This window comes from Lutzomyia longipalpis, chromosome 3, assembly GCF_024334085.1.
Source record: "Lutzomyia longipalpis isolate SR_M1_2022 chromosome 3, ASM2433408v1".
NCBI classification, from domain to species: Eukaryota; Metazoa; Arthropoda; class Insecta; order Diptera; family Psychodidae; genus Lutzomyia; species Lutzomyia longipalpis.
The window spans coordinates 21,361,423-21,473,734 of record NC_074709.1 but is presented as its reverse complement, the minus strand read 5'-3'; the positions used below and the strand labels follow the sequence as shown (position 1 = coordinate 21,473,734).

Below are 112,312 nucleotides of genomic sequence, written 5' to 3'. Positions count from 1 at the left end.
TTTATTAATAGATGTGCAATTTACATGACTTTTTTTATCAAAACAAGTTTGTCAATTTTTTTGAGCTAAAAAGAAATTGACAAAGATCCGCGGAATGTTGTTCAATTCAATTCATTTAATTTGACTTTTATGTTTACAATCCAGCCATGGTAAAAATGATTCGCATTGGATGACTAAAATATGCACAGAAGGTGATAAAACGTACACACATATTGCAAAAGAGTTTAACAGGTTTTTTTGCACCTATGCGTTAAATGTGTCTTCTTTATTGACTCACAAAGTACATCAATTTTGGTACAATCATAAATGATTTCAATTCACCGACTTTTCTGCTCTTGCCATGTACATTACATAGATAATTGAAATTGTGATATTTTTTCCTCTCAACAAAATTTATTTGGACTTACGTAATTTGCTATAGGAGATCAGCAAGAGGATCATCTCCGACGGCGCTTTTCTTTTCAATTTTCTTCTCAACTTTTGTGATTGGCACAGTGGTCTTAACTCGCTCTGGAAATAAATTAAAATAATACACATTGAGATGATTTTCCTCAAAACTTAATAAGATCCAGTTGCTTACCACTCTTGTTGAATTTACTAAGAGAACCAAACAGATCATCATCATCAATATCTGAATCTCCAAATAGAGAAGTTGATTCTGGTTTAATTTTTGTTGGTTCACTCGTAGATTTGGGAATAACTGATGGTTTTTTCGAAGAAAATATATCACCTTCACTTTCATCATCGCTCTCAAACAGACTCTTTGAAGCTGAAGAAGATTCTTTTATTCTTACAGATTTCTTATCCTCTGTTAATACTTCTGAAGTTTTAAAGAAATCATCTTGTGAGGATGAAATCTCATCAGTCTTTCTGGCAAAATCTTTAGTCTTTTTAACTGATAACTTCTTATCTATTTTTGGTTCATTCTTCTTGATATCAAACTCCTCATGCAAGCTCCCAGACGTCTCCCCCAAAGTTTGATCTTCTGAAACCTTTTCATTCGATGCAGTATTCTCATCTTTCGTCTCTTCATCATCAATTATCAATGATTTTCTATACGTCTCATGACGACCTTTTCTCGTAGATGGTCTCCTTTTGTGTGAAATCCTCACTCGATTCTTATTTGGATGTGTAAGATGACTTCCTGATTCTTCGGTGATTTTAATTGATTTATCATTAATTTTTGTGAGAGCTTTTTCCACTTGTTCCTCAATATCATCTTCAATTGATTCTGACACAGAAGGTCTCTTTGCAGCATTTGCAGAAGTCTCAGGAACATTTTTGAACGATGGCATCTTCGCTCCAGGCAATAGAGCAGCTACATTGATTTCCATTGTTTTATTCAATTTATTTGGTTTAATTTTGGGTTTGTTAAGAGTTTTTTCCGGAGCTTTTTCTATTCTCTCATGGGTATTAATTATGTTTTTAACACTCGAAAATATCTCATCCGGTTCATCTTTGCTATCACGGCTGTCACTCCTTAGGAAATTTGTATTTTCAAGAGATTTCTTTGATGAGACATCCCCCAAATTATGTTCTTTTCTTTCCTTTGAGACATTTTCTTCCTTTTCTTTGCTCTTTTTCACGATTGTTTGATCTATTTCGCTCTTTGACCCTGTCTTTCGCCTCTCTTCTTGCCAATCATCAACAGGTGGTTCCTCATTAAATATATAGGAACTTCCCGTTGAATTCACAGAAATTGCATTTGGGGGAAAACTATCAGCAAAATCATCATAAAATATCTCGGAAACAACTTTTCGATCGAAAAATAAATCATCATCAGGGGGAAGATCATCGAAAAGTTGCACATTTGTTGGTTTTAGTGACGGTGGCACATCAACTTCCGGTGGAATGATGGGTAAATCGGGTGGTGGAATGGCTAAAGTTCGCTTTGTAGGTTCAACAAAATCTTTTTCTTCGGGTTTTTCCTCTAGTTTTTCCTCGAATAAGCTGTCTGATGATATACTTTGTGGTTTTTCTGATGACACAAAAAATTGGAAAGTAAAAAAAAATAACTTCTTCATTAAAAAAATTAGGAAAATTTTGAAAGTTTTTTCAAAATGTTAATTAAATTTTTCAAAATTTTGACTGAAATTTTTAGACTTATCAGTGCAATCTAGTTGTATACAAAGAGCTTTCTAATACGTTAATAACTCTGATTGTTCCATTGATTTAATACACCATCTTAAAAATCTAAGTCCCGGTTTAATAAAACTCAAATATCGCCTAAATACTAAATCTAGCTTTAAAGAAATCAAGCCTTTCACAAAGAACTTTGAAAAAAAACTTTGCATTAAGGGGGGTCTCTTGGGAAAATTGTTAGAATTTACATAATTTTTAATGATGTAAATTTCGGGGTTTTTCTTAAACATGGTTTTCCGATGTAGGTTACATTTGAAGCGTAATTATTGAAGTGTAAGAAAATCACTTTTCGCCATCTTATTTGCGACGCCATCTTGTGATTTTCCGACTTTTCCATAGAACTGCTCTAAAACACAAAGGTAGGTTTTTCTCAGGATCTACTGGATGGATTTTGATGGGGTAAAAAGCAAATGAAAGAGGAAATACCAATGCAGATTTTGATGTAGCGGAATTTTGAATTTCCTTTCTGGTGCTGAGAAAAGTGGAAAAACGTCAAAAATATCTGAAAAAAGTCACATTTTTCCACTTTTCTCAGCCCCAGAATGGAAATTCAAAATTCTGGTACATCAAAATCTGCACGGGTATTTCCTCTTTCATTTGCTTTTTACCCCATCAAAATCCATCCAGTAGATCCTGAGAAAAACCTACCTTTGTGTTTTGAGGAAAATCTCAAGATGGCGTCACATCTAAGATGGCGGAAAGTGATTTTCTTACTCTTCAATAATTAGGCTTCAAATGTAACCAATATTGAAAAACCAAGTTTAAGAAAAACCCCAAGAAAAATAAAAATATTTAATTTCACCAGCTCTCACAAGAGACCCCCCTTAAAATAACATAAAAAGTCTAATCATGTTTAATATACATTTGGATTAAGAAGAGTTTTAATTTTTTTCTGTGTTAAACTTCAAGAATATTGATTGAAAATTAACTTTCCTAGACATTTTTTGAAATCAAACTTCTTGAAAAAAAAAAATTCTGGGCCATTCCTCAGTTTATGAAAATTCACCGAAAAAATAAATAAAATATATACATAAAAATAAATTCAAATGTAACTTACCAAATATTTGACTACCAATTGGGTCATCTTCAGGCACTTCTTGATGTTGTATTTCCTCGTCTTTCTCTGGAGGAACTTCAATTTTCTCTTCTACGTCTTCTTTAGCAGTTAAAGCTGCTGCTTTTGGAGTCTTTTCACTCTCTTTCAGATAATCATTTTTTTCTTTTTCTAACAAATAATCACTTTTCTGTACTTTACCCGGAGGATCGACTGATTTTACTTCTTTCTTCCCGAATAATCCACTCTTTGAACTTCCACTAAATATATCTTCATCATCAGAATCGCCAAAGAGACTCCCTTTGCTTTTTAATTGAGGTTTAACTGCTACTTTTTGATCTTTTGTGTCTTTGGGCACTTCCTCTCTGACCACATCATGGGGTTTATCTGTTTTTATTGTATCCTGTGGCTTTGTTTTAGCTCGTGCACCCTTCAGGAGTGTCTCGAGAAAGTCTTCGGGTTCATCATCATCATCAAAGAGATTTGATGAGATAAGTTTTGTGATGTCTGTTGTAGGAGGTTTCTTCTCAACGACAGTTTGATCATTCTTCTTGGCAGCAATCGAAGCTTGAGGAAATGAAGCATCATCATTATCACTAAACAAGTTAACAGGAGTCTTCTTTTCTATTTTTTTGTCTTCTTGCCCACTTGGCGCGGTGAAAGTATCCAAAGGAGGCTCTTCGTTGAATAAATTTGGAGCTGTCCTACTTGGTTTTGAAGTATTCTGGACTTGCTTCCGCGGCTGGGATAGAACATCGAAGAATTCATCTTCATTCTCTGACTCAAAATACAACCCAGACGGTCCAGATTGACGAGAATTGTCATGTGGAGGAGCTTCAAATTCTGGTGGTTCATCATCAAAAAGATTGACGGCTTTATGATGATCATGCTGCTGTCGGAAGAATGTTGATTTGGTGTCCAATTTTGGGGCTGGAGCATCAAAATCATCTTCTTCGAGGTCATTAAAGAGTCCCGTGACTTTTGATAATCCCGGAATTTCCGGTGGTGGTGAATCTGAGAACAAATTAGGGGGAGTATCTTCTATTTGTGGAGGAGGCCCATGAGGAGTAATTTTCGGTGGTTGGAAGTAAGCTCGCTCCTGAGGAACATTCGTCGGCTGCTCATCATCACTCTTGTAAGCTAAAAGAAATAATAAAAAATTCAATAAAAGATGAAGAATTGAAGGAAAAAATAGTAAAACTGACCAGCAGCATTACTTGTTCCTTGACAAGCGTAGTCAGATTCTCCCTCCGAGTCTCCAGCACTGTTGGGCAGTGATACAGACATTTCAGACTCGGAAGCTCCTTCGGAAAATTGGGCATCTTCATTCTCTGTGTCTGATTCCGAATCAACGAGCCCCACATGCCATTTTTCCTTGAATTCCTTGGAGCCAATTACATACGGAAGTGGTCGATGCCTGTAGGGATCTCTTGGACGAAAGACAACACTCCTCGTGGGTTCATCATCCTCATCTGCACTATCTTCATCGAGCTCCACATCAACTCTTTCGTAGCAATTGTTGAGGCATTTCACGGAATTACCCAGGAGGGTGTTGAGAGTTGTCATTGGTGACATTTGTTTGGTGTCTGCTTCATCCTTTCTTGCCTTGTCAGGAGCAGCAACATTCTCATCTTCATCCTCATCATGTACGCGATTCTCCACAAACTGTGTATGTTGCAGCGCAAGGAGGCAATTGGTTACATTACCCAATGCCACATTAACTTCCTGCCCACTAAGGCACATCCGGTTAATCCTCAAGTCAGTGTGACGTGCTAAACTCTCCAAATTCTTCGAAATTTCCTTCATATACTCCAAAAGCTGAGAATCTCCCTGCAGAGACCATTTTTTTGCTTGCTCCCGTATCACCTGGGCTCGCTCCGAGAACATGTTCTATGAAATTTTTATTATTAATAGCACAATTGTACTTCATAGCAACATAATTAAATAATTTATTAAAATACTCACCATGTGTAAATAATAAATAAAAAGCAAGAAAAATTTTTCCCTGTAGGTTTATTTTGTGTGCTTTTTCCTCACATACCGATGTTGCAACTGACGTAGCTAAGCTAACGTAACATAACACCTAAATTAAGATGGCTGTGAAATGACGTGAGAGCAAGAAAAACGCCCACAAATTACAATTTTTAGGTCTTAATTCGTTTGAGGAAAATTCAAAAGATTTTACAGATTTTAGAAAAAAAATTAAGGAAATATCCCTTAATAAAAAAATCTTTTGAGGTAGTCAACGAGGATATTTTTCCTGGATCTCAGAAGCATTTTTGTATAATTATCCGGACTTGTCGTTCTCGAGATATTCAACTCCCGGAATAAATTCCTTTTTTGACCTCTAACAGGTCCTGGGAAAGATCATCCCGATCTTCCTTGATTTTTTGCATATTCCGATAGTTGGTACAATGCAGAATAATATTTCATTGTAGAAATATTTAATAACATTCACAATTTCACTCCCGGAACCGTCCAACAAAGCTCCCGGAAGGAAAAAACATCTAAAAAAATTGAAAAGAATATGTAATTACTTAAAAATCGCATTCTTTTTGCAAAATCTCCCTTTTTCCGTGATTTAATGAGAAACTAGAATAACTGTAGAGTCTCAAAAGTCACACCCGGCCATAGTTGCAAAAGAATCATGTCCAGGAAAACTCTTGGAAAACCATCAATTTTACGTATATCATACACATTACGAAGACGGACTAAGCAAAAAATTGATGATTTTTATCGAATTTTCCCGGACAAGATTCTTCTCAAATTCCATCCGGGAGTGACTTTATAGATTCTTTAGTTATCACAGATTCTCATTTGATCATGGAAAACAGGATATTTTGGGAAAGGATGTGATTTTTCCACAAATTAAATAACCGTCTTCAGTTTTTTGGATGAATTTTACATCCGGAAGTTCTTTTTTTTTTTTTAGTAAATTCCTGGAATGAAATATTTTCTTTTCTAAAAATCTCTTTTCCACAGCAGGAGAAAGTGAAAATTAAATATTTTTCCGGGAGTTGAAGAATTTCGAGAACATCTCTCCTTAGGAAAATGAAACGAAAAAAATGTAAACCATTTTATGACCCTTGTTGAATGGGTTAAAAAAATCTGCTCGCTGGTCCTGAAAGGGTTAGAAAAAAAACACAAATTTACTTCTCTGATGATTTTATATTCATTAATAATGCTCAAATTGTGAGTGTTTCGTCAGCATAGTAATTCATGTACATTATGTATTGTATTACATTTTTTTTTAAACTGTAATGATTATTTCAATATTTCACATCAAATACAACCTCGAAAAGGGATTTTTTGTAGCCATTCAACACCATAGAAGAGTGGATTCTGCAGCACACAGTCTTCCGAGGAATTTCACATTATTCACGAATAGGGAGTAGATGATGTTGTTGCTGGACAATCATCAATCTACTGCTGTTGCTTTTTGTGATAATTCTGTCCGCCTCTGTGCCAGATATTGGACGTCACCTCATGCTCCCACGGTGAGCTGAACAACTCATAAGTTGGCATAGAATTGTAATTCTCATCATTTGCCCCAACTCCATTCATAAAGAGCGAATTACTGTTGTTCCGCTGAAGGAAATCCAAACCCGGCGGTGGACGACGAATTGGACTCTGACTCACCCACTGTGACTGTTGTCCCATTCCATTAGCCGCATGGGGAGGATTCCAAAAGTTCCCACCATTCCACTCACAATCATTAATTGGTTCCTCAACCTTCTGCTGATGCGTGTCCTTAGCGTAGAGGAAATTCCCCGGATTGCTGGCCATTTGCTTTTCACGAGCATACTGAAGTTTTTCCATTAGATACGTTTCCAGAACCGACGTAGATCCACTGTAGAATGACGAATTACTATGCGCCGCAGTCAGAGCTTCCAAATTGAAATTATCCTGTGCCAAGGGCTTCCGAATTGTATCCACATCAACCCACGATGAATTAGCCGTTCTTGTTGGCTTCTTTGTGCCAATCGGACCCAAATCATTCACTTTCCAAACGGAACTTGCTGCAGCACTACTCAACACAGGTTCACTCCGTGGAACATCCACCGGTGCAGTCGCCTGAGACTCGCCAAAAGCTCCAAAATCCATGGAGATTTTTTCTTGGGGAACCATTTCGGGCGTTGCCGGAGGATTCTGAGCCACAACATAGCTGAAGGAAGCACGTTTCTCATCCCAAATGTTAGAAATTGGTTGTTCAGAAGCACTTTCAGCCGGAGAAATCAATGATGCTTTATACTGTGGCTTTGTGATGCTGTTGCGTTTTGTTACACGTGAACGTCTCTCTCGTCCCGGGGTCTTTCCGTATCTCTTTGGCTAAACAGGAAACAAAATTTAAAACAAGCAATCATATTAAAAAGAAAATTCAAAGAAATTAGTGGTATAGTTTGAGTGTCTAAACACCCTAAAAGTTTAGGAAATTTCAGGCTAAAAATGGTATAAGAAATAAACGAAAAAAGAATTTTCAAACATTAAAAAAACGTTAATAAATGTCAAACTTAAAAAAGTCAAATTTTTGAATAAATGTCAAACGTTAGAATAAAAGTGAAACATTATAAAAGAAACGTCAAGTCAGAAAAAATACATTAACCCCCGAAAAAAAGAAAGGAAAACGTTATATTAAGTGACAACAATAAAATAAGAACGTCAAATGTTAAAAATGCAAGACAGTAGCGTCAAATGCTTGAAAAGAAATTTTCACCGTTAGAATTAACATCAAACGTTTCAATAAATGACGAATTTTAAAACAAACGTCAAATGTTAGAAGAATTACGTTGACAGGCAAGAACTGAAATATTTAATGTCAGAACAATAATAAAACGTTAGAAAATTAACGTCAATTGTTTAACACGGAATGTCAGTAATTAGAATTAGAATTACACATAGAAAATCTTTTAATCCAAATGCAAATAGAGTCTTGACTTCTAATAAATTCATTTTAACTCTTTTACGTTCTCATGAAAAATTGAAAAATTCAATTTTTTCATCACAATATTTTATTCTAGGGATGTTTTCAGAGAATTTTTTTCACTCAAACGTTTTCATTGGTCCAATTTACGTAAATTCAATGCAATTTCTATCTTTGAAAAACTTTTAAACTTAAAACTTAAGAAGATAGAATGTTTCACGTATGAATCAACGTATAACTCAAGGAACGCGAAAGGGTTAATTCAATTTAAGCGTTAAAAAAAATTAAAAGAAACAATTTCTTCCTAAATAACACTACACAAGTATGTACTCACCCGTATAATTTCATTAAGTAATCCATTTTGAGACTCAGAAGTTACATCAGGACTCGGTGACGATGGCGGAGGCTCCACAATTGTCGGTGTCAAGTGTCGCTCGACTGTATTCACTTCTTCTTTCAAGGTGAGTTTTGACGGAAGAATTTTAGTTTCTGGTATTTTAGTTTGTAGGCTGGGTAGAAGATTTGGTAATGCAGATGCATCATTATTCGTTACGGGCAGACTCTTTGTTTTCTTCACAGTTTGCTTGATGCATTTCCGCGTAACCGGTGGAGTCACCTCAACGATCTTGAGTAGAGGTTGGGGAGTCTTCTGCTTCTCCTCCAATTCTTCCTCCCGTCCATCCTTTCGTGTTAATTCACGCTGAGGTGGACTCGGAGGTGTCAGGGATCTCTTCAACGGGGCCTTACTTTCATTTCTAACCGTTGAATTTGGTGAAAGAGATTTTTGGGATTTCATAATTGAATTAATTTCACACGTTTCCAGAGTCTGATACTTTCGATTCTCTCCCTTTTCCTTCTTATCAGCTGATGTGTCCTGCTTGCCGTGATCACTCTTCATTGATAAGTCAAATTTGGTGTTAAAATTGAGAGGATTCACCTCACCAACGGGTATCTTCTTCCCAAGTTTCTTCTTCGTGTTCATATTGAGGAAATTTGTTGTTTTTGTTGATTGAGTATTTGTTGACAACGTCGGAGCAGGACTCTCTTCACCAAATGGATTCTTTGTGTTGATTTTCTTCAAATCCAACGGAGCTTGGAGAACTTTCACCTTTAGCATTCCAAACAGATGTGCCTGCATGATGCCGTCTGATTCCTTAAATCCAACAACTATTACCCCAATGAGAACTAGGCCAGCTACAACGATCGTTCCCTGCTTCAGTGTACTCTCCCACCATGGGCGACCTAAGGCGCGATGGCACATAGCCACAACCTCTGCTGGGATTGTGCTTAACAATGTATAGTTCACAGGATACCCAGTATTCGTCTCCAGGATCAGAGGACGCGTTATGCGTGATAGGGTGAAATCGGGTGTAAAAGAAATCTCAATCTTTCTCGATGCATTTGGTACGAGCTCAAATTCAGAGCAATTCAGCACCTAAGGGTAAAAAAATTGATAAAGTTTTCATATTTCATAGATAATTATATACAATACCATCAAAAAGTTTTTAAATGAGTAAAATTGTGGATTTTTTAAGGTAACTTAAGGCTTGAACAGACGGACGGGAAATTTCTCCCTTGGTTCGGCGCCGGGAGGTATTCGTGTCCTATCGGTCGATCTGAAACTATCCGAAAATCAAAAGATTAATCTCAAAATGAACTTCGGATCAATTCGGATCGAACGATAGAACACGAATACCTCCCGATGCCGAATTGCAAAAGAAATTTCTTAAATATCCTCATACACTATGAGTTCACTAAAACGGCTGCCACAACCGAACCGCTTAACCGATTTACAAAAACTTACCAGATTAAAAAAATGAATCAAATTGCCTTTCCAATGATAATTTACTTGTCAAAATTGGTGCATTTAGCGGTCGATATACAAGATGTAAAATAAGATTTTGAAAAAAAATTCTTTAACTTTTTGGTTTACCAAAATGACTGCCAAGATATAAAAACTTAATTGTTTAAAAAAAATCTAGGGGAGAGCGGGGTTAAAAAAGTCACTTAAGGGTTTAGAAAAAGCTCAAAATATCATATTTCCCAAACAGATAAAGCGAAATGTATAGTTCAATTCTTTAGGATATTTCTTGCCCTACAACTCTTTCTAAGATCATTTTGTTCTATCTAGATAGGAAATATGATATTTTAGGCTTTTTCAAACCCTTAAGTGACTTTATTAGCCCCGCTTTCCCCTACCAGTTTTAGAAAGGTGATAAAAGTACCTTTCTAACAGTGATGGAATTTTGAAAATCGGTTCACCTCAGTCTGAGTAAAGCTCATTTAAAGATTGTGATCGATTCTGATAAAAATCTTTCATTTTTTTCTTAAAAACTCAAAGTTGTAAGACTTTGGGCAGTTGAGTTTCTTAAATCGTTCATTTATAGTTCTATATACATTTATAGTTCTATAAAAGAAAAACAAAGGATTTGCTCTCCCAGAAAAATCATAAAGATCTTTAAAGAGAAAGTAATTTTCCTTTAAAAAATATGATTAAAGAAAAACATAAACTATAGAATACTAAATATTTTAAAACTAACAAATTGTAAGAAGGGAAACGAAACGATTTTTAGCAGAAACTTTTTGTGGATAGTGTAAAATCTTTTTATGAATTTCCTTCAATTTAGCAATAAAAAAAATCAAAAAATAATATTTTTCCTACCTTGAATCCATAACCTTCACACAATTCAGCTCCAATACGGATCGCTTTGATCATAATGGGAACTTCCCCACTATTCCTTGCCGTGAAGCTCCTTTTCATTGTAATAATTGCTCGAGGAACTTCATGAGCGTGCTCCTTATTCTCATCAAACCTCTTCTCGCGATCCGCCATCTCATCGGCACACATCTTGAAATGTTTGTCTGTGAATTCAAACAAAAGCGGCGTCTGGGAACCAGGTCGTCGATTACCAAACTTAAGTTGTGGCACCACCGCCTTAGCCGTTAGCCACACAGCTTCCAATATTGTGAGATTATTCCGTATAAAAAGCAACGTGGAAAAGATCCCTGGTCGTGGCGATTGGAACCTAATGGCTACTTTGCTATTCCCACGCGGTGGAATGTGATCAAAGTAATTCTCCAGCGTGGATGACGTCGAGAAGAACGAATGGAAAGCAAAGAGCTTCTCCTTGGCCAACACACACGTCGGGCAGGGTGTTATAACTTCCGGTGGTAGCTCAACATCATGCCCATGAACTTGGGAATCATGCAGAAAGTACTGCGTTATAAGGAGCTGATCCGATGGGTTCTCCACCGTGATGAACTTCACTGTATCATGACCAATTTGTGTCGCTTCAAATTCCACCTGTTCCACCACCAAGTGTGGCCATACAAAGTTGACACTTGCCACAAAATCATACCGCTTTATCTGACTCGTTGACAACTTAAAGGGGATGCTCTGAATTGAGGAGCGCATCTTATAAAAGGATTTTATCCGAAATGCCAAAACATCCTTGTCCAGCTTCGTGTAGTGTGAGTAGTTAACGAGTGAGCTGGACTTTTTTGGATGAATCTTGTTGCTCACCTGACTACCTGTGTAGCAGTATTCACCACACAGACCTTTTGGGTCAAAGTACAAACGTCCAATGTTTGTTATTACATTCGGAGGTATCTCCGGGAGAACATCCTCATCTGTTGCATATTCGTAATTGATTATACCATCTATTACGCTAATTGCTTCCACCTGCATTGGCTTCATGAATGTGGAATGTGCACTTAAGTTCAATGAACAAATTTTTTCCTGAAATTAACAAAAAAAATAATTTGAATTTGGCGCGCATTCGCGGCTTAGAAGGATGGTGAATTTTAATGGTGAAAAAGGAAATGTGGGGAAAATGGAACAATTTCTCACCGGAAAGCAATCTTTGAAGTTCAGTAGCTCCTGATCGAGCGCCAATCCACCCATTTCAGCAGTCATGTAGATTGGCGTCACAATCTCCTCGTAATCCGTATTGACAATCAATTGCCCCGTATAGTTGCCAACACCGTAGCTTTTCACAGTAATCTGAAACACCATCCATTGTCGGGGTTCTAACTCCGAACAAATAGCCAAGTTGGCGAATGACGCCCCGTCTGAGCATCCAAGTAGAATAATGCTGTACGATGCGGAGCTTGTTAGCTTCCCAGTCCATCCTTTGATGGAAACCGTAACAGGATTCTCATTCACAAATGCAATATTCGAATCAAAGGACGTCGAAACGGGTACAGTTCCAAAATCCAGAGCTCCCTCATCGTCGTGCATTGTATTCACACCATCATACACGGGTACAACACGCCGCAGGAACCCCGTGAAGCAGTAAACGGGAATCGTGTAAATGGTTGCATTTGTGACAACTCGAATTTCCGATAACACCGAAAAATTCCGCGGGAGTGGCAATGTATAATTGACAAATTGCACCCGAAAAAGTGTCACGGAATCATCCGGTGCTAGGAGCACCTTATTGAAGTCCATCAGTCGCAGATGATGCGTCCCAATACCCTCAGCCACACTCACGCTGGTGACCATCAATGGCACGGTGAATTTATTCGTGAAAGTGTACTCATGGATCTTGGCTAGATTACTCTTGTTGCTCAGTAGGATGGTGATATTGCCCGAATGTTGGGCAGATCCATTGAGCAACAGCCCAAAAATGGGCATGTAGTACTGCAGCTGCGGTTCTCCATTCTCCTCAGTTGATATTACAATGTTTCCCATCAAGTATGGGGACCACACTTTAGCCCAATTCACCTCCACGACCAACCATTGCTGTCGTGCATCCTCGTCAATTTGCAGTGACAAACTTCTATTGGTGATCTCATTGTCCCCTCGTAGATTCGTCACCTTTAATCGGAGAAACATGAAGTTTCTTCTTAATTTTCTTCTGATTTTTAACTGGGTTTTTGAAATTCTTTTAGGTTTCTAGTGAGTTTTAGCATAAGGCTTTGTGTTTATTCTTTCAGGATCGCGATCAATTTAGCGAACTGATTGAACTAAAAATAGTTCTTGGGAGCTTCCTTTGAGATCAAATAAACCGTTTTTGGGAAAAACTCTCAACTTAATAATTTTCAGTTTTTTTGTTCTTCTTGAACCTTTGAGTCCTTGAGGTTGTCCTTTTGTAGTCACAAAATGTTAAAGGATTGCAAAAACTTAGTCTTGTGTACTAATTTAGACTCAAAGGGACCTCAAATGGTTTACTAGGTCTAAAAACTATCGGATACAGAGCCTGGAATATATAGAATTTTCTTATCTTCCTTAAAGGAGCACTTTTAACTTTAAACATCAGGGAAAAAAGTATGTTTTGGTTATTGGCTTGAACCATCTTAGCTCTTAACGCTTTTTAATTTTCCAATTTTTTATGAATTTAATTGTTTTTCAAAGTTACAAATACATCAAATGCACACAAAAGAGACCAAAGAAGACGTTCTAAATTAGAAAAGTCTCCTGAAAGCATCTACAGAATAAATATCATGATTAACCTTTGAAGGATCGAGGTTTCTAACCTCAAAACTATGACCTTAATTTTCTTTTAACCTTTGGAATGCGGAGGCCTTGGAGGTTACGTAGAATGCGAAGGTGGGGTCGTTGAACGACCCCAAAAAGAAGGCCAATTTTCTCCCAAATTATACAGCCTGGAGTTTTCGGGTTAGTGCCTATAGATTCCTTATATAGTCCTCTTGCCCCTTGCATCACAAATTCGCCACCCGGAAACACGCAGAAGAAGATATTAAAGAAAAACATTTTTCACTAATTTTTCACAAGTTATTTTTGAGAAATTTACCAAGAAAGTTAACCCCAACTGCTATTTGTTTTTCACTCTTCCCCACATTCCCCTCACTTCCCGCAACGTGATAAATGGTAATATTTCTCGAATATTCTTTATTGTTTTGCACATTTACATGCTTCTAATTATGTTTTATGTTGTTTATGCTCTAATAAATTTTCCGCAGAATGACCGTTACACCAATTTTTGAATTCCCTTCTTCTACATTTTTCTTAATAACTTTTCTTGTGGTGGTCGGATTGAGCTGAAATTTTTACACAACCTCCTTAGATAACCAAGGAACTTATTTCCAAAAGATGGGAACGCTATCTTTTATATTTATTGAGTTATAGCACGAAATATAGCGCTGGGGTCGTTCAACGACCCCGCTCCGCATTCCAAGGGTTAAAAAGTAAATGTTTTTTCAAGTTTTTTTTTCGAAAATTTTGAGGAAGTGGAACTTTCCTATTCACAGATGTAGAATTTATCACGAAAAGTTAAATAAATTTTTATTCTGTGACAATTAAAAGTTTATTTGGTCACGGGTGGCTAGTAAAATCCTCAAAGACTTAAAAAAAAACTCATATTTCAATGTTTCACGTGGACGCTAAAGGGTTAAAAAACTTCTGCTAATATTTTTTTTAAACTCAACCATACTGGACCTTTGAGCTATCATATTAAGGACCTTGAGATTTTATATTTTCCTCAATAACCCTTGAGGAGTGCCGAGAGACAGACAAACCTCAACAAAATTTATTATTAATTTAATTTTTGTTTTAAATTTTTAATTATTTAATGCTTAAAAGTAGAAAAAACTCTAACAAAGCTTTATTTAGTTTTTGAATTGTAACATTGTCTTGAACCTTCTTTTTTTGTACCAGACTTCTTTTCAGAGCGGAATAAATACGTTTGTTTTGAAAGTAAAAAGTACTTTTTTAAGTTTTCTAGCTTTTCTAGCTACATCCAGAAAGGTTAAGGTCACCTAGTTATATTCCCAGAACGGAAAACGTCTAAGGATAAGACCCACGTCGAATAACATCAATGACCTGAACTACATTAATCAATAATGAATTTTAGATCAATTCTCTCAATTTCCTGCTCCCACAAAGTTTGAGGAAATCGGAAAATCAGTCAATTTACTCACCTTTACTCCAGATACCCTCTCTGCTTCAGAATGCAAGAGATTCACCCGGAACACGGATACTCTATCCGTGGAGCCATGGAGACCCAAATTGAGGAGGCTCTGTGGTGAGTAAATGCCCCTTTCACGACCAACTTCAACCTCTATGGGCACCACGAGGACTTTCTCGGCAAGTTGGGTGTCCTGGCCTGTTATCTTAATCCTCACGTATGCCGTGTAGTTTCCGGGTGTTATTCCAACGAATTTAACCCGAATAATGGGCTTTGAGCACAATGGTGGTATCTCCCAGAGCACCTGGGGCCCCTCATTGCCACCACTTGGCAATTCCAGTTGGAAGTGTCCACCGCTGGAGAAAATCTCCACAATTTGAATGGGTCTATCGTGGGGATTAAAGAGATGAATTTCCGGGGAAATTGTGGCGTTGAAGGGGGCCTTTATGCCAACAAGCGGTACCAGGCGATAGGGGCACTCAATCCCACGACCCCTCACGGGATACTTAAAGAGCCCGAAAGTGGTGTGAATGAGGAGATCAGTGGCCACATACCCGTGCCTCTTTGGCAGGAAAACCACATTGAATGTGATGTTGCTGAGTGGAAGAATCACCTTCTCCACAAAGGACGTAAAGAAAACACCCGTGTCCCCGTCCGCTGTGGTTACAATTGCATCCAGAAAGACACTACGATTGTTGTTGTTGTTCATCAGCGTCACGAGACGTGTCTGCGGACTTCCTAGACTCTGATCCCCAAAGTCTAGGATACTGGGTGAAGACACAAGATGCTTCTGTACTTCCGGAAGTGCCTCATCCACCAAATCCTCCAACACCAGGGGGTTACTCCTGTCAAAACCACCAGGGAGATCTGCTGCGTCTGGTGCTGATGTGCCCAATGATGATCTTACAGTGGTCAGGATACACAATCCAATTATGAGAAACATTCTTCCAACTTTTATCCTTTTCCAACTTCACCCGAGGGCATAATATTCCTCTTCCTGTCCTCTTTCTCTTTGTTTCTTCTTCCTTTTTTGTGTCTTCTGGACTTTATTGAGCTGTTTTTCCCGTATTTCCACGATAAAACGCACTTTTTTCACGAAATTGCAGGAAATTTAGAAAAAAAAATGACAATTTTTTTGCACATATTTTTCCCTGGGGGTAGTAACATTTGCGGGATTCTGGAATCACCCGCCGAAAATTTGAACTTTAACGAACTTTTTTTTTGCTTTTCCAAAAATGCGATTTTCTTGTTTTCCCGCCAATTTTTTAGGCTTGAAACACATGTTTGGGACTTCTGGAGCACTTCCGGATGTTTTGGGGCCCTCGGGGAGCCTTTTTGTGCGGAATTTGGGGCTGGTGGAAATTTTGACGGTTGGGGATTTTACACGCACTTTTTTTTCCCGGAAATGGATTTTCGCGAACTTTTGGAATTGTTGATGCCAATCGACGCGGCATCACTTCCCAATTGCAAAAAGCTACTTCCGGTCGGAAAATTCGCCGGAAAACGCGAGAAAATTGCGAAAAACTGAATGTGTGAGGGAGACGGATAGTGGTGAAATGCATCCATCTCATTTTCACCTCAAACAGCGCCGAAAAATCGCAGTGGTTGCTTTTGGAACTACATTTATAGCGCCAAATTCGAATTCTGCTTGAAAATTGGAAAAAAAAACCTCAAAAAATTGGAAAAATAAAATGTTTTCGCGATTAAAATAAAGAAAAACAAGTTTTATCAATTTCATAGAGACGTATAGTATAATATTAAATTCAATGTGTACGAGAGATGAGCTTAGAAGGAAAAAAAAGTATTCTAATCCACGAGAATTACATCATTATCCTCAATTCCTGGCAAAGTCTCCGTCTTTTTCCTCTTTACTGGTTCCTCCTTCTCTGCTGGTGCCTGCTTCCTCTTGATCCCTGCCCCGGATGTTTCTAGTTCATCATCAGACTCTACAATTTCCAGATCATCATCACTGTCCTCCTGCGTCTGCTTGCTGCTCCCTGGAACGCTATTCTCATCCATACGCAGCTTTTTTGCAGCAGGCTCTTCTTCTTCCTCCTTCTCTTGTGCAATTTCTTCCTCTGGCGCCTTCTTCTTTGCCTCGGGATCAATGGTTACTTCAAATGTCTTCGCATTCTGCTTCTCATCATTCACGATGACTAATGTGAATTGATTCCCATCTTGGAAGTCATCAACCGTTAGAATGCAACCATCAACGATCCCCATATCCTGCAGAAGTTTCTCATCATTGAGATCTTCTTCGTCCTCCTCGGAACTAATGACGATGGAACCTTTCCCGTCGAGAACAACATCAGGAGCCTTTGTTGCCAATTTCTCCAGCAGAATGCTTTTGCGGAAGTCTCCAATGAGCATTTGGGACACATTTACGCGAACAACAATCTGGGCTTTCATGGAGCAAACTTTGCATTCGGGATTTGGCTTTGTGAAGACTGAAAAATTAAGGATTTTGCATTGAAATAAAAATTAAAAAGTAAAAGAAATTGTGATAGGAACTCACATTTCTCACGAACTATTATCTGATTCTGCGGATTGGGTCTCAAACGCATGTAGACGGACTGACATGAGGCACTCTGATTGTTAAGTACTTTCAGAAGGTGAAGAACTGCCATTCCTGCTGCAATTGCATTTGTCGTGGCAATAGCTGGTATGATATTTCCCGCCATGGCTGCAAAATACAAAAATTAATGTTAAAATTGTTACGTAAAATCTATTTTTAATTAATTCTCACATTTAATTTCAAAGCGCGTATTTGTGGCAATGTGAAAAATCGTAGCACGAATGTTGGCGCACGCCGTGACAAAATCCATTGCATCGGCATCATCTTTGTCCCAGACAAGGGTATCCCCAGTAGGAAGATTATCCAGCGAGTCCTTCAGTGCTTTGACACTCTCCGCAAAGACTTGGGTGCATTTATCCAAATTCCAAATCTTCTGCTCCCTGGCAATCCCGTCGTAGTTCTCCTCCGCCGAACCCGTGGCCATGCCAACACCGAATTTCAATGGTTCCGGCGGTGTACGCTTCTTCCAGAGATTTGTCATGCTAAGGAGATACTTGATGTCATCGTGGAAGAGCTTATTGAAGAGCTTTTCACTGTTGTACTTGATACTCTGGGCCCAAGCACGCGTGCTCTTCCGTTCGATATTGCCCTTTTCATTTGATTCGCCATCCAGGGCTTCATTGGCAGCATCTCCAGCTGCTTCCGGATCAGCGGTATCTGGGGAAACATCCTCATCGGCATTATCTTCACCAAACAACTGATTGAACAAGTGCTTGGCCCAGACAATGCAGTGAATCAGCTCAGATGGAGTATTCCGAATTGTGCATCCGGGAAATGTCTTCTCCTTGGCCTTTGGTGTACATTCGTAGCATGGGGTGACACCTTTTTGAATCAATTCCACTTGCCCATTGTAGCCGGATGTTCCAGTCTCAATCAGGGGTACTTTTGCCGTCAAACACATCCGGTTGACGTGATTCCGGGCCACACGATTGTCCAGAGCATTGAGTACCACGTCGAACTCTTGAAAATAAGTCACTCCAAACTTTGAGCTGAAAGAAAAACAAACAAAAATAAAGTTTCCGGGATATTTAGAATGTTCCCAAAGAGCTTCCTTACTCTGTAATACTGTCATGATGGGCTACGATGTTTGTATCCGGATTGAAGCTCAGTGCACTCTCCTTTGCCACCTGAGCTTTGGATTTGCCAACATGCTCCCGATGAAAGAGGAACTGCCGGTTGAGATTACTCACTTCGATGGTGTCCAGATCAATCTGCAGCGCGAGAACAACATAACCTCATTATCTGACAAAACGTTCAGGAGACAATACTCACAATTTCAATGTTCTGGAAGGCGCACAGTACAAGATTCTTCAGCACTTCACATCCAACTCCACCAGCTCCAACCACCAGAATCCTCGCGGAAGACACCTTCTTCTGCAAATCCCCTTCAAAAACGCCGTCCAGCAATGCTGCCATTATTTCTTCTAGTCAATTTCCCGTAAATACCGTCTGAGTTCTTTAGCAGAATGACGAATGGAATGTGCTAAAATGACGATCTGAGATGTATTTTTAGGGAAAATTCAATGAAAATCACTTTTTCCGCAAAAGTCAATCCACGGCGTCTTTTGCTTTTCCGCACCCACTAACGCACAGAGTCTTTGTTCTTTGAGGTGCGTCATATGATTTGCTAGGGACGTGTATTAAGACATTCCTATGGCATGTCTCATGTTTGATTTTATAAGTAGATTTTTTTTTAATAAAATATTTTATTTATAGAACAAAAATTTATGATTTTTCACTTTATTAGTAAACACAGCACATATTAGGAAAATTTTCTTTAATTTAAAATCTTCTTTTGTTTCATTTAACAAGTATGGCAATTATTGGTCAAATCGAAGTCAATAATTGCTCAAAATTCCCTCAACTTTCTCTCAATTAATCTTTAATCAATGCTCGGTACTGATTTTTTTGCAAATGAGGCGATTGATTAATTTAATTAACCCTTTCGCGCCCACAAGAAAAATCTGAAACGTAGTTTTTTCACATAATATTTCAGCAAAGAAATAATTGAGCCATCAGATGCTCAATCATGATTGAATCAATCAGACAGTCAATCGATTGATCAATTATTGACCAAAAAGTAATCAATTTCAGTTCAATTTTAATTGCACAATAACTGATCGTTTATACGGGCCTACATTGACTAAATATTATTACTCTCAACATTTAGTCAATTTTAACTCAATAACTGATCATGGATTGATCAAATTCTATTTTCTCATCAACTGATTGGTCAATTTATAATCAATTTATTATTGAGAAGTCAATATTGAGTCAAGTTCAACTCAATCAATACTTGAGTATGAATATAGCATTTATTTTAGCTTCATTTAAGTTAATTTAACGCAATTCTAACTTAGAAAAACAACAATTTTGGCAAATTCATTAAAATTAGTAAAAATAAAATACTTCATGTTTGGATCAATGTACGTCTCAAAGAACGCGAAAGAATTAACCTAAAAATTTTGAAAAATAGGGCGCCATTTTGTTTGAAATTAAAGAGAGATACCTAAGTTTCCGATTTTCTAAAAAAATGCCGAAACGTTATTTTATGTGATGAACTGAACCATAAAACTGCTTCAAATTTTTTTTTTTATTATCAAAGAAACAATTTTTTGCAATTTTTAAAGCTCTAGAACACCATAATGATTTTTTTCCATCAAATTGACCCAACTAAAATATAAAAGAAAAATCTTTTCTAATAGTTCTACTTATTTTAAGAACACCAGCATCGCATACAAATCTACTCTGCTTCTCATGTGTGTAGTCAATCGTGTGGCAATGTGATATTTCTATTTTTAAATTACAAATGCGTGAGCTCGATAGGCCGGAGATTTATTCATTCAAATAATAGTATGAAGTAAAGTAAGTAAAAGTGATCAAGTATGGAAGATTTGGATCCTAAATATACGAAGAAATGCAGCACAATTACTGTATTTTCCACTGAAAGAGGATTCTTTCGGGAATTCTACGAAAGTGTTAAAGAATCCTGTGGTGAAAAGTGGATTAAAGGAGAATTCGCAAAAATTCACAGCAGTTCAGCCAAATTGGTGGAACTCCTTGAAAAAGATGAATCTTCAGGACCAATTTTGGGAACACTCGAACACGTAGCACCAGTCTTCAAGGGAAAGGACTTTCCTCTGGCGCTAAAGAAATTCCATGAAGGTGTTAGGATGCTTCAGGAAGGAAATCACAGAAATGCAGCAATTCTGTTGAGTCAAGCAATCATTAAAACTACTCAAGGTACGTCGGAAAATGAAAAAAAGTTTCTCGCTGAGGCACTGTGGAAGCGCTCAGAGGCACTTATTTGGCTGGATGAGGGGGAAAAGGCAATGCAGGATATGAAATATGCCATAGAGATGGGTTCACAGGTCAAACAATCTCCAGAGTATTTTTGGAGGATGGCAAAGTGCTATATCAGTAAGTTTTTTTTTTCTTAAAAAATACTTAGGTAACTAATTTTTTTTTAGTTAGACTAATCCAATATTATGTATTTTTTAGTTACAAAAGATCTGAAGAAAGCTAGAGTGTCTCTAGGACTGGCAGAAAAACTCTTGAAAAATGATCCAAAAATCCAGGAAAAAATTGAGAAGGAAAAGGAAGAACTTGAAATATTGGAAAACATGAAAAACATCAAAATTCCAGAAAAAAACGTCTATCTTAGTTAGTATAATATTGATTAAGTACATTTTATGTTTTTTTTTTGAGTTTTTTATAAAATTCTTTTTTTTTTTTAATCCTTAAAGATACTTTGGAAATGAGAAAAGAATACCTTAAAATCCCTGATGGATCATCGGAAAAACTTCAACTCACCACAGGTGCAAAAACAGGAAACTTCTTTGTAGCATCTGCAGATATAAATCCAGGAGAGGACGTAATGTGTGAATCACCAGTTGCAGTTAGTTTGCTACCTGAATTCTTTGGTAGTCACTGCCTCCACTGCTTGACGCGTTTGGTAGCACCAATTGCCTGTGCAAATTGTTGTTCAGTTGCATTTTGTTCTCAGGAATGCCGAAAGGAAGCCTGTTCTTCCTACCACCAATTTGAGTGCCAATATCTAGATCTTCTTATCGGTTAGCCTATCATTCAAGTTTTTAGAACTAGAATATTAAAAATTATTTAAAATGTCCTTTATTCTAGGCTCTGGAATGTCGGCTCTAAGCTTCCTAGCTCTACGAATAGTAACTGCTGCTGGAAATTATGAAAAAGCAGTCGAGTCTACGAAAGATCTTCTTGAGGGCCTATGTCGGCATAGTGAAAAACGTACAGGGGATGATTATTTACAACGCAGCCTTATGGCTATTTTTCAAATGCGCATCCTCCAAAAAAGTGGCTTCTTCGGCAGGAGAACCACTGAAAGTGTGAATCCGACAACAAAAGAGCTTAAAACGGCCGAGATTATTCTCAATCTTCTTGAGGCGCTTCAGTTTAATGCTCATGAAATTTATGAGACACTCCTTGGAACTAATCACATTGTTGGTTCCAAGGAATCGTATATAGGTGTTGCGGTTTACAGGTTAGTTCCTTTTTGCTCTAAAACCAACAGAAGAGCTAGAAAACGCGAAAAACTGTTTTTGGTCAAAATACAAAAGAGGGAAAAACTAAAAATAGTTTCCATTTTTCCTGAAATTTTTGAACCAGAATGAAAAAATTCGGATCTTCTAATTATTCACCAAAGACTCGGATTATTCGTTATTTCGTTAATGGCGTAAATGCTGGTTTTTCCTTTCCAGAAAAGCTTCTCTCTTTAATCATGACTGCTTCCCTTCAGTGGCTAGATACTTTTCAGGCAACAAACTAAGATTAACAGCCCTACGATCGATTGCATCTGGTCAGGCAGTTACTGAAAACTACGGACCAGTCTTCACGAAGCAAAACTTACTGCAGCGTCAAAGGAATCTCCGATCACGCTACTGGTTTCACTGCGAATGCCTCAGTTGTCGTGAAGATTGGCAAAAGTTGGAGGATCTATCCAATAAATGCCGAATTAAATGTCCTACAGATAAATGCGACAAAGCCTTCTACTTTCCTGATAATCCAGAAAGGCAGATTAAGTGTACTCGCTGTAAGAATCACGTAACGCTCTTGGGGAATGTGAAACTCGTCAGGGAAGCTGAGGAATTGTATAGAAGAGCAGCGGAAGCATTAGATGTGAGTTTATCTGATTCACCTCATCTTATTTTAAAAATTTTTTTAAATGTTCTTTTTTTTACTCTTTGCAGAAGAATGAAATCAATGCTGCAGCTGATTTATTTGAAGAAGGAATTAAACTATTCTTCACCGTGGGAATTCCTCCTCATAAAGATACCCATATTGCTATGGAATCTTTAAGAATTTGTTACTCCCTGAGGGGAAATGTTTATAAGAAATGAAATTTTTAAATAAAGCTTCGTAATACAGTGAAGATCTCGTATAAAATAAAATCCAGTACGTTTCAAAACATTCAAAACTATTTCCAGCCAAATTTGGAATATTCCAGTGACCGCCATTGGAATATTCCACGCATATAGACAGTTTTAATTATATTTTTAGGTTATTGCCATTGTTTGTCAGCGTCTTGGTCCAAGCCAACGATCACAAAAAAAAACAAAAATACGTGTACAGTACATATTTATTCAAATACTGCCATTGACAACCTCCAAAAAGAAAATAAATTAAAATAGACAAATTAGATTATATTTAAATAATGTCTGACTGGCAGCTTATTTCTTTTTTTTCTTATTCTTAGCACTATCATTCTCTGGTTGCCCAGTACTTACTGCTAACTGCTTTTTCAGCGCTAGAAGTTTTTCCACTTCTGGTTGCCAAACGGCCTTCTCAGCTGATGCCTTGAGTTGTCTTACCTTCTCACCCTGCTCAGCTATGGCTTTCTCCAAATCCCCGATCGATAGATTACTCGGTTGTGGATCAGCTGCCTTCTGAAGCTTCTCGGGCTTTTCATTGCCAAACTGCTGCCCACCGTATTTCAGCTTTAGCTCTTCAATTCGTGCAGGATCGATCTTGGCAAAAAGTGGTTCAGGTTTGCCAATCTTGTGACCAGGTTTCAGCATCATTTTTATAGTTAAATCACTGAAAATTATAAATAAATTTTTAAATATTTAAATATTTGAAAAGAAATAAAAAGCAAACAAACCTAGGATTAATGAAGCCTCCATTCACATTCGCCTGCTTATAGATTTTCCTTGCAGTATCAGGCATAAATGGGAAAATAAGAGTGGCCAAAAGTACTGTAATATTCGCACATAGCCCAATCACTGTCCCTGCCCGTGATTTTTGGTCATCTGTGCCCTTTATAAGTACCCACGGTTGTGTTGATTGCATAAATTGATTTCCATGTCGTGATACGTTCAAAATATGTTTGATAGCATCACGCATTTTGGCTTTCTCCATGCACGCCACATACTCGCGGTATTCCCTATTGGCTTGCGCTAGCAACACATGATCTTCATGCTGAAGAACTATCTGTGGTACAACACCCCCAAAGTTCTTTTCGCAAAACATGAGTGCGCGATTAATGAAATTTCCCAAATTATTCAGCAATTCAGAGTTATTTCGAGCTTCCAAATCATTCCAACTGAAGCTGGAATCTTGACCCTCTGGACGTGCACATGCTAAATAGAAGCGCCAAACATCAGCTGGAATGCCCGTATCCTGTAGTGAGAAAATACAAAATTAATTCAAAGGAAAATATATTTTTTGGCAGTGCGGAGGACTTTTTTAACTAAAAATATTCAATGTAACAAGTTTCACTATTTAATGGTGATTTCCAGACTATTTTCCCGTCTTTGGAATATTCCAGTGACTGTTACTGGAATTCTCCACGCTTGCAAATGGCGCCAAATTTTTTAAAAAAGTTTTTGAAGTAATTTGCAAAAAAAAATTATCTTAACAACTTACTTGAGCATCATTGCCAAAGACTCCCAATCCTCTGCTCTTGCTGAACTTCCCATCCTCATAGTTGAGGTACTCCGTGGCCATTATGTGACTCACAGTTGTGTAACCCTTGTTGATGGCCAAAAGGGTTGCGGGGAACATGACTGAATGAAAGGGAACATTGTCCTTGGCCATAAACTGGTACAGCGACACATTAACATCCGCCTGCGGTTGCCACCACTGTTTCCACTCTCTCGTGTACTTGCTCGTGATTGACATATACCCAATGGGCGCATCAAACCACACGTAGAAGACTTTGCTTTCAAATCCCGGCTTTGGCACGGGAATACCCCATTTGAGATCACGTGTAATACATCGTGGACGAAGACCTTCCCTCAGCCAGGATTTTGTGATAACACGCGCATTGTGTGTCCATCCCTTTTCAACGGTGCCAAACCACTCCCTCAATTTTGGTTCAATCTTGGGCAGATTAATGAAGAATTGACTCGAATCTCGTAGAACGGGTGTTGCATTGCACAATTTACATCGTGGTTTAATGAGTTCCGTGGCATTCACGAGTTTTCCACAGCTATCGCATTGATCCCCTCGTGCATCCTCATACCCACACCCAACATGCGGACATGTTCCCTCGACAAATCGATCAGCAAGATAGCGTTGGCACTTTTGACACAACAACTGTGCCACCGATTCGGTGCTCACGTACCCCGCGTCGTAGAGTTCGTGAAACATATTTTGCACTATTTGTGTCTGTTCCAGGGTCGTTGTACGACCGAAAAAATCAAATCCAATGCCAAACCATCTGTAGATGGAATTGTGAATTTCAAAGTATTTGTCGCAAATTTCTTGAGGTGTCATCTTCTCGGCAATTGCCTTGGTTTCCGTAGCTGTACCGTACTCATCTGTTCCGCAAATGTAGAGGGTATTGTAGCCACTGAGTCGGCAATACCGGGCAAATATGTCAGCCGATAGGACACATCTAATAATATAAAATAGAAAAAGATTTTTTTAAACATCCAACTATCAGAGATAAGGAAGATTTTAATAAATTAACAAGTCATTGAGGTCACTGCAATAAGAGCTTTAGAATGCAAGTTTTATGAATGGAACGAGGTAAATTATATAGCTGAGAAATATTTTATTTAGAGCTTTTTTCCAAACCCTTAAGTGACTTTTTTTGCCCGGTTCTGTCCTACATAATAAAATATTTTAAAAATAACATCGAACGTTAGAAGAGAAACGTCAAAAAGTATTTCAAAAATAACATTTAAAAAATAAGACAGTTTGAATGTAAAAAACTAATGTTAAACGTTAGAAAATAAACATAAAACGAAAGAATTAACGTCTCTTGTAATCAAATTAGCAACTTTTAAGAATTTCTTTTTAAAATTTTTAAAAATTTCTAATTACTTTTCCAAACGTTAAATATTACTTTTTACGTTTGATTTCTTCTGAACGTTTCACGTTAATTTTGAAACATTTGACGTTTCTTTTCAAGTTTGATGTTTAAATTCTAACGTTTGAATTCTATTTTCTTGTTCGACGTTACTTTCATCATGCACGATTTTTTCTAACGTTTGAACTTTATTTCTAATGTTTGATGTTCTTTTTCTAACTTTTGACGTTATTTCTGTCATTTTACATTTTTTTCTTTCAAATTTGACATTTATTTCCCAACTATTTGACATTAATAAAGTTTGTCGTTTGAATGTGACATTTGGTATTTTTGTTTTTTAACGTTCAACATCTTCACTCGATCCTTTTTTTATGTTGATTTTTTAACGTATGACAGTTATTTTATTACAATAGTTTCAAAATCAATTTAAAATTGCTTTTTTTTTTATTTAAAATCAGAAAATTACTTTGTTTTAAAAAAATCTGGGTTAAATTCTCATTAGCCATCATGTTTTTCACCCGGAAATGTTAGTCATTAATTGTAGGTTGATTTATTTTTAACACTTACCCAATTATATTCCCAAGATGCGGAACGTTGTTGACGTAGGGAAGTGCTGATGTAATGAGAATATTCCTTTCACCTTTCCTGGGTAAAACAGTCCGAACGTCTTTCTTCTGAGGAATGTCTTGGAAAATGAATCCTTCAATAGCAGCTGCAATTTCCTCTGCGGAAATTGCATCAGCCGTGGGTGATTCATCGGCTACGGGTGCTTGCGGAGCACTGCTACTGATGCTTGAGCCGAATTTATTTGCATTTTGGAGGGATGTAAAAGTGAGATCATCGTTGTACGAAGAAAGAGCTTCCTTTGCCTCGGGGGAATTCGAGATTTTTTCATGCCACTTGCAGAGATTCTCAAAACCCGAAACTTCCTTCGTGGCAGTTCCAGTTGAAAGAATACTCCAAAGAATAAAGTCTGGAGTTGATGGATGTTTCCCAGACAAATACTCTTCGTTCTTGAGAATGTCATCGAGCTTTTTGGCGAATTCTTTGAATTTCATAGCCGTAGTGGTCTCTCGTCGACTTCCGGATGTCATGACGGTTGTAAGGATGGGAATAAAATCCGTGAGGAGCCATTCGGTTAGTTCCTCAGCTTTCACAGAAACTTCCGCGGAGTCTGCTAGTAGATACCGAATACCGGCTTCTTTTCCAAATATCTTCTGTCCAGATGGTAGTAACAAATAGGGCAGATGCTTTGGAGGTTGTAGCTGAGAATCTGTTGAGGGAGAGATGTTTTTGGGAAGGTTCTAAAACACTTTTTTTGTAAGGTTATAAATTATCTTACCATCGATTTCTAACTTTTCAATTTTCACAGCTTTCTTCCCAAATTTTGCTGCTAATAAAAAAGCTAATCCATGCGGATTACCAGGATTGGTAACAATTTTCATTTTAGATTGTTTTCTTCACGTTTTTGCTGCTTGGAGAGGAAAATTGAACATGCGTGGCGAGCGGTGAAACTGAGGAGAGGATACGTCCTACCCGCCGAATGACACATCCGGCCCTATGGAGAATTTAGTGCGGAAGTGTCCTATGAAAGTCTACTATTCCGCAGTTCCCGGCATGCTTTGTTGGGTTGGTGGGCGGCAATCAAATCGCGAGAATAATAAAATTATATCAGACAAATTAATTTATTGTCGTCGTTAATTATTTAGGAAGAGCTTTTAAAAAAATAATATGAACCATTTTAAGGATAATTAAAGTGATTCTTACGTGTGTGGGTATATTTTCTTATTTTTATTTCCTTCATAACTCTTCAAATAAACGGGATTTTCATTTTTTTGTAGATAATTTTTACTCTGTGATTGTTGTTGTGATTAACGGTGAGTTTAACCTCTAGGCCGCCAAGCGGGGTCGTTGAACGACCCCAGCCCTATATTTAGTGCTATAACTTAATAAATATAAAAGATACCATTCTCATCTTTTGGAAATAAGTTCTTTGGTTATCTGAGGAGGTTGTGTAAAAATTTCAGCTCAATCCGACCACCACAAGAAAAGTTATTAGGGAAAATGTAGAATAAGGGAATTCAAAAATTGGTGTAACGGTCATGCTACGGAAAATTTCTCAGAATGAAGTTAGTCACATCACAAATCATATGGTTGAAGGGGGTTGAAGGGTTGTGTTTACTTTCTTTGGGCTGTGTGGATGTCGAAATGACGTCCGGCCCTGAAGTTTTTAAAAAGAAGAAGAAGAAGTGTTTACTTTCTCACTTTACCATCTCAGTGTCAGAATTATCGCGAATAAGTAACATAAACAACATAAAACATAATTAGAAGCATATAAATGTGCAAAACAATACAGAATATTCGAGAAATATTGCCATTTATCACGGTGCGGGAAGTGAGGGGAATGTGGGGAAGTAGTGAAAAAAATAGCAGTTGCGGTCAACTTCGTGGCAAATTTCTCAGGAAGAAAGTGTGAAAAATGAGTGAAAAATGTTTTTCCCCAATATCTTCTTCAGCGTGTTTCCGGGTGGCGAATTTGTGATGCAATGGGCAAGAGGACTATATAAGGAGTCTAAAGGTAGTGACCCGACAGTTCCCGGTTTTATAGTTTATGAGAAAATCGACTTCCTTCTTGGGGTCGTTCAACGACCCCACCTTGGCGCTCTAAGGAAGCTCCAAGGTCTTGGCGGCCAGCAGGTTAATATAAACGTAAATAATTGAAGAAAATGCTTTTCAAGTTTTCTAATTCTTCTTACAGCTAAAATGGAAAATCCACCTGTAAATGAAGATTTAAGACAAGAATGCTTGAGAGAAGTTATTGAAGAAAATAGTCAGCTTAAGAAGCAAAATCAAATTTTAAAGGTTCACTGTAGTAAATACCAAAGAGATATTATGGAGCTAAAAGCAGAAAATATTAAATTAAAAAATGAGCGTCAAAATATTATTGCATTCATAATCCAAAAACAACTCAAGCAAAGCGAATTGACGATTAATTTAATGTCCAAAATTACGAGAGAATCTTCAGTGCATTCTGGAAATGACGAAAATGAAGGTTTGTTCGTTAATTTTACAATATTTTCCACAATTCTCATTATTTTTCACTTCTTTTCCTTGAAGATATTCTCTCATCAACATCGTTCGCAACTCCAACGAGGACAACTAATGAAAATCCTGAAAATTCTCGCAAACGGTCCGCTTTTCCTGCTAGGCGAAGAGTACTCGCGCCTGTCGATGCCAATGTGGGGAATGAGGAGGAAAATACAATGAAAAGCGGAAGACCACGAAGAAAAGCAGCTCCAAGAGATCTCTGCGAAATGAATTTAGTCAAAAAACTCCGTAGAACCGGTAAAAACAGTTGATCTTCAATATTAAATTTCAAATTCCAAATTCAATTGCCAATCTTCTTCTTCTTCTTGAGCGTGTTAATTTTCAAGCCATCCGTCATTCCAAAAACAGTTTTTGATTTCTGCACATTTTGCCTCGCATTTTGAGTTGAATTTATCGCCAATATTTCACATATTTCACTATCTTCTGTAAGTTTAATTGTTGAAATACATAAAACTGTTAATTCTACATAATCCGATAATAAAATTGTGATTGATAAATCGAAGGAAACTAGTGAATTTTTCGGTGGAATTTTGTACTTTTCAGTTTATAAAGCAAAACGACAAACGACCAAGCTTTGAGATTTACTGGAAATCTTGGAAAAAAATGTCCCAATTCACTTATATGAACGATATTGCAAATATTTGTGGACTTGACGGTGATTTAACGCGTGGCCCAATGCCGAGGTGGCAGAAGAAGCTGGAGACATCCTCCAACAATTCCAGCTTCCTCAACAATTCCAAGCTTTCCGTCTCATACAACAATGTATGTTCCGGAAACTCTGCTGCTGCATCGCATAAGACTCCAAATAAAAAGACTCCGGGCAAGAAAACTCCCTCCGGGAAGTCATCAGGACGGAAAACAACTCCTGGGTCAAAGGAACGTTCAAAGACTCCAACCGGTGGGGATCGCTTTATTCCGAGCAGAGTGAATTCAAATTTTGAGCTTGGGCACTATGCTATTGCCAAGGAGCACCAGAAGGAAGCTGAGGAGGGGGATTCAGCTCCGGACAATGCAAAACGTGTGGCATCCATGGGAGAACAGAAGAAACTGCTGACGGAAGCTATTCAGGGAGCCACAGGAGAGGGAGGATCGCAGCGTATTCTGTCGTACCATGTGAAGGCACCCTCTGCTCCGGACAGTCATCAGAATCCCCTGAAGGTCGTGTACTCCACGAAGACACCCATATCGACGAAGAGTGGTACGAGGTACATTCCACATGCTCCTGAACGTATTCTCGATGCACCGGACATCATCAATGATTACTGTAAGTACTTTTCTTTTAATTATTTCGACTTGTCCGAATAATATGAACCATACTCGAGTATGGCTAGTGGTCAACAATTGCATTTTCCGATACTCCATTTATGCCCCCATTATTCCTGAAAATATGTCCCTAATAGAAAGAATTTTTCTAAAAATTGCAAAGGAAATTTTTTCTCCAACTCCGCCGAATAAAATTCATTTTTCTTTGAATTATGAAGCATATCGAGGGCTGCATGTAATTTTATTTTAAGAGATTAGTTTATTATTAATTTCTTACAAAGCAAAGCTTATATGCATTGAAAAACATATTCAAAAACCACGCAACATTTTTTTTCTATCAGTTTTCTTTACTAATTTATGTTACTTAAGAATCTCAAAATTATCCTCCTAATCTCCCTTGGAATGCTTTTGACCCTTCTTCGAGGGGCTCCGCTTACGTCCTCCGCGACGTTTTTTCCCAGGAGCATTTCGCTTGCCCTTTGGTGTCGTAAGACTGGCAAAAATTCTCTCAGCATTCCCGGATTTCTTGGCTGTATGAACCTCTGTGGGCCCCGTAACGGCAATTGGGGGTGTTCTCATGTAGAAATCATAATTGTAGTCCGTACATCCACGCCCCGTGCAGAATTCTTCCAAACATTCAGCACAAGAAAATATTCTCGTCTCAACGACACCGTTGCGATTTTTTGTCCGTCTCTGCGAGGCAATGAGGAGATTTGCTCTCTTATCGCGCGTTTCCGTACGCAATTGGAGCTTCCCCAGTTCAACGAGTCGACTGAAGAAGTCTTCTTCAACCTTTGTACGTGGTCGCAGGGTGGTGAGCATTTTCCAATCAATGGACACGGGGCAGAGTTCCGCAACGGTCACACCTCGCATTTCCGTTGGAATTGGATCGAGATATTGATGAGGAACGTCTCGGACACCACCAGTTCTGAGGAGCATTGTTAGCTCTTTGCGTGGCATCTTAAATGACCAATCTTTCTCTTTAATCTTTATCTCATCCGAACGTACCTTTATGGGGCGCATCTTGTAGTCGGGAACCTTCTCCAGGAGTCTCTTGAAGTCATCTCTCGATGTGATGATTTGCTTTGAGAGATCCAATACAAGGACCACATCGCGCTTCTTTCCAAAAAGATCATCTAAACGGCTCATTTTTGTTTAATTTCTTTTTTATTTTCACTTTAATAAAATGTACGAGGTGATGTTTAGTTAAAATTCGTAAAATATCACCTAACAAGAGGACAACGACTGGTTATATTGATTCAACAATAAGCTGACCAAGCTTACGTGTTCCCTCTAATACGTGGATAGTCGAGAAGTTTTTTGAGTTCACTCAAAATTATATCATTAAAAACAAGAAATTTGCTCTATATTCTATAAAAAAAAATCAAGCGAGAAGTCGTCAGAATTCAATTCTGGGAGGAGTTTTCATTTTGCATTACAATTTGTAGGTTTTGACAATTTTTTTTTACAATTCTAACGATTTACTCTTATTTTCTAACGTTTCTAGTTTTTTTTGAATCTTGTATTACTTCTCTGACGTTTTAATGTTTTTTCTTTAACGTCTGACATTAATATCTGACATTTAACATTTCTTTTCTAATGTTTATTATTAACTTTTAAGGGCTTGATGTTCTCTTTTTGAATTCCTTTTCGAATAATTTATTATTTCATTTTTAACACTATCTTTCGTTTAATCTAAAGCTTCATGTTTCTTCTCTAACTTTTGACATTTATTCTGACATTTGACATTTATTCTGACATTTGACGTTTATTCTTATGTTTGACATTTATTTCTAACAATTGAAAAATTTTCTTTATACATTTTTTCATGTAATTTGTTAGCATTAAAGTTTAAAAAAAAAACTAAATAGAAATCTTTGAAACGTTAGAAAGAAATGTCAAACATAAGAATGAACAGTCAAGCGTTGGAATAAACGTTAAATGTCAGAATAAAGCTCAAAAACCATGAACTTCCAAGACAATGAAACATCCTCCCTGGGTTATGCCACTGACGTTGTGACTAATTTTAAAGCTTTGATTATCGTTCTCATACCAAGTTTGAGCTCGATCTGACGTCTTTTATTTTTGGAACGCTTACAGAAGCTGTGTGAATGAAAAAAAATTCTTTATGTTATTGATTTAACAAAACTAATATGTAAGGTAAGTATTCTGGACGGATGTTTGTTGTTTTAAGTTGAATTTATTAGTAAAAATGATTTTATCCAAGCTCTCAAAAATTCGGTATAAAATCTAGCCATTTTGCAAAGGAAATATGCAAAAAAAGGAAAAAAATTATAAGAGATTTTTTATGGAAGTTGTTGGAAAATTAATTCGTTTTAAAAGAAAAAAAAAGGCTGATTCTTCTAACAAGGATACCTAATTATAATTAATTCCAATGTATTGCAGATCTCAATCTAATGGATTGGAGTCAGAGCAATGTTGTGACGATTGCTCTTGGAAATTGCATTTATCTGTGGAATGCATCAAATGGGAAAACAGATCAATTGCTGGAGTACGATGAGGGTGAACACGCGTGTTCACTTTCTTGGATTCAGGGTGGAAATATCCTTGCTGTGGGCAATAATTCGGGTGCTGTTGAGCTGTGGGATTGCACAGTTAAGAAGAGATTGCGCGTGATGAGTAGTCATGAGAATCGTGTTGGTGTTCTAGCGTGGAATTCGCACATTGTCACATCAGGCAGCCGCAATGGTATCATTGTGAATCACGATGTCCGTACGCGAAATCATTGCGTAAATCGCTTAAATGGGCACACGCAGGAAGTCTGTGGATTGCGTTGGTCGCCAGATGGACGACATTTAGCAAGTGGGGGCAATGATAATCTCGTGAATGTGTGGCCAGTTGTGGCAGGGAGCCATCATTCTGCAGATCAACCACTTTACACATTCAGTGAGCACCATGCAGCTGTGAGGGCGCTAGCTTGGTGCCCATGGGCTCCCAATATTCTTGCATCGGGTGGTGGTACCGCAGATCGATGCATTAAATTTTGGAATGTTAACAACGGGAATCTTATGGATTCGGTCGATTCGAAATCTCAAGTTAGTTCTTTTTTTTCTCAATGATTTAGAGAGTATATATCTTTTAAATTCAATTTATTTTTACTTATAGGTTTGTGCTCTACTCTTCTCATCAACGTACAAGGAACTCATTTCAGCCCATGGCTATGTCAATAATCAGTTGACAATATGGAAATATCCCTCAATGTCACGCCAGGCTGAACTTACGGGGCACACAGCTCGTGTCCTACAAATGGCAATGTCTCCTGATGGGAGCACGGTGATTAGTGCTAGTGCTGATGAGACTCTACGCCTATGGAATTGTTTTGCTCCTGACCCGAATCAGGCTAAGAAGGGAAAGGCAAGTTCCTCCGTCATTTCCCAGAGTGTACTACGTGCCAGCATTAGATAAATTCATGTTTTTCCCTAAATTTTCATTTATTTATAATTCATTGCATTCATTGCCATTTTGACTGTGGATTGTAAAAATTCCAAATTAGGGTCTCTATTGGACGATACCTTATTGGTATTGAAGATACTTCAAAAAAATTCTATAAATGATTTTTCAGAAATTTATTTCAATAATTAAAAATTAGTCGTTTTCATTTTTCTTTTGGTTTTAAGAACATTAAAATAATTTGTCGTAAATTCTTTTTCAAGGAGGACATTTTGTAGTCTTACTTTAACTTTAATGTATGTAATTCTTTTGAAATGAAATAAAGAGTTTTTTTTTAGAATAAATTAATGAGCATTTATTAAAAAGTTCTGAATGAAATTTCTTTAGTATCTTATTTATGTCAATTCCTGAGGGTATGATTTTTAACCCAGATTCATCCGTTTAGAACACTCGGAAAATTTTCTTCATTAACTTTGAGAGCAGCGAGAGCAGCATAAGAATTTTTTTATTTTCAGAAGTTTTTAATGGATTCGGTTAAAGGAATAGTTTTGAAACTTCTTGTGGGAAATTTTAGGAATTTTAACAGAAAATTGACTTTTCTAGACAATTTTTTTTATTCAGATTTCGAGAACATTTTTTTTTTTAAATCTTGGACATATCTAGGTTAATAACAAGAAATATTCTAACAAACAGAACCATTAATCGAAGAAAAACAAATTTCCAATGTTCTTTATATCGCTCTGCTAGGTCCAAAGGGCTTACAAGTACTAAAAAAATAATGAAAAAGATTTTTATTAAAAAAATTTATTTCCAAAATTTTAGATCATAATTCATAATACGCAGTACATAATTTTTCGTTGTTTCAATTGGTTTGTTTTTTTTTTCTTTAAGAAAATAATTTTTTATACAACTATTGTGTCATTTTTATCACAAAATTCATTAATATTGTCAGCAAAGGCGTGTTCCATGAATAATTTTTGGAATTGATCCTCCCCAAAGCCACTCACTACATCACTATCAACCATCATGCTTCTCAGATCTTCGATAATAACGTGAGTTTCTTCAATTTCCAGCTTTGTCTTGAATAATTCATCTTCAGCTTTGACAATTTCCTCCGTGCATTCTTGAAGATTTTTCTGAACTCTTTCAACGTGTTTTCGCGATTTGGGCGTTGTATCGCAGTAAATGCCATTTTCGCGATGAAATTGCTGATTTTTCGCCTCAAGAAGATCAATGAGCTCCTCTTCGCGATGCAATAGGGTCTTAAGGTCGAACATTTTAGCCAATATTTCTTTCCTTATTGTATCAAATTGCAATGAAGCTTTTTTAAATTCCGGAGGAATTGCAAAATCTCTAATTTTTTTGGCAGAAGTGGAAGATTTTGTGGCTTTTTCAAGTTTCTGAGCAACAGAATGAATCCCGCTATCCATATCATCGCAATCATCTTTCAGTTGTATCTTCTTGAGAGCTTTCGACGTGTCTTCCAGAAAAGTTTCCATGAGGATTTTTTTACCATTCTGATTTTTTTCATCAAAAGCCTCCAAATGTTCTTGAATAATTTTTCCTTGATTCAAAACTCTTCCAATTAATTTTTTCAGTCTCTTGTATTTTTTCTTCTTTTTCATTGTCTCCTCGTTGGCTTTTCGAGCAATTTTCAACCTGAATTTCACCTGATTTTGCAGCAAAAGAGAAAATAGAAATATACATGAAGGATTACGAATGCAATATGCAATTATTTCTCAATAATTATTTACCTCATTCCTGGCTGCACCCCATGCCTGCCACAATGGTAGAATTAGCGTATCGGACGTTAATGGCTGCTCCACAGAACGCCATTTTTCCGTTATCACGTAATCCTCGGCATCACGTGAAACTGAAACATCTACGGAAAGAAAAAAAAATGCTTTAATATTGTAAATTTCTTTTTCAATTTTAAAAATTTTGTGCGAAATTACCAATAGAGGTGGTTTTCAGTTCATCCTCAATTAGAGCTTCTATTAAATCCTGACAAGTAGTGGCTTCATTGATACCCGAAATATATCGAGGCTCCCCGCAGATCCAAATGGGAATTTCATCATAAGAATCAGGCTGAATAAAAGAAAAAGAAAGAAAAACAACGTTTTCCAATTAAAAAAAATCAGTTTCTGTTGTTCGTTTTGCTGAGGAATTGTAAAACCATCAATAATAAATTAACCAGACCATTAGTCTACCAACTTTACCTACATTCTGACTTATTCTTCTACATTAAAGACTAATAAAAATTTTAAAAGTTTTCAGAGATTTATATATATAAAAAAAAATTAAAAACTTTTGGGGTTAACATGTAAAAAAATCTTTTATTTTTTTATAATTAGGAAATGGGCTTTTGATTTTTTTTTCTTAAAAATATTACAGGATTAAAAAAGTTTGTTTCATTTATTTTTTAAAGATCACAGAAGAACGATTAAGGGGTTAATTAAAAAAAAATTTTTCTTATAATTCGATGGTTGTTAGATATTGGTATATTCTATAAAAATATAACATTTTGACAGTTTTCTTTTCATTTTTAATAATACTATATTAAAAGATACATTTTTCTAGAATCTTTGGATTCTTAATAGAAAGCTTTCCTAAAGAAAAGTATTAAAAAATTACTTAAAAAAAAGTTTTCTGGGAAAGTATATTTTTTATATCACAACTAATGAAAGAAAAGAACTATCCAAAATCTTACAATTTATTTTTCACAGAATATCAAAAATCTTATAACTGTAAAATCAAGCAAAGAAATATAGTGTGTCTGGCGTAAAGTTTAGAAGATAAAAACTGGCGCTCACCGGACGGAGAAAACTCCTTTTTATCTTCCAAGCAAAGAAATGTTTTTTGATAGAATTGATCTCAATTAAATTTGGATTAATTCGGATTTTGAAATCAAGATTTCAAGATGCTGATTTCTTTATTGCAAAAATTTTTTTTTATTGAGTTTATGTATTTTAAAATTATTTATTTTATATTTCATAATAATTAAAGTTATTGCAAATATTTATTTTGGTTAATTATGAATTATTCATCTTATTTGATTGAAAATTTAAAACTACTAAAAAATCATCGAAAAATTGCTTATATAAAAAATTTCGAATGATGTAGGTAGCTACCTATATGTATACATTATATGTAACATCATTATGTATGTATAAAGACCAAGTATATATAGAGAGAAGTTAATGGGCTCCATTAAATTTCGGGAAATGGTCATATTGTGTGTGATGTATTGGGGAACTTGGAGGGAATGTTTCTTTTTTTTTATTTTTCACCCTTATTGTCAATCATTATGCAAATCAGATGTGTGGGGAGGGGGATACTGAATGTTTTGTGTATTATAGCATAGGGGGTGTAAAAAAAACTATTTTTACCTGAATGGCTGTAGTTGAGGTGCATATTGATTTTTTCCTCAATGGACTTTCTTGTGGTCGGCCATGGGGTAAAATTGGACTGTAGCGACTCAAGTCTGAGGCTGAATCAACGACGTTTTCGTGTAATAATGTTGAGTTTTGCGGCGCCATTTATCAGCACTAAAATATTTAATCAATAAAAGCCAGGGGTTAGTCGTGCAAAGGGGGTTTGGCTGGGTTCATAGCAATTTCTCACTAAAGCAAAGCTCTCTGCACACACGAAAGGCTCACCGGTGGCGGTGGAAAGTTACAACAGTGATTTTTGAGAACGATAAACTAATTTCATGTACGAGACTCCAGCTAATCTAACGTCTCGTTTTCTTTTCAAACTACCCTCGCACCACCCCACCATTATCCATTTGACCCACCCGCCGTGTAGGCGCTAAACACGCTTCGGCGGGAAATTCACTTGGGGTGCAGTGTAAGGCAGGTAAAAGGGATGGTGGATTAGAATTAGCATTGATTTACACCCACCCACCTCAGCGTATTATGTACATTATGTACCTATATATTTCGCTCTACGAACTGTGCGGAAGACGCTGAATGTCTTGAAAGAAAGCTATTAATTTTTCACAATTCTCTCACATAATAGACAAAAAAGTCATTCATCAATATTTTTGTGCTCTTTTTGTCAATTCTTTTCGCTACTATTACTTAAATAACCTTGATTGCAAAAATGGAAGATTTTCTCCTCGCACGGAAAGTTTTATCAATAATTTTTATTATTATTTTTTCTATCGAAATAAATAGGTCTCTCGCCATGGAGACTTTGCCGCACTTCTTTGAGACTGCAGGAGTGACTTTTTTTTTAAGGCTTATAGACAATTTTTGGGATGACGCGACGCCACAGAAGGTGTCTGGATGCTTGTAGAATGTAGATTGTTAAACGATGGCACCAAAGGATCCACAGAAATTCAAATTTAACTGTGAATTCTCCCAGTGCCAAGGTTCTCCAATTTTTGTAGTTTCTTTTTACATAAATTAATTTTCCAGATAAAGGGTTTCTTCAGGTTAATATAAAACATAAATTTTCCTACCCTTTTGAGTGAACACCAAAGCATAAATGCGTAATTTCATAAACGGAATTTTCTATCAAGAATAAGAGTAAATATACGAGAATTTATACTTACAAAATCTTGTTGAATTGATTTTCATAAAATAATCTCTGTTGTGAATATCGCCCACACGAGACAAATACCCTCGAAGAAGTTCGAACACTATTTTCCTCGATATAAATTATTAATGTTAATCACCCCCTTTTCAGTCTAACAATTTACAACGCAATCTCCTATACCGGGGATTGTTTCAAATAATCACAGGAAAAATAAAAGAATTTATGTAAGGAGACATAAAGTAAAAATCAAGAATAAATTTAAAATCGCGGGCGTGATCGCGGATTATCCGGTATGGTCTAGCCCAGAGGGCCGAATGAACCCTGTGGGTGCTCAAAGAAGTGCGGGTGCCAAAGGAATTGTTTGGCGGTGTGTTGCTAAAGTAACTCCTTGTGTTTTGCCGTGAATGTATCCTTGGTAACTCCACCAAACGACTCGCGAGGCATCAGCGGACAAAAAAAAACTATTTAACTAAAATACATACAGAACATTGGGGATGGGTGCGGAGGTAGCGTGACTGATCCGGGGAGCTGGTTGGGGAAAATGGTTTCCTCGTACGTAGTTCTTTTTTCTAAAGCATGCAATAGATTTCAATTTTTTCTTCAGGGTTTCATGATTTATGAAATTTTCAAGAGGGCAGAATGTACGTAAAGTATAAGCCTAAAATCTTCAATAATTAATTTTAAAAAAATTATTCCGGTGAATTGGCACAATTAATGCTTAATTTAGATTCCTTGATAATTTATGAATAAATCAGTAATTTATAATCTTATTTACATCTTAGTTCTTAGCCATAAAAAAAGAACCAGATTAATCAGCAAAAACCTAAAGAACTAAACTTAGGCTTAAACAATACCTACTAAATTCAAGCCTTTAAAGTAGTAAATTCAAGCCTAAATAATTATAAATTCAAGTCATTAAATAGTTCTTCAGTTGAGAGATTAATGGGAAAAAGTAGTTCATAAGCTTAAAAAGTACTAAATTTAAGCCGAAAAAAAGGTATTCCGTTTTTAGCAAGGAAATATTCAGAATATTCGTTGAAAATAGCAAAATATTCGACTTATAATCACTCTAATCATTTTTAATACCAAATAAAAAGTATCATACTTAAAAATAAAAGTAATTTTTCATTAACGGTAAATTTTCAACACTAAATTATTAATTTATGCGTCACTTAAGGTTATTGATCCCTCCTACACGTTATGATGTAATTCATTTTCATCCATTTTGGTTTAATCAGGAAAATGTGTTAAAGAACGTTGGTAATATTGAAAACTTCCTAGCACAGCTCATTTTAGTTACTATTGAAATTTTTTCCTAAAATACTAGGAGGACGATCCAATTCGGACCTCTTACTTAGTGTCTTTTTAATCAGCTATTTCGTTGTTAAATGAACATCAAAATTGCTTTTAATAGAAAAAATATATTGACTTTTATTTTATAGATTTTTTAAAAAACTATTTTCAAAATGTTAGAGGTCCGAATTGTTTATATGATTAGAAAATCTATTTGAAATATTTTTTTATTAATAGGAACTTTTCAAAAGAGTGAAACTTTTGTGTTCATTTTGGGTGATACGAAAGACGTATTTTCACCTGCTCTCGACTTTTTTATCTTCTACCTTTTTTTTGGCTCACTCCCAACCATCAACATTCGCATTTAGAGCGGCAGCAAGAGCATCGCGTAAAAAAGCCCATCACACGCAGTATTTAATTCGTCTGGTCGAGGGAAATACATACATTACCTCCTATATTGTACTATATAGCTACCTATTAATTTCTGTATCAATGGTTGAATTGTTAAATCGAAATAGAAACATAATTTTGTTGTATTTTCATCTTCCCCCCACCCCAGGCGTGCCAAAAGTTTTCATGTCACAGAAAAGACATCAAATTCTTCTCAGTGTATTCTCGTATTCTCTTTGGTCGCGGAGGGTTTTTTTCTCGGTAAGGTGGGTGTTGGTTGCTAAAATAGTTGAAGAAAAAAAATGGGAATGACGACAAAAGGGGAGGATGAGTGACGATTTAATAGTGAGGGTGGCACAGGGAGGGAATATTGCTTAGCACGAAAAGGTGAAATATGAAAAAATTATACTACAAGTCACAAAAATGGCGATCTAGAAACATGCACAAACCCACCCCGTATTTTTTTTGTCGTTTTACATAAAATCAACCACCCACCCTTAGCGTTTTTAACCCACCACCTAACTCCCGTAAGCACACAAGCACACGCCTGCAGAAAATATAATACAAGAAAACAAATTTAACGATTCTAGCAATGACGAGTAAAAAATATTCCACCCAAGGAGGTATAATTCCACCCAACACCCCTTCAATTTATAACCAACAGAAAAAAGAAATAATTTGATTTAAAGAAATAGCATTTACGATCAAACTCCTATATGCATCTGATATTTTAAAAGTTTTTATTAAATTGCGAAGTTTTCATGAAAAGTAAGTTTTCTTTTAGTATTCTAATCATCACATTTTTCCAAGAAATATATGTACTACACATAACATGTCTTTGTCTTTATAGTTTGATTCGTATATTCTTCATTAGAAAATTATTTTTTTTATTCAAACATTTTTTTTATAAACTGAATTATATAAAAAGGAAAAAAGTAGTATTTCCATCAACTATTTGTCTGTAAAGTAGTATTGTTAAAAATAAAATTTATTATTTGGTTCATAAAATTATTGGCAAAATATTAAAACTACCTGTCAGATGATTATTTTAGAAAAATCATAGCAAAAGATAAAAAAATTAATAAAAATTAGAGATCTCAAATTATCCAGTGAAGCGAATTTAATAAAAGTAGATGAATAATTACTGTCTTTTAATATTATATACACGTAAAATTACCACACGCATCTAAACCTAATTGAAATTTAATTAATTCTTCCATGTAGTATATTTTTCCCAGGCAAATAAATTTACAGAATTTCCTCCAGTTTATTCAAATTTTCACACCATACTTTAGTTTAGAGCACTTATTTCGAGACTGTGGGTCATGCTTCTGTAGGCCCCTTCATGTACCTACACACCGGCGCGGGTTAAAATTTAAATGTCAATCATTTGGGAGGTATATAGAAGCAAAATTTAGCATCTAACAAAGGTCAGAGATTTTTAGATGCTCCTCTTTAAATCACTCAAAAATAGACAAACTTTTGTATTTATTTCGATGGTTTAGAAAATTTAATGGAGAGCCTTTTTTTATTTCAATTTATGTACCATGATGTGTTTTTAAAAATCTTTCAATGTGTTGAATCAACAAAGAGATACGGGAACAAACAATATCTTACCTCATCACTTCCGGAGTATATTCCGGGAGAGACACAAAAGATTCCAATTAGAGAACAGATACAGCGAACCCCAAAAAGTTTAATTAATTTTGAAGGAATTTGTGGACAAATTAGCGGGATGGCGCGTTGTTTGGCAAACTCCTTGTTTTCTTCATAGAAAAAGACGAAGCACTGTGGAGATTTCTTTTTTAAAAAGCTCTGTTCAGTGGAAGAGGCTATACAATTACACTATTCTCGTTGTACTGTTACTGTGCGGGTGGTGGGTGCTACACAAAAAGGTTGCGGCGTATATTTTGTCAGGTCAAACACCAGAGCACTACTGAAGGCACTGATGAACTAACTACTGGCTAAAGGTGATAGTTTGACGGATTATAAGCGCGACTGAGTGGACGATGGAATAACGAACGGTGTGAGACCTATATGGTTTGCATTAAATTCCATGCAGGTAAAGGTGGAGAAAAAAATTATGCTCGGTCTGTTATATTTTTTTTCGTGTGTGCGTCGTGAAGAATAAAAGAAAATGTGTAACATAGAAGGGAGAAGAGGGAATCATACATAATTTTTTCTGTATATATTAACGATTATTTACATAATATACTTAGCACATGCTATATAGTCTTTTTGGGTTACAGAAAAATAATATCAGAATAAGGGACAGCACAAAAAGTGAGGGAGAGACTCCAAGACCAATACGAATGATGAAATTGAAATGACCAAATACAATTGGTTTGTTCCTAAAATTAAAAAAAAAAATTTACATTTTTTTGGTAAAGAGAAATTTTTTTAAAAATATTTTTCTTATCGAAATAATGGGATCGTATTCTGCGACCAAAAAGTCTTTGAAACCGTTGAAATTTAAGTATAAATTTCAAAGTTTTCTAGGTCGATGAATAGGATCGAATAGTACAAAAAGAATTAATGATAATTTTGCAAAATTCGTTCGTTCGTAAAGAAGCCAGAAAGAGCTTTTATATCTATAAAGAGCAATTCAACCTTATTGACCATTAATATTTCTCTCTGTATTCCCCAAGAAAGCTCACCCTTTAATGCTATATATCTTACATTTTTTCCCCATACTTTGAGAAGTTTTTGGATCCAAAACATAATCGTTTATTCTATGGAAAAAAATAGCTTTTCTATGTTATTTCTGTGTACTGAAAATATATTTATTTGATATTTTTTCATGAAATACTTGATATAACATTCACGTAAATATGTAAAAAAAACATTGAGGGCGAATCAAACACCCTTTCAGTTGAAGGGGTTGCTCCCTATAAACATATTGGAGTGGTGCTGTTAATGACAAGGGTGGAAAAAACCCAGATTAATCAAAAACTTTGATCAATTTCTCATGAAAGTAATTATTATCATTCATTTTTGTTATTATTATTAGGTTTTTAAGGTATACATATATTTACTTTTTTATCATTTAGTTTTATATGTAAACGTATAAGTAGTTATATTTCATGGCAAAATAAAGGCGCCTTCTGCTTCCCCCGAAGAGATACTCTCTCAATTGAATGCCACTATAATGAGTCAGGTGGTTAGCCACAAGGTGTTTTCCGTTGGCATTTTTTTTATTACACACATAGATACAAAAATATACATATGTAAGCACTTGTGTCTCCTCGACTTCGGTTGAGAAAGAAAGGTGATCAACAGAGCATGTGTGGTTGTCTCAAGGAATCGCATGGGTGCAGGTGGGTTCCTCATTGTCTGCTTTTCCCGCCAATTTCATCAATATCTTGATCGTCTGTGGCTGCATATATGTATGATCTTTGCCGCATTATGTGTGGGGTAAAGTTTGAAAACAAGTGAATAAGGAAGGTGTTTTCTCTTTTGTCCTTTCTGGATATATTATTAGGATATTTTTGTGATTGGAATAAGTTCTCATTTTAAAATACGAATTTGCTAGTAGAGAATTTAGAATTGGCAAGTTCGATCAAGAGATTGATAAACATTCTTACTCGTAAAAAGTCGCTCTTACGTATGGTATTATCTCGATAGACTCATATTACATGCTTTCATTATGTTTAATGCGAAAATAATGTTTAGGAATAGAACTTCTGGACCAAAATATTCATTTTATTGTTTCAATAACTCTTTCAACTCTTTCGAAACGGCTGAGCCGATCACGACTTATCTATATTTTGCTACCATAATACAAAACCCATACAAATTCGCTATTTTTATATGCTTAAGTTGGCAGGTACACAACATAGATGCTTGGCTATTCATTTCTTTAAAAGAATCATATCGAAAACAATAATTTAAAAGAAAATTCAAATTAAATATATTTCCTATTAGCTATGTATGAAAAGAGATTTTCGGTAATCTGTTTCTTCAAGGATTCAAACACTGACTATGTTTACATATAATGAAGCATTTTTTGTCCAATCCATTAACGGACAAATAAAATTTACTTCACGCTTCGCTGCATTTTGCTCTTTTTTTCACCTTTCAGTTGAAATTTTATGCTTTGAACATGAGTATAGAATTTAAAAAAAATTCACTTGTCGTATAAAATATTCTCACAATGGAAAAATACTCATACACGGCATCTCTGTTTTACTTATACCTACAAACATAGTGAGAAGAGAAGTTAGGTACACCTATATATTAAGAGAGAGGGAGAGAGTGATGTATTCCTTTAACATGTGTTCCCTGCGTTCATATTAGCATCTTTCATAAAGAAGGGGATTTAATTCTGCTTGTAAAACTTCTTCAGGAAGTGCATTTATAATTTCACTTCGTGAAAAATTTTCCTCAACTTCCTTTTGCCCTAAATTGACTTTCACGCAAAGGGGGTCCCTTATTAGGGAAATGTATTCATTGGAAATTTTTGTTGTACTCCACGAAATGTGTTGGAAAAGTGAGAATTTTATGAACTCACAAAGGTTCCTTGTAAGTATTTCCATAATGAAGATTAATTTTATGTGGATTTTTTGTGCTTTAGTGCGAGAAATCAAAATGAGGTCAGATAAAATGTATTTCTTCCGTGATCGCAAGCTTATACAGGAGTCATTAAAACGTCAATATCGTAAGGAATATTTTATAATACATCGCAGTTCCTTATATCACATAGTTTTTATTATGAGGAAGTTATACATATTATTTAAAAAAAAAATTGTTGGTTTTGATTCTAGAAGTCCATTCGGATAGTTTTTCTTGATATTGATTTGATATTCTTAAAGGGTTCTAAGTTCTAATAGAATTCGGTCGAAATTTGGCAATATATTTAGATAGGTTGTACAATGTACATACATAATATAAATAATTCCGTTTTTAAAAATTTGGAAAATCTAAAGAATTTATCTTATTCTTAGTATTTTTATAAATTCTCTATTTGAAGAAAATTAGAAAAGAGATTTTGCGAAACTCATAATTTCATTGGTTGAAATCATGAGACAAATTTAAGTTTTTCTCATTGAGAAAAAATTATAATATTATGGAATTTCTGTATAGCAAGAGAAGAAAAGATATAAATTACTTAAATGCCCCAAAACAGGTGCGTGCTAAATTCTGGTGCTATTATTGCGAGCATTTTTGTAACATTGTTTATTCACGCTTACTCTACTGCGTGATAGAGACCGCTTCGACGCAATTGAGTTGGTATTCCTTATATCTTTCTTTAAATTTTTGTTTCTAATGAACTCAGTATACCTAACATTTCCAACTAAAGGTTGCAGAAAGGAAACGACATACATTATGTACGTAGCTATGTATATCTATGTATGTAGGTGGTTATTTAGAGTTTAAAGCACTTTCAATGTTTCTTAAAATTTGTATATTTTAAGAGCTCAGCTAATTTTTGAATCGAATTTAACTCAAATTAAACTTTCACAGCCTAAAGCATCTCACAAGAACACACCAAAACTCTGTGACTATTCTTTCAAGTCTAAAATGCTGAAAAGGTGGCAACATTGAAAATTAATGAAATCTAATTTAATCAACTAATAGATTTTAATTGAGTTAAGTTATTAAAAAAAATTCTACCACCAAAAGTATGAGTAAATTTAAATAATTTTATTCTGCAAGCTAAAAGATAATGATAAACGCACTCCTCTTGCTATAAAGTTGGTATTTCGCAGAATGCGTTGTATTTTGATTTATCAGTGTTGACTTAAAAGACGTAAAACTATGATTTAATATTTTTTTTCATTCCTTGATCTCTAACGAAAATGCTTGTTGATATGATTAAAGGGATAAAATGACTGAACACGATCATTTTGATTTTGAAAAATTTTAAATTATAAATATTATAAAAAATATTGTGAATGATTGTAGCAAAGCAAAAAAACAAAGAATAAAGTTCATTGCGATTACTTACTTAAAGTGATAAGTCAATTATAATGCGTCATAATGCGGAATATGATTTTTTTTATTATGACAACAACAGTGATCATCTATTTATCTATTTGAATGACTATGAACTGGATAAATATGGGAAGAATTAATGCGAATTGATGAAGGTCTCTCCGCGATCACTTGTAATTCGAATGACACGAAAAAATCATCATTATAGCTGCACTCGGTGAGGGACACATTGAAGTGATTGTAAAAATGACTGGTGACAATTTAAAAACACTTTTTAGAGAGATAAAGGATTGCCTTCAGATTGGAACAATCAGCTGCTGAATGATAGTGCTACTGAAACTCATCAAATTGATTGGTATTTTGATCAATTATATTGGAAAGAAAATTGAAGTGCCCCCTTCTTAATAGCTATGTGGGTCAAATAAACATATTGATTGTCGATTTTTTATCATTGTACAAAAAATAATCATTTAGTTATTGAAATGTTCGTCATACAGAGGCGATCAAGGGCGATTTATTCCTCTCTTGCACGAGTATCCATTTTATGACGGTCTGCGCTAAATTAGCATGATATTTCTTCTCAAATCACACACACACTTCATTATAGTGGTTCACATCTAGTTTCTTGTCATGCCAGCAAGAGTCTCTTTTAAGTTCCACTTCTTTTAGTGTGATTCACACTTTACGGCAATTTAATTATTCAAAAATAATTAAGAAGAAGAGACAGGAACGAAGGTGGCTCAATCGCTATTGGTACAATCTTGTTAATTTTTGGAAAACATTATTAGATGGAAAATTGATGAAAGATTTAAAATAAATAAATTTCATAATAGTGAAGTAATGTTCTCATTTTCATTTACTTAATGTTAATGAACGGATAAGATAGATATAAGCTGATATTAGTAAAATCCTTTTAATAAAATTTTAATAGTAATTTCTCTGTCTCTTCAATCAATATTATCGAACTGTTTTCCAAGAAGTTCGAAAACTTTTCCTTTAATCGAATCCTTTCGGTTTTTAATAGATAAGGAACTTTTTATGCCATTTTTATGCTCCCACAGTCAACAAAAAATAACTTCCGAAATTAATAAAAACCGTAATGGGCAAATCTGGGTTAATAAAAGTAATCTAATCTAATCTAACTTTTTTTTTACCATATCATCTCATTGACTACTGTTTTCTTACGTATTCTATTCCTCCATGGACACTGGACAGTTCACAATTTATTACCCAAAAAAAGCTTTTTTTGCGCAAAGTGCAATGAATTTTCGCGAAGCAACGAATGATTCATTTTCGGGCGCCATTTAATAAAAAATCTCTCATAATTTACTAATATTCGTTATCAAGCTTTTTAGCATTGCTGATGATGGAATCTTTTTAGCAAATCTGACGATTTTCCTTAAAATAAGCGCTAATTATAATAAAAGTCTTCTATTCAGGCCGTATTGGTATGCGCTGATAAATTTTAGTGATTGGTGGCTGTTCATATACACATATTATGTATAAAATAAATTAGCGAAAAAATAGAAAAAAATGTCTAATTGAAAGAATTAATAAAAGTATTTTTGAATTACGAATTTTGGCTAACTAAGAAAATTCCATTATTTAAAGAAGAACAAAGTTGTGGTAATGTTTGAGAGATTTCAAATGATCTTATGAGAGAGAAAAAGTTCCATTGACTTTGGAATGGCAAAAAGAATTTATGAGTAGCAGATTTTTCATTGTGATATAGTAGATAGATTGTAGATTAATTTATTGACAGTGTAAACACTTGTAAAATCACCTCGTTATACTTTTTCAAATAAAACTTGATAAGGCTAGAAAAAAAACTTTAAGACGATAAGTCTTGCAAAACTCTATAATCCAAAATGATCGAGATATTCACGCATTCATAATTTTATCCATTGCGGCATATCAGATTGTATTTGGCAAGAGCGAAAATTGCTTCGGCAATGCGTTGTGTAACAAAATGGCAATGCATTTCCGAGTTCCTATAACTGAAAGTTTTGAGAGGAAGAGCAATGAACGATGGGAATTCTTAGACATATACTGTGAGAGACGATTGAAGATTGCCTATATGTGTGCTGTAAGAAATAATATTTTCTCTCCTATGACCGCCTTTTTCCGACCTTGTGAGTAGTTACTGCTCTTTAAAATTACATCAACGACATGTGATGTGAATTTAGAAGAAAAAAACCAGGTCATGCACTCTCGCAAAAGTGAGCAGTCTACACTGTACAGAAATTTCTGCACGCTGCGTCGTAACAGGTAGGTCTAAAAGTTTGGGTTATTTTTTTTTTAATGAAAATTAAATTATTTTGTTATTTTTTGTTTAATATTTTAAGTAAGCACACATTACTAGGCTCTGATTTATGTTTTATTAAAAAACATTATGTGGGTTAATGGATGTTTTAAATATAGAAAAGTATATAAAATGGCATTCATCCAAGAAGATAAATTATTTACTAAAATAGCAACATTTAGTCACATAAATACATAAGTAGGTACGAAGAATATCCAGTAAAATCAAAAAATTGTCATAAAATTAATCTTGATTGGAAATAACCACAATAGCATGTATATTAACCCAGATGTGCCTGCATGATATTTTAGTTTGATTTTAAAAATCTCTAAAAAAGTTTAATTTGATTAACCATAATTCTTGAAATTTTAGGTTAAGATGTTCTAAAACGTTTTCTTAAACCGAAAGTATTCGGTTTTTGCAAAAACGAAAATAATGTTACATTTTTGTGCAGTGAAATTAAAAAATTAAAGGATCAGGATGCTGAATCTGAATAAAAATTCTATTATTTATAAAAAAGGTCATTTTGCTATTCAGGGTACAAGATAAAAGAGTTTTATTCTTCGCTATAGAAGACTAATTCTCCAAAATTTCATAAAAAATCTCCAAAAATAAAAAAATATATATATAATTGGGATTCAGGATAAAAGTTTTTATCGTTGTTTAACTTTTATGATAAAAGTGTATCTTGGAGATCCTTTTATGAGCGGTTTTAGCCATTTTTATGGTGTTTGGTAATTCTGAAAAGTTTTAAATCTAGCAGATATTGATCTGCTTGATCTCATTTTAAAATTATCAAACCGAAATATTTTTTTCGTTCAGTTAAAGAAATAAAAGATTTCTTTTGACGACTTCTATACCTACTATAAAAGTTCATAGCTGAATTTTCCTCTAAAATTGTTTAACCGTTCTAAATATATAGTACAGTGGACAAATCTGGCTTAATAATAATAAAATCTTGAACCATTTATGATTTTATTTTCCTAAATCTTAAATTATAAAGAAAACAGCTTACGAACTTTCTTAGTAACTCAAATAGAGGGATTTTGCTGTGTCTGCTAACTGTTGCTGTTGTTGTTAACTTTGAGATGCATTTATTGGAAAAAATCAAGGGTAAAATTGACAATAAATGAAAAAATCATTTCCTTGTGGGATTTATCTATTGGGGGGATAAGGAAAATTCTCCGCACAATAATTTCTCAATAAGTTCGTCAAGTACCACCCACTTCACCGAGCTCATTTTTCCAAGATAGTGCGTTGGAATAAATTTAATTTCACAGCACAATTTAATCGTCAGTGTACAATGAGTCGCCAATAGAGACTCATCCATTTTGGATTTTACTGTGCCGAGAGATATTTTTGTAAAGAAAAATCTTGCACATGTGGTGGTCATTCGAATGGTGTATTTGCTGGTAACAAAACAGCTGACTCTTTTGCATGTGGATAGGCTTGTATAGCGATAGGGGACTGCTCGAAGAAGACGTATATTTGGTGAAGCAGAGTCGATCGAAAAGCACTTCGTAACAAGAGATCGCGTCCCGCATCCGCGATCAGTTGCTCGTCAATATTTGCGGTGAAAAGAAGATTAATTTCACTCGCGAGCTGATCAACATTTCCATCCACTCTGGAAGAATTTATTTTTTTTTAAAAAGAAAAGTATTGTTGCAGCAGTGAAGATTTTATTAAAAAAAAAAACTTTTTTGTGGTTGCCACTTTTGGCAAAAATTGTGAGATAAATTTCTTAGTGCGTTAAATAAACATTTAATTGTAAAAAGTGCATAAAAAGTTGTGAAGTGAACACATTTTAAGAAACAGAAGTGAAAACAATCTTAACACATTTTTTGGAGTGCGTATGAGAGCAGTATTACTTACTTTGTGTGCCTCCTCAAAGTAAGAAGACAAAGCAGGGAGAACCTTGTCTCACAAACTGATAAATCAATTTACAAATCTTGTTAAAAAGTTTTTCGTCTCTTTTCGAAAAACATTGCGTCATAGAACGATAAGTAAATAAAACATTTAATTTTCTTGAGTATATTAATTCCCGCCACATAATTAAACTTAATTTTTCCTGACGACACAATGAAGAAAATTAACGTGGAGGTGTGCTGCGTGGTAATTTAGGAAAGGAGTAAATAAAAGAAGTAATGATGTGATTAGAGAGGACTTAAATGGGCCAACATTGCGATCTCACAATCATAAATTGAAGCTCTTTATTTGGACAATTTTTATTGCAAGAATTGACTTTGTCTTCTGTTTTTGTGATAAGCATGAAAATATACTTTAAAAAAATTATGTAAATAGGTATAAAATCTTTTTAAAGTTCTCCTTCAATGCCTTCCAAAGTATAATGTTCATTGTTGAATTTTTTGGTACAGTTACGAGTGATTTTTGTAAACATGTGATTATGAATAGATTTTTCTCAATGAAAAAACTTCCTTGTTATGTATTTTTTATTGAGGGTGTTAAAATAGTTTGAAAATAATAACAAAATTAATAGTTTTTACCTGAGATTCTTCGAATTAGCGACGTTAAGCTATATACAAAAGTATCGATTATCTCAGTGAGATCTTCGAGATATTATAGCATAAGTCAACTTTTCTGGAATTTTCGATATGAAATAAAATTATGTACAACGGGCACGTTCTCTTGAAGTCTCTTGAAGAAATTAGGCTACAATTTGACCTCAAGATAAACTTCTTTTGTCGCTCTGATTTCTCTGAGTGCATAAATACGAGAAATACTCATCATATAGCAAAGTGATAATCTTGGCATGTTTTTTTTTTCATGCTGATTTCACAAGTTGTGTTGAAAATGTGTGTTTCTGTGCAAATAATCTCTTATTATGTTTTCAAAAAAATGAAAAAAACGTGAAAAGTGAATGCAGAATAATTTCAACGTCATCACTGCACTCGCGGGAATTTAATTGATCAATTTTCAATTTATAATAGCACTTGTGCAAGATTCGATGGCTTTCTATGCAAATTCTACGAGTTATTTGAATTAAAATTGAATTTTATCCTTGTCAGTGACGAGATGAAGGACAAGAATTTTTTTTGTTAGACCAGAGCTAAGAGAAATCCAATAGACAAAAGAGTTTAGATGAAAATTTCATGAAAAACATCTCGATGTCTGGAAGAAGTTCGGTTCGAGAAAATGACGAATTCGCACACAAAGTTCATCAAAAAATTTGTAATTTTTTTTCAACGTTGTATTTTGGTGATAAGTAAATTAGAACTTGATAAGAATCGATTACTGTCGCGGAGATTTCATTGTGTCTATTTATGCCACGTGAGGTCTAGCACCTCTGGCACATTTATTATCTCTGGATTTAATTGGCCAATGTTTTTGGTCAATTTTTTTACATAAAAGCACACCTTCCAATTTCACCTGAGGCACTTTCATTTTTGCACCCACTGTAGAGTGACTTCTCGTTCAAGCATCGCGTAAAAATAAAAGCAAACAAACTAAATGAAAAAATTGTGTAATAAACGTGCAGTTTTTTCTTCCAGTAATCTTGCAGAAGAGTTTGTTGCGCGAAGGCACAACAGTTGCAGGTGAGAGATGCCAGAGGAGAAGGTCCAGGGCAAATCTTCGGAGCCACTGAGCAAGGGCGAAAAAATTGAACCATTCGAGGAGGATCAACTGATATTTGGCAATGCAACACACAAGAAGTTTTCACCTCTATGGCGACAGGTACGACGGAAAATTCCAATATAAAATTCATAAATGTTTTGGTGCTTTCAAATCTCTTTTTTTGTGACTGCCCAAACAACTATCCATCGCACGGCCACACTGTAGCATGAGTCAGATTGCCACAGAGCTCTATACCTACCATTAGGAGTTGAGATCAGAAAATTTTGCAAGAAGAGATAAAAGTCTAAGGAAAGAACAAAAAAATTGTTTTTATCTTCCTTAAGACACGATGCTAAATCTTTGTCCAGATAGCAAGAAATTATTCGTTTCCCACATACCGGTTCTGTCTGAGAAATAATTTTATTAAAAAACTAATTTGATAGTGTGTCTCGATAGAATTGATTGGTTACCTTAGAAGTTCGTTTAGAGGTGTGCAAATACATACATACCTACATGCATACATTAAAATTTAAATGAAAGAAATAATATGAGAGAGTTTAATTTGCAACATCAACGATTCTTTTGCTCTCTATAAAACGTTTCAATGCCTTTCCGTATCTGAAAAATTTAATAACAATAATTTTGCACAAGTTTAGAGAATTTATTTAAAATCTGAGGATTGTTCTGATAACTGAGTGAGTCAGATTCTTGATTTTAGTGAGCCGTTAGTAACTTACCTGACTTATGATGTTGGAAAAAACTTTTCGTTGAAAAAATTCTCACGATATGTTAAAATTCATGTACAATAAAACAAAAACAAAAAAAACTCGGCGAACATGTTTGGCAACCTAATAACGTTCGGAAAGCAGAGATTTCATTCTCACTCCGTAAAACTTTTAAAATTAAGAAGGATCGCTATTCTCAACATCGTCTCTCTAAAATTAGATTCTCCCGCAATAAAGATGCGACATAATACGCAAAATTTTTGTCGAGGTTTTAAAATTCATGTATTGGTTATTTTTTTTCTCTTAAGCAAGTTTTATTATTCGTTGGTGGTATTTTGCAAGAAACCTCTCATTTCTTAAAATTCATTGCTCATGTTGCTTGTTTATCGATTCGTAAATGACCTTTGAGGTCTCCTTGTCTTGGGAGTGATCAAAAAATTTTGCTCTTTAAAAGAGCAATAACACCACGAGGAAATGAAATGTTGATGATTTCTTAAATTGATTTTTTTCAATAACAATCAAGTAAATCTAACGGCTGCACTGTTATATCTTGAATTATGTATGAAAAACAATATTATGCGTATACCTATATTAATATTAATTTATCTAATTTACAAAGGGGGGCCGGGCCACCAACACTGAGATTCTCTTAAGTTGATATAAAAGTTTATTTAAAAAAAAAGCAATATCAAAACACTTTGGTCAAGATTTTCATGTAGTTATCTACTATTAAAAGAAAACTAATCACAAAAACTTGAAATTGTTCCAAAGATATCATTTTTATATTTCGAGATAACTAATAAAATGTTGTTTTTTTGTTCCTTAATACACTATACCCTCAAAAAGTTTTCGCGTGAACAAAAATGTCGTATTTATTAAGGAAAACTTCTAATGTCTCTAACTCTGGCTATATGTAGTTAACCGATTTTCGAAAATTGGCTAGTTTTGGAAAAGATTATCATTTTTATAATTGTGGTAGATTTTTTGAAATTCGGTCCAACCGTTATTTTTTGCAACCATCTTGGTAAACCTATGCGAAGGTAGATTTTCCAAAATTTAATAAATTTTTTTTTCAAAACTGCACCGTTTTTGACAAATAAACAATTAATGGAAAGTTAATTTAATTCTCTTTTCAAATCTGGTTAATATTTGAAAATCGGTTAACCATTGCTGGATTTATAGGCACTTGTTTACCTTTAATAAAAAATACGTCACTTTTGCTAACTTGAAACCTTTTTGAGGGTAGTGTAGGTAAAAAATTAAATTCAGTGTTTTGTGTTGAGAATGTTTAGCTGTTTAGAAAATCATAAACCCGAGGAAATGGATTAAAATTTATCATTTCATTATCATCATTCCATTTACATTTTTCATCTTTTATAGTGGGTCCCACACCCCGTGCGTCTATCGTCATCTAAGTGTTGATTCCCACCCCAAGGACTAAACGATGGAGACGTCCCTTCACTGGTTGTACGTTCTTTGTTGCTAAGAAGAGATCTTACAAAAGTTTTGTAAAAAAACATTTTTCTGGAATCATTTTGATAAACTTGTGATGTTTTATGTTTATGAAATACCAATTAAATTATTCTATGGTTTCTGCTCACTCAGATTTTAAACTTATATACAATCATCCCTATAAGAATATTGTAAGAATCTATTCTATTGTTAAAGTTTATTATTTATTATTTATTTCAAGTGTAATTACTCATTATTATCCTGATTATTAATTATAATATTTTTATAAATTAAATTTAAACTCTTTTTTATATTCCATCTCTTAATATAATTCTTAATTCAAATCCTTTTTAATTTTATATTTTATCCCTTTTTTTTTAATTCAAAGGTTTGGGCCGCATCTGGCGCAATTCTAGCCACAATTTCTGCAGGAATGACATCAGGATACTCAGCCACACTCTTACCTCAACTCCAGGCGAATGATAGTGAGATTGTAATTACACATGATGAATCCACCTGGATTGCCTCAATGGCGGCCTTGCCTATGGCTGCTGGATGCCTCATGGCGGGATATATGATTGAGCTCTGTGGAAGGAGAATGTCCCACTTGATCCTATGCGTACCCTTTGTCGTTGGTTGGGTAATGATTGGTATGGCGCGCACAATCATCTGGATTCTCATTGGAAGATTCCTCACGGGGCTGTGTGTTGGACTCTTAGGACCTGTGGGAACAGTATTTATTGGAGAAACTAGTGGCCCCAAGTATCGGGGGATTCTCCTTGCCGCCATTTCATTAGCAATTGCTGTGGGTATTCTTATTGCACATATCATAGGGACTTTTCTCAATTGGAAAGTCACCGCAATTATTTGCGGAATTTTCCCATTACTGTGCTACATTGTGGTCTTCTTCGTACCTGAAAGTCCTTCGTGGTTGTTGTCGAAAGGGGATGTGTCCAAGGCGACAGACGCTTTTTTCTGGCTCCGTGGATATGATGAGGAATCCATTGCAGAGCTAAAGAGCTTAATGAAGAAGTACCAAAAGATCGAAGGACAAAAGGTTACGTGGGCAGAAACATTCGATAGGCTCAGACAACCTACATTTTGGAAGCCAATGGTTATCCTACTAATTTTCTTCTTTGCCCTCCAATTTTCCGGCGTGAATACTGTTGCATTTTATTCAGTGACCATCATGAAGGATACCCTCGGAGATGGGATTAATGAATATCTAGCCATGATCATACTGGACATTGTACGTACCATTATGTCCGTCATAGCATGCATACTGCTGAGGGTGGCTGGGAAGAGACCTCTATCGATTACAAGTGCCTTTGGAGCGGCATTCTCCATCTTCGGACTGTCAGCTTTCCTCCTATTAGCACCACCAAATTCCACATCACTCGCTTGGATTCCTCTGACATGTCTCGTTGCATACATTTGCTTCGTCAGCATTGGACTTATGCCTATTCCATGGTGTCTCACTGGGGAGCTCTTCCCGCTCTCAGTGCGTGGCGTTGGATCTGGGATCTCATCAGCATTTAACTTCTTCACCTTCTACGTGGTAGTTCAAACAGGACCTTATATGTTCCGTAGCCTCACAACACCAATAACATTTGCAATTTACGGCGCTGTAGCATTCCTGGGTGGTATCTTCCTTGTCTTCTTCCTCCCAGAAACACGCAATAAAACATTGCAAGAGATCGAGGAGACCTACATGAGGTGGAAAGACAAATCCCAACCGTAGGATTTATTTTTTTTTATAAAAAATAAGAACATTTGTATGTCGTGTTGTATGTGTGTTTTAGTCACAAATCTTAAACAATTTTACTCTATAAGGTATAACGAAAAATACAGTGATTTTTTATTATACAAATTAAATTGAGAATGTTTTATTCAAAACCTCTTCGCCACGATAAATCAATATTATCCAACATATTTTTTCCAGCACGGTATGCTGTGTATGATATGCTATGTATATGCTTTTTGCTTAATGGGCTCCATTGTGGACCTCTCATTCGGCCCAAAAGAACTGCTGGAAATTCGCAGAAAACACTTCGCGTGCGGAGATGCTTCGAAAAGGTGAACAACACCCAGCAGAGTGTCTCTCTCGCGGTAACTCTATCAGGTTTCTACAAAAGCGACAAGAATTTGGCACACTGTCACCTCAATGAAAGGCCTGCAAGTTTTGTCGCAAATATTTGGTTGAGTATGAAAATTTTTTAATTCTAAGAAAGCTCGCTGGTGGTATTGAGCTTTTCGAGATCTTGGGCCGTGTGAATATCTTGTCAAGGTTTTTGGGGAAGTCCCACCGAGACTGGTTTGCAAGTTAGCGCTTTTCAGTCTTATACAAAAACATATTGAGTCATCATATTTTGTGAAAGTTCATCAAAGAATTTATAACAACAGGTTACAGGTTCTTAAATGAATAAAAAAAATAAACTTTAGGCTTAAAAACAATTTTTGTGGTTTTGCACTTTCGAATTTGAAAATATATTTTTTAATAAAAATTACAATAACAACACTGATATATATAATCATTATATATTATTCCTAATTATATATTAAAAAAAAATAAGAGAACTTTTTACTTTTTACATGACTTAACAGTCTTCATCATAACTTAATAGTAGGTACTTACCTTATGAGATATGTATCTATATAATATGCTTACTATGCTTACCTATATTTACCCTATTTAACCATTTAGCTTATTTTATAATTTTTGTATAGGTATATTAAAGTTAGTGATAATGCATCCACCGTTATGCGAGTTGGTGTACCACAAGAAAATATTTATGTGAGTTTAATTTTTAAAGTTGAATTTTTTGTACCTAAAGTTTAGTAAGTTGATGAAGAAAATTGGCTATACTAGCTTTTCTATTAGGCTTATAGAAAATTCTGACCTAGTTTTGGAAAAATCATGCAGACGATATCCTAAACTAAATAGTTGAAACGTAGTAACAATTTTTTTTGAGGCAAATATAGTCAGTCAAGCAGATCAGGATATAAATATTAGGGAAGTGACGTACAACAGAACTTTTCTTACAAATTTGATTTTCCATAGAAAAGGATAAAGTAGCTTTATTATTTTAAGGTGAAAAAAAAAACCAAAAGACATTTTAACCCAAATATCTTTTTTTCACAACCATTCTCATATGAGATGTCAAAAACCTACTTACAAAGGTTGAGTATGATCTGCGGGGGTTGTATTTAGCAACGACTACAATACGTGGTATACCACATAACGTACTACAGTACATATGTATATGGGATACCAACTATAATATTGTGTCAACCCTGATCATGCTCAGGGGCGATTGTGTGTACCCGTCACCGTATGGATCGGCTCGTCGATTCCGTCGGCATTAACATCCGATTTAGTAGACCGAAATCGGTCTCGATGTCAGCCGATCATGTCGGTGTCTTTTAAATAGGTCGATTTCGGCTTCGACGTCTGCCGATAACGTCGGTATGTCAATTTTTTGGTGCAAAAGTGAAAATATCAGGTAAGTTTTTCTATTTTTTCATAAAATAATTAATTTAGATACAGAATTAGTGATAAATGTAAAGAAAACTTTAGTTTAGATGCTAGATTATGGTCAGAACATGGGGGATTCTAAAAATCCGGCCAATAAATCTTCCAAATTTGCAATTTAATATTTGCCTTCTTTGGGGTCACTGTTTTTCAGAGTCTCTAACAATTTCATACAACACCCATTTTTAGGTAAATTTTATTGAATTTTTCTTGGCAGGATCTTGATCCTTGCCGTGTGTGATGGTTTTATATTTATGGTGAAAACCTCGTGCTGCGGAATCATCGACCAGCACTGAGTGTTCTGGGCAGGAGGGACTACCAATGTGGTGAGGAAGTTGGTCTGGTGATCATTGGTTCCGGCTCCGGAGGCTGGCTGCTATTAAAGCTACCCAGTTGGGGATTAAGGTACGAAACACATTAAGTTTGGTTTGTTTCCTTGATTCAGTAAGAACTGATAAATTTCTTTTTATCCAGACCGTGTGCATTGAGAAGAACGACACATGTGGTGACACCTGCCTCAATGTGTGATATATCCCATCGAAACCTCTCCTCAATAATACCCATGGACATTGCGCAGCTCTTCAAGAAGAGACGCATCTCATTAAGGGCTACGGGAGAATCACGTCAGCCAAGGAAGTCACCGCCAAGACGGAATCTGGCTAAGAGATGACTGCAACGGGAGCAGAAGTCACCCCATTTCCCCGGTAAGTTCACATTATTATTTCACGGCTGCCTTTACCCATTCCAAGCTATCTTATGAGAAAGGAGTTTACACGTTTCCTTTATGTAAAATTAAAATTAAATTAAATAGTAAATTTTGTCGATTTTTTTGCAGGCGGATGGGTCGAAAGGTGATAAAACGAAGGCTTGAAAAATGGTATGTATACTTTAGAAATTATTTTGTTTTTAATTTATCTAATGATTAAATTTTTGCCTGTCTTTCTATGCCGGAAGCATCTACAAGGGGTGTCCATATCAACGTACACGCGACTGTGACTTTTATAAATCCACGTGGGAAGCTAGCTGCCCCTCAGAGGGATACCATCTACGGAAACATCCACAACTCTGCGTGGGAGTCTAGCTGCCCCTTAGGGGAATACCGTCGGAGGCACCAGAGGCACTCGCAATTCTTCAGTATTAAAAAAACGACGTTCTTCAAGCTTCCGTTGTCGAAGATCTTCGTGTTACAGCATGCATCATGGGATTCACATGCAGATAAGCCCAAAATTAATTTACCTACTTAGGTTTAGTAACAGATATTTCCAAATTAGGATAGAAAGATCAATTCTAAGTCAAAATTCTTTAACATTTTTCGTAAGAATTTCTAAAACTCTTATTTTTACTGAATCCATTAAACTTAAAGAAAAATTTTAAAGCATTCTATATAAAACATGCAAATCTGTAGTTTTTGTAATTAAATTATCTTATAATTTTGAAAATATTTTTAGATATTCAAAAAGAATATCTTTACTAGTTGTCAGAACTATTTTTGTATAATTTTTCGAACTTATCGTTCTCTAGATATGTATATAACTCCCGGAAAATCTTATTTAGACCTCCTACGTACCCTTTTTGCGAAATATTCTTTTTTTAAGATAACAAAGAATTTGAAGTCACACATGAATAGATTCAGAACAGAATCTTTCCAGGAAAACTCGTGAAAAATCATCATTTTTTGCTTTAAGTTGCGTAAAAATGTTGATTTTTTATTTATAAAATGTAATGATGATGATTTATAAAAATATATTAAAGACAAAAAAAATATAATTTAATAGAAAAATATTTCAAATGAAAAAAATTACAGAGAAAAAAATAAAATTAAAAATTAGCAATAGGAATTATTTCTAATTTTCTTAATGGAATTCAACTGCAGGCGAAAAATATGTAATTTTTATAAATTTTATGTAAAATTGTTATTTTTTTGTATTTTTTTTATATTATATTAAATAAAACTGAAAAAATAAAGAAAACCCGATTTTTTAATAAAAAATAGATCGACGGTCTGCAGACGGTATCGGTTGTGACGTCACAATGGTAGGGTCGATTTTCGAGCCGACTGGGGTCGATTTCGAACCAATTAATTGACCGATTTTGCACCAAAAAAAAGTCTCACGGGGATAGGGCATTCAATGTTAAATGTCGGCAGACGAATCGATCTATGCGTCGGCAAATCGTCTGTTGATATGCTCGATTTTGTCGTTCGAAATCGACTCTACATCGACAGATTTACGGTGACGGGTAGGTACTAAAGGAGCATGTTTCATGTTGTACATCACGTGGGTGTAAACATGATTTAAAAAAGAGCGGTTGATTTGAAAAATAAAACGGCGAAAATTATAATTGGAGATAGATTGTTTTTTTTAACTCTTCTTATCTTATAATTCAAGAGTTGTGAGATTTTTGGTATTCTTTGTGAAATTTTCGTGAACTCTCATTTCTAAACGGTCTAGAAAAACAATCTTATTCTTAAAGTTCTTAGAATCTTCCTTTAATCGAATCTATTCGACTTTTTTGGAAATAAAATCATTTTGATGCCATTTTATACACTCAAAATCAGTAAAGTAAAATTGCCGAGCGTACTAAATGGGCCAATTTGAGTTAACAGTTTGTTCCTTATTTTATACGTAAATTGTTTTAAAACCTCTCCCAATGATTTCTTTACGAGATAGTCTACTGTTCTGTAGTGTTAATTTAAAGGTTAAAACAAACTTAAAATACATAGAAGCTCACTAAGCTCTTTAGGCAAGGCTCATTAAAACCATTAAAATGAGTATAAGTTAATATAACAAATAGAAGACGTCTGAAAGATCTGGAGAAGCGAATGTGCTGTACTTACAAGTTGTAATGTTTTTGTAAGACTGTTGGTCCATTAGTCTTTCCCACACGTGGCTCTTCTGAATACCTGTGGGAATTAGGGGGAGGGGATTGCGTATTTTTCAAAGCACAAGCTGTAATATAATTTATCAAAAATGTCAATTTTCATCTGAGAGAATTTTTTTTAAAGAAAGATAGGGCGTTACAAATTTACTTTCATTGGAGAATGAATAAACAACAAAGTTTTTAACGCGTTTATTTATTTATTTGAAACTAACGTCCAAATTTAAATATTACATTCATTTAAAGAATTAACTTAACGAAATGAGGCAAAATTAGGTTCTGAATTATGTATCTGCAACAAATTCATTTTAAATTACAATATTGTACATTCTTTCATAAATTTGAACTAACTAATTATTTTTTAATGCTATAAATAGGCTCTATTAGCCAAATCTAAGTTATAGAATTTGCGAATAATTTTTCATAAAACGATCAACACTACGGTTTTTCAGTCCATCCATGAATAAAATGGTTAATTCTCTTTAATGTGAATAAACTTCACCAGATGTTAAACATTTTTCATATATCTTTCAATTTTTTTTGTGAATTCGCATCTATAGTTTTCTTATATAATTTAGTATACTTAATATGTGTAAAATTTGTGAATTTTATTATTTACAAAAGCGTCTTCCTACCTATGACTTTCTTTTATTACACTGTTTTTGTTTTTAATTGGCGGCATTGCGTGAATACTTTTTATCTATATCTTACGTACTAAGGATATCGATCTAAAAGTTTTTTTTCTTAAACTTTTCTTTCATTGAAGTGATATCATTTTTTTAATATATAATTTCTAAATTTTCTCTCTTTTTCCATTTGTGGGGAACGCATGCAATCCGTTTTTATTATATTTCAGCATATTTAAAAATGTTTTATTAGTTAGTTTTTTTTTGTTTGTTTGTCGTGAAAATATGCAGAGATCAGCTAGAGATGGGCTAGAGATGGTTTTTAAAAAATATAACGTGGTTTCTCTATGTTATTTTGTTTCTGAAATTCTTTAGCCAACAACATGTGAAAATTCTTTACTACATTTTTTTGGTTTACTGTATCTACTATGCATTTATGATTTTCCCCTTAATTATACCCATATTGTTCGAACATTTTTTTTTTCATTTTATACTTTTCTTTTTTTTTCAACGATTTTATTCTGTTTTTTTTTGGCATGTTTGAATGCTTGGAGCATTCTATCCATATTTTTTCTTTCATATTTTAATAATCACATTATTAGCTGAGCTGTTATTATTTATGTTTTTACACTTATACTCTTTTTCTTGTGTATTCTTAATTAATTGAAAATGAACTTTGCAAGAGAATTTATTAAAAATATGAAAGTATTTACTTATGAACTTTTTCATAATTTATAAGAATGTACGGAAATATCAGACAAAAGTACAGATGAAAAAATATCTTTAATAAAAACCTTTTTTTTTTAAATAAAATTAAGAGAGATCTAAGTAGATATATCCACTTCAACGGCCTAGGATTAGGCTTTGCTTTAAAACACAAGAATATGTACACTGTAAAAATTCACAAATCATTGGTAGACGCAATTCTACAGAAGGCTACGAGACGGATTGAATTGTGTAACAAATAAATATTATTAAATATAATATAAAAAATATATGTAATAATATTTAAAATATTATTTTATTTTGGATAAACAAGTAATTAAACGTTTTATTTAAAAAATAAATTACCATAACAATTCAATTATCATCTCCTTATATTATGAAATGTTTTAAATATTATTTAAGATATGATTTTACAAATGATGTTGGATTGTAGGTTTTCGCACATACCTACTTATTTGTTGGTATTCCACTTACGTAACATACCAAGTAGTATTATGTTTTTTTTACAATATAATTCCAGCTTTTTATTAAAATGTTTTTTTCGTTTTTCTTTTAAATGGTGCTACTTAAAAATGGAAAAATATGCAGTTATTTCATCATTAGAAAGGAAAAAGAGTGAGAAAATCCTAATTAATCAAAGGATAAGGCGCTTGAGCTGGGATTTTAGGAAAATTTAAAAATAAAAAAAGGCTAAAGAAGCCTTAGCTTAATTCAAAAACAAAATTGTGGCACAGAAATTGCATTGAAAAAAATACTTATGGGATTTATGATGTAATTTTGGTTTTTCTTTTTTCATTGAAGTAGTAGGGGGCTTTCGGGTTGCAACAATATGAGGGCATTTTAAAAAAATAGTATTGTAACAATCTTCCATTCTAAACAAAGGTTGGCAAATATGGGTTCTATGGCGAGTTTTTTTTTAAATACGAGCTCTATCCAATGTGTTCTTTTATCTCAGTTTCCATTTCTTTTATTTTAAGAAGTTTAATAAAAAATGTTTTTTTTTTAAATTTTTTTTTTAACAAAGACTGGGGTAATTTAAACTACATGTCCTTAAATAACTTGAATGGCATAATAATTTCCTGAATTTTGCGTTTTATTTTTAAAAGAAAATAAAAATAGGTAAGTAAAATTATCGCTCAAGCATAAAAAATATTTTTTTTTTCAGAAGAATACCGACAGTTTTCTATATAGGGGATTTAGCAGTTTCATTTATATGGTGTTTCATATGAGTGAAAATACCAAGTATTTTATCCCATATCTGTCTAAAAGATTTATTTGCTGTGAAATATTTTTCTTCACAATATTGCAAAATGGTCACAGATAAGGGAAATAAGAAATTTAAGGCATGCTCTCCATTAGTGCACTTTTGGTGTGACTTTGTCATCAAATCCCGTCGAAGGCGCAATGTGTTTGACACGGATAAAATATTTCGTGATTAGCGTAGCTTTTACAGAAATAATTTTTATTTTTCAAATATTCCACAGCAAATTGATATGTCAATGAAAATATTGGGCACAAAAATCACAAGATAAGCATTGTGTACAAAAATGTCACATTTTTTTTGTTATGTTGTTTTGGTAAGAAATTTTCGTTTTACAAGATAATTTACTAAAATATTTTATTTCGTTTCAAGTTTTTTTTTCGTTTTCATTAAAAGTTTTTTTTTATAGCATAAAAGTGTTTTACAATTTGGTCCAATTTTTACCATATCGTCCCCAAACTCGTCTGAAATACAAATATTTCACCCATAGTAGTGACACCGGAATGGGATTTGAGAAGAATTTTTGAGTATATGGTTTTTCACATTTTCTCAATAAATCTCATTTATTTATTTTTTCGGGTTTTAAAAAGCATGTGCAATGAAATATTACATTTTCCTTCGTATATAGAATATTTTTTAATGTGTATAAAATATACTGATTTTTGTTTTAATATTGTATGTTATGTATGTACATAATATAACTTATATTGATTTCTTTTTCATTTTTTTCTTAATCTCACTATTTACATTGTTTTTTTTTTAACAATACAGAAAAATTTTCTCAAATAATATGTACATACATATATTTATCAAATATTCATTTTCCTGGGAGTGTTTTAAAAAGAAAAACATACAAAATATGAGATGAAATATAGTTGTAATACAGTTACATCTACTTTTTAATTAAAAATTAATTAATATAAATACATATGTATAGTTTTTACACAACAGATAAAAAACCGATAGAAATATGAGAGATTTCGCTTTTTTAATGTTTTTTTTTTAATTTTAATTTTTTTTATATTTAGTCTCATTTATTGCTCCAAGAAAATAAAATTGTTTATGGCTATATTCATTTGAGAACATATTTTTTATGCGCTTATTAAAACACAGTTCATTTTGGTGAAGAGATATTCAGGGGGAATCATTTTTTTGTTAAAGACATTTGAATTTAGTAGAGTTTTTTTTGTCATAAAATTTATTAATTTATTATTACATTGTTTTTTGATTTGAAAAAAAAAAATTACTCATATTTTTCTTTATAAATATGTCAATTATAAAGCATTGATTTCGTCGCTTTTTAACGTTTCTTTAACATTTTTTTTTCACTTTTACTCATCAATGGTGAGCTGATCAATGCACACGAAACATTTGAAATTGCGGTGATAATTAAATTTAATTATTATTACCTTACATTTTATTCATTTCAACTCGATACACAAAATATGGATTCCATAAATTGCGAAAGTAACTTTCAACCTAATGCGTATTCTATGCAATAAAATTTAATTTACATCTTCGATTTGCATAAAGAAAGGCAGTTTTTTTTTACTCCACATCATTGATTCGGCTATGTATTTTCAATTGAAAAAAAATGCGGTGTTTTCTCAATATGTTTTTATTTGTGTAATTGAATTTTTGCAATTTTTAGAATTTTTTGTGATTTTTTTTCTTTGAAATGTCTAGTCAATGAATACTTATTTTGAATAAGTAATTCACATTAAATCCTCATAATTTTCTTCCTACAACCTTTTAATAGAGACTGAAGCACCTATTTGTATTTTTTTATTCGAAAACCATTTTCGAAAATTCGATTTTTTTTCTGGTTTATCTTACATAACAAAGATATAGAAATGAAGTGACGAAATTGTAAAATACTTGTCCATATTCTCAATTGATGAAGGTGATGCGCGATATTGAGCCATTTCTAGGAGAATCCCTTGTAGTGTATGAAGAAGAATATGAGAAAGATAGCATATGCAGTTGGAAATGTGATCCTAGCGATGACATCAATTGTTTTAGCTACTCTTATTGGGTGTGGTGGTTCTTTTTTTCGCACTTGAACGAAGCATGTCTGCAAGAAAGAATCGATTTTTATGTTTAATTATTTAGAAGAAAAAAAAAGAATAAAGATGCAATCTTGTCATTATTTAATGCAGCAGCATAGTGAATTTTGTGTCTGTACACAGCTATTTTCTAAACAGATAGACAAATATACTATGAAGGCTATAGTGAGATCAAGAGACATTTGAAGATTTTTCATGTGACTTATGTAATATTAACTAACCACTAACTAATTAACATTAATAATTATTTAAATAATAATAATAAATTTGATGACCTACTCCCTGTATTATGCAACTATCTACACTTTTTTAATTTTTATATGTACAGTACATACATACATATACCAATTATTATGAGAGTAAAATACGTATAAAAGAAGAACTATTTAACCCTTTACGGACCGTAATAAATCTATAATAAAAAATTCGATAATTTTTGAGGATTTCTTTGAGCTCAAAAAGGCATTTTTGGCCAAAATCCTCGACTTTGGTTTTTTGGTTTTTCGTCTTTCATTATCTTTTAAGTTTTTACCTCTGAGACGGTTATACAGATTTTCATTTTCGGCTTATCATTGGATACCCTAGCTCCCCTAGCTAAAGAATTATCAAAATTTCAAGGAAATATTGTATGACTTTCGATATATTTTGTTTTTACTTAAAAAATACTATTAACTTAAGCGCCTCTTTTGATACTTTTTTCGAAGTAACAATGTCCAAAATATATTTACGGTTTGGCTAGATCTTTTTTGTACTTGATTTGATCAAGAATAGGATGTAAAATTTGAAATCTGATTTCATCTTTTACCGAGTTTCCGATCTTTTAGACAGTTTAAGTCTTCTTAAGAGCTTTCATTTGAGTTCAATTTGATCAAAATTGTGCAATTGTAATTGAAAAATATATTTGATTTTCCATGAAAAATTTAAACAGATTGTATTGACGGTTTGTCTGATTTTGAAATATGAATGAGGATTTCTACAACAGTAGCCGTGATTGAAAACAAAAGTTTTGATATTTATGGCTCGGGTTAGGGGACGGATTTGACCCTAACCGTCACAAAACATCCCGGCTCTACCTGAACTTTACTTTTTACTGCAACCCTCTATCAATTGCAATTTCGCGCTATACTTAGGCCAAACGGCTGGACAGCCCAGACTAATGGACGGACTACTGGAAACTTTTTCAAAATGATTTTTTAATAGATAACTGATAAATATCCTAAATACTTCCAGTAGTAATAAGGCTTCAAATAAATTCTTCAATACCGCTGATCGTAAAACAAGGAGAGTAAAAGTAGAAAAGTGTTCAAACCTCTGTTGCACAGCCGTTGTTTGCTGAATGTGTGCAAGGGCTCGTTCCACCTCCGCAACTCGTGCACGCAACTATCTCATTAGGACCTCCTGATTCGCGTTTCTTTTCGCCCTGTTTTGAGGAGAAGGACAACATGAATTATTTGTATAAACCGTATATAAACTGTCTAGCACACATCTTTTAACGAAGCACAATGCATGCTAATAACCACTCACCGGCTGCATAAATAGTGTTCCACACGTGGCAGCAATGAATTGAAAATGAGTTACGGAATTAGCTTTTGAGGGCTTGCAGGTTAAACATTTTCATATACAAAACTCGATTTATTTTAGAAAAAATCTTTTAACTTTTAACAAAGAGTAAAATTGTTAAAATGCAATTTCGAATCAGAAATAAATAACTAAATTAGAATTAATATATAGCGAAAAGCTCAGCATTGGCAAGTTTTGTGAGAGATCCGTTTAAAGGATTTTTAGTATCTCTATAGAGGTTTATGTGTCTGTTTATATATAGTGGAATGTGATAATGTGTAAGTGATGACTTTAAGTTAATTGAAGTAAATTGGTAGGAGTTATATTTAAAGTACTTGGAGTAATATTGGTTGGTAATAAGAGAGAAAAAAATTGTTAGATTTTGGTATTATTTTAGTATAAAAGGTTTAGGTAAGAGTTAAAGGGACTTATAGGTAAGATAATGTATCCATCAACGCAGTTTTATGTTATACAACAACCGAAGTACCTCAATGTACATTTCTCCTGTTTTATGTTGAGTCTATGTACAACTTGTAATTGTTTTTTATTAGACTATGACCTATCATGATTATTAGAATTTTCCATCACAACAAATATTGTAGTAAAATTTTATCATTCGGGTTAGTTGGTTTTCAGGGGAAAAACAGGAAACGCCATAAACCAATAAAACCCTGTGGCAAGATAAACTCACAGACTCCTCATCGTCGCAATTGCCATTAATCGTAGTCTCATAAGGGACTGTGCGTGAGATTTTCCTTCGTGGTGGTTTAACAGGGGACTCCCCGCCACCCATTTCTACATCATCCTGGTCCATCTCATGCGATGCCTTTTCTTTTTCAACTTCCTTCCTTGCTGGGGTATCTGGTGGTTTCTCTGCATTTATTGCCGCCATAAATTCTGATTCGATCACTTCCTATATGTGAGTATTTGCAACTAATTATCCTTAAATATTCAACGTTCAGAGCAATCATATGCACAAATACCCTGCGAGTATTTAAATTCTTATCGGATAGTTCATGTAGTGTTAATCAAACTTTATACTAAACTAACTATATGTAAACATATATTGTTTAAATGTTTGACATTGAGATTGATTTGGAAGCGAACAATGTAAAGTAGCACAATTAGTTGGCAAAAACTTTAATTTTTAATTAGATCACAAACTTTTTTTTAATTATTGTTCCAATTTTTGTTATTTATACTTCTACATAAATATACCTACTTATTGCGAAACTTATTCATTGTTATAATTGAAAAAGATTTTTCAATATAATATTTTTTGAATGCGAGTGTTTTCCATCAACCACATGAGATATTCAAGAAAAAATTGTTTTGTTAATTTTTGTAAATTAAAACCAGGAAAATAATAGATTCAAAAGAACAATAAGAAATCCCAAAATATTCAAAAAGCTCAATTTATTTAAAAACATTATTAATACAAAAACAGTAGAATGTGGGTGAAGTAAATCACACAATAGAGTTATTGGAAAATCCTTGGAAAACGTATAATTCATTACAAAATAGCAAAGGGATCTGAAAGGAAAATATTTCCTATAAAACCATATTTAATTCACGTGGAGATTTTACAAAAATTCACACAAAAGTGGTGAGTAAGAGGTAAAGTTTAGTATAGCCCTTACCCCATATATGTAATTTCCGAAAATTAAAAAAAAAATATTTTACCTAAGCCCCTAATCAAATGTGAGCTTTCATTTAAAGCCTCAAAGCTCGCCATTTGCCGTAATACTATTTATTGAGTTGTTAGAGTTATACGACAAGTGACGAGTTGTAAATTAAAATAATTTAAGTCAGGCATTTAAGTTTAACTATTAACGATTTTTAAATAAAAATCAACCACCATTTGGAATAAAACTAATATAGCACCAGAATCTGTTATTTTTCAAAATCGAACACCAAGAGAGTTAGTAATTCAGAATTAAATTTATTAAAGAGTCGCTCTGTACCATTTTTAAACATAAAACAAACAAAAACAGTAGGTATTGTCTAGTATCAATTAAGCCAAACCAACTAACCAATTAGGGTAAACCCAGCCCAAAAGTTCTTTCGACATTAATCGCAAACGACTTAAACAATTTTGATCAAATCGAGCTCAAATTAAAGGTTTCGAGAAAATCTAAAAATATTGTGCAATATTCCTAAAATCACCGTTAGATGTTCTAAAATTGAAAATCGAAATTTTCAAATTATTTACCCTGTATTTCGTGTATCTCATAAATTCAATTATTGATTTTCATTAAATTTATTACTTAATTTCACAAATAAAATTAATTCTGTCTCCTCCCATACATTCATTTGTAGCAATGAAATTAAATTATTAATAATTATTCTTCCATCTACTTTATCTTCATCTGATAAATCGAATTATTTTTAATTAAATATTGACAAATTTCCAATTTCTCATAACTGACGGACGCGTGTTTAATGGTTTTCTTTAGACGATTTAATAATTGGTTAAAATTTCGTAGGTTTAGACCTAATAAAATTCTTAGAATTCCCTGACTTAACATACCTATTAGTTTTTCTAAAAAATACTTTTATTAAAACAAATCCTTTCAATATCTTTTTGTTCTATTTCTATAGTCCCTTTTCTAGACATCCACAACTTAAGTATTTGTGTGGATGATAAAACTATTCAGCCCGTGAGTAAGAGGTACATACCTATTATTTATATTGAAAAGCCTTTTTATAACTACTTAAAAACCTATTTTTGTTAATTTAATGAGAATAAGTTTACATGTTGCATAAAGTGTAATGTAATCGAATACAGTTTACAATGCACATTAATGATATAAACAGTTAAAGCTTAATAGTTTGAACGTATGGATGCAATTTTTATTATGGTTTTCTTAATTAATAGCTAAAATTTTAAAACGACACAGTTTTTAAAAATATAATTGCAGAAGACAAAGTGCAAAGTGCAATATCACTATAATTTATTTTCCTTTCTACAAAACCATTATTATTCTCTTACTCCGAGACGTGAGTTTTGGATGTTATTAATAAAAGCGGGATTTAAATGAAAATGAAGGAAGTAGAAAGCTTAGGTTTTCTGCTAAAATAGTCGCTATATATAACGAAAAAAATGAGAGATAAACTGTGAAAACGGTTTAATATATTCTGAGTTTGAACATATTAAAACTTTACTTTGACAATTTATATTACATGTTTAAGCATCATAGAAAAGGTAGGATTTGCTCAGAAGATTCGATATGTACTGTATCAGCGACAGAAGTAGCGAGGCACACAAAAGAAAACTATTTTTTTTAGTTAGAATTAAGCAGAAAATGTATTAATTCAAAATTAAAGAATCATGGCGTTTTCTGTTCTTGCAAAGAGAACTTTCTTTTTATTTGACTCTCTTTTGGGAACATCAGAAAAGGAATTTGACTACAAAATGCAGGGAAGGAGTGGATAGGAGGGTGAAATAAAATTAATAGTGAAAAAGAAGCAAGAGAATAAATAAAAGTGATAGCTTACCAAGGGACTTGCGAGAATTATTCCAATCCTGCTAAGGACAGCTGGAAGTCGCTGTAAAATGATAGAGTACACATATTGTTTGTAACTAAAAAGACACACTTTTGACAAAGAAGACATGTGCTTTGTTTAAAATTGAGAAGAAACTAGAGATTTTTTTCTGAATTTTTAAATTCAAACATTAAATGAAAGTGCTGTGATGCCGTAGATGGACCATTTAGAAAGAATTCTCTTCTTAAATTTATTTGTATTTTTGGGATGTTTTCATCTTTTTGGCGCTATTTTATATCTATCCTCAGTAGCGAGAATTTAAAATTAAAAAAATGGTATTCTTATCCAAAAAATAACTGACGCTATTCACACTATAATGTACTAACTCATAACATCTAAAACATCCTACAGAGACAACAAGTCTAAATAATTTTATTGCTACATAACTTGATAAAAATTTAAGATATAAATATATTTTTATTTTGTATAAAATACCATTAATATCATGTAAAAATTAGGAATTATTTTAGCCATTTTTTCTTCAATTTTTTGAAAGCATAAGAAGCTGTTTAGCTGATGAAGTTGAGAATCAAATGATATAAAGCACTGAACTGAACATGTAGTCCCATTATCTTGCTGTTAAGCCTTATTTGTCTTAGGCAATTCAACTTAACTAAAAAAAATATATTACCTAGACGATTAAGGGATCATATTTGGTAAGAGTTGGGTTTTAATTTGTTTTCCAAAATTATGATTAAGCTTGCTCCAAGTTGGTTTGTGATTATTTTATTTAATTATTAGTGTTTTCTGTGAACTCTGTTTGAAAAAAAAAAAGTGGAATAGAATGTATTGCCATACAAAACACACAAAAACACACATACGTGCCAACCTACCAAGTTCTGATAAGAAGATATATACGTTTAATTCTCTAAAAAAAATGTGTCACAACGTTACATATTTTATCGAGGATAATGATTTTGATTTCTATATGCAAAATACTTCCTCATGTCCCGGTATTTAATAAATATAAAATTTAACACAAGTGATATGCATTGAAATAATTATATAACAGCTAATAGAAAAGAAAGAGGTAGGTACAAAAATATTTATAAAAAAAGTAATTGAAAAAATACACAAAAGTTTAATAGAAGAACATCCAAATCTCATTAATTTTCTAATAATCAATCTTCGAAATAAAATTATTCGTGAGCCTTTTTTATTGATTATTTTTTTCATATAAAGGAAAACTAACTAGGTTTTGTTATAAGCGGATCCTCTTAACTGACCTAAAAATTTTTGTGAGGGCACATTTTACGCATCCCCTTCACTCCAAAAAATGGTGGTGAAAAAATACTTCTGCAAACAATTGGTTCCAAATATACCAATAAATTGCATTTTACCTAATATTGACAGTAAAGACTAATATTACATGCTTGCAGGTGACGGGTTATAAATAGAAAAAAACATATAACATAATATATTCGTGCAAATTGAATCAATTTATAAATAAAATTTATTTGGGTTGTTTTTGCGAAATGGAATTGATGAGAGAAATTATTTGAATTTTAGTATATTCCGCGGTTTTTAAGTCAGAGTATTTATTAGTGTCAAACTAAATGCTCGTCCAATAATATTCCAAATTGAAATACATAGCATAAAAATAGAAATGAAAAATCTTCCAAAAAAATATTCAAAACTATTAATTAAAAAAAAAACGTGGAAAGTTTATGCTGTGAAAAAAAAATTTAAAAAAAAACGAACTTTGACCATAAAATAATTTTTGTCACGTATTAATCAACATGACGGTCAATCTAAAAGATAAAAAAAGAAGAAGTAACAAGAGAATTTCTGTCTGCTTGTGGTAAGTAAACTCCTGCGAAACGGCTGAGCCGATAGAGCTGATTGTGATAAGGCTCTGTGTAATGTATAAATTTTGTTCCCTTCTTCATTCATAACGCCCCATGGCAAACACCTATCTCCTCTTACTCCTTAATACAGCTACTATACAAAAATTTCTTCATATAACATCTTCAAATGAGGTTTGCTCACACTTGATTGGAGGCCTGTGTAAACTTATGTTATTAATATTTTACTCTGCACACGGAACAAAGTCTTAGAAGATTTTGTAAGTAAAACATCAATGAATTTGTCTTGATTTTCATTATACCCTATTTAAATATTATCGACGATGGTATTGACATATAATTACGCGAATACTCTTAAATTACGTAAGTGAACGTTTTTCCCTAAATTCATTAAAATGTCAACAAATATTTTAGTTCAACATTTAGCGAAAATATCTCAATATTGCAGCATTGACAAAATGCAAATTCACAATATTTTTGGGTTGTAATAAGAAAAGTATAATCTAAAAAAAAATGAAATAAAATACCTACATACATATTTATTCTTATTTCGGTATGGAAACTATAATATACAAAATTTTGTTTTCTGCTCCAGACAGGTAGGGCACAGACTAAATGGAATATCGGGAATTGAAATCATATTGCATGCTCAATATCTCCTCAGGGCTCAAACAATATTATTTTATTTTTCGAATGTTCAAAATAAAAACTGCATCACAGGCACACGTCTTGTCTCATCGACAACACTGCATTCTCTTTTCTTTTTCATTTCATATAGATTATTGAATTGCTTGGTTGCATTTTCTTATTATCTGCGTCTTGTGTTTTATTACCTTTTAAATGCATTGACGAGAAATCATCCGTATTTTAGTAAATTATCTTTTATTTTCTTCTTGCTTAAGTCTATACAAGTTTACGAGAAATAGAGAGTTGGGAAAAAACGGAGAAAACCAAAGAAAAAAAATGCCAAGGAGCTATAAAATGCATAGCAACATAGTAAATAAATAATAATATTTCTTTCAAACCACTTACAATCTATGAGTTGAATTCAAGACATTCAATGAAAAACTTAATGTAATAAACTCATATATCAAAAAAGGTACAATTTACTTTTCTTGATACGGAAAGAATCATCTTAGGAGGAAAGAGCGAACGAATTCACGTTAGTCTGAATTCTGAAGAAGCATAATAGATAAAAGATATGCATAAAAAACCAAAATATAAAAATACATCAAGAATTTAGTAGAATGAGAAAAATCTTCTGAAAGAAACACCAATAGGAAGGAAGTCAAAAAAAAAAAAAATTACAGGGAAAAGCATGTCCCTGTATACAAGTAAGGGATGATGTAAGACCATACCATACATATTATAGATAATGCAGAAATATTATGAAAGAGTTGCAGTAGCAGAGAAAATTAGATTTGAACTCTGCGAAATATTTCTTTTTGCCATATAATTATGCTACAGCACGAGGAAAAATGTTTTGTGATTTTATTTACCTGTGTAACAGGATTCTCTCCTGGTCGATAAACAACATTGTGGAGTGGACGTTTCCGTCCAACGTAATTAACACAGACAAATTCCAGAAGGGATGCATAGATGAAGCACATACACACGCCATCCCATACGTTCATTGCCGTTAAATTGGATACAACTGGCAATGTGCTCCGGAAACCATTGGATGTTGTGAAAAAATTCAACATTGTTGTGACACCTGCAGAAAGACAGAGATAATGCTGTAATATTGAGAATGCTCAACTGTGCAAATCAAATCAATTTTTAATACAGCAGACATTCTATGGAGAACGGTGAAATATAAATACTCCCACAAAATATAGAATTAGTATATCTTGGAATTCGAATTTTGTATTTTTTCTGAGCTCTAAGCTGACGTACTTAAAGTTTTTGTACTTTAATGCTCGGAATATTTCGAAAATCTTTCGAAAAATCTCATTTTCCACTCACCAATCATAACACGTGCTGGTACTGCATTCCATTCCAACCAAAAATTAATGAATGAGGAAGTAACGAGTATAATGCCAGGAATAAAAACCGTAGTAAAGTAAAATGCACGATCTCTCGTAAATATTAGATCCACTTTGAGGCAGCTGTAGTTCCCTATTGGATTGATCAAGGAGAAAGAATCAAATTTTGTGAGTTCATCTAATGTATTGGTTTTTTAATCAAATACTGAAGGAAATAAAAAAAATATATTTTACAAATGATATGTGGGCAGAAGGTGAGAAAGACGCAGGTTGCTGTAGAACCTTTATCTTCCCTTTTATGCAATTGTGTATATTTTGATGTTACACCAACTTTCTGATAGCAATAAATTTTTACATTATATATATTTATATATAATATCAATTTATATACAGCAGTGGTTTTGGTGCATGATTTTTTTCTTTTGACTGTACTCTATGGAATTTCTATTCGGCCTTGACTTATTCATACAAAATTAGCAATTAGTTTTTACCTTGTAAAATAATTAAACTTTACTTTGTAAAAAGGAGCATTTAACATTTGCAACTGAAACAAATAAAAGTTTTAAAAGGTGAAAGGAAAATTGAGAATAAATGTATAAAAGGTATCTACTTAATTAATTTATATAAATGTGAAAAATAAACAAATGATTTTCTTTACCAAATGAATAAAAAAAAGAGAAAATAATATTTTTTTTTAACAAATTCAAATAACACAAAAATGCTATACCTTGCTGTTCAAATCGTCTTTGACAGAGAGAGCACAAAAACTCCTCGTCTTCTCTAGACAGAGTCTGTCCATCGGCTATTTTTGTGGGCAATTTTAAATTTGCTTTATCACTTCATCTCTTGAAAGTGGATTAAAATTTTGATATTGTCGCAAAATGTATGTATATTTGTATGAAAAAAAATTAAGAAAAAAATTCGCTAACATTCTCTTAAATAAGTACATTTATTGTTTAGAAAAAAGTTGAATATAAGCCAAGACCACAAGCTTCATCGCGGAGCTTTGGGCTCAGATTCTGCTCTAAATCTTACTCATGAACGTTATGTTATGATATACATATATGTACGTACCATATTACATAACGATCATAAGAAGGATCTGAGTAAAGGCCTGGCCCAGACTGTATATAAAACATTCATAAATGTAAATGTTTGCAATTCCACTATAATAAAACAAAAATAAAATAGTCTTTTTTTTTTAACTAAACGTCTCTTTTCTTTTATATAATGAATAGTTATGATTGTTAATGTCAACCGTTGTGTAATTGTGTTAAAGAAAAAAAAGCACTAGTGCGATGAACTATGAAAATAAAATTTAATGCATTGGGAAATTTTATTGAAATATTATTTGTAATCAAGATATTCCATCCAGACACATAGTGAGTGTTAAAATAGTTCTCAAAACAATAAAAAAGGTATTAACTACTAGGCAACTGGGCCAGAGATAAAGAAAAAGAAGAAAAAATTGAATACTCTAAGTAGATCTAGAATTCTTTCAAATTTTAACAGAACTCATTACATCCAAAAGTTAAAGAAAGTTTCATTATGCTTTATTAATTTTTGTTTCAATTTTTTATACACAACGATTTATTTAATCAGTAGATCCTTACAAACTCTTCTCACAAAACAAATTAAATTATTCTCCAGTTTTCTTCATTTAATCTAATAAAATTTTTTATTCTTATTATTATTTTCACTTGGTGTGTCTTGTAGGAATATTCAGCTGAGAAATTCTTTAAATAAACAAAAATGCGTGATCCATTAAAGCTCTAACGAAAACAATTCATACTTTGAGGGACTACACCGTCAAGTCCTGCAACAGAAGTAATGTTAAACACTTATAAAAGGAGTTTAAAAATAAACAAACGAAATAAAATAAAAGATGTGTAGGTGTGGCTAAATGATCCACACCAAATGATACTTTTCTGTGAAACAATTAAAAGCGAAAGCCTCAATTTATTGAAAAAATATTTTCAATTTTATATCGTATTTTTCAAAAATTACATCCAAATATATTTCATCAGTTTTTAAAATTAGTTGTGTCGGAAAACTTTTAAATATACCACAAAAAATCTTTAAAAATAAGTAAAATGAATGATCGTGGTTTTGTCAATTTTTGTCATCTTGCGTTGCCTCACAAATTTTTCACGACTCTATTGCCGATATTTGAAAATTCTCAATTTTAATTAAATATTAAAAAAAACTTTTAAAAGCTGTGGTCGCTGCATAAGAAGTTATGTTTTCCTTCTATAATGCCTTAATTTTTCTACCATTGTAAAGTTTGAAATGAAAGGAGTTTATTCAAGCTTATATGGGGATAGCACCTCATTTCAATTTATTCCAATTTCCTGTAAAATTCTTCTTGTCCGATCGACCTTTTAGCATTAAAGTGATTTTTTGAAGGTATAGGAAAAGGCGGTGGTTTAGATGTTTCTTCATGGCATCCAAGTATTTATAAATAGTCACAAATTTATCTTTATGTGACCACTTCCGGTTTCCATTTTTTTTTAAAGTGAAAAAGTATTTATTTCTCTATCGGACAATTTGATGCCCTGAAGAAGATCTTAAGCGAATCAATGGCATAAAAGGTAAAATAAGATAGAAAAAAAAACAAATAAGGCCGAATTCAGCATTATCTTTGTCATTAACAACGTTTATGCTTAATAAAAGTGCTGTAAGTGCATCCATAGTAAGCGCTTACAGAGAAAAAGCAAGAAAAGGTGAAATAAAAAGAAATTGTTTGAAAATGATTTTGGTGATGGTTTGTGACAAAATAGAGCTAAAAATAAGGTATTTTATAGTAATTAGCATGAAATATGTAACCCTTACCTCTCCAGCTTGCTTTTATAGGGCATGCTATCGTTTGATTTTGAATGAGGTACGCATTGAGTGTCGTTAACGATGGACTTTTTCGCAGTGTATCTTCATCATTTTTCCACACGTATGTTATAGCTGATTGCTCGTACGATACTAAAAGAAAGCACAGTGATTTTAAATTTAATTATAACCCCTGGCAAGGAAGGTGCAAGTAACAATTGAAGAATAAAATGTTACAAAATAACGGGAAGAAAAGCAAGGAAAATTTATACTCTGCTCGTGGAAAGAAGTCTCTCGATGTTATTCGGAAATTTTGCGTGTACGAATTTGTCTAACGATGTCGATATTGGCTCGTTACTCCTTTCCTCATACCTCCATCTCTTTAGACTGCTTTTCACGAGTTGAGTAAATACGGGGATAAATGGATTAATGGAAAAGTGATAAAGAATACAAAGATTGTGGGATTTAAAGGAACAGAATTGGTGGTAATTCTGCATATAATTTAATCTTTTGTAGTGCAATAAAAAAGTAGTGAATGGTGATTATGATTAGGATGTAAACAGCGGAGCTTGTTTTAACAGGGAAAGACGTCATATATGGATGAAAGTTGGGGTAAGCACGAATTAGTTTCCGTACTAATATGTAGGTACAATATTATGTAGGTGTAAGCACGAAATCTTACAAAGTATTTAATCAACAAAATTCTAGTTTTAGCATATCCTATCGCATCCCTATAATATTTATATTTCCTTGTTTTATTATTTCTTTGCATAAATATGCATAATATATTTTAAATAAATAAAATTAATAAAAATTTTTCGCTGTGATTTTTCTTAGTACGGGGTATCACCTAAAATCAAAGTTTTCAAATCGAACTTAAGCTTTATAAGTACAATTTAGCGTAGGTCATTGAAGAAAATATTTTTACTACTTTTATAATGTAAAGCTTGACGTATTATATGAGAATATATATTGTATATAATCTGCATAATATAATATATACAATTCAATATATATTTTTGTTTTCAAGGCATGAACTCACAATAAATTCAATAAAATTCAATAATACAAATTGAATAAATAATAATTTTATTATCCCCACATACGAGTGTTTCGAAAACAAAATAAATGAATAATATCTATCTATTATGTACATGTATATTATTGTAAGGATAATGTTGCTATTAACTTTCTTGTCCTACTTATCAAATATTTTAAAACCGTAGTATAAACGATATAAAATTCATTTAATTTTAACGATTTCTTGCATAGTTTTCTGGTTATTTTGCAAAAAATATACATCTGAATATATTTTTTTTTATCATACACAAAATCCCGAAACTATTTCTATATAATATTTTATTAATGTCCGACAGTTAGGTAAAGTTTTTCATTGTTTCAACAGCTGAATGTCCCCCCTGATTGTCGTTTGAAATGGTAAGGAGGCAAACATTTACAATTTGAATATACTGTGTATTTTGAGTTAGTTTGTAGAGAGAAAGAGATGCAGAGCAAGAAGACAGCGAAAGTGCAAAGGAAGAGATGTGAAAATGGCGAAAAAATCATATAAAGTACGTACTACTCTCGAGCGCAAACGAACATAAAGGATCGTCAAATGGAAATATATTCAGCCGTCCCTGGCACGATAAGATCAAATGGCGCCTATAAAAGTGGGAAATGGTCGATTTATCTCTTTTCACACACACAGAAAAAAATGTATAATGGTAATATCGCCAAATATATGTAGAATTGTTGCACTTTACCTCATTAAGTAGTTGATTGTCCCATTTCGATAGATGCGCAATGCAAAGTGCATCGGGATAATTGGGTCCTTAAAGTCACCATGCATTATGAAATAAGTATCTGGCAGCCATATATCTTCATGGTGATGAATCGCATTTAAATATTCGTATTGAGATTGATTGGCATACCTCAAACGGGGATCGTACCATTGTTGTTGCAGTAAAAATTCAACTTCATATTTCTACAAAGAAAACGTTTAGAAAAAGGAAAATTTTAATTAAGTAGGTACATAAAATTTTATTTTAAATTATTTTTTAAATTGTCTGTAATTATATGTTTTCTAACATTTCTATTTCAAATATGATTTAATTTGTTGAAAAATATTTATTCAAACTCACACTATTATTAAAAAATCACTAAAAATATTTTTAACGTTTTTTTCTGTAATTTCTTTAAAACAAAAAAATATGAACTAAAATGACTTTCAAGACGCTCAAGACCTATATTTGAAAATGCAAAAAGCAACTTACCAAACTAGATTCATCGGGTGATGCTAAACTTAGTAATAGGACGCTAACGTTAACTGTTAAGGTTCCTAAAATGAAACAATATGAATAAAAAAACAAAAATATGAGAAAATATACATATCGCTTTCCCATGTAAAAGTATTGTAATTAAATGAGGCTTTACCATACTTTTCCATGGAACAAGCTTTATACGGCAATCACGTAAATATTTTGCAATTTGAATAATAATTTGCATACAAAATATATTAATTTTCCAGATTACACCAATGAGAATACAAGTAAAAAATAATAATAAAAAAGCTAGTGATTTTTTTAAATGCAGCAAATTTTTTTCAATGGTATTTGGTGGTGTTGTAGGTGTTGTATGAAAGAAATTAATTTATTCAATAAGGCAAGATTATAAAATCTTAAAACCGACATTATTTTAAATGCGCATTAAATGGTTTTTTAACTAACATTTTGAGTAAAATTTTATAACTATACTAGTTTTCATAGTTTTTGAGTTTTACGTTTATCATGAAATTAAAAGAAACTTCACAGATAAAAGAAACAAAAGAAGAATTCTTTAAGGGTATGATCATTTACGTCAAGATGTCGAAATTGCTCCCTAGATTTGGGATGCTTGAGGGTAGGTGAGCTCTCTCGGATTATTTTTCTCACTCAAAATTCTATCTGCTTAGCCGCAAGAATAATTTAATTGAAGCTTGTATTTGGAACATTAGAATTGGCGACGGAACCCTATTTATACAAGGATCAAGGTACTTGATAAGAAAATAGGATTTATTTTCTTTAGGTCAGCGTTCCGAAAAACAATGAAACAAAAAATTATCGGGAAAAGCGTTTCACTTTCCTCGGTGGGTCTTAAATAATTTTTTAATTTTCTCTTCATTTATTACTTTGACGTTGGTTTAAAGCCTTTAGTCATTGGTAGATGCAGTAATTTTTACAGACGCAGGATTCCTGCATTCCCGGCATTCCCGGAAGGAATTTTCTTCTCCTCAAAAAGTTCTGAAATTTTTAAAAGCAAGCCACATGGAGTACCCCTTAATAGATCAACAAATTTTACTAATAAGCTTAACTTGAATGTTTTACGAATATTAATTTTTTCATATTACATAACAACGGGGTATTTGGAACATCTTGCCTAATGAGAAATTCAAAGTGAAGAAATCTTGACTTGAATTACAAATTATTTTTATTAAAATGTTTACGTTTCTATCTACAGAGCGCATTTTAGGGCGTATCAGCTATGAAAAAATGTGTTGAAGATACTCAAGCAGACGAAGGATATGAAAGTTATATGAATGTATTCATTTTCCTTGCGTGTCATAAAAAGCACAATTGAGTATGAAAGAGACAAGGAAGGAGATGAAAAAATTTCTTCAATATTTCGCTATTCTGTGAAATTGTGAAGACGCCCAAGACAGCTGGCAATAGACAGATTTATAATAAATGCGTCAGATTGTATTTTATTATATAATTTTCATTAGAATAAGACATCTTGTACATAAATTCAATGCTGCACAAATTCTCTCAATGGAGGACGTCCGTTAGTCTATAATCTCATTGTTCAGTATATTAGAATACGTTTATGCTGTTGCAAAGTTTAATGGTTTTAAAGCAAAAGGATTTTATATTATGTAACTTTATTAAACCTATACAGTAAGGAATACATAAGTGGATACTTCATGGAAGTTTCCCCATTTTTTGAAGAAGAAACAGAAGAAATATGTTTTAGAAAATCGTTGTGTTCAAGTTTTCGATATAGAAAGGGTAAAAACATCCCTTTTTGTATGTTTAACAATCTAAGGAGGGAAATATCAGAAAAGTTGTGAGAGGCAAAAAGTGTAGAAATTTAATAACGACATCCACTTTCATCTGTTGAAGTCTTATGTGACAATTTAAGTCGTGAAAGACTTTCCGCCCCCAATAGGCACCCTTATCAAGTGGGTGAGAAAAGGCATTTGCCAGTTCGTTTGTTTGGAAGCGACTCTGTTGCTTTCTCCCTTTCCCGAAGGATCCCCCCTTTTTCTGGTAAATCTCCCTTTGCTCGCTATATAGGAGAAACCCAAAATTCTGATGGAGTAAGGGGAGGAAACAATGAATCTGTTTATGTTGGAAAGTAGAAGTAAACTGTCTGAAAGTTTATGCTTCGAGCGCTCTTCAGCATAAAAAGCACATAATAAAAGCATTCCTTTACTTATCCTCAAACCCTAACACTTTAAATGCCAAAACCCATGAATAGACCAAACCCCAGCAAAACTTAAAGGCTTACGGAATCACGGCATGCGGTCAGATGCCTTTTACATCCTTTTCTTTCACCATTATGCGTGTGTCGCTTTATCGGTAAGAAAAGCTTCTTCGGCGTCTTTACCGTGATTCCTCGTAGAGAAAGTGTATATTCATTTGAAAACCACAAAAAAGTATTCCTCAGCATACCTTTTGTACATAGAAAATATGTGTGTTCATAACCATTATTTGATCATTGACTTACAAAAAGAAATTAAAGAGAAAGATGAACCTATTGAACTTTTCTTAATTATACATTATAGAAGCTTTATATTCGTACAATTCCTATTCTTCTTTATAATTTTTATATATTAATGAGGAAGTTATCTTGTAATTTTAATTTACATTTTCCTCTTCCTGTCAAAACTTTGCATATTTTCTCAGATTAACAATGTTCTCTTTCTCCCGTTCCTCTCTCAGAAAACGTCCTAATTTACTTGCTCTGACATAAAGCGCAATTAACTTCTACCACGACGGATAGGTTGGATATTATTCATCCCACTCGTATACGAAGGAGCCCCATTACCTGACTCATGACAAGGAGGGTGTGTTTGAGAACTTGTCACAAGCGCGTGTGTCTCATGAAAGTTTTGTGTGAACTTTTCTTCTTTTTGACTTGGTGTGAGCACGGGTAAAGGAAGGCGGTATGGATTTAGAGCCTTTCCTCAAACATATCTCCCATATTGTACTTCTCGTACACAACCAAGAGTCATATGTAGAGTGTTGTTTCACATAACGTATTTTTCCTATTTTCCAATTTTCACTTTTAGTCAATATTGACATAGGATACTCCCGAGACTCTGAAAATGGGAAAATTTTATAAAACATATTGGACGGTTAGCATCCCAACATTGTGAGAATTTTTAAAGTAAAAATTGAAAAAAATATACAATGCGGAACTTCACTGTAATAAGTTTCCTTGGATATGAATTGATTGATGGGGAAATCAACTTTTTGATTGAATTCGAAATAAAGAAAAACAAATTTTTGTTTTCTTGCATAATGGAGAGATTTATGAATATATTTACATAAAGTAAATTCAACGTGTTTTATGTATTTAAATTCTTAGAAAAGGAAAGAAATATGATAGGTACTGAAAAAATATAAATAGACCACTTGGCCCAAAATATTATAAACGCATATTTCTACCTCATAAACATTAATAGGTCAATAAGAGCCGTAGGTCCTTACACAGATCCACATAACGTAATGTAGGAGCTTATTTCATAAAATATGTTGGTCCCAGAGAAAACAAAAGTCAATTATAGCGCAACATGATAACACAACGTCGAGATTGCTATATACGCCTTGTAATTAGATTTGAGCGTGTTGCATTAGATGATGCACAGTTGAGGTTTTTGAGTAAGTTCAGTAACTTGATGAACTAAAATGACCACAAAAAATGACCCTGGAGATTCGAGATGTTCTAGAGAGTACCGCTTGACAGAGCTTTAATTAAAGTTTAGTTTTAATCATAATCAGTTTGAAGTAAATCCCGAATATTCCCTTCTTGTGTCATCTACGATAATCTATCTACTTTTATTAAAATTTTAACTCTTAATGCTGGAAAATTGAGTAATATTATGCATCTAATTCATGAACATAACACCCACATCGACCTCAACTTATACTGCTCGTATGAAGTATATACTCAAGAGGTTCTTAGTTCAAACACTCTTATAACAATATTTATATACATATATCTTCCCAGTAACTCCACCTTTCCACCCCTTTATGTATCTCCCATTAAAAAATGAAAGAAAATCTTCTCAATGATTTTTTCTCTCTACAATTTACAATCGAAAGTGCAATTAATCCCGGTGATAACTTCCTTAAATTATGTACATTTATACAAATTAATATAGATTTTTCCTTATCGTTAGCAAAAAATAATCAACAGACTGTGCTAAAAATTCCTAGAAACTTTCAAGGAACGAGTGCTGATAAAAGTATGCGCGGAAGAAGGCAATAAGAGAAAATGAAATTATATTTTCACCACAAAATAATATAATACACATATAAAAAACCTTAATTTTCATTACAGAAAAACCTCAGAGATAATTGCAAAGTTGTGCTAGGACGAAGAAATTAAAGAATAACTAATGAAGAAGAAAAAAAAATTAAAACACAGCAGCACAGGACAAAGACCACTACTAATTTAAAATATTTAGTAATTTGTGTTAATGAGTTATAAGTAAGGTCACGGACCACGATTTTGTACACGTCCAGGTGTTGCTCGAATCGAAAGATTATTTGCCATTTCCGGCGATTCCATTCCGCAACAGAAATCTGCATCTGGAAATACAAATGCAAAAACCAAATGGAATGCCAGGATATGCAAGCTATTAGTTTGTTTTTACTCAAGAGACATATTATTAAAAAAAATTAAAAAAGGGAGATAGGAGTCAAATTCGGTAAAAAATCTTTTCTCATAAATTGAGAGTTTTGAGAATTTTCGATATTTTGTGTAATTATAAAATGAAACAGACTATTCCATAAATCAGGGTTGTGAAAAGGAAAAATTATATTTTTGATAGAACCGTTCATAAAGTCTTACACATATAGAGTTTTTTTTTTAATATAACAACACATTCCCTTCCCCTTTCATTAAGTTCACTGGGTCATAAACAAGATAAAACAACTTTCCTTAAAAGAAATTAATAATCTGAAATTTAAAAACTATTTACGTAATCCAATGCATAAAATAATAATATTTTTGAACATCTTTTCCGTTCAAAAGTTCTTTATGTTCTGCTAAATGGCTGGGTTGCTCATAAGAATACTTAATATGGGATAAGGAAGTACTCTTACCACTTACAACGACTGCATGGGATACACCTGTTCCCGTTTTTAGAGCCCCTGATTGACTATTCGCGTTTACTTGTTTATTTAATTTTAAATTCGTCTTATCTTAGTGGCCATAGTTGTGTTATCATGGTTGATAATTTCCATCATATTTGAACTATTTAAATTTAGATAGCAGCTAAAAGCCTGCATTGAACACATACATAGTTTTGTAATGTAAAAAAAATATGTAAACCTCTCACTTATGTTAATACATAATATAGATGCCATGATGTTTTATACCAAATACAGTTATGAGGAAGTAGACGTCCGAGAATAATTTAAGAGAATTTGAAAAAGACCGACCGAAAATCCGTTTTTTTCTTCAAATTATCTTCAGTTTATTTAGGATCATATTATGATGTGCCTGCCTCCTAAATTGTTAATTTCATCCTTTCGGAGTAGTCGTAGAGGGCTTTTGACTTTTGAGATATTGGAACCAGAAGGCATTTTCAAAGGGTACGCAATCTAACCAATTTTCATGATCTGGATTGGATAAAGCTGAACTTATTGTTTTCACTCAGGAAAGTTTGTTTGTGTTAATTTTGTAAAATGAAGAATTTATATGTCATTATTTTCTTGCAATATAATTTTCCATTATAATTTTCCATTATTCCTTATCTATTATAATACTTACGGATGAATTGAGAATTTTAAATAAATACTGAAAACGCAGCTCTTTGTTCAAATTGTAAGTGAAAAATCAACCGGAGGTAATAATGTGGATGATTGAGAGGGAAATGAATTCTCTTTCACATGAATCCACGATTGAAGTAGGTAGTGAGTGTGATTTTCCGCTTTTCAATATTGATTGTATTGCTGGACAATGGAAGTGCTTAAAGTTCACATCTTTAATGAAAGCGCATAGTATTTGAACCAAATAACAATTTTGAGAAATAAAATAATAAATAAGTTCTCGTTGTATTGAACAAGAGTAGAGAATAAAACGTATGTATGTAGTTTAAATCCTTAAGGTTTAACGGTATTACTACTTCTTATATTTTCTAACAAAATAAGGAATCTATAGTGAAATCCGTCTTATTGATATAAAGAAATACTTCTGTATGAATTATTTTAAAGATCTCAAATTAGGAATGTGAGAAATGTGTATAGAAATATTTTATGATACAGTGGCAAAACAAGAAAAAAGAAAATAAAAGAATAATTTTTTCCGTAAAAGCATCGTATAGTGTCTATGATGGTATAAAAAATGATACCTAATTTTTTTAAGCGAATCAAGAAGGATACAGAACAAAGTGAAATAAAGAAAAATACACAGACTTGTAATTCAAATCAAGATTTACTAATAGAATGTGATAGAAAAATTTAGAAAGTTGTGCCAAATAATTTAAAAAAAAAAATAGAGCTACTTCTTGCAGAAAAAAACACCTTTAAATAGAAAGATTCAATAAGTTAAAAAAGTGAAGAAAGAAAAATATCTACTTACCGTCTACTGGCGGTAAAAGTCGCTTATCATATCGTGAATTTTTGAGGAGATGATCTAGAATTTCTTTATCAGATTTCCCTTCAGCAAATCTGTAATATGGAAATTCCGTAAAAGATAAAAATCATATTTTGTGATTTTTTTTCTCATGTTAATGCTTTTTAAAGACAATCTCTCGTTTATAAAACGCATAAAAAACAGAAGCGTAGGCTCAACATTAATTATTTATCATGTCTCGCCCTCTTCCGAAAATACTATCGCGATTTGTACCTATCGAGTTTTTAGTGCGATGTCGTTAAGTTAAATTCTTTCATACACGAAATGACTATATTATTTATATTCTGCACGCTTTTGCCCTATTTTTGCGAGAAAGGAAATCGATACTTGAAAGAAACATTTTGTATACGCGGAATAGCATTTTGATATCATTCTATACATACTCCTTCTTAAAGGAACACAGAAATTAGTTGCTTTTGTATACGCTGTTTTATTGATTTTTTAATTGAATTGCCCGGCGAGACACACTGACGACAGGAAGGTCAGAGAAAAACTCACGGGGTCACGCTAAAAAGCACGTATACCCCCCACGATATGACGCGAAGTGGAATAAAATGAAGAGAAAATTTATATAAATTTCTTACATGGGATGTGCGCTGTCTGAAGCGGCTGTCGGCGTTGCCAGATAGCACAGAGCAAGGATGAAGCTGGATGCCGCATAGAGGCAAAGAGAATGCCGTACAAGACAGTGACTACTGGTATAGGATGCTCTAGCAATACTAAAAGTCATCAGCTGCGACAGCTTTCCTGCAATGGCCTGTGCCACATCTGCTGATGTGAAGACGCGCTCAAAGATGTTTTCGGCATCGCACGCCACTTTACGGTTGCGTCGACGATGCTTCCGCTGTTTAGCGCCGGTATGCGTCGCTTCTGGTACCAGTAGATCCGTTTTGAACAGCACTCTTTCACATGGCAAGTCCATACTGTGACATCTGGATTAAAAGATGAGTTAACACTTTAGTTTTTTTTATATACATTATTTTAAAGGAGCTTTTTGCTGAGTAAAAGTCTTTGGAAAAATTTCAAAAATTTCTTTCGATGAATGCCTGCATAAGTTACAGTTCTTAGAGAACTTCTCAACATCATATGGAATTACGCCAGGCAGATGTTCTTGTATACGAGTCTTTGAATAACTTTCATCTTTGATCTATCTCATTTTTTATGAGTTCTCTGTCTTTAGAGCTTTTTGAATAACTCCTCTAAAGGAATAATATATTTAGAAGAAGTTTTCGAAAACTATATAGCAAAAAAGAAAACAAAAGAGACAAAAGTCCTCAAATTAGGCAAAGTATTTTTTCCCATAATTTTAGTTTAAGTTTTTCTAAAAATCTACGTGACATTACCAAGTTTTTAGAGCAATATTTTCTTTGAAACTTTTAGCATTTCAGGATATAATAATAAACCCTTTTTTTACTACTTTGCCTCAAGGATTATCGGTTCATATGCTCATATCACTTTAAACCTTAAGAAAGATTTCATATCCTGAGCTATGTGCTCAAGCTTTCGTTCAACATAGGACGATACAACCCAGTAGATGTAAAGTGTTAGCATTGAATTATACAACAAATCTCAATAGTACTCGAAACTTGCACTCAAATGTATTATCTCATCTCTTTCTCTCTCACATGGAAAATTCATATGGAAAAGACAGAATGAAGCTATATGGCAGGATTATGCTTTCTCCATTCCCAATGTGTATATACATATTTTATTAAATTTTTGTCGGGGGCGAGTGTTTTCACCCCGAGGGGGTCGAGGTGCTATTACCATAGAAAAAATATTCAAAAAGAGTCCCACAGGGAGAGTGTCATTAGTGTTGAGTGGACGAGTGGACCGAGGTGGACGACACGTATCACCCCGCAGTGGGACTATAAATCATCATGCGTTGTACATAATGTATTTTAGCGTTTCACCAGTAAAATGTGCACCCAAATTAAATTGAAATGTAAATAAAATTGGGATAAATTCATTTTCGCATTAGTAAAAATTTTATTTTTCTTCTGCCTGAGTGATGTGACAAGCTTCTATGCTGGTGTACTGGGAGACTCGTTCTCTCCCCCCTTCTATGTTGGCATGTGATTGAGTAGAATAGTAATTCAAAAAAAAAAAGAAATGTGAATTCACATATCATCTCATTGCTGCATGTATAAAGAAAAGGGTTGGCAAATATCTAAAGATCTCGAGCAATTTATCCATGAGGGATGGTTTCCTTTTACCGTAGAAAACCCACACAAACTAACTATGTATATATCTCTTATTTCCAAGAGAGATAAGTTGCTCAATTTGTGGTCAAGGTGTCTTCAAACGAAAGGAGTTTGAGTGATTTTATTGAAGTGCTTTCCCCTTCTCTCTTTTCAAAGGATGTCACCCTAATTTATTCACAACTCCCCCATCCGAAATAAAACCTTCTGACAAGCTTCATACGACAATTCCATGAGGGGTAGATGGGGGAAGTAGTACCCCTTAAAACATCTGAAATTTAAGGAGTTTACCCTTTTCTTTTATGCGGGTGCGTGTGAATACTCTGAATTTGACTACCTATGTATTTACATAGTTTTGAAAAGGGATTATATCGCAGGAATATGTTTCAATCGAATGTAATTTATTATTGTTATTCATCCATGTCATGTAGTAGAATACTCCTGTATGGATGTCTCAAATAAATAAAATTTCGCGTAATTCAAAATAATGTATATTGATGTTACCGGAAATGAGTGAGGAGCGTTTTTGGGTTGATATTCCTTGATAGTGTAAGTGCGCCTATCATTAATATCTATTTAATTTAATTGATTAGAAAATTATGTCACTTAATTTAACGCACCGAATGATGAAATTACGTCCCAAAAAGGAACACATTTACCTGCGCATTTGGAGGCAATATGAAAAGGGGGCAAGAGAAGAAATAACAAATAGATAATGGGAGGGTTGATAGCTTAAGTTGGAGGTTTAGAATTGATAAATTACATTAAAAATGGAACAAAAACTGTATAAAAGTAAAAATATTCTTTTTCAAATTGTTACGAATAAAATTTTCAATTTTTCATAGCCTCAAATTATAGTTTTTATATAATATTTGAAGGATGACTTAACAAATTTTTTTTTTTCAAAGTTCTTTATTCCCTTTAATTTACCTTCCGTGGGATCATTGTGGTGTTAGGAACATTCTTTTTAGTTTTCATTTACCCCTTTAACCAAAGGGTTGGTTGCTTGAAAATTGCATGTTAATTTGAATATGACATGCAAAGTAAAACCTCGTGTCAGGGTGCACGAATGCGGCGGCATTGATTATATTTCTGGCCAACTAATTAGCATAATAAAACTCAATATACGACTTTGACGCCGTGCAACTTGTTTAACCAACCCGTGGTATAGGCGCCTTGCTCACAGCCTATTTCTCAAGGTTACTCACGAGGGAACAATTTCATTTTTTGACCGCCTTGGCCTCACACAGTTCGTATGTCGCCAACGACTTTTTTTTATTTAAAAATTTGTATCAAAGTTTTTTGTGGCATTGAACTTTTCTCCCCCCAAAATGGCTCAGAAGAGTGCTAAAATGAAAAATATGCGCTCAAGAACACGCAAAGTCACGTTCATTTTCTTTGGTGGAGTCCCCGAAGCTCACAAATATTCTCAATATATAATTTGGAATAGAAAGCTCGCTAGGTATCGTATTTGACTGCGGGTGTACGCATAGTGCTACGGAAGGCATTATAAGATAGTAAAGCAATCAATTTGATTGAAATTCAAATCACATTCAGCTTTTGTGTATCACGTCGCAAAACTTTAAATAAGCTGACATCTATGATAAAAGAAAGTTTTGGAGAATTCGCCTGAAAGAGGTATATTAAGCGTAGGATATGCGACGCTTTGATCAGAGATATATTTAGACAGGTAGGTGCTTACATTAAGAGAATAGTACAATCATTAACAAATAAAGCTTTAGATTAGATGAAGAAAGGATAAATATTATATTTTTTACAACAAAATAATTAGGAGAATGTCCTGCTAACAAGTCAAAATATAATTGCGAAGATTATTAAGGGAATGTAGCACAAAATATCCTTAATTTATTATCCTTTTTCTACAACTCTGACAAGGTTTCTCAAGTACAATCTATTTGTCAATTTCTTGCCATTTCATATCCTGTATTCCGGAGAATATGCTTTCATACTGTTTTTCCCCTTAGTTAGTTCTTCCGTACAACCGTATGTGCTTCACATGAAGTAAACTTTTGCCATCAACTGATGCGTAGACCTCTAAGATAAGCGAATTCAACGTATTCATTTCATCTTCTCTTTCTGTCTCTTATGTATGTACAACATATGCATATGTACACATACATAAATGTACGGTATATACAAAAACAAAGCATTAAAGTGTCTTCCACCCACAATCCGAATTACTTATCTTAGAGAATTTACTGAAACATTACCCCGGGGATTAGTAGACTTATAAACTTATGAAAATTCACGTTCAGGGAAATGCAATTGTGAACTTTGTATGACATTGCTACCAAACCACATGGGTTTTCCGATGATGAGGAATTTTTGTCGACATGTAAGCAAAGTACATAATTGGGGGTAAAAGAGACATGAAGTGTACTTGATCTTAAATGATAGTACTTCAGCTACTTAAGTGTTACAACGTCAATATGCAAACAAAATGCTCCGTTTTGTAAGAAGCTTTTCATCGGCAGGATGTTGCTTGTGACTTTTATAAAATCATTTATAATATTATGGTAAAGTAAGGCGTAAGCTCTGTTAATTTTTTGTTTTATTTAATAATATTGGTTATAATGTAATGAAGAATTAAATCAAATGAGTAAAGCAAAGATTCATTTTCTTGGACAGAAGGATTTTTTAAAAATAAAAATTCAGTCTTATACATAATTCTTCTAGAGCAAACTTAGTTTGAATTTTTTGTTTTTCAAAATTTTGCCACGTACGCTATGTATACCTATGTGTAATGCGTAAAATCCTTTTTTTTTCTGAAAATAGCATTATGTAATTTCCAACCACAAATGCCTTTTGGGTTGCGCCTATTCTTTTTACTTTTTTCTCTTACTATTGATTTAATCAATAATTTTGCTGTGTCACGCACTGTGCCATTCACGTGGAGAAAATGGCCTGATTGATTTGTGTGACATGAATTTACAGCACTTTGCAGAACTCGTGCGAGTTTTCTTCGCCTTAAGAATGCATAAACACATAAAAATTCTCATGGGAATTAGGTATTGAAGATGTCATTCAATACAAAATATTTCTAAGAATTTTATTTTTGTTATATGTATATCTAGTTTAACCCGAACCCTTAATCAAATGTGAGCTTTTATAAATGGATTCCTGAGGTCATGTCTGATGACAGATATGTAGGTCAGAGGTCGAAGTTCAAAAGTTTGTCTATAAATTATGGATTTATTGGCAACTATTGGATATAATATATAACAGATAATTTAGAAGCTTTCAAAGAATGTTTAGCGATAAAAAGCTCTTTTCAATGTTATTTTTCCAAGAAAACTTCGTATTTCAACTTCAAAAATGCATAGATGTTTCTTTTTTTATATTCATAAATATATATAGTAACACACATGCTATATAAATGCTCCACACACCGGAAGAATAAAAAGTAAGTACGGAATTTGAGAACATTTGAGAGTCATTACACTTCTGCAGCATAATCTTGTGTCGCACCGCATTACCATGAATATTTCATTGGATTTCCCGAATGAGGGGGCGCAATATTGTGATAACGATTGTCTCTCGACACAAGGTAATGTTTATTCAAAATTTATCATTGGAAGACGACTTTTATGTGCTTGAGGAATGTCAGACTTTACCCGGGTGATATTTTAGCAATCGAAGACCATAAATATTTTACGATGACAAAAATTTACGCTTAACACTCCCCCTATAATACTTTGATAGGACTCGTTGGGCTGCAATAAAAATACCTAAAAGGAATTTTTTTTTCAAAAGGTTAGAGATACAATTTGCACCTTTTTCTGTAATTTAAAGAAAAAACATTTTTACTCAAGATTAAATTACCGATTCATTCAAATTTATCTTGCTTTTATAGAGCCTCGCCAGGATCTCTGTGCTTCGTGGAAATGAGAGAAATTTCAGATCGTTAAATATTATGGGAAATTTTTTTAATGTTATAATTGGGCATTTTTGTTATAGAAGATTTATAGAATAGGGTTGCTAATAAAATAAAGTTTTAAAAAGGAGTTTATTCGTTGCTATATTGACTTTGACTTTATTCCAGGATAAAATTGAGACTTGCGTATTCTCGATGATAATAATAAAAAAAGAATGAGAGAAGTCGTCAAAGAAATTTCATATTTTATTTTAATGAAGCTTTTACGCGGATATTTCGTCGGTGAGTTTAGACAAAGTATTCGGTTGATGACACCCCTTCAAATTTTTTAAAGCATTTTTTGAATTCCTGTAAGCAGTGTTTTCTTGCAATTTTTACACAATTTTTTGAGCTAATTTTATCCATTTTTTAAAGCTTTCACCCCTGTTCCATTCGCAATTACTCTTGCCGATTTGATGAAATGTCGCGTGGCATACGCCCTGTTTTCAGTTTCATTTACCTCACTGTCCTGTAATTAACTAAAAATAAATTCTTATGTACCAGTACCATGTCATGGTGACTGGAAAATGGACATCCTATTCATTACCACATGGAACTCACTATGTCATGTATAGAATTGTCAATACGGAAACCAAACTTACAGAACCATCCGAGTTCAACCGTAAAAACAAACTCAATTTATGTGATATTTCCACTTGGCATGGTTCAATTTATTTTTTTTATCCAGTATACGTATTACATTGAAAATTGGTATGATAAATTGCAATTTTTTTCGTGGACATACAGAAGATTTATAAACCATCTCAATTAAGAGAATTCAGCGTAACATGCGGGGATGTTCATTACGTTTTGGGCTCATCGATATATCAGGGGAGCTTTTGCACATTTCTCCTATACTAAATAGTTAGGGAGCGGGATCCAAAGTTCTAATTAATGTATTATGGTTATCTATCTATTAATCTCTCACTACTATCAATGCTGTTTCAGCTTGTACATAAATGCATATATGGTACATATCGACGGTTGGGAAAAATAGGGGAATCTGGGGTAAAAAATTTTAATGTTTGAGAGAGAAATTTTCCTGATTCCCGTGAAAATATTTAAGTTTTACCATAAAAACTATCCTATATGAAATTTTCCGGGGTACAACTTTGTCTCAGACGATTTGTTTCTATCTCAACGGAAAAATGCATTTTCAGACCATTTTCCAAACCCTTAAACTTTTGAATTAAAAAAATGCTCTATCCATTATAAAAAAAAGTATTTAGCACAGTGTGGTACAGTAGCTTATATTTTGCAACCCTCGTTATATGCATTGAAGAGACAAAAACACAAGGAAATCATAATTGCATTTTTTTTGGTAGAATATTGCTGGCTTTTCTCAGCTTATTTAAGTGGAAAATGGGAAGTTATTTCGACGATTTCTTTCGATTATGCGTCTTCCAATTATTTCCTCAAATGAAGATTTATCTCATGTAGAAACAAAAAAAACTATTTTATAGTTATTTTAAATGGATTTTATGTGAAACTTTAATACAGAAAATTTGCATAATATCTCTATTTTACCGCAATGTGATATCATCGGCTGCATTTCATCCACAATCCACATTATATCACATCTTTGAGCGATAACACTTTTATGGAATGTTTGTTTAATCTGCATGTGCAAATTACCCCCCCTTATGTGTACATGTATATGTACATAGAATGCCGAGATTCAAAATTGGAACTACATATGTTAGCATTCTTCAGTGTTCTGAATACGATCTGATCGACTTTTGACTTTGGTAGGTATACAAAATGTGACTTCAATAGCCTCAAATAGGTATATTTGCATCCTTTCCTGTTTATTCGAGATCTGGCTAAATAGTGGGTTCAATTGTCTTAAAGAATATGTCGAGGTAATACAATACTTCACTACTACGACCTCACTACCCTTAAACCATGTTTATTAGAGCTTTAAGAAAGCTTAAAACTCTCCCTTCTTTCCACTTCATTTTCAGTGTATGTATGTAATGTCGGGAAAATTGTGAAAAACTTACCTTCCTCTAAGATTTAGCGTTGGTTTCAACTCTTTCACTTTGTATCAAATAGCTCTCCTTGCTCTTGCTTCCAACCGCTGCAGTAAATTCTAAAATTTATCGATTGCACAACGGTTTTGTTGTAGTCATAAATTTTGCAAAAACCTCATTGTTATGAATGTAATTGCAAATTTAACTTTGAATTATTCCTCCGAAGATGGTGTAATTGTTGCTAGATTGGAGTCCACAGCCTTTTAACTGTTGCTCTCAACCTTAATTGGTTAGTTTATAAAATATTCTGGTTATTTCCTTTGTCGTCGGGTGCATATAAATATATATTTTCCGCTGTAGGTTGTTAATGAATCTACCGTGATGTGGGACTGCAGTAGAGCGCGCAAGCTGGATCTGTAAAAAAAGAATATTTCTTATTATTTTACGAATCTTTCTACATAGCAAGGAAGACAAAAAAATTTAATTTTTTATATTCTCTTCATTCAAAATAAAATGGCCGCCATCAGTCATTTTAAAGTATTGTTATCCTAATAGCCAACAGGTTATGTAGTAGAGTACAAAGCAGATTATAATAAAAAAAATGGATCCAATCATCAGGAAAATAAAATCATTTATAACTTCAATCCAATATAGTGCCTATAGCAGACGAGATGATTTTCGCAAATAATGAAATTTCATTCTTCCCTAAACGCCTGGAGAAGGAAGTAAATTGAAATATATAGGTACTACTAGCTGACTGGATTATAGTCATAATTGAGCCGTCACATAACAATGACTTGAACCTTAATTATTTCCTTTAATTAATTTGTGTTGGCGAGTAAAAGATTGCAGAGGGAAGGAAATCCTCCCACAATTAGTAGAAAATTTTGCTGTTTTCTTGCTAAAAGCAATTGTTGAGCATATGTTGATTATGTATTTTTAATTAAATAAATAGAACTTGGTACTATCAACACTTTTGAAACCGTCGTCACAGACATGCTATGACCTAATTTTCACCATGTGAAATTTATATGTATGTACATAAGCCCTTCTTGTGTTCACATATAACTCACAAGGCACAGATTCATTGCTAAAATCTCATTCACACTAATACATATTTGCCTTTTTTCTTAAGTTTGTTTATAGATACTAGTCTATTCACAATTCAGGTGGATAGAGTAAAATTAATGTCTTTATAATGTTACTAATCCGTATTCCTTTTATCCATAATTGACAAGATTAAATGGTTAACATGCTACTATGCTCTTCTCTTTCGTTTAAAATAATTATATATGAACATGAACAGTACATATTATGATCCATTATGATACATAAACCATTTATAATATAAATGTAGGTATACTCTATTTATATACCAATAAGAAGAGGCACTGATGCATTTTCGTATGCGAGGTGATAGTATTACGTTAAATCTCTCCTCGTGCTCTTCCTAAGTCGGAAGTATAGTCTGGTGCACTCTTGATGTGACTAAAGTATATTTTGGAATTTACATAATGTACAACAATAATTAATTTCTAACTGATTATTCGCACAATTATCTCTAAGTTTTAGTGTAAAGGTGAGAAAATTAAGGAATTTCTTCATAATTCCTTTTCCTGAAAGACAGATAATGATAATCACGTAAAATCTACTATTCTATACATATACCTAGTAAAGATAAAATTTCTTTTATTAATTTAATAAAACCAAATCGTATTCCCTATAAAAAGCCCAATTTCTCGTATGTTGTGTGAGAAAATGTCGAGGTCAAAATGAAAATAACTCGAATACTTTTCAAACGTGTCTTTCCTCAACAAGTCATGGTACAAAAAAAAAAGAAGAAAAATAGAAGAAATCTGCAAATAATCACTTTTGACGGGAGATTGAAAAAAGGGTACATAAATTGAGCAAACAAGATTACTTTTCTGAATTGCAATAGTTTATTGGGAGGCTGAGAAACTCTTTTGCGAAACACGGAAGATTAGATTTTTTTTTTGTAGTTTTTCTTTTTCCTAAAAACGTCTAGTCGAGATATTTATTATTTTTGTGCATTTTATATTAGCTCTTCTCGATATTATTATTATTATATTTATAGTCACCACCGAGGTCATTACCATACATCACAGCTACACCTAATATAAATCTGCCAGAGTAAGTGTTGATGCCACTTAGCACAATCACATTGAGTTTTCTTTGGCTCCTTAACGTTTCATTTTAACTTACGTAGTTAGTTGAAGTAGTTACATACTGATTGATGGTCAAGAGAAAGATATTAATCAATTAAATTGTTTTTCAAGGACTTAAAAGAATAGGATATTTATGAGAAAAGTGTGAAGAAAGTTTTCGCTTCGGTTGCGTGTTTTCCACATTTTCCATTCTTCACACTCACATAACCACTTGGTCTAAACTTGAAAACCCAGATGGGAAAATTGCCAGAGCCGAAGAAGATGCGAGCGAAAACTATGTCAATGGGTGCATTTTGTGTATCATGAAAATGGCTCATAATGAGTCTCTCAAAAACATTTCATCCACTGCAACTCATGTCACAAGTTTAATGAAAATAATTAGAAAAAAGATTTTCTTTTGAGGTTTCCTTGCTATCATTTTCTTAAATATTCATTTAATTTTTTCCTTCTTTTTTGGATATGCTCGTGATAAGTTTTCAATTTACTATACTGATAGAATTTGAATATGTACTAAAAGAACATTTTTTTACGTCAACTCAAAATTTTTATATATAATCATAATTATCATCTGCGGATTTTCTCAACACGTTTTCTCTCTTTACGATGTTGTGGTGTTTGGCATAGTAAAATATTATTCAAAAAATTACATGTAACAGTGGATACAAATGATATTCGAGAACATTTTCATAAGAACGGTATTAAATTTTCCCCCATAAATTAATTTTCTCTACAAAACATGGAGCATTTAAATGAGCAAAAACATGAATTTTCATTCTGACCGTCTTGCATGTAAATATGTAGTTTAATTGAAAAACTAGCTTATTTTGTTTTTTCCTTTGAAATTTTCTTATATCAGTTTGTAAAATTTTTCAATAGATTACTACAAACTCCGAACCGATAATAATTGCTCATTTTCATCTATATAACTAAAAATATATCAAGGAAAAGAAAAGTGAAAACAGCGAAGAAAAAGAATGTCTCCCACTCGCAAAAAATAAGAAAAAAGCTATGCTGTTTCACATGTCGAAAATACAAAAGTTATGTGACAAATTCAAGTGTTTTCAATTAATCCCACAAGTCGTATATATGAGAACCTTTAACCATTATAATTTCCTTGAAAATTCTGAAAACTCTCACAACTACATAAAAAGTTTACAAGCACAACTATTGCCGATGAAAAAAACAGATATGCTTTTGTAATAATCTCACAAAGTTTTGCGGTTTTTAGTGGTAACAATATGAGTTTCGGTGGTAGAAGGAAACCGAAGTAATCCCTCACAACTAATTTTCAATATGTTGTCGCAAAGCAGCAGACAGAACCAGGGACAGAACAGTATAGTTTTTGTTGATTAAACTTTTCTCTAGGTTTGTGTAGATGTATCTTCCCAACACATATATAGGTTTGTCTGAATGAAAAACATAGTAAAGAAATTAAATGCTTATAGCTTAAAGAAATGTACGTAAGTTATTTAAGAAACTGCTAAAGGTCGTAAAGCTCTCTCACACCACTAATAACCCGACCAAATTTCAAACTTAGGGAGACCGGGGTAAAAAAAGTCAATTTGCATAAATCCGATTTATAACTTGGGAGAAATTGGCATTTGAAAATTCCAAAATGACTCTTTTTACCCCGGTCTCCCCTAAATATTAAAGAAATATTTTCACCGCAGCATAATAAATATATATTTTTATGTACGTTCGGTATGTTGTGATGTTGGAAGCTTTTGCGCTAAAAGTATTGTGAAAAATTCATTGTGAATTATACCGAATTCAGCGTTAAAAATTGCGCCGAATAACTCACCCGCACCTAATTTAATATGTCATAAAAATTTCACATTAGATAAAAAAAATAGTCCATCACCCTCGTTCACCCCCGAGCGATGAGTTGTCACATCGAATTTCGTGGTTATAATGCTCAAATTAAACGTAATGGAACGAAATCAAATATCGACTAAAGGGAGGAAGGTATTTGTGAGGGTGGGCCATTCATAAATTAATCATACCTATTCATATAAAAATGTTACCAATGCATGTACGTACCTACTTTCTAATTATGTATTAGTACCAATTATTTACTTTATGATTAAAATAACTGGGTTTACCATACTCTTGGGGCTAACATCGTAAAAGACGTGTTATAAATACATGATTTTCAAGAAGTGGATATTCTGATCATCTTCAGCATTAGCTGATATTTTCATATTTGCATTTTCAATGAAAATTCGTTGAATGTTATGACCAAAGAGGAATTTATTTATTTCTTACTACGATTAGTACATATAATTATATATTTATATTTAATTTATATATGTATTTCCCTTATAGTGTTGGAGTTTCTAATTCATGCCAACTGCTCATTCTTCTTTTTACTATGACTCATTCGTTCATACGATTATTCATTCAGATCCACAATAAAGCTCGAGTAATAATTTAATAAAAAAAACTAATTTGTAATTTAACATCCACCCATTTGAGATTTTTTTTCTACGTAGCTTCGTCCCTTTAATGCGTGTGCGACTCGCTTTTTTTCCTACATGCCAAACTGTATAATACTTATTGTTCTATTATGCGAGATTAATATGTTAAATTCAAACTTGCGTTAGGGAGTAGACGGTGTTAGAAAAAAAAGCGCAAATTCTGCGTCATTCTTAACGCCCCATTAAACGTCACATTGCAATGATGTCGTCGTAAAGGCGAGAAAAAAGTCACAAATTTGGTTCTACAAGCGACATATATTGCTCTGATCTATATCTAGTTATAGAATTATGAATCAAAATGACCTGTAGCTATGGAATTATTGGAAAATTGAGGAGAAATTAGAATGAACTGTTTGGGATTGATGCTAAAAGCCTCATATATCTGTTGATATTTTTCAATAATCCACAAATGCATCACAATTGCAATCTGCAAAATGGAAGAAATTGATCGAATACAAATATTATACAGGTGTTGGCGGTCCACATGGGTCAGTAGACCCGAAGACCTTAGGAAGGGATGGGAGAGAAAAAAAAAAACAAATATTATACATAACAATGTTGCTTGTGGAAAATGTAACTTTTCGTGGAGAGGTAAATGTCATAAAGGGAGGTGTAAATTCTCAGAAAACGACTTGAACTACTTACATATTACAGAGTATATACACTGTGCTTTTCAAACTTTGTATTGCTCTGATCACTTAAGGTATAGCAGCAATAATATACACATAACAATAGTTCACTTTACACTCTAATACATTTTTCACACAGGGAACCATTGAAGTGAAAAATATTTCATTGGTTTGAATAGGAAAATGCCATGCTAGGTACCTTCATTTCATTTATCATATTTTATGAAAAATAATAATAATATTTATTCTATATATGTATACTAGAATATACATAATATATTACGTAAAATAACGATAAATGGCCAGTGTATTGTATCATTGAGCTAATTCTTCAATAACATTTCCCTGAATGTAAAGGTGATGGTCCCTCGAGGGGTGCATTTTCAATTTATTGTTCCTCGAGATTGACACAAGGTTCCGAAAATTGGATTCGAAAAAAGGCCAAAAGCGATGAAATTTTAGAAAAAAAAGATTACTTGTGAATTCTTTACCCTCAAACCTCCAAAAACAAAACAAACAAAATTGAATTCCACCCCAAAGCAATAAAAAATGTACATCGTAATGTTTGTAGTGTACAAGGTAAAAAAAACATATCATGATTGATTGCTGCAAAATTACAACTTTTGCCATTTTGGATTTGTGTTTGGTGAAGGAAGGAGCGACATGATGAAAATTCATTGCCCCGCAGACGTTCAATGTTAATCATTTCACTATACCAACAGATGTGTTTGTTTGTAGATAATAGATTTTTCCGAAAATCTGTATGAAAATCATCAATTGATGCAATATTCGATTTTACATGTTTGTTTGCATCGGATGATTGTTATAAAAAAGATCTTTAAATCTCTTTTTGAAGTTTTAAGTGCACTAACAAGTTGTATTGCTTATCCCTCTCATTCATTATGTTGGCTTAATTAACAAAACATAATAGTTGAAAAGAAAAGAGACATTATACAAACGAATGGAAGTACTTAATTATCTCTCAATTATATCTTCAAGTTTATAACTCTGATACCTACCAACAAAAAGGGATGTCAGCCAGATTGAACTATATAGATTGCAATGGGATGCATACTGAAACACATAAACAACATAAAATTGCCAAAACCATTAATTCTACAATCATAGAAAGCTCCTTTCGGAAAATTTGTGTGGTAGTGAGCTTTCGCGAAAAGAGAAGAGCGATGATTTTCAGCAAACACTATACAAAGAGAGAGAACAGATAATTTATACCCTTTTATCCTGCTGTGAACATTTTGCTGCAACTACGCGTTTATTGCCATAAGCAATATGTTTTTTTTCTTCATGGTAGATGCAATTTGTAGATGGCTTATCTATAGGAAGGATAGCACAAAACATTCTTCTTTGCAAAGAAACTGTTGCTATTTCAGGGTATATATGTCATTTTGTTATGTAATTTATTTTAAACGACAGTAAGGGAGTTTTTTGATAAAATTTGTGATTTGATTTTATGCTTTTCCAATGACTCATGAAAGGAAACGTAGATGAGTCTTCACGTGAAATTTTCACGAAAAAAATGTTTTTATGTCATAAATATGCGTGAGAGAAAATTTTGTGGAATTTCACCTCCACATGGTGGCTCATGGAGACCTCAGAAATGTTATAATGTACTTTACAAGAATCAGTCTTGAAAAAAGAAGACTACCCTTCATCTTGTTAAATGTATACAGGCAGAAATGGTAAAAAAAAATCTAGGGCGGAAATTTGATCCCACATACAATTTTAGAGCAAAGTAATATTTCATTCGTTTGTTATTTCGAACTCAACAAAATAAACAATCAACCACAAATTTGTGGTGATATTGGTACATCAATCAACATTGCATGTTTGGGCTTATTCAATTTTAGAGGTCATTTAGTGGAAAACTAAGCGAATATTGCATTTTTGATAAATATACGAATGATATTTAGGGGCTTTAGGGGTGAATATAATATAAATTAGAATCGAAAATCGAGGTATTTTACGAAATAGCTCTTTTACTATATTTTGCACGCTTGGCACATGATCAGACGAAGACGTTTACTAAAAAACCATCAAATTGCTGATTATGGACTCCTCTGGATCTAAACAAAAGAGGCGAGATCGCATGAAAATCTCAACAGATAACGAAAGCTCCTGGAAATGCAACACAGAAAGCTTGTGAAAAAAAGCGAAAAACCTAATTTTCCATTAACAATATTTCTTCTAATGGTTTCTGCAATATTTTGTCGAGGGACTGTACTTCATCAAGTCATTCAAACAACCCTACAAACAACAAAAAACATCTGCACCGACAAAAAGTTTTCTTTATCTTAATATGAGATGAAATTATTTTTTCTTGAATAAAGGGAAGAAGCTTAAAACAAAAGCTTTACAAGACCTGGGAGAAAATAAAAGTTTTTGAATTTAAAATTAAAAAATTCATATATTTTCTTCTTTGTTTCTCCTAAGTAGGGAATCATGGAAAAGGAATAGTGCATGAGAGCTTTCTGCGACACAAGAAAGTTACGCTGTAACAATATGTATATTTTAGACACCATGCCATGGTAATAAAAGAAAACTTCCGCCTGGGAAGCTTAAAAACTTTAATTTTAATAGTATTATTTATTAGATTTAAATTTTAGCATAAAAATTATAATTTTTCTTTCAAAATCATTCCATTTACATCATTCTTTCGTTCTTCATGTCGCTTTTCTCTCAATCAATTTTGAAAGCAAAATGTTTTTCTTTCCATGCCTCACCCACCTCACCATTTAACTCATATTTGCTTAATGGGATATAATGAAAAAAAATTCGCTTCATATAAATGTCGCCTGGGTTCTTATAAATGGCAAACATTTAAGACAGAATTATTTCTCTCTCAGTCAGAACCCCATCCAGCTTTGAGATGGCTGTGAATTGCATAATACCAGCTGCATGTGAATGCAGTATAACGCGGGAGAGAGATGGTTGAAGATATGAATCACCGATGTTTGGAACATTTTCGAGTATTTTATTCGTTGCAAAAAAAAAGATTTATGCCATAATTTTTATTAAAGATGAGAAACAAGATGCTGAAGGCAGAAATTGTGCAATAATAAAATATTTATGACTTATATACATAAGTAGGTATAAAATTCAGTTGGATTCTGAATACTAAATTCCATTTCTTTTCACATCTGTTTTCTCGTGGTCATTTGTATCCGTTGCCCTTACGCGTGTCACTTAATGCCCCCTAATGTTATTCACACCCACTCATGGCACACCAGACGTCGAAAGGGGGTGTATGTAATTTGGAAAAGAAGAAGCACTTGGATTAATGCTATATATGTATGTGCCAAAAGCTCAGGGTAGACTTTAAAATGAATATTATAGCTTACATGAGCTTATTCGACATGCCACGGAAAAGAACTTGGTCATCTTGGCGCCAAATAACCGCACCGTTGCTCAAGATGGAATTTACTACATATTTTACTGAATCAAATAAATTCTTTTACTTTTTCTTCGACGAATTTTCACTTATCATCTGTACTAAATAGTTCTGAATGTTTAAAGAATGTAGTATATTAGAATACTTTGTATTTTACTTTTCTTTACTTTGTAATGTCAAAGTCTTATGTATCCATTTATTATTTTTATTTCTTATATGCATAGATTAATGTAAAAGAATGGCAGAAGTGTATATAATTAAAATTTCTCAAAATAAGTAACTTTCCATGCTTTCTAATATATGCAAATGACATTTTTTTAATGTTAACAGCCACAAATAAGCCATAGTCATTGGAAGAGAGGGTGATTTCCCCGAAATCACTCAACTTTTTATCCCCTCGCATGTGTTTGACCTTTTAGCTGTGATTCTTTCTTCAAAGAAGCACAGCTTCTGTGTACACTCCAAAATGCAAAGTCGTCAGATCGGGCTCAAACTTGGGATGACCACGAATTAGGGTCCCTACATTCCAAAAAACGTATGCGCCAAAAATCTTTCCGGCCGTCCGGCCGGCCGGCCGGCCGTCCGTCCGGCCGGCCGGCCGTCCGTCCGGCCGTCCGGCCGGAACCTTTTGCCAAATTACAAGAGAACGGTAATAGATAGAGACTTGCGGTCAACGGCAAAGTTTAAATATCGGGTGGAAGACATCCGATTATGAGGTCAAATCCGACCCCCCACCCCCCGGTCCGCCATTTTGGATAACCCCCAAATTTTGTTTTCGCTATATCTCAGGCCCTATTATAGCTAGAGGTCTGAAATTTTGATATGTTGTAGGGGCCATCAAGACCTTTCCAACGATGTCTCATTTTCGAAAATCGGTCAAGCCGTTTAGTCAATATGGCCGCGACAATTTTTCATCGAAAATCGACCATAACTCGAAAACGGCTTGACCGATTTTGATCAACCCGGGGTCAAATGAAAGATATCAACAAACCCTGCAACTCTCTAGAACATCGGAAGTTTCTCAAGTCACCGCTAGAGGGCTTAAAATGAAAAACAAAATTTTCGATGAGTTTTCGATGAATATCTCGAGCACCGCTTTATAGAATTACTTCATATTTTGATATGTTATAGTTGACTATAATATCTATCACCATGCCAAAAATGAAGAAAATCTATGTAGCCGTTTCGGAGATATCGCGTTTTAAAGTTTACATGTCATATCCTGAGTTGCATAAGTCCAATGCCCCGCGAAGCGGGGCGTTTTATATATACACATATAAAATAAAATAAAATATATATAAATGCATAGATATATACATTATATATATACATATAAAAATGCAAAGATAAATATATATAAACTGCAAAGATAAAAATTAAATATAGCATGGATGGAACAGTATAAAGCGAAAGAACGGTAAGTAAAACTTACGGGCTGTGATTCTTTCTTTGTCAGTGAAATGTGAAATTGACGAAAAATTGAGGATGGGCAAATTTTGAGGAAGGCTTTCTCGCGTACCGAATCACAGCCAACGCCCAAGATTAAGGCTTCTCACAAATTATCTGCGCGTTGGCTGTGATTCGGTGCGCGAGAAAGCCTTCCTCAAAATTTGCCCATCCTCAATTTTTCGTCAATTTCACATTTCACTGACAAAGAAAGAATCACAGCCCGTAAGTTTTACTTACCGTTCTTTCGCTTTATACTGTTCCATCCATGCTATATTTAATTTTTATATGTTTTGCCCTTTAATATTTCACTTTATTGCATATTTATGTAACACATCACAATATATTATTGTGTTTTATCTCTTTTTATTGCAGCTTTCAGGAGGGGTTGGAATTAGCCGGAAAATATATGGCTCACGTCACAGGTTGTGTGTGTTAACTTTGACAAGCGTGCAAATGATCGTATGTTGAAAAGTCTACCAGGCGTCTCCATCGTTTTAGGAGTGTTCCCATTTTTTTGCGTTCGACGCTCAAGCACAACATATAGCGGAGCCGGAATTGATTTTTATGGCACTTTATTTTACCACAAAATCGATAAAAGACCCTATTGGATGAATCAATAATGTGGCGATGGGGTGTAATTATTAATATACACAATTCACACACGCAGATTCTACGAAGAGACTTGGCAAAAACAGGCGAAGGTGAGTGCAAAGGGCGTTATGTACATCATGGAGTCGGAAATAAAGATTTTATTTTTAGATTCTCTAATGTAAAATATATGGTGTACTCATTTTCCCAAACATTTTTTTATGTAGCAATACTAATTGTTGTGTCTCTTATTTAGTAAATAGTGGCTTTGGTTGTGGCCAATTCTTATGGCATGAATTAAGGGTAGATTGTGTTGAAAATATTGGTTTGGAAATGCAAATTGGCTAGGCTGATGTTGGGATTGAATTGGGAAAACCAATTGAAATGTTTTTAAAAGGACCATACCAAAAGAATTGGCAGAGAAGTGAGAGAGAGTAGAATATATAGATTAAAATGAATTAGTTACGATGTGACAAGAGGAAAATCGACACGGAAAAATCGACCATGACACGATGAAATTATAATAAAATCACATCACGAAATCGCGTTTCTCCAGTACAGTTCGTGTACCCACCCTAAGTTCTCTTTTTTTATCCTTCACAATGTAGCATTTCCTAATCAACTCTCTTGGTTTAGACAGAGAGATGCCAAGACTGCGTGATTGTGTCTGTCTATCTCTCTTTGTAAGCATAAAGCTCCCCATAATGTATACAACGTAAATAGATGAACTTTATGTAGGTAGTCATTCTAACGATTCTAATTTTCCTCACTGGAAAAGGTAATGCAAAAAGTTTTGCTACTCACTGTGGTTTTATATGCAAAGTAAGACTATATATTTTCATACGTGTCAAAAAAACAGACTGTTTTAATAAAAATTTTTGGAAAGAACATTTATCACATTTATTTTGTTTACTAATACTCCAAACAAAAAGCTTTGAAAATAATTTAAAAATAAATTGAATATTTTAAAATAGCTTGAAACAAAGTTTTTCTTTATTGAAATTTCAACAAAACTTACTACAAATATTCCCTTTTGCATATTTAAAAACAATTTTCGGGTTCTACAGGACATTTGGCGTAACTATTGCCTTTTCAGTTGTGCCAAAAATTACCCCATTTCACCACCAAACCAACCAATTGAAAGTTTATCTTGGCCGCAACCCTTATATAGAACAAATTTATATAAATATTTATTGACGGTCGCTTTTCCCAACTCCAATGAAAAGTCTCAGAGAATTGCACTCTGTATACTGCATTTTCATGAATGTGAATTGAACATAAAAGCTCAAACTCTCAAAGGAGTATGAAAAGACTGGGTGGGGGGAGGAATTTATTTGGAAAAGCATTTTAGTACAAATACTAGTAAAAATCAGGAAATAGGGTATCGGGGGATTTCGTAACTCCTTTGAGGAGCCATAAAATCGAAAGTTCATATTTAATTTCACTTTGTCATGCATAGCAGTCGTTGGGTGATTTGTCTTACTTCTGAAGAGTGAGACGGGTAAGGAGGAGGTTGGAAGAACAAAATGAGGTCATTCTGGTGAATTTTTTGGTCAGATATTTTCTGATTTATATCGATGTACCATTCATAAGTATTGCTAAAGAAAAGATTCTGCTGAATGTTCCTTTTTTCTAGCATAGATTTCGAGCTAAATAAAATTCTAGATTGTTTTACTCTGATTTTGTAATGTTCTAACATCAATTAGAGCTTATACTAAAAAGAGAATTCTGAGTTAATATACCGGAAACTGTGAGCTCTTTCAAACAAAAAAAAAATCACAACTCCAAACGAGCTTTAAACATTAGGCCGGTCACATTAGGATGATGATTTGTTATTTTATATTTGAGGGCTCGGTTTACCTTTTTCCCCTTTTCAACTTAAGCCAATTCGAATAAAATGAAGAGTGCAAAACCCTGTCATATGTATTGTTTTTTCCCATCCTCAAACAACAGAGAAAATAATCCGGTGAAAAATGATGAAATTTCAATTTCAGTTCAATCGGATTATATTTTTCACCTGACTAGAAAAAAGCTTTTTCTTTCGTGCTTCAGGAAGTTCTATGAATTGGATTTCCTTGCTGGTGACACAGAATATATAGCATTCACAGCATTCACATGGGAGTAAGGATGGGAAGAAGATCTGTTGGAGTGTGAGGAGACCTTTTCAGCTTTGACCAGAAGAGAAGAGCAGCAGAGTAAAGCTTAGTGTTGTTATGTGAGAAAATTGTCGCAATTTGAGGACAGACTACAAGCAAATAAAAAAGGTACAAAATAAAGAAAGTGAACAATAACGACGAGCTTTTTGCTCTTTCATCCTCCAACATTCTCGTGTCGACGAAGAAATTTTCGACAAGCTTTTGGGTGGATTATAATCCCCACACCACCCCACAAAGACTCACGGTAGAACATTGAGAGCAATTTGCGGTGGGAAACGGAACCCCAGCAATTGGATTTACCACCCACCTACACTTTTCTCTTCTGTTTTATTTAGCAACAAAAATATGTTGACTATCGGCTCCACCAATATCAAGCAATCCCTCTATTTCTGCCATTTACCCCAGCAACTCCCCCATCGAGAAACCCACCTCCCCGTCAATTTTGATTGTTGTCACTAAATTCTTATGTTTTATTTCTCGTGCTACAGCTTTTTTCGGCGTGTGTTTTGTAATGTTTCCTTTATATAGGACACACCTATTGTTTTGGTCTTTCGTATATAGGAGGTAAAATAGAAAGCAACTGCGCGAATATCAGTCAAGAGGCTAAAGCACTGATTACCATAAAATGTTAGTACATAAAATTTAAACTATAATGCTTATAATTAAGTAAAGAATATTATTTCAGGCAATTTTAAACCCCAAATTGAAATTATACATCCATTAAATACAGAACATTGTGAGCGTTATGAGTAAAGAAACTTTTGAATATGTATTTCATAAAAGGCTCGATCAAAAAGCTCTCATCATAAAATTGATATTATAATGGAATTTCTGTATATTCCTTACAAAAGCAAGTTTAACAATGAAAATTCATTTTGTAGACAAATTATGTACTAAAGTCCGTGTTTGTAAAGGGGACTAAAGTGTTAAATATTCATAGAAATTTTGTTTTTTTGACTTATTTTGAAAGTCCTTCAAAACAACTGGAAAAGACGACCATCTCAAACTTTATATAATTTTTGGTAGTGTCCAATAAATCTACAAGAATATCATCAAAATTCTACATGTGGTATACCAACGCACACGTTGGAATTTCTGCACTGAATTTGAAAGCACAAAATTATTTCATTCCACTACGGACGTAATGTATGGGAATACCACGAAGCGAATTGAGAATTTTCCTTTGACCACCTAAGGCTATGGCATAGAAGAATTGCAAGAATCACATGTAGATCATACTGTGGAATCTGACCTTATTTGACACAAGCATAGTAAAAGTAAATGATGTCGCTTATGTACGTTAGAAGATACCATGATTGGGAGATTTGTCTATGCGTTGTAATTTTATTTATCAGTATACAGTAAGTAATATAGAGGATGTGAATAGAGGAGTGTTTATTCATCGAATATTTTAATTTTTTTGCCAATTATCTGAATATTTTCCAAGATCGAAATATTTTTATTAAAATAATAATCTTTAGTAAAACCAGGAAACTTGTTTTTGGCTTTTATTTAGTCAATTTTGAACTTGAATTTAGTACTTTTTAGGCCTTAATTTTGTACTTTTAAACTTTTATGTATGTTCTTAAACTGAGCCTCTTTAAGACAAAGGAATGCTCATCTGCCGAATTTTTTGATATTTTTGTCGAATTATCCGAATATTTTCGAAGATCGGAAAAATTTCATTTAGATAATCGATTCTTTATGTGAATTTCTTTATTTTGAATTTCCAGTTTTGTGCTTCTTAAGATTAATTTAACTCTGGTTTAAAATAAATTGGACAAGATGATACCAAAAGATAGAGTCTTAGGAATTATCAAAGAAGTTTAAATGATAGCATTTAAATTTAAGCTGATGCTCTACCTAGAGCTATTTTAAAGCTCTCAGGCAAAGCCAATCTTAGTCCAATCTTAGAGGATTGATTTTCCGTTAATTTAATACTTAATACACCATGTATTAGGTACACCAACTAATATACTACAGAGAGATGATAAAATTCAAATTAAACTTGGCTGATTGTCAATTTTTGCTGCCTATGCGTATGCCAAAGAATCAAAGAAGCGCTCCTGGGTGTGCGAAGAAAGTTGCACAATTCACAGGTTTGCTCTCAATTTCCCTATGGGCCACCGTGACAATGAAAGCCTCAGCTCAGTGGGAGACATAAAATTGTTCGCGCGCTAGAGAGGCGCAACATTAAACTTGAGAATTGCGTTATTTTGCATGATAGGACAAAAATAAATTAAAGCATAAAGGGAGTGTGAGAGCATAAAAAGTCCGCGCGCGTTGTTTTGGTGTGTCTGGTCTACCGTGGAGGCATTGAGGGAATACCACCACTACCTGGCTTGTAGGTCAAGATGACGATGACTTTGAAATTACATTCTACTATACGGAGAAACAGGTGGAACTTGGAGGATTTTTCGCGTCTCCTTGGACAAAGAATGGAGGGCAAATGGTTTGTCCATGCAAACTTTCGCATCCTTTTGCGCCACGTCAACCACTTATTTCTCTATATTTATAATGTCCTGAACTACTATGGCCCCATGGGAAGTAACAAAAAAAAGAAGAAAACTTTTTGCACACGCGTGAGTTTTTGCATAAATTTCGGTCGAATTGCTATTCCATGTTTTTGGCTTTTTCATGGTAAAACTCAAAATGGACTGTGAAGAGAGAGAGAGTTCGGGGTGGTGGGTTCAGTGTCACCGTTAAAGCTCAAAAGGCTACGTATGCACCTACTTATATAGGGTGTGGATCTATAAGAGCCCAAAAACACGAATGTTACGCAAGAGCGAAGTCAATAAATCACTTTTCCTCAGGAGTAATGGAAGTGATACAGAGCCAAGGTGGAGCTGAAAATAGGCGACTGACGAAAAATATATTCATGTTAATTTTGAATATTTTTATACGTCTTTACTGCAGTTTTTTTTTGTTAGGTAAATATATTTTATTACGAGATCTTAATAAAAAAAATTGTGATTAAACTTTGAAGTTTTATTTAAAATTCATTTCTGAAGATTCTAAAAAAGAGTGATTTTTAAGTTATAACCGGAATATTTTAAAAACTTTTTGGAACTTTTTCTCTCCAGAGCTCAACTAATAACCACAATTTCATTTGATTTCTTCCTACATCCTTTTCGTATTCAATGTGCGACTGCTCAAATTTTGTTTCAATACTTCCCGTGACAATTTCCGATAAATCTTCTCTCGTAAAACTTCCTGACATCCATATCCCACAGGAAACCACTCATCTCCTGAAACTTTACCGCAAAGCTCAGCAGTTGATTTATCCAATAAATTGCATTTAAAAAATCATTATTTCAAGCTTCTCTCTTCTCTCTCTTGTTAATTAAAAAAACCAACACAAAGGATGCTTGCTATATAGTGGAAAATGCGCCTAACTATCCCTGAAAACGTGACTTGAGTAGCAAAAAGCTCTCTTTTCTCATGAGCAAATTACAAAAATTCGCAAAGGAAGCTCATGCAGGTTTTCTATAGTTTATTTTTAGGAATGTCTTTTGGGATGGAGTCTATTTCTGTTCCCATAATATTATGAACATATAATATACATACATATATTGTGGATACATTTTATCAAAACACATGAGACGTTTCCCCATATTGAAGCTATTTTCGGGTCAGGATTATTTAATAATGATTTGGTGGTTCAGTGAATTCATATATATTTGGTGGTTCAGTGAAGAGAATAATCAAAATATAAATGATTTTTTTTTTGGATGTAATAGAATTCTATTAAAGAAATATGTAAAACCTAAATATAATAGTGAAATTTATACCTATAAGTTTAAGACAAATAACGATTTTGTTTATTAATGCATTGTGTTTAACCCTTTGGAGATTTCTCTGGCTATTAAAATTATGGCTATTATAATTGGTCAAAAAATTAAATCTATTTAACTTATTTCAGAAGATCAATTACTTCAAGTTTGTCGAAAGAAAATTAAAAAAATACATTCATTTTAAGAGAAAATTAAGGTTTAACTTTGAGGTTAGAAATATCTGATCCTCCAAGGGTTAATGATATTAATGATATATTAACCCTTGGAGGGTTTTGCTGGCTACCGTGGTCAAAATTCAATTAGCACAAGTTCGTAGAAAGAAAACTTATAAAACCATTTTTTAAGAGAAAATTAAGGTCAAAGACTTGAGTTCAGAAATATCTAATAATAATTTATGTATGAACAGAACATCAACTACAATAGACACTTCCAGACAGCTTTTCCTCTGGAGACGTCTAATCTACTAATTTTCCCTTGTCAGTAAGCTTTCACTTTGAGTTTAATTTAGCTTCCTCTAAAATTTTTCATAGAAAAAGTTTTGATATTTTGATTAAATTTTTCGCAATTTTCCGCAAATTTTTGAACAAAGAAAACCCGATATCATGTTTGAAACTTTTCAGAGCTTTAGAATTTGATGAAAACTTTCAGTTAAATACCAGATTCAGCGAGATACTGCAGAGGTAAAATTAAAAGGATTTTCCGTTGGGGGTGATGGTGGGAATGAGAGTGTTTTAAATGAGGGGATTTGGAATTAAAGTAATTTACACATGTAGAACGTTCACAATTTTGTTTAGATTGTTTAAATCACCCTGATTTGGCACTTGAATCACTTTTGCAAATTTCACAAGTATTTAATGGGGGATTGAGGTCAGCTTGTGTGGGGAACAAAGGGAGATTAGCTATTTTTGTCAACTCACCTGAAAACTGTGCGTATTGCGCTTTTTCTGCACAAAAATTCAATCACATCCTCATCCCTCTGCTTAACACAAATGTATTTCTAATGAAAATTGTTCACTCTTTTTTTTTTCCTAATGCTCCAACACTTTGTTCGACGTTTCTTTTTTTCAAACCTTTCACAAACACTATTTTGTAGGTATTTAGTTTTTTTTTTCAATAGAATTTTCTATATATGATTTTTCAGTAGCAGCTAACCACTCTCTTGAGTTATTTTCGAATTAAGTTGACAATGTGTGTAGCAAGAAATTGACCCAATGTTCAAGAGAAAATATGACTTTTCATGTGAGTTTATTCGAAAAAGTTGATGTGAAAGAAAAAAAGAACTTTTATCGTTTTCATCGCATAATTAATTATACCTCACTTTTTCGTATAGTCTCTAAAGTAAAATTAAGCCGCTTGAACAAAATCGATGTTCAGTTCTTTTGCTGGTACACACATATGTACAATAATATAACTCAGTATACCCCCAATACTACCCCCAGAGAAATTGGTCACTCCTCCCCACCTTTTTCGGTTAAATACAAGGTGAAATATTTACGAATTTTCTTTTCTCAGACACACCAACATAAAAGCACACATTACCCTTTTTTTATGTAAGTAGGTACAAGAAATCCCCTATGATTCAGAAAAATCTTCCACCAAAATGAATTTCAGTAAATTCACGCCCAAAAGTTTTTCCAAAAAAAAAATCGTCACTTTAACAAAGAAAATTTTAACGGATTGATTTTTTTTGTATAACACACCGACCGTATGGTTTAAATGTGATCCATTTGAAAATCCGCAACGAACTGAAAAGAAAAGCTATGAGAGGTGCATTTGGTGGAGACAGCAACGAAAAGTTTATTTTCTCACAATACGCACGCGTTTACATTTTCCCCAGCTTTTCAAGAGCTTTCGGACAAGCTCCACATGCTTGTCTATTTCTCCGAATTAACCCGCGCCGAACACATTAATGGCCCTCAATTCTGTCGTTTTGTTGTATGACAAATTAACATGTGAAACAACCTACC

At 33.5% G+C, this 112,312-nt stretch overlaps 10 protein-coding genes and 1 long non-coding RNA gene across 22 annotated transcripts; 4 read left to right on the top strand and 7 right to left on the bottom strand.

Annotated features, from left to right (window-relative positions):
- Positions 1-246: 246 nt before the first annotated feature.
- Positions 247-5,262, bottom strand: LOC129792565 (WASH complex subunit 2). The gene is made up of 5 exons (XM_055831751.1): positions 5,162-5,262; positions 4,402-5,086; positions 3,200-4,336; positions 581-1,978; positions 247-510 (listed from the first exon to the last, which is right to left on the bottom strand). Exons 1-5 carry the CDS (start codon positions 5,162-5,164, stop codon positions 416-418), a joined length of 3,318 nt encoding a protein of 1,105 aa, XP_055687726.1. The 5' UTR covers positions 5,165-5,262; the 3' UTR covers positions 247-415.
- Positions 5,263-6,344: 1,082 nt separating this feature from the next.
- Positions 6,345-16,139, bottom strand: LOC129792557 (transmembrane protein 131 homolog). The gene is made up of 5 exons (XM_055831691.1): positions 15,000-16,139; positions 11,968-12,936; positions 10,780-11,856; positions 8,452-9,552; positions 6,345-7,525 (listed from the first exon to the last, which is right to left on the bottom strand). Exons 1-5 carry the CDS (start codon positions 15,927-15,929, stop codon positions 6,620-6,622), a joined length of 4,983 nt encoding a protein of 1,660 aa, XP_055687666.1. The 5' UTR covers positions 15,930-16,139; the 3' UTR covers positions 6,345-6,619.
- A 570-nt stretch (positions 16,140-16,709) lies between these two features.
- On the bottom strand, positions 16,710-19,163 carry LOC129792603 (SUMO-activating enzyme subunit 2). The gene is made up of 5 exons (XM_055831822.1): positions 18,834-19,163; positions 18,618-18,772; positions 17,733-18,550; positions 17,502-17,669; positions 16,710-17,433 (listed from the first exon to the last, which is right to left on the bottom strand). The coding sequence occupies exons 1-5, from the start codon at positions 18,975-18,977 to the stop codon at positions 16,793-16,795; spliced, it is 1,926 nt and encodes a 641-aa protein (XP_055687797.1). The 5' UTR covers positions 18,978-19,163; the 3' UTR covers positions 16,710-16,792.
- A 1,263-nt stretch (positions 19,164-20,426) lies between these two features.
- On the top strand, positions 20,427-22,984 carry LOC129792601 (SET and MYND domain-containing protein 4). Its single transcript, XM_055831819.1, has 6 exons — positions 20,427-20,981; positions 21,063-21,224; positions 21,308-21,634; positions 21,702-22,077; positions 22,295-22,712; positions 22,784-22,984. The coding sequence occupies exons 1-6, from the start codon at positions 20,447-20,449 to the stop codon at positions 22,931-22,933; spliced, it is 1,968 nt and encodes a 655-aa protein (XP_055687794.1). The 5' UTR covers positions 20,427-20,446; the 3' UTR covers positions 22,934-22,984.
- Positions 22,985-23,154: 170 nt separating this feature from the next.
- On the bottom strand, positions 23,155-27,405 carry LOC129792577 (methionine--tRNA ligase, cytoplasmic). Its single transcript, XM_055831779.1, has 5 exons — positions 27,191-27,405; positions 26,416-27,121; positions 24,459-25,431; positions 23,695-24,212; positions 23,155-23,630 (listed from the first exon to the last, which is right to left on the bottom strand). The coding sequence occupies exons 1-5, from the start codon at positions 27,291-27,293 to the stop codon at positions 23,264-23,266; spliced, it is 2,667 nt and encodes an 888-aa protein (XP_055687754.1). The 5' UTR covers positions 27,294-27,405; the 3' UTR covers positions 23,155-23,263.
- A 62-nt stretch (positions 27,406-27,467) lies between these two features.
- On the top strand, positions 27,468-33,974 carry LOC129792620 (cell division cycle protein 20 homolog). Of its 3 annotated transcripts, XM_055831859.1 has the most exons (7): positions 27,468-27,619; positions 27,690-27,725; positions 28,607-28,900; positions 28,966-29,381; positions 29,500-30,220; positions 32,626-33,275; positions 33,346-33,974. In XM_055831859.1, exons 5-7 carry the CDS (start codon positions 29,560-29,562, stop codon positions 33,643-33,645), a joined length of 1,611 nt encoding a protein of 536 aa, XP_055687834.1. In that variant the 5' UTR covers positions 27,468-27,619; positions 27,690-27,725; positions 28,607-28,900; positions 28,966-29,381; positions 29,500-29,559; the 3' UTR covers positions 33,646-33,974. The 3 variants fall into 3 exon arrangements, with proteins under 3 accessions (XP_055687834.1, XP_055687835.1, XP_055687836.1); XM_055831860.1 differs by lacking the exons at positions 27,468-27,619; positions 27,690-27,725 and adding an exon at positions 28,162-28,545; XM_055831861.1 differs by lacking the exons at positions 27,468-27,619; positions 27,690-27,725 and having other exon boundaries at positions 28,587-28,900.
- Positions 30,465-31,543, bottom strand: LOC129792680 (uncharacterized). Its single transcript, XM_055831993.1, has one exon. It carries the CDS (start codon positions 31,366-31,368, stop codon positions 30,607-30,609), a length of 762 nt encoding a protein of 253 aa, XP_055687968.1. The 5' UTR covers positions 31,369-31,543; the 3' UTR covers positions 30,465-30,606.
- A 501-nt stretch (positions 33,975-34,475) lies between the features above and the next one.
- On the bottom strand, positions 34,476-41,829 carry LOC129792652 (ras association domain-containing protein 10). 2 transcript variants are annotated; one of them, XM_055831947.1, is made up of 5 exons: positions 41,473-41,829; positions 37,020-37,178; positions 35,586-35,718; positions 35,385-35,512; positions 34,476-35,300 (listed from the first exon to the last, which is right to left on the bottom strand). In XM_055831947.1, the coding sequence occupies exons 2-5, from the start codon at positions 37,167-37,169 to the stop codon at positions 34,533-34,535; spliced, it is 1,179 nt and encodes a 392-aa protein (XP_055687922.1). In that variant the 5' UTR covers positions 37,170-37,178; positions 41,473-41,829; the 3' UTR covers positions 34,476-34,532. The 2 variants fall into 2 exon arrangements, with proteins under 2 accessions (XP_055687922.1, XP_055687923.1); XM_055831948.1 differs by lacking the exon at positions 41,473-41,829 and adding an exon at positions 38,189-38,344.
- Positions 41,830-49,391: 7,562 nt separating this feature from the next.
- LOC129792628 (facilitated trehalose transporter Tret1-2 homolog) lies at positions 49,392-55,716 on the top strand. 4 transcript variants are annotated; one of them, XM_055831908.1, is made up of 3 exons: positions 49,392-49,981; positions 51,601-51,784; positions 54,230-55,716. In XM_055831908.1, exons 2-3 carry the CDS (start codon positions 51,653-51,655, stop codon positions 55,580-55,582), a joined length of 1,485 nt encoding a protein of 494 aa, XP_055687883.1. In that variant the 5' UTR covers positions 49,392-49,981; positions 51,601-51,652; the 3' UTR covers positions 55,583-55,716. The 4 variants fall into 4 exon arrangements, with proteins under 4 accessions (XP_055687883.1, XP_055687882.1, XP_055687885.1 ...); XM_055831907.1 differs by having other exon boundaries at positions 49,393-50,094; XM_055831910.1 differs by having other exon boundaries at positions 49,395-49,981; positions 51,588-51,784.
- Positions 55,717-56,497: 781 nt separating this feature from the next.
- On the top strand, positions 56,498-59,343 carry LOC129792705 (uncharacterized). 2 transcript variants are annotated; one of them, XR_008750835.1, is made up of 5 exons: positions 56,498-57,344; positions 57,591-57,778; positions 57,848-58,077; positions 58,209-58,250; positions 58,328-59,343. It is a non-coding gene; the product is annotated as an uncharacterized LOC129792705 (long non-coding RNA). The 2 variants fall into 2 exon arrangements; XR_008750834.1 differs by having other exon boundaries at positions 57,094-57,778.
- Positions 59,344-60,427: 1,084 nt separating this feature from the next.
- LOC129792598 (glutamate-gated chloride channel) lies at positions 60,428-112,093 on the bottom strand. 5 transcript variants are annotated; one of them, XM_055831813.1, is made up of 17 exons: positions 111,263-112,093; positions 93,864-94,071; positions 93,688-93,776; positions 86,134-86,481; positions 85,496-85,584; positions 83,413-83,499; positions 78,919-78,983; positions 78,409-78,629; positions 78,225-78,307; positions 76,658-76,798; positions 74,553-74,627; positions 73,806-73,958; positions 73,340-73,554; positions 69,988-70,038; positions 67,181-67,402; positions 66,239-66,349; positions 60,428-64,937 (listed from the first exon to the last, which is right to left on the bottom strand). In XM_055831813.1, the coding sequence occupies exons 4-17, from the start codon at positions 86,469-86,471 to the stop codon at positions 64,791-64,793; spliced, it is 1,998 nt and encodes a 665-aa protein (XP_055687788.1). In that variant the 5' UTR covers positions 86,472-86,481; positions 93,688-93,776; positions 93,864-94,071; positions 111,263-112,093; the 3' UTR covers positions 60,428-64,790. The 5 variants fall into 5 exon arrangements, with proteins under 5 accessions (XP_055687788.1, XP_055687789.1, XP_055687790.1 ...); XM_055831814.1 differs by lacking the exon at positions 74,553-74,627 and having other exon boundaries at positions 93,688-94,071; XM_055831815.1 differs by lacking the exons at positions 69,988-70,038; positions 74,553-74,627 and having other exon boundaries at positions 93,688-94,071.
- Positions 112,094-112,312: the final 219 nt, after the last annotated feature.

What these genes read in the sequence shown, in the direction of transcription:
- LOC129792577 (XM_055831779.1), bottom strand. Translation starts at nt 27,293, where the DNA reads ATGAAAATTGTTACCAATCCTGGTAATCCGCATGGATTAGCTTTTTTA. An exon ending in TCTTTGGCAATGATGCTCAA is followed by an intron (nt 24,213 to 24,458) that starts GTAAGTTGTTAA and finishes TTCTCACTACAG; the next exon opens with GATACGGGCATTCCAGCTGA. An exon ending in GGAGGCTTCATTAATCCTAG is followed by an intron (nt 23,631 to 23,694) that starts GTTTGTTTGCTT and finishes TATAATTTTCAG; the next exon opens with TGATTTAACTATAAAAATGA.
- LOC129792557 (XM_055831691.1), bottom strand. Translation starts at nt 15,929, where the DNA reads ATGTTTCTCATAATTGGATTGTGTATCCTGACCACTGTAAGATCATCA. An exon ending in AGAGGGTATCTGGAGTAAAG is followed by an intron (nt 12,937 to 14,999) that starts GTGAGTAAATTG and finishes CTCCGATTAAAG; the next exon opens with GTGACGAATCTACGAGGGGA. An exon ending in ACTTCAAAGATTGCTTTCCG is followed by an intron (nt 11,857 to 11,967) that starts GTGAGAAATTGT and finishes TGTTAATTTCAG; the next exon opens with GAAAAAATTTGTTCATTGAA.
- LOC129792680 (XM_055831993.1), bottom strand. Translation starts at nt 31,368, where the DNA reads ATGAGCCGTTTAGATGATCTTTTTGGAAAGAAGCGCGATGTGGTCCTT.
- LOC129792598 (XM_055831813.1), bottom strand. Translation starts at nt 86,471, where the DNA reads ATGGACTTGCCATGTGAAAGAGTGCTGTTCAAAACGGATCTACTGGTA. An exon ending in CACCCGATGAATCTAGTTTG is followed by an intron (nt 78,630 to 78,918) that starts GTAAGTTGCTTT and finishes TTTTCTTTGTAG; the next exon opens with AAATATGAAGTTGAATTTTT. An exon ending in ACAACGGCTGTGCAACAGAG is followed by an intron (nt 64,938 to 66,238) that starts GTTTGAACACTT and finishes TCTTTCTTGCAG; the next exon opens with ACATGCTTCGTTCAAGTGCG.
- LOC129792620 (XM_055831859.1), top strand. Translation starts at nt 29,560, where the DNA reads ATGTCCCAATTCACTTATATGAACGATATTGCAAATATTTGTGGACTT. An exon ending in GGACATCATCAATGATTACT is followed by an intron (nt 30,221 to 32,625) that starts GTAAGTACTTTT and finishes AATGTATTGCAG; the next exon opens with ATCTCAATCTAATGGATTGG. An exon ending in CGGTCGATTCGAAATCTCAA is followed by an intron (nt 33,276 to 33,345) that starts GTTAGTTCTTTT and finishes TTTTACTTATAG; the next exon opens with GTTTGTGCTCTACTCTTCTC.
- LOC129792603 (XM_055831822.1), bottom strand. Translation starts at nt 18,977, where the DNA reads ATGGCAGCATTGCTGGACGGCGTTTTTGAAGGGGATTTGCAGAAGAAG. An exon ending in CCTTCCAGAACATTGAAATT is followed by an intron (nt 18,773 to 18,833) that starts GTGAGTATTGTC and finishes CTCGCGCTGCAG; the next exon opens with ATTGATCTGGACACCATCGA. An exon ending in CATCATGACAGTATTACAGA is followed by an intron (nt 18,551 to 18,617) that starts GTAAGGAAGCTC and finishes TTTTTCTTTCAG; the next exon opens with CTCAAAGTTTGGAGTGACTT.
- LOC129792601 (XM_055831819.1), top strand. Translation starts at nt 20,447, where the DNA reads ATGGAAGATTTGGATCCTAAATATACGAAGAAATGCAGCACAATTACT. An exon ending in AGAAAAAAACGTCTATCTTA is followed by an intron (nt 21,225 to 21,307) that starts GTTAGTATAATA and finishes TAATCCTTAAAG; the next exon opens with ATACTTTGGAAATGAGAAAA. An exon ending in ATATCTAGATCTTCTTATCG is followed by an intron (nt 21,635 to 21,701) that starts GTTAGCCTATCA and finishes CCTTTATTCTAG; the next exon opens with GCTCTGGAATGTCGGCTCTA.
- LOC129792565 (XM_055831751.1), bottom strand. An exon ending in AGGAACAAGTAATGCTGCTG is followed by an intron (nt 4,337 to 4,401) that starts GTCAGTTTTACT and finishes TATTTCTTTTAG; the next exon opens with CTTACAAGAGTGATGATGAG. An exon ending in TAGTAAATTCAACAAGAGTG is followed by an intron (nt 511 to 580) that starts GTAAGCAACTGG and finishes ATTTATTTCCAG; the next exon opens with AGCGAGTTAAGACCACTGTG.
- LOC129792652 (XM_055831947.1), bottom strand. Translation starts at nt 37,169, where the DNA reads ATGGCGCCGCAAAACTCAACATTATTACACGAAAACGTCGTTGATTCA. An exon ending in CCTCAACTACAGCCATTCAG is followed by an intron (nt 35,719 to 37,019) that starts GTAAAAATAGTT and finishes TCTTTTATTCAG; the next exon opens with CCTGATTCTTATGATGAAAT. An exon ending in GGGGTGCAGCCAGGAATGAG is followed by an intron (nt 35,301 to 35,384) that starts GTAAATAATTAT and finishes CTGCAAAATCAG; the next exon opens with GTGAAATTCAGGTTGAAAAT.
- LOC129792628 (XM_055831908.1), top strand. Translation starts at nt 51,653, where the DNA reads ATGCCAGAGGAGAAGGTCCAGGGCAAATCTTCGGAGCCACTGAGCAAG. An exon ending in TTTCACCTCTATGGCGACAG is followed by an intron (nt 51,785 to 54,229) that starts GTACGACGGAAA and finishes TTTAATTCAAAG; the next exon opens with GTTTGGGCCGCATCTGGCGC.